The 132,805-nt window shown below is 43.0% G+C and overlaps 3 protein-coding genes across 8 annotated transcripts in view; 1 reads left to right on the top strand and 2 right to left on the bottom strand.

The window, feature by feature from the left end:
- Positions 1–25,281: 25,281 nt before the first annotated feature.
- On the bottom strand, positions 25,282–91,698 carry SYP61 (syntaxin of plants 61). Of its 6 annotated transcripts, none has more exons than XM_086503772.1 (9): positions 91,476–91,698; positions 61,744–61,804; positions 60,198–60,322; positions 58,524–58,637; positions 58,291–58,404; positions 57,847–58,013; positions 25,800–25,890; positions 25,654–25,719; positions 25,282–25,567 (listed from the first exon to the last, which is right to left on the bottom strand). In XM_086503772.1, exons 3-9 carry the CDS (start codon positions 60,294–60,296, stop codon positions 25,460–25,462), a joined length of 759 nt encoding a protein of 252 aa, XP_086359898.1. In that variant the 5' UTR covers positions 60,297–60,322; positions 61,744–61,804; positions 91,476–91,698; the 3' UTR covers positions 25,282–25,459. The 6 variants fall into 6 exon arrangements, with proteins under 6 accessions (XP_086359898.1, XP_086359900.1, XP_086359896.1 ...); XM_086503774.1 differs by having other exon boundaries at positions 60,198–60,296; XM_086503770.1 differs by having other exon boundaries at positions 60,198–60,328; positions 91,476–91,697.
- A 33,020-nt stretch (positions 91,699–124,718) lies between these two features.
- On the bottom strand, positions 124,719–127,705 carry LOC147421471 (uncharacterized). Its single transcript, XM_086502705.1, has 5 exons — positions 127,508–127,705; positions 125,912–125,989; positions 125,336–125,364; positions 125,114–125,251; positions 124,719–125,014 (listed from the first exon to the last, which is right to left on the bottom strand). Exons 1-5 carry the CDS (start codon positions 127,703–127,705, stop codon positions 124,927–124,929), a joined length of 531 nt encoding a protein of 176 aa, XP_086358831.1. The 3' UTR covers positions 124,719–124,926.
- Positions 127,706–132,218: 4,513 nt separating this feature from the next.
- LOC147421470 (uncharacterized) overlaps positions 132,219–132,805 on the top strand; it is a 1,128-nt gene continuing 541 nt past the window's right edge. The window contains exon 1 of the mRNA XM_086502938.1: positions 132,219–132,805. This exon is cut by the window's right edge and continues 541 nt beyond it. Coding sequence (XP_086359064.1) covers positions 132,219–132,805 — 587 coding nt within the window.

The raw sequence follows: 132,805 nt of genomic DNA, 5'->3' as shown, positions 1-132,805 counted from the left end.
ATTCTCAAATGTGGAGATACCTTCGGTGATACAGGTAGCTGGAGTTACCCTTCGTGACCTCACCATAGGACATGTATAGAGTGGGATTGGTGCTCTTGACGCCAAGTTGGCGCTCTATGGTCAGTTAGATAGTTTATGCGCCTATTTTGATCTCTATATTGTATGCCTTGTGAGTGGCATTGCCCTCTTTATGCATTTTGATTGACACTTTGGTGTATTGGTCTCTTATATTTTGGTTGATATAGTCCCAAATACAAAGGAGACTCTGCCAAAATTTTCCCAGATTCTTTTGGACTTGTCATAATGTCTACTACCAAAGAGCATGACATCTATGACATAAAGAAGTTTGATGGTACTAATTTTCAGCTTTGGAAGAACCAAATGCAAGATGTGCTTGTCCAAAAGAAGCAGAAACTACCTATTATCTATGTGGCACGTACTGAAGAGATGAATTTGACTCAGTTTCAGTAGGAAGAGCTTGATGAGCTATGCAGGTCTACCATTAGACTGCACCTTGCTGAGTCAGTGTACTTTTCAGTGTTAGAATGTGACACAGCCTATGCGTTATGGCAAAAGTTATGCAACACTTATGAAAAGGATACGGCCAGTAATAAGGTTTTCATGATGCGAAAACTTTTTAACCTTCGCATGAAGGAGTCAGCCAGTGTTGCTAGTCACATCAATGACTTTGACTCTTTATTTGCCCAGATTCGTGCTCAGAGAATCAATATTGATGATGAGATGAAAGCAATATTTTTGCTTTGCTCGTTGCCACCCTCATCGAATATCTTTTGCACAGCTGTTAGTAATTCTGCTCCTAATGGTACACTAGTGTACAATGATGTCACTAGTTCTCTTTTGTCAGAGCAGATGCGTCGGAAGACTATGGGTAGCTCGCATCATGGAGAAGCTCATTATGTGCAAAAGGATGATACGCAGCGTAAGGGTCGTTTGGCACCGTGAGTCCAAGAAAGAGGGCAATAGAGATGTGTCAAAGAGTAGATCAAAGTCTCGTGGTCGCCGCAACATTCAATGCCATTATTGTGATAAGTATGGTCACATAAAGAAAGATTGTCATGCTTGGAAGCGTGATAAGGGCAAAGGCAAAAGCAGGGATCATGATGTGAAAGAGGACAAGCCAAAGAGTTCTGTCAAGATTGAAGAACTGAACATAGTTCAGGATGATAGTGATGCGCAAGATATTAATGTGTTGACTAAAAATTCAGATGTCTTTTATGATGCACAGGAAACTTTATCTTTACAAAGTTCTATGCCAGCTGAAGTACTTGTTAGTGGTGAAGTGTCCCACACATGGGTTCTTGATTCGGGTGCTTTGTTGCATGTCACACCTCATAAGGATTGGTTTACCACATATGAAGAAACCAATGGCATTGTTACACTTGGTGACAGCTATTCTTGTGACATTGTGGGCATAGGTGATATTGCTATGGTAATGGAAAATGGGGTGAAATTTGTCATACATAATGTGCGTCATGTTCCAGCCTTGACACACACAATTTGATTTCGGTTGGACGTCTTGATGACTTGGGTTACAAAGTCACCTTTCACTAGCAGTCTTGGCGCATTGTTAAAGGTCATCTTGTTATAGCCCATGGTTCTAAAGTTGGTTCCCTTTATCCTCTTTATGTTTTTGACAAAAACAATGTTCTTTCTGTAACCGAGCTGCCAAACATTGCTTTGTGGCATAGCTGGTTAGGTCATATGTCAAAGAAGGGAATGGAAACACTGTCTCGTTTGGGCTACTTACCGTCTCTATCATTTTCAGATTTTCCTTTTTGTGAACACTGTCAATATGGAAAACAAACACGGGTACATAGTACACATTCTTTTAATAAGGAAAGAAAGCCCTTAGAGCTTGTGCACAATGATTTATGTGGGCCTATGCCTTCTAAATCCATGGTGGAGCGTCCTATTTTGTTACATTCATTGATGATGCAACACGACATGTTTGGGTTTATGCCATGAAGTCCAAGGATGAGACATTTTCTTGCTTCAAGAAATTCTTATCTAGTGTGCAAACTCAGTCTGAACATAAGTTGAAAGCTTTGCGATCAGACAATGGTGGAGAATACGTCTCCAAAGAGTTTACAGACTTTTGTTCAAGTAGGGGAATTAAGCGTGAGTTTACAGCTCCTTATACCCCTGCACAAAATGGTGTTGCCGAACGAATGAACAGGACTATCCAAGAGAGGATAATGTCTATTTTATCAGAAGCAAATTTACCACGAGCATTTTGGGCAGAAGCATTGTATACTGCCGTGTACTTGATCAATAGATCACCACATGCTTCATTCCAGTTTCGTGTATCGTTGGAGTTATGGTCAGGACACAAATTGTCTTATGACAAACTCAGGACATTTGGCTGTGAAGCTTATGCACATGTACCAAAGGAGTTGCGTGCTAAGCTAGATCCTAAGTCTAGGAAATGCATCTTTATAGGCTATGGACTGGATGGTCAGTTTGGCTATCATTTATGGGATCCAGAGAGTCGATCAGTGATCCGTAGCAGTGATGTTGTCTTCAATGAGACCAAGATGCATAGACAGCCAGTGAAAGAGGTTGAATTCCGGAAAGTGACTTTTTCTGACGTATCACCTCCTATACAGACAACTCTAAAGCCAATTGCTACACAAGCTAGTACGAAATCTGATCAGCCGAGGAGATCTCAAAGAGTCTCACATCCGCCAGAACGGTTTGTTCCAGGCGTGGATTTTGTTTTGCTAACAGATAGTGGTGAGCCTTCTTGTTACAAAGAAGCTATGCTAGCCAACGATAAGGTTCAATGGGAACATGCTATGAAAAGAGAGTTGTCTAGTATCGAAAAGAACAAAACTTGGGAATTTCTTCCATTGCCAAAAGGTAGGAAAGCACTACCTTGTAAATGGGTTTACAAGAAGAAGGTTGCATCCAATGTTGAGAACTATAAAGCTCGTTTAGTGGCCAAAGGTTTCAAGCAAGAATATGGTATAGATTTCCAAGAAATCTTTTCTCCAGTGGTCAAAATGACGACACTGAGACTATTGATTGGTTTGGTTGCCACTGAGGATTTGGAGCTTGAGCAAATGGATGTCATTACAACTTTCTTACATGGTGATCTTGATGAAGAGATTTATATGCAGCAACCTGAAGGGTTTGTGCTAAAGGGCAAGGAACATTTGATCTGTAAGCTTTTGAAAAGCCTCTATGGCTTGAAGCAATCATCCAAAAAATGGTATCAAAAGTTTGATGCATTTATGCGTTCCCAAGGATATAAGCGTAGTACTGAGGATCCATGTCTTTATGTGAAAAGACAACTGATTATGCTTATACTTTATGTGGATGACATGCTCATTGCTGGTCATTCAAAGAAAGACATTGCTGACCTCAAAATGAAGCTAAAGAGTCAGTTTGACATGAAAGATTTGGGTGAGGCCAATCACATTTTGGGTATGCGCATTACTCGAGACCGTAAGAAGAGATTGTTATACTTATCTAAGAAGGAGTATGTGCATAAGGTTCTTGATCGTTTCAACATGCAGAAGGGGAAGGCATTCAGTACTCCATTGCCTACATATTTGAAACTTAGCAAGAATGATTGTCCCAAATCTGTTGAGGAAAAATCCGCAGTGGCTAAGGTTCCTTATGCTTCAGCTTGTGGTAGTCTCATGTATGCAATGGTGGCTACGAGACCTGACATTGCACATGCAGTGGGAGTTGTCAACAGATTCATATCTAATCCTGGTAAAAAGCATTGGGATGCTGTCAAGTCGATTCTCAGATACTTGAGTGGCACAGAAGACAAACATTTATGCTATGGTCGTGGAGAGTTATCCATTAAGGGATTTGTAGACAATGATTATGTAGGCTGTGTTGATAGTCGTAAATCAACAACAGGTTGGATTTACACATTTGCTGGTTCTGCTATTTCTTGGAGATCAGTTCTTCAAGATTGTACATCCATTTCCACTACAGAGGCAGAGTATGTTGCATTAAGTGAAGCATGCAAAGAAGCTATTTGGCTTGCTCGCCTAGTCAAGGATCTTGGATTTGAGCAGTGTTTACCGGTTCTTCATTGTGACAGTCAGAGTGCTATTGCCTTGGCTAATAATCCGGTGTTTCATTCAAGAACAAAACACATTGATGTGCGTTATCACTTCAGTCGTGAATTCTTGGCAAACAAGAGCCTTGACTTAGTGAAGATTCCTACGTTAGAGAACACAGCGGATGCACTCACTAAGAGTCTCTCCAGCCATCAGTTTCAACACTGTCGTGAGTTGATGGTCATTGGGTGAAGAGTGTTTCTCTTCCATTCTTATGGTCTCCCACATCGGCCATCAAGAGGGAGAATGTCTGCACCTAACCCTAAGTGTACAGATATACACTAGTGAGCCACTAACACTAAGTCATAAGTGTATTGTGCCTTAGTGCATATTGCGAGAGAAGAAGAAAGGGGGCACTTGGCTCTCCCCCTCAAAGCTTGTGTGTGTGTGGCTATGGTGTGTGCGTGCGTGCGTGCGTGCTCTCTCTCTCTCTCTCTCTCTCTCTCTCTCTCTCTCTCTCTCTCTCTCTCTCTCTCTCTCTCTCTCTCTCTCTCTCTCTCTCTCTCGTGCTTCCCGCTATCGCACTCTTTCACCACCCTACATGGGACCGTATGAGGAAGGATCAGATATTATGGTACTGCCTTCCCAAAAGAGAGCTAACAAGCCAGTCTTGGATTCGCAAGGATTACAGGAATTCCTATCTACCCCCGCGAAATGCACATTGACAATAGCTGAAGGTTAGACCTTAGATGTGGAGAGAATTGGGAAAGTGTTTAGAGAAAATGGGTATACAAAGTCCTATACAGACCATAGAACGGGAAATAGAGGACTGGGAAATGCCTCGAAAGAATGCTAAATCAGTTTCTATTAACAAAGTAGGAGATTATTGTGAAGGAGAAGATGGGAATACCACAAAGCCAATAGAATATAAGGGTGTAAAAACCACGGCCATTCTGGACAGTGGTGCAGGTGTTGCCATTGCCACCAAAGCAATATAGGAAAAGTGGGAAAAACCTGCTCTTTGCCAGACCAAACTAAAGCTTCAGTTAGCTGATGGTCATATTGAACGACCAATTGGAATTCTGGAACAAGTCGTAGTGACGTCATGTGGAATTGAATATGAACACACCTTTGCTGTCGTAGATTTTGGTACCAAGAATAATTATGATATTATTCTAGGGAGACCCTTTATGCGCTAATTGAAGATGGTTCAATATTGGGGTTTTGATTATATCTACTTAAGGCATATGGGGAATGTCACTAGAATAAACTTAAGAGATCACAGCTGTAGAGATGTGAATCAAACACCAGTAGAGGATTTTGATTCCGCTACAAGTGAAGAGTCTGAAGTGCTTGCTTGGCTCAGTTCCAAAGCTCACTTATGGATGTGTGGAGCTTCGGATTGTGAAAGCCTTGCAAGGGAAGAATGTAAAAGGGAAAGATCTTTCGAAGATCCACACTATATTCCTGATCCCTTTTCGAAAGAGCAGATGGAACCACTTGAATGGACATAGAATCTGGCCACCTTAGATGTGTGTGTCAATGAAGTGACTCCTATAAAGTTCTGTGATGAGAATGGACTAGATATAAGCTCATTATACATGTTGAGTACCATTCTTGAAGAGGATGAAACCGAGCTTAACAATGAAACCCTAGAAGAGTTAAAAAGGTCAGTGTAATGTTTAAGAATTCAAGATGAAGTTTCTATTAGAGACTTGGATGCAAGCACTGATTCAGAAGTAAGTCTAAATGAAAGTCAAGCTGAGGTTGACATCTTGGAGCCAGAATGTGATGACGAGTTCCATGACGCAAGTGATTACTTTGATATGAATGCTGATGATGAGAAATCTGATGCACAAGGAAGTGACGAAGAGCCTGCTCCAGAGGTATTTTATAATTTTACTAATCAAAAACCTCGCAGACGAAAGAGATATCAGGAAAAAAGAGATAAGAAAGGGTTATGAGTTAATCCAATGCCTGTGTTGAAAGGAAAGACCACATATCTAACATATGTTGGAGCTTATGACTGCATTAAGGACAAGGTATCTGGATTATACTCTATGCACTCTACAGAAGGGAAAAGAAAAACAAAACCAAACAAAGAAAACAAAAAAAAAGAATAAAACTAAGGGAAAACCAGAGAGGGTTGGAGAAGAACCAAATTGGACAAAAGTCGAGCGAAAAAAGAAATTCAGAGAACTCAAAAAGACCATACAAGAGGTATGGACGACGGAAATGGAGAGTAGTGATAAGAGTGATAAAGATAAGGATGCTATAAGCGTACCCTCTCACTACAAGAAATATACGATCCAAGATAGACGATTGGTTGTTGAACAACCAATTAGAGAGCGTGAACCCGAGAAATCTTATGATGGACCTGAGGATGCTAAGAAGATAGATTTGGCAGAGCTAGGAGAAGAACCTAAACCTGCTTATATTGCTATCGATCTATCTCCGGAAGAAGAAGAATTGCTCATAAAGACATTAAAGGAATATAAAGATATATTTGCATGGTCTTACAAAGATTTAAAAGGGGCTGATCCAGACATATGTCACATTCGATTTCCCTAAAATCAGATGCAAAGCCAAGCAGAAAACGTCCTTATACCTATCCTGAAACTTCTGCGAAAAAGATAAAAGAAGAGATTGATAAACTAAGGGAAGTTGAATTTATATATGAGATAGAATACACGAAGTGGGTATCACCCATTGTGGTAGTACCAAAGAAAAATGGTAAATTGAGAGTGTGCGTTAATCTGAAACAGGTAAATGCTGCTACCATTAGGGATCAATATCCTCTTCCTATCATTGATCATGTGTTGGAAAGGGTAGCTGATAAACACGCATATAGTTTTTTGGATCGTTTTTCAGGCTACAACCAACTTGCAATCAAGCCAGAGGACCAACATAAAACAGCCTTTGCAACGGAATGGGGGATATTTGCATTTCGGGTAATGCCTTTTGGGTTGACGAATGCACCAACTACGTTTCAATGACTAATGTCTCACGCGTTTAAAGATTCTGTACGAATATTCTTGGAAATCTACATGGATGATTTGTGTGTTCATTCGCTCTTAAGAGATTGTCATATCGATCATCTCAAGAAAGTGATTAACAAATGTCGCACATATCGTATATGTTTGAATCCAAAGAAGTGCGTATTTATGGTTAGACAAGGAAAAACCTTGGGACATATAGTTTCTGCAAATGGTATTTCAATTGATATGGATAAGATCAAGGTTATTGTTGAATTGCCAAGATCTACTAATGTAAAGCAGGTTCAATCTTTCATGAGACATTGTGGATATTACAGAAAGTTTATCTACATGTATGCGATAGTTGCAAAACCTCTTTACGCATTAATAGTGGTCTTTATATGGACGGATGAATGCGAGAAATCGTTCCAAAAACTTAAGCAAGCGCTTATCTCTGCACCTATACTAAAAGCTTCAGATTGGAGTAAGGTCTTTCATGTGCATGTAGATACCTCTGCTTTTGCTGTGGGATGCATATTGGCACAACCAGGGGAAGGCAATATGGATTTTTCTATTTGCTATGCTAGTCGCTAATTAAATGCTGCTGAAAAGAATTATAGAACCACAGAAAGGGAAGGATTGGGAATGATATATGCTGTGAAGAAATTCAAGCATTATCTTCTAGCTAATCAATTTGTCTTCTGTGTGGATCACCAAGCATTGTTGTACCTTGTTAATAAGCCATGTAATACAGGACGTATTGTAAGGTGGTTTATTATATTGCTTGAGTTTGATTTCACTGTGGTGGTAAAGAAAGGAACTACTCATCAACGAGCAGATCACCTTTTTAGATTGACCAATGGTGAGGCACCCAACGGAGTTGAATATGATTTGCTAGACGCTTATCTCTTTAACATTGAAATGATTCCAAAATGGAGTGAAGATATTGTAACTCTTCTATCTATAGGAACATTGGCAATAAACGCAAATAAATCAGTTGACAAAGAGATTATTGAGCAGAGTGGCCCTTTTCAGCTAATAAGTGGTCGACTGTATCATCAAGGGATTGATGGAGTTTTACGCTTATGCATAGAACCATCTAAAATCACCCTATATCTTTGAGACGCACATCAAAATGTAGGTTGTACTCATCATGGCAAACAAAGTACATATCAAAATTTGATCAGATTAGGCGTGTATTGGCCAAACATGAAATTGGACACACACAAGTATGTGCAAAGCTGTCATGTGTATTTGGTTAAAACACCTCTAGAGTATGCAACCTTATTTTATGTTGCTATAGCACCTCAGTGGAGTAGATATATCTTGGATTATTTACAAGGAAAACCGTTTCCATTAGAGATGGCACAAATAAGGATAAGCTCTATAGACAGAGAGGCACAATCTTACATGATGATTGGAAATCAATTATATAAACGTTGTAACGACAATCAGTTAAGACTTTGTGCCACTGAGCGAGAATATTTGCCTATTCTTCAAGAGGCACATGCTGGACAAGCAGGTGGCCATTTTTTAGTTGAACGTACATCCAAGATAATCATGTTTGCTGGAATATGGTGGCCTACATTGTTCATGGACATAGACACTTACGTTAGAAGATGTGATGAATGTCAACGAACGAAGTTACCAATTCGCAAAGATGAAATGCCCATGAGACCAATGATTAGGGCACACACGTTTGCTAAATGGGGAATTGACTTTGTTGGACCCATAGCACCACCGGCATACATAACTCATGTGGGATATATCATCGTTGCGACGGATTATCTGACAAAGTGGATAGAAGTTAAGGCTACTCAAAGAAATGATGCACGAATGACGTCACAGTTCTTGTAGGAATATGTGTTTACACGCTACGGGACGCCTATTGAGATTGTTAGTAATAGAGGTATACATTTTGTTAATGAAATCTTGTGGAAATGTCTACAAGCTGATGTTTACCTCGAGGACACAAGGAAAACTAGAGAGAAAAAAAGGATGACTCCATATCTACAGGCTCTATTTGCAACATTGCCTTTTGATGTTGTCAAGGGGTAGATTTCAAGGAGTATTTCCACCAAGAATGACAAGAAGAAAGTGTAGGTGGATTTGTTGATGGGTATTCACCAATGGATGTGGTAGAGTGTCAAAGATATAAAAAATCTCAATAGAAGAGGAGTGGAAATGGTTTTCTATGATAACTTACAATTTGGTAAGCTTGGAGTCCTTGTGAATCTAAAGGAGAAGTAATTGTTCATTGATGCCCTGAAATTGGGTAGCAAGGCAGCTGTAGTGGAACAAAAGTATTTGGGGGGTGGTTTTCAGTATGTTGCTTTGGAACAAGAGGATAGTTCGATGGACATAGCAGATTCTATTTTGTGTAAACTGGAGGAATTGAAAATGTTGGTGAAAAGTCATCCTGGCAAGATGACACATGCATTGATTAAACTGAGATGAGACTGAAGATAGATCAGTATAAAGACTTATGAGGACTAAAGAGTCAGAATGGGTAAAGTTAAAGGTGGAACATCATACTAAGACGGAAGAGTATGAGAAACAGGTGGATCAACTCACAAAGAAATTGAAACAAGTTCAAAGGAAACTATTGAAGACCAAAACCTCTTTGAATGTGTTTAAAAAGTGGACAAGGGATTCATCAAAATTGGATGATGCACAATTGGGAGTGCTTAGTGATTAGAATGTGGCAGTGTAGATTGATAGACAAGGATTTAATGCATAGAATTCAAGCTTTAGATTATATCAAACATCAGGTTAACGTTATAGCAGGGAGGGGTGGGGGGGGGGGGGGGGGGGGGGGGGGGGATTTTTCAAGCATAGAAAGCATGGACAAGTGTGTGAGCATGCATGAGTTGCATTATGGAGTGTTTTCTTCTCATTGGTCAAATTGTATGCATTCCATTTGAAGACTAGTTGTCAGGTTTGCATGAGTATTAAAGCAAAGGATCTTTGGATTTTTTGGCTCCCTTCTTTCTCATTCACACACTCTCAAGAGCCAAGCAAACTCTGTGTGTGTGTGTGTGTGTGTGTGTGTGTGTGTGTGTGTGTGTGTGTGTGTGTGTGTGTGTGTGTGTGTGTGTGTGTGTGTGTGTGTGTGTGTGTGTGTGTGTGTGTGTGTGTCTCTATGCTCAAGAACTTGGATATGGATGCAAATCCAAGCAAGTGAAAGCTTTATCTTATTCTTCATCATCAACTTCTACTACTCTATTATGCTAAGCTATGTTAAGTGCTTACCCATGGAGTAAGCATATACGAAGTAATGTTCTGCTTGAAAAATACTTTTTTCACCCTCATCTCCTCTGACCCAACAGTTCTTTCTCCCTGCTAGAGTGTTTAGGGTTTGGGAAGGAGGGTTACACCAAATCTTGAAGAACATCGTCGTCTTGGTTTAAGGAAAGCTCCTCAAGATCACAAGTTGTGTTGTAATCAAAGCTCTCTTCGAGAGAGAATTATAATACAAAGACCATTTGGATGGGTAACTGACTCCAAGCAAATTCGGTCCTCGTCAAGTTGTCAATCTTCACTGCGATATTCTCTTTGAATTGTGTATTGTGGGAGTCCAAAGTACGTATTATATTATCTAACAATTGAGTTTTGTTTTTGGGATAGCTAGGATATTCTTCTTTGGAACAATAAACCACCTATTAGAATATGGAGCGCATGACAATTCCAAAATACCCTTACATATCTTCTCATTGGCAAGTCAATAAGCTTTGGCAGATAATCTTTAGGAATAGGAATTGGATATAAACTCCAAGGAATATGAGGAACAATAAGTAAAACCATAGGTGCAACAACATTTGGATATACACACCTAATCTCACTTGGCTCATTCCACATAAGAAACCTTTTCAAAGATTCCTAAAATAACATGCTCATATTTAAGTACATCACATGCTTGCAATCCACTTTGAACATTTGAAACAAATTGCTTCTCCCACTCAAGCACCTCATTACATTTCCTATAAGACATCGAACCTTCAGATGTTAGCTCCATTTGACACAAGGCAATACCACCATCACACTACTTAAATTGTATGCCCAAGTAATGATGCAATAGCCCCAAATCTTTCATCTTGAAAGTAGCAATCAAATCAGCCTTAAATTTAGCAATATGTGTCTCATTTGGACCAATGATCATCAAATCATCCACATATAGAACAACAATGAGAAGTACATCGGCCTCACGCTTTACATACAAAGTGCTTTCTATTGGACTTTTATGAAAGCCTCATTTAACCAAATAAGTGTCAACTTTCTCATACCAAGCACGAGGAGATTACTTTTAGCCATACAAAGATTTCTTACATTTGCACACTTTATCTTCCTGCCCTTTAATGACAAAACCGCGAGGCTGTGTTGAACAAACTTTCTCAAATATGTCACCATGAAAATGCACGCCATTCATACGACAAGTGGGATCAAAATTCTTGTCATAATCTATGCCTTTCTATTGTGCATAACCTTTTGCAACAAGTCAAGCCTTATACCAATCAATCTCACCATCCGGCTTACGTTTCAACTTGTAAACCCACTTCGTACCAATGGCCTTTTTTCTCGGATGCAAATCACATAAAGTCCATGTGTCATTTTCTATAAGTGCATCATATTCTGATTGCATGGCAGCCATCCAATTTTTTGAATTTTGTGCTTCATCAAAAGATAGGTTCCTCTATATCACATAAGCTAGAAACAAGCAAAGAATAACAATCTGATGCATAAGATGCATGGCGAGAACTGAATGGGTATGACTAGACATAGGTAAATCCAATTTACTATCACACAAAGTATGCACCAACCATTTTGACATACCTCTTGCCTACTCATCCTCAGCCCTTTCCACATCAAGTACATCATGTACATCTGCATCAAAAATTGGCTGATCTGTAACATTTTTTGAAAGCCCCATAGGCTATACAATTGCCTCATTGGAATTTACATTTAAGTTTCCACCATTGAAAAGAGAACTGTCATAAATGTCATGTGAGCTTAAAATTGATGTCCCTAGCACATGATAGCGAAGGCTGAACATAATCTTCCACAAACATAACGTCCCGTGAAACCAAAATAGACTTTGTTTATAGATGGTACAACCTATAACCTTTACTTTAAGTACTATAACCAACTAATATGCATTTGATAGCCTTATCATCCAGTTTTCTATGCTGCATTTGTGGTACCAAAACATATGACAAATAGTCAAAAACGTGCATGTGATCAATAGATGGCTTTCTATCATGCCATGAATCATATGGAGTTATAGCCTACAAAGCTTTTGTAGGACACCTGTTAAGTACATAAGTGGCACTCATGATAGCCTCGAGCCAAAACGAACGTGGCAAAGCTTAAATCTTGACCATACATCGTGCCATTTCCATAAGCGACCTATTTTTTGTTTTAGCAACACCATTTTGCTGAGGTGTATATGGAACTGTACATTGGTGTTGTATCCCATGACTATCAAGAAATGCATTAAATTCATGAGACATATACTCCCCCCCTTGATATGAACAGAGGGCGCTCATAGTACATTTAGAGACATTTTCGGCCATAGCCAAAAATTTCTTGAAGCACATAAACACTTTGGACTTAGCTTTAAGTGGATACACCCATGCATGCATGTAATCATCAATGAAAGTCATGAAGAACAAGTAGTTTCCTAAAGATTAAGTTTCCATAGCCCACAAACATCACTATGCACAAGCTGAAAGCAACATGTAGCCCTAACTGAACCATCCTTTGCAAAATTCGAATGTTACATCCTACCCAAAATAGAGCCTTCACAAACATGAGGCGGGAACGAAGCAACCATATCAAATTTCTACAAACATAGCAAATTGGTAAAATTCAGATGCCCAAAACATGCATGCCAAAGTTGAGCATTTGAAATAGTCTTTGAATCCACAATTGCATTTGTAAAATTCTACCCACACTTATTATACAAAGTGATCTTATACAGCCCATGACACAAAATACCATATGCAACAATTTCATCACCAAAATCGAGATCATGAACTGTACATCTGTAATGACAACAAGACCAAGTCTAGGTACATAAAGTGCATCAACAAATGTGAAAGAACTGCCATTTCAGTAGTCAGCACAATCTTTCCAACTCCCTTGATCAGATAAGAAGCTTGTTGTTAGAAGTGACTTAATTCCCATGAGGGACATCCTTGAGAGAGGTAAACAAGTTGTGACAATGAGAGGTAATGTGCGTTGTAGCAACATTGTCAAAGTACCACACATGAGCATGTGCAGTAGACATACATGCATCATGGACAGAAGGATCATAAGTGCACTCTTCACTAAATGCCCATTTTGCATCTACATCAACATCACAATCTCCTTTCATAGAAGACTCTACAATAGATGCACTTGTAGTGGTACAAGCCTCTTTCTTCTTAGCCTCTTTTGCCTTCAACTTGGGACACTACTTAATCAAGTAAATTCATCATCAAAGGGAAGGTTGATAGGCTTCATATGATGTGTCTACTCCCAAGTCAAGCAATGCGATGATGGGTTGTGCATTGACTTGTAATGTGAAAAGAAGAGGAGGGCCCCCTTATTTCACCTATTGTTGGTGGAGCTTAGATTTGCCTCCTATTGTTGATTAGTTTCCCCCTCACTTTATCTATTCTCAGCCACCTCTTCTCGCTTGTCGCTTCAATGATTCTTATTTTTACTTGCATGCAATTGTTGAAGCATTTCATTAGTTAAAGGCTCTACATATCTTATGATCTTTGCACGATTAACAAAAGCTTTCATGGGTGTGCCATCAAGCATTGTTAAGCAAACCACACCCCCATGGGTGATTTTGATTAACAAAAAGTGGCCTAGCCTCTGGGCGTTGAGTTTGCTTTTTTTTTTTGCAAAGTGTGTAAAGGAGGACAAAGTCAGATTTCTAGAATTCTTGGAATGGAGATTTCTATCAAACCAAGGCTTTAGTCTATTTTTCTACATACATAGCATGACCAACCTTGAGCTGACTCTTGTCTAGTTTCTCAAGCTCTAATAGCTTGTTAGAAAAAGCATGGGTGATCCATTCCAATGGAGCCCTTGCTCTCAATATAAGGAGAATAAATACCATCAAAAGAACATTGTTAAGCGTGTAGACTATCTCAAAAGGTGTAGTCCCTATTGAGATTTTGTAGGTGGTCCTATAAGCCCATAAAATGCATGGAAATTTGGTGACCCGGGTCTTTTGGGATTTGTCTACAATCTTTGGGAGTGGTTCATAGAGTCCCTTGTTTGTGCTCTCTGCCTATCCATTCATAAAACAATCTCTATGGGTAGTCCAAAGTGCACAAAGATGTTTTGGTATAAAATTTTGCTACGACATGTGTATCTGATTTCATGCTTGACATTACTTTCTCCAACTTCATGAGATAGTCACCATTGCCACAATCATGTATTATTCTATAGTGTCTTTGGCTGGGGGGAAGCGGTTTGACAAAATCTATAACCCCTTTGGTGAATGCATGAGTGCCCATAATAGGGGTTAAAGGCTATTGATTGAAAATGGTCGGGATGTGCACCCTTCGGCAATGGTCACAGTGGGCTACATAGGAATAAAAATCCATGTGGAGAGTTGGCCACCACAAGCCCAATTGCAAAATCAGCTCGGTAGTAACCTCGATAAATAAATGTCTTGCTCCAAAACCCCCGTGGGCAGTTTCCAAGACCTATAGATAGCATTTTGCAAGGACACACAACCTAAGGTTTGAATCAGGTCAATGTAGAAGATTTTTTCTCCTAGGATGTGGCATTTCTTTATGACAATAATGGTGTGGTGTTGTTTGGATTTGGATTGATTTACATTGATGCATTATCCTTGAGGTATCAATAAATATGCATCTTGTTTTTAGATAATCCCATAGGGTGATACAAGGTTGAGTGTTTGCAGAACTTCATGATTTGGTAGTGGATGCAGACTAAGACAAAGTCTACCATGTCTTGTTTCATTGTACGCCACCACAGGCCTTGGAATTTGAGCAATCTAGTCATTTGATTAGGAGCCATGTGTTGACGACAACACATGGCCACTATGCACAAGGTGGATATACTCATCGGGGCATGGCACTCTTTTCAAGATCAAATCATCATTCTTCTAGTATAAATGGCATGCTATTAGCTTCTACGAATAACTGGACCTTAAAAAATCTGGTGAATGCTCAGTGAAAGGTGAGAAACATTTATTTGCAAGCAAATAATGTCCAAACTACATGATCAAGTAGATCTTGAGAGCCCCTCCCATTCTACAGTAGTGTAGTTTTTATTGGCTAGGTTCGATTGTTGGCTAGCATATGCAATAGATTATAGGAAATTCCATGTTCCTCTCACTCGACTAGGCCAAGATATAGCCAATGGCATAAGCATTATCACGAAAGTGTATAGGAAAGATCTTACCCCATTTAGGTGCTTTCAGGATATGAGCACTAACCAACGCCGACTTGAGCTTTTCAAATGCCACATTGCATGTGAATTCCACTCACACAAGATTCCTTATTTAACAAAAGCGGAGGCCTCACTTCTCAAAGAAGAATAGGCTCTCAAAGAAATAAGATCTCTTCGAGTATCAAGGAGTCTTGCTGATTAAAAATAGAGATCCATCAACAAAGTCTTTGCAACAACAACGAGTTGTAAACCAAAAAAAAAATCAAATACCAAAGATAATGATAGAATCACAAGATCTACTTTTGGTGGTTGTAACATTCTTATTGAGGAGAATTTCCATTTGAAGCAAAAAGCCAAATCTTCTTCCATTGGAGATGCTAAAGAACCTGAAGAGACAAAAGATTTATTATCAGGGGCCTCTAGTCAAGAGGCAAACCTTGTTCAAACAAAGGAAGAATGGCTTCTTATGTTTGGCATATTGAGTTGTACCTCCCATGAGAAACACAATCATGTCAAATCATCATGTTGTATCCGTTTGAGAACCATGCATGATGTATCCATAAATGAGACCCTTGCTAGATGTATCAAGTGTACATGGAACTCTTTGTAGGAGGGATTGTTGGGAATCAAGCATATGTATGTGTCCTTAGGATGAAAGAATTCCTTTAGGTGTGCACAAACCCTTAGCATGAAAAACCCAAGGTATTTTTCCTCTAGTAGCCTTTTTATCTTTGAATTTTTTATGTACAAAGTGTGAACCTTTATCCACTACATGAGTGAATTTGCATTCTTTTCTTGAGCCACCTCCCTTGCAGCGTACCCTCAAAAAATGTGTCGCATTGTACCCTCTCTCTCTCTATATATACACACACACACACACACACATATATATGTATGTGTGTGTGTTTGTGTGTAATGCCTTTTAATACACTCCTACATTCATCCACCCCATCCTACGATTGTATATCCCATTATGTACTTTAATCATTATTAATTAATTCTCTTCCTCCTCTATTGTCTATATAGTTTTACAATGGGTTTAGTGAATAATTTTGTTTCTAGCTCACAAACCCTATTGATAATATGGAGAATGAATTGCTTGGTAGCATCACAAATCTAGCAAACAGGGCCACTTTGTGATCAAGGAGGGAGAGCCAATCACCAATGCCCTTGACCTAAAACTAACAAACTTGTATGAATCCAAACATGGTAGCTGGCTAGTTGGTGAGACATATAAGCACAAGATTGGTCTATACAGTGCATTTGTGGCTAATATTGTCAATGTCTACTTTGAACGTGAATGATAACTTTCATTTCTTAAGGGAGAGTACACAAAGTGTGGGCTTGGCTTGGATATCTTGGTGGAGAGGGCTTTATCAAGGTAGTCAAAAACATTGTCCCCTATGGCACCATCTAAGGCAATTTACATTGCCATATTAGAAAATTCCACCACCATCTAGAGTACCACTATGTGACAAGGATAAAAGACAAATCTTTCAACCATAATATATCTCCCACTGGCTTGAAAATAAATAAATTTATATACATAGATCCTCCAAGGAAACTCTCAAGAGAAGAAAAGGCTTAAGGGAAAGGTGAAGAAGGCGATAAGATTAAGGGAAAGGCGACATTTTACACACATTACATGCGCTTGACACAACCCAATATATAGAGAGAGTACAAAGGCTCGTGACTTTCTAATCCCATGAGACTATTCCTTTTCTACACTATTTCCCTTAACTTATACATTTGAGATGTTTTTATGTTTCCAAAATCGTGGAGAGTTACTTTCTCACATAATGGTTTTTTTATTTAAAAAATCACTACCTCCTACTTACAGAGTGCAAGGAACTTAACGCTAAAGAAAAGGTAAGAAAGAAGAAATGGATACCCAATCAATTCTTTATATGGAGATGAAAAGTCTTTTGATTTTCCATTTCCGTTGGGCTTTTCATATCCTAAACTCACCCTTCACTTATGCATTTGAGATTTTTTGAAAGGATTTTTATTTTGCTGAGATTGGAGAGGCCTACTAGGTCAACAATTGCTAAAACCACCTTGACCACCTTGTACTTGCATTTGGAGAGCTTCAAGATAGAGTTGCATCCCACCCATTGAGCCTCGATAAGAGTTCCACATGGAAGGAGGTTGAAGTGCAACCATGGGGCAAGGGGAGTAACTCCATGCTTTTGGAGCAACTATCCCCTAAGTCAATGGAAGAAGGAGAACACTATAAACTTGCAACATTGATCTAAGGCTTTACTCGAACATCACCAAGCTTATTATACACCCTCTAAGCAATGTTCCTATTGTCTAGACAAGTAGTAGCAATACACATAGATATAGTTAGTAGAAGCAAGAGTGTTGGTGCTATTAGGTTTTAGAATTGGGGTTACTTTTGGAGACATTTAAGTGACCTTCAAGATATGTTGTCTAGTACAAACACAATCCTATAGACCATCACAAAAGAGAGATTTACCTATAGGAAAGCTATGTCCAAGGTTGCAATATGTGTAGAATATCAAATCATTATGTCTTTGAGCCAAACTACACAATGGCACTATCTTTCAAGTGGGCAAACAAAAGGTCTTCAAGCTTGGGCTATTGTTGGGGCTCCACTCATTAGGGTGGGACTATTGCTTGTATTCCTTGGGTTTCTTGTAATGCATGGACCATCCAAATGTTGGGAAAAGAACTGTTTGTCCCTTCCATCTGTACATTCTGTAGCTCTTGTTATGTGTCCACGTATGAGTCCCATGAAGTGTCCCCAACCCTTTTCCATCTTAGAGAGTTATTTACCCTTTTTCAGCGACTGATCCAACTCATGGAGAATACCCAATTCAGTCCCTACTTGGAAGAAGATATCCATATAGTTGTGGCACCTCCAAAGACCTACCTTTTGCCTAAAAAAGGCCCTCACATCTACTCATTGTGTATGATGCCATTATATCCATCATTTGAGTTAATCAAATTAGCTTTAATAGAATTCATTTTATCACTTTATTAGTGTCATGATTAAGTAGTTAAGTCTTAATGAAATCATGCCTAGTTTGGGAAAAATAGAAATCACAAATACCATAGCTTCTACAACGGGTACTAGACTTGTAGGTTGTTAATCCACCTTAGTTGCTAGGCTAATTTATGCTAGATCATTATGGATCTCTATTATGCCATGTTGTTTGTGATCTGTCTCTATCAAGTTATTATTAAGAAAAATAATAAGTTGATTAACTCCTAAAGCACCCAATAACAATGCCTAAAATGTAGGAAAAGTGGAAAGCCATGAGTTGTGGAGATCACACCATTCTTGGAGCTCCTATCAAGTCTTTTTATTTAAAAGAAAATTGTACCATAATGCACCTTCTTGACCCTGGAATTGATTCAATTAAGTTGACATTCTCTCAATTTTTATAAATTAGAAGAAAGCACCCCCATTCTGGGTCTGGCAGAAAATACAAAGACTTGTTCTTCTTGCTCACTTGCAATTTCCTCAAGTCCTTTGAAATGAAGGGTAGTCTATAGTTTCCCTACACTCTCCTCTCCCTCCCTCCCTCCCTCCCTCTCTCTCTCTCTCTCTCTCTCTCTCTCTCTCTCTCTCTCTCTCTCTCTCTCTCTCTCTCTCAATTAACGCCAAAATTTTGCAATCAAGCACAACAATCCTTGCAATGCATGTCATATTCTAAAGACTTATCATTTAGAATCCTACAATGTAAAATGATTCATTTTATAAAAAGAGTGAACACTACCTTACACATTTGGGTAAGACCTACCCTCCACTCATAGTGGGTATCACAAATGGGTAAAGAGGGAATTCAAAAGTTTAAAGGTTCAGAAGTTTAAAGCTTTGGGTTTCACACTTGGCAAGTGTAACCCCATCAATATTTTATCTGGGAAAATTTATGGGGGTTGTTAAGCCTATGGGAGCTAATGAGATCATTCAAACTACAGCAACAGCCCACATTCAATACAAACAGTGGATGAGCAAGTTGTTGGGATTATACTTACTACATTGGGTAACAATTTTGTTCAACATTTGGATGTTGCTAATTGTGCCTGTGAGCTTGGCAGAAGTTGCAAAGCCTCTTTAGTCCTAATGCTAAAATTTTTGAAATTTCCTTGAAGATGTTTTTGTTTATTCTCATGTTGCAAGAAGGTGAAGTTGTGGCTAGCCTTGTAAATAGTCTCCATACACTCTACTTACATACTTGGGGTGCATTGTAGGGAGGAGGACAAGGTAGTAGTGGTTCTCAAAGCACCAGAAGATAAGAAGGAACTTGATCGGCTTGTCATTTTCCAAGAGGAGAAGGATCAAATTCTAGAGCTTGCTGAATGCATCAATAGTTTACAATAACAAGAGAAGAAGATCCTAAAAAAAAAACCAAGAAATTTAGCATATCAACCTCTAGGGACCACTACTTCCAATGATGAAGATGAGGATTCCACTAGTGGAGCCTATCTTGTCTATTCCAATGAGGAGGTGTCATGAATATGGAAAGCTAAGACACTTTGCAAATGATTGCTTTACCAAGCACCCTTGCCACATTGTGGCAAGATCAACCATCCATCATCCAAATGTTTCTACAAGGAGAAAGCTAATAATGAAAGGGTAAAACAAAGCTTCATGTGGTAGAAGAAGGAGCCACCAATTTCTTTAATGATCAAACATGATGGAATTTAGGCGTTGCTATGTTTTATGGCATCTTGTTGTTGTTGCTTGCCCTTCACTTTTTTCTCAAGGTACCTATGTTACTTTGAATAGCCATGTCGTTGTTGTTGGCTGGTCCATGTGTTTCCTTGCCTTTTGTTTGAGGGGAGGCATGTTGTTCTCTCAAGGGCGATCATCATATTGTCATCTTCTTGTCATGTCTTGTTGTCAGTCACACAACAAGTTCTAGGGAAGGTTTGTTAGGACGAGAACACTTTGTTCCTTCCATGTGCACACTACCAAACCTTTTTTTAAATGAGTCAAACCCAAGGAACTATCACATTCAATGCTTTAATACGTATGTATTTCAAAAAACTAACATTATTGGGGAAGTTTGAGTCTCATATTCAATTCTTCCATTTCTCCTAACTTCCCCTTCCAAGCTAGCTAGATAGCTCCAAATTATTTCCATGCTCAAAAGGGAATAGTCATCATCTTCAATTCTAACCCATAAAGTTGATTTAAAAAATGTTTCAAGCCCTTCATATTTTTCCACAAGAGCCTAACCCATGGCCATGCACTCCTCTCGTAAAGATTTGGAGCCTACATGTGGCAAACAAGTAGATATCTCATGAAGAGGTGAGGTAGAGGCCATAGAAACCCTAGCTTGATCTATATGCACGTGACGATGCCCAAGACTAAACACATTGTGTTTTAGTCAAAATGTGTCCCCAAAAGTTTCTTCAATTTTACATGGAAAACTATCCAAACAAGATTTTTAAAAATATTGTTTCTCATGACTATGAAAACCTCAACATTATTGCAATGATAAAGAGATGCAAAGAGCATAAAATAATCACCAATTGCATGCCGTGGATCCAAACAAGAGGTAGCATCTAATTTATATCTGAAAAGATTTGATCTCTTTTCAAAATAATTAGTAACTTGAAAATGAAAATTGATTAATGTCTAGGGTATAACCACTTGTAAGGAGAACAAGAATCACATAGCAATCAGTAAATTTAAGAATGGACATGATTTTGGAAGGAATCTAAGAGAATTAATTTTTTGCTACCAATATTTTGATAGACACAAATTCAAGGTACAACCACCTCATCTAGCTACTAACATTCCATCACCATATCTTTGCAAAGCATGTTCTACAAATCTTCACGTGCATTGAGTGGCACTTGAAGTGCTGCTACAAGCCATATCCTTCATCCAATAGAGTGGGCCAAGATTACACACGCTTAGCACCATTTAATGTTTATAACCTTCAAGTACATGATTTCCACTGCATTAATGTAGCCTTAGAATTATTTTCCAAAATAGGACATCACGTGCATCTCTTGAAGGAAGCCTTCAAGTTTTTTCATTGCACTTCATACTTAAGTGGATGTCTTGATAGGGAGACTCATTGATACTTTATTTATAAAGGTTTGCAAAGACCAACGTTTTGCTATATTATCCTTCTTGCGAGTTACATGCTTGAAACATTCTTTGTTCCTCCTCTCTTTGTAGCCTCTTCCTTTGTTGTTTTGAATGATTATTCGATGCATTTTTAGTTGACTATTCTATAGACTACTACAATTTTTGGCTGATAGGGATACTAAGATTCATCTTGATGTCAATGAAAATAAAGTTTGGAGGGATTTTTGGCTTGTAGATTTATGCTCATGTCCACCTCTCTTAATAGTTATAATTTTTTCTTTCTTTGAAGTTTGTTTCATTCACTTCAAATGCTTTTATTTGATTGATGATACTGTCGTACAAAAGTTATTTCCCTTGAAAAGTTAATGTTAGCTTTCAAAAGGAATATGGTCTTGCTTCTAGCTATTCAAAAGTTTATGTTGCTAACATTCAAGAAGAGCAAGCAGTGTTCAATAGAGTTGCGAGTGGTGTTAGAGAGCAAGGAGATGGAGGGAGGGTGGTGGATCACAAGGTGACAAGGGAGAGAGTGGTGATGCTAATGGAGGTGAGAATGACAAAAGGGACAAACCCATAATGTTGAGAATCTAAATGCAAATGTTACAACAATGGTCACTAAAACAAAAATTGCATCCAAGGACAAACAATAGTTGGGTAGAGAGGGAAGAAACTATAAATCCATGGAAGACCTTGGTGACCTAACCCCTAAAAGAGGTTATAATATAGAAACCTAGTTCATGTGCTCTCAAAGGTAGTTCTTTGGAAATTTCTTGAATGATACTCCTCTATAATCTAACAAAATTTTGAATTCTACACATGATAGGTGACATCCTCAAGTGTCAACTGCCCTGGCTTTCTTGAATTCAGTTAGTCTTATTTGAAAGCACTCCTTACATCCCATTGTGCAAGATGCTTTGCATCAAGTCCAAGGCTTCGTGTGATATGCTTTACAAGTCTGGATGATCAAATTGTTAGCAACACTCCTCTACTGCAGAGTTAGAATTTATACGTGTGTGAAGTCCATTACATAATGCATTTTTGAGCATAGTCATATGATATTTGGGCTAGGTTTATGCTGTGTACAAAATCTCACATGATTTGTTGCAAAAAACCGTTGTGCCTGGCAACGCCTTTGTTGGATGTATGCCAAATGTGGTGCTCTTGTGCGATATGACCAAGGCATTCCCAAGCACGACAAGGTTTATAAACAACCCTTGTTGAAGTGTCCCACATTTGTCATACATATTGACCAAGGCAGTGCCAAGCACGCCATCTCTTTTCGAGAGCAATTTGCATAGAGTGACATGCCTGCAAGATGCACACGTAGGTGACAACGTCTCGACAAAGGCATTCGCTTTGCACATGCTGAAAACAGTCCAAAGCTTGCTGGCCCGGCCGTTGTTGGGCATATCCTGCAGTTCGTGCGTTCCAAAAGACGACATCCCGCACAGGAGCACCACATCTGGCATACATATCGACCAAGGCATTGCCAAGCATGGCAGTTTTTTGCAACGGCCTCTTACTAACAATATCAGAGTGAATTTTTAAGCCCAAACCACCGTATTGTGTGCTTTCAAGATGCACCCTTATATGGTTGGATCTCGAGGGAGGCCTTCTCTTTGCACCTGCTGAAAACAGTCCAGAGCTTGCTGGCTCGGCCGTTGTTGGGCATATCCCTCAATCAATGCATTCCAAGAGACGACATTCCGGACAAGAAGCTTCTCAAGTACTTTTCGTGCTTTCTCAAGCCGTATCTGAAGTGCCCCATAGTTGGCATATATTCCCCCAATCAATGCACTGCAGGAGATGGCATTCGGGAGTAGAAGCTCTGCAAGCACGTTTTGTGCTTTCTGAAGTGCACTACATTCAGCATACGTATCAGCCAACACATTACCAAGCACTACAACTTTTTGAAAAAGTCCTAGCTAAAGTGTCCCATATTTTGCGTACGTATCAACGAAGGCGGTGCCCAGCACGCCATCTCTTTTACAGAGCATCTTGCATCCAGCCACATGCCTGCAAGATGCATACGTAGGTGATAGCATATGGAGAAAGGCCCTCGCTCCGCACCTGTTCAAAACAATGCATAGCTTCCTGGCCCGGCCGTTGTCGGCGGCAGGCATATCCTGCGATTAGTGCATTCCAAAAGACGACATCCCACACACGAGCACCACATTTGGCGTACATATCAACCAAGGCATTGGCAGTCCCAGCAAGTTTCTACCACTAACAATATCAAAACGAAATTTTAAGCCCATATCGGCATCTTGTGTACACAAACATGGCTTCAAGATGCACGCATATGTGATTGCTTCTGGAAAGAGGCCCATATCCGCATCTTGCGTACACACACATGGATTCAAGATGCACGCATATGTGATTGGTTCTGCAGAGAGGCCCTTGCTTCGGATCTATTGAAACCAGCCAAGAGATTTCTGCCCAGCTCCTGATGCGCTTATCCCGATCAAAAATCGGTATGCCAAGAATAGAGTGAACGTACAATTCGCTTAATCCCTCCAATTTCACAAGGGCCAGTGGGGTTTCTATTTTCATGGAAAGTGTTGGAAACTTTACTTTTTGTAGAGTATCACTCCCATAACACTTTCCAAAGAGAGATCTTTATCTTGTCAGAGGCCACTATTTCATCCAAATGTTATTTGTTACCACTATCCAGCTTGCCTCTGGCCATTGCTTTCCCCAAAGCTGGTTAAGGGGATAGAACCAATCTAAAGAGACCAACAGACAGTGGTAATTGTCTTTGGTCTTAGATTTGCAAAAGTGTCTATCCTTGGAGACCCTTTCTACAATGGGGACATATACTAAAAGCAAGGGAGCCTTTACTTTTAGCATAAGGAATCTTGAGGGGGAGGAGATTCCATTTAGAGAGGAGCATATAGACACATGAGATGATACTTGGAAAATCATCAATGAGAGAATCAATACTAGCTTGAGCTTTTCAGGCAAGATTATCTATACATTGCAAGGAAACAATTGGCAAACGGCTTGGATGAGAGAGAGTAGGGTTCAAACGCACTTGTAGACAAAGAAGAACATCTGCTAATCTCCACCTTATAAAGGGCGACAATCTTCTACTCATCGCAAAACAGGCACCTTGCAAATATGAGAGAGAGAGAGAGAGAGGGCAGCTGCCACGGGGGGGGGGTGTTTACGCACACCAACATTTGAGAATGCCACCCACCCAAAACATAGCAATGAATTTTCAAATGGAGAACAGAGTCATCAGGAACCCTCAAGGATGGAGAAATAAAAGTCCTTTTTGAGTACCATGAGGCATATCACTTTCCTTATCAAGCATTGCCTGTTGAAGAATCCTAATGCAATGCAGCTACTGGAGATGCCCATGCCATCATGCCATGAATGAAAGAACCTTCTGCATTAGCTGAAGCTGAGAGTTGCTTGCCAATAAAAAACATGTAGCTACAAACAAGCTGCACGGTGAAGAACTCCAGTAGCGCTAGCAAATGCAAGAACTGTTACAAATGCTTTGTGCTTTGAGACCAGTATTTACATGGCATCAGAGCATTGCTTGATGAAATGACCCATAGTGAACTCTTAAAATGAATGCTATCACATCCTTGCAACATTTCAGTCCGATTATGCAATAAGCCCCTTTCTTTACCTTATAACATGGTATACCCATAAACCTCAAAATCAAGGGCACATGTGATCTATTCAACCAATCCCTACTTGCAAAATACAAAGTTATCCACTACAGTGACTCCAGATTAGGTAGAGACAAAGAAGAGCACACCCTATCAACAACGAACATGTGGCCAGCACTCAATATAAGGGGGAAATACAACGCTTGGTAAAACCAGCATTTGAAAGCTTCCCACCTCCAAATGCTCAAACTCTCCAGCTATAAAAATGTACCAACAATCAAGCTTTCGAAAATCGGCTGGGGATAAACAGCCTACACTCTCCATACCAGCTATTCAAGAAAAAACAAGTAGAATCAAGACAAGTAGTAAGATTACAAGAAAGATTATCATCATTATTTGTCCTTTTGCTCCAGCCCTTTTGATAACATGAGCTACTTTTTTCTGCAACAAATTGCCAAGAATTTCAGCAAACCAAAAAAAAAACATGAACATTATGGAAGCTGGGCTTCAGGGAATATGAATTCAACCTGAACAAAATCCAGCCTGTTGGTTGTATTGTCCATCTCTCGACCAATACCATCGATAATCCTATCCTGACCCCACACACAATTTGGGCACTCAGAAACCTACTGAAAAATTTGTGAGAGTTTGCGTCTGAAACTTCCAGAGCTACCTGAGAAATCAACTCGTCATGGATCGTGAGCCCAACATCCCCTAGCCGTTCCACACTCGCACTGAGCTCATCTAGATCCTGATCTTGCTCTCTGTAAGGTATAGAAAGCAAGGACAAAACCTCTCGCTCACTAAAACAGCTGATAATTTTGGCCTAACTAAGACCTGCTGAGAAAGGTTCTCAAACCTTAAGCACAACGACACAGCCTGATTTGCAACTAATCAGAACACAGAACACTTCATCTACATGGAATCAATAACAATGTAATCATAATCAAAACAAAACACCAGCTAAGTCTGCCACTTGTTGCTCTTCTAAGAGAAAACATGAAACCCACTTTCTTTTTCTTGTCCATGCATGTATACCCTTGCTCAATATGAGAGGAACCTTCTTGTTTAAAAAAATAAGCACAGAGAACGGAAACAATGAAGACTGATGTCTTGAACCCTACCAAGGATTCTATCTCAAGGGGAAATAGTTCCTCTCGCTTAGCGGTAGAATAAACAACAGATCACTAGCTAACACAAGCACCTGCACTTGGCCTTACATGGACCAATCTCCTGGGACATCAAGCACCAACTTCCAGCAGGGCTTGCTTCCAAGCGCTTGCACATGTGATATTTTTTATGGATTCGATTCAATCGGAGTTTTAAGAGATTGAATAAAATCTTCATCGTACATTTTGAGCAAACAATAACCCCTTATTACCAAGAATGCATAACTTGAAGAAACTTCTATCTCATGCAAGGGAGCCTTAAAACATTGGCCAGTGGGCAGTCGCATGTATGTATACACACGAGTCACAAATTGCTGACTAAGCAACCTTAGCTTGAGGAGCTTGAGCAACTTCGTGATGTGGCAAGGAGCTTCGAGCAAGGGACGAGGTGGAGAGGTGCTTGCTGGCACAGTAAATGCTTGCTGCCATGGAGAGGAGCCTGTTGACATGGCAAGGTGCTTGTGTGCAAGACTAGCCATTATGAGACGTGTTAGGTGTAAAGTGAGCCTCGAGGTATGTATGAATATACGTCAGATAGGTATGTATTGACACTCGAGCGCATCACAGAGCATCTGCCGTCAGGACTCAGGAGCCCTTCATGCAAGGCAGGTGGACACACAGGCACTCTTTGCATGGCAGGACACTCAAGACAGTTCATGCAAGGTAAGAGGAGACATAACAGTACGCCCCAAAACAGTTGGTATGAAGAGGAACGCAAAGAGATGACAACTCAGTTACAGAGAGAGGTTGCTACTGGGGTGACCACTCACAGACAGTCACGAATCCTCTTCTGACGCCTTATGCAAAGAGTGAGCTCTGCCAAAGGATCCTCCGTACTGAGAGAGAGAGAGAGAGAGGGGGGGGGGGGGGGGGGGGGGGGGGGCGTAAAAGAAGCCATTGACAAGATGAGTACGAGGAGATCATAGGACCATGATAGACTAGAAGCAAAGCACTTGATACATGCAAGAGACACGGCAATAGATCTAATAGCCCTGATATTCAACAGAGCTGTGTGTGAGGGATTTCCTGACACTTGGGAGTATGTCCATGATCGTGCCGATATATGGTGATCCCAATTTTCCGAATAACTATTGCACTATTATGGTTAGTCACTCACTGACCAAACTCTAAGCATCTATCTTGGAGCATGAGTTGAGTAAATGGGCAGAGAGAGAGGGGATACGTGCCCCAGGACAAGCAGGGTTTTGAAGGAAATTTTCCACTTTGGATCATAAATTCACTCTCATAGATATCATTGAGGAGGGCATAGCATATGGGAGAAGGATATATTGCAGCTTTGTGGGCTATGATAAACCTTCTGGTCCGTGCTCATTCAACCACTGTTTCATAGAGTGCCATAATACCATATATCAGCTCACATGATACTCCTGTCGAAGGCTTTGCAGAAATCAGTTCACTCCAATATAGGGGTGAAACAAGGATGCCCACTCTCACCGACCCTCTTTGGATTATATATCGATGAGATCTCAGACTACATTGGGAGCTCAAGAGGCAAAGGACCCTAGTTGGCTGGCATTGGGATATTGTGCTTATAGCAGACTCACCAAAGGGTATGTAGCACCTCGAGGCCTTACACCCATTTGCGCAGGACAGTGGTTTATCAGTGAACCTTGGTAAAACCAAGGCCATGGTGTTCAACGCCACAGCATAGTGGGTCACGAGATCAACGCCTACCTTCTTATATGAACAGGAGACTGTGGAGTATGTGGATTCTTATACCTTCCTTGGAGTGGTCTTTAGTGGGCCCATCCTCTCCTTGAGAAGAGCAGCAAAGACAAGGCTAACTAGAGGATATGCATCATTGAGCGGACTAGAGAGAATGTGTGCACAAGTGCAGTTTTAGGAGCCACAGACAAAGAACTGGCTTTTTGACACTCTCGTCACATCAGCCATGGTTTCAGCCCGTAGGGATATCCTATTTATTGGTATTCAAGGTACATGCCTAACAAGCCAAAGGATTCCAAAGATGAAAGCACAACAGTAAAAAATTTCACCTTTTTTGGAGTGAAAGATCGGAAGAATTCCTCCAACAATTCGACGACATCTATGCTTCGAGGAACTTTACAAAAGAGTCAAAGATTTCTAGAGCAGCGAGATTTCTTAAAGATAATGCTATGCAATGGTAAAGTTCAATCGTGGCACAACCGCATGCTCCAAGGACATGGCAAGCTTTCAAGACAATTTTGCACCCAGCTATATGACATTTCTGTTTGACGTCCACATTTTGTCAAAACAGGGCAACTTGAAAATGCTTGCCACGAAGACCATGGAAGACTATATAACCAAAGGTTTCTCGGCATCTACCTTCCGGTGTCTTTCTTCAAGTTGATTCCCTTGGAGACTTGTGCACATGATACACCATTGGACTCCGTTTCAAACTAGTATCAACCATGCGAGAACTTATGGACCATGCCATTGCAAACTTATGAAAGGGAAGCTAGATTTTACCACAAAAGCAACTCCAGCAAACAAGTAGAATTCCCGGCAACAATGAACAAATCCTTGAGAATCTCGTGAAAGTCAACCTCAAAGGCCTCATTTGACCATGGAAGACTATATAACCAAAGGTTTCTCGGCATCTACCTTCCGGTGTCTTTCTTCAAGTTGATTCCCTTGGAGACTTGTGCACATGATACACAATTGGACTCCGTTTCAAACTAGTATCATTCATGCAAGAACTTATGGACCATGCCATTGCAAACTTATGAAAGGGAAGCTAGATTTTACCACAAAAGCAACTCCAGCAAACAAGTAGAATTCCCGGCAACAAAGAACAAATCCTTGAGAATCTCGTGAAAGTCAACCTCAAAGGCCTCATTTGACACAGCGTTGACGAGAAACCTTGTTACAAGAAGGCCAATGCTTTGAATGTTTTTAAACGGGGCATCGATACATGTCCTCAACGAGCCTCGACGTCTTCAAAGCAGCCTTCTGCTCCGACAACACATAGATCTGCAGGGCCACCTCCAGCTAAGAAAGCTAGACCTACTATTGGACTTGTACCTGATATTTACGACATAAACCTCAAAAGTTCGAATGAATTGTGCAGAGCATATGGCAAAGTCAATGGCTTGAAGGCAAAACATTTAAAGTTAGCAACGCTCACTGCTGCTGCGCATCCCCCTCGCCTGCTCTCACCACCCCCCAGCTCCCTCGCCCTCCCCCCGTTGCTTGCGTGCGCTGCCCCTTCCTCACCCCACATCAGCTCGCTGCCATGTAGCCTCGCGCAGCACTGCCCCCCGCGTGCTGCTCATCTTCCACCCCCCTCGCGCTGCCCTGCCCGTACCCCCCGCCTCCCTATTCCTTCGCGCTGCCCGCCCTTGCTCTTTCTTGCCAGCATTCCCGCCTCCACGCTGCTTTTGCTACAGCCCGCCATCTCCGAGCCCCTTTAAAAACCCCAAAATTTCACATGTCCCCCTCCCCCTCCCGCACAAACACACACGCACATTCTCATTTTGCCTCGCTCTGTTCGTTTCAGTCACCCCCCAACAACCCCCCCCCCCCCTTCCCTCCAAGGTTCCTGCAGGCTGAGGGTCTCTCTTCGTCTTCGGGTACCTGCCACGACATCACCCCCCCTTCTTCATCCGCAACACCAAACACAGATGGAGGCTCGAGCTCTGCCACAGAGGGACTCCGATGAAGTCCCCTCGCCCGACCCCGATAAGCCCACCATTCGACTTGCTCTCACACCGATAGAGCAAGCCAGCCTAGCCGCAGAGGTGAAACGCCTTCAGGCGACTTCCGTCATCTGCAAGATTCTCGGCACCAGACCCAAAAGAGCTGCGTGATCTTCTCCAAGCCCACCTGCTCGCAAAGTTCGGCAAGATCTTGGATGTTTAGTTCCTCCGACGTGGCTACTATCTGATAGAGTTCGAGACTTCCGAGATAGCCTCCAAGGTCATCACAATGAACCCCTTGGCCATCCAAGCAATTCGAGCCCACTTTCGAAAGTGGAGGCATGGTTTTGATCCAGCTACAGATGTTCTAGTAGAGGAGGTAGACCTTCCCATCTCTGTCTGCTTTCCTAGTTTGAGGAGGGAGTACCTGCCACTCTTGTCCAGGAGACACCTCGCACGGCAGTCTCTCTAGCTGCAAAGGCGGCCGGCATCCCTTTAGTACGTGTTCTGGTTCAGGACACCCACACTCTCCCGAAGGTCATCCTACTACCTCGGGTGAGTGGGGGTTGGTTCCGTCAGAGCGTGGAGTATTCGGGCCTCCCGAATCAGTGCTTCATTTGCAGACAGATGGGCCATTTGGCAAAGGCCTGTCCTCGCAAGAGACCTCGACCCACAACACATGTGCAGCCTCCCAAGGTTGAGCAAGCCCAGCAACCAGACACACAAGATGCACAGGCTAGTACCTCGACTGAGACCAACGATCAGACAACTGACGATTGGCAGCAGGTGCCTGCCTGCTGCCGACATGGGCGGCCCCGCCCCACCGCTCCCCCTGGTGGCCGACCTGCTACAGCTCAGCATCACTGGGTTTCGACTGGGAACCGTTTTGACCCCCTTCAGCAAAACCTGCCTGAGGAGATCGTCCACTTCAATTCCTCCTCCTCCACCCCTCCTCCCTCAAACGTTGTCGCTCAGCCTCCCTCGCCTCCACCCCCTCCTCCACCTCCACCTTCGCCTCCCGTCCCTCCTCTCTCCCCGGTGGGGCGCATAGCCTTATCTCTCGACCCTCCACCGCTCCTCCTCAGTCCCAGGGGACTGGACACAAGTCTGCTGCGAGGCGATCTCTTGGTAGGGCTTTCGCTACGAGCCGTGTGGCTCGAGAGGGACAGCCTCACTTGAGGCCACCTTTTTTGGTGCAGACTTCTCCTTTTGCAACAGTCCCTAGAATTTTGACTAGCTTTGACATTCACAGACGCTGGGACTTCTTCGACTACAGTTTCACTCGGTTTCTGGGTGACTCTTCTCCTGACCTGGAGGAGGCTTGCTTTCAATTCCATGTCCTCTTTCTTGCAACTAGAGGCATTGAGGCTTTGGACACAGCGGTGGGTTTCTCCTTCCCATTGTGCGGTAGGGATCTCACAGAGTAGACCCAGCACACAGTTCTTGACTGACTCAAAACTCAGGCTACTGAGTGCTCACACCACACAGGGGCCTTAGGGGTGACGGATCTTGTGCAAACACTTTGGCCTCTGGCCAAGTTTAGCATGACACCTCCGTGCAATGGGTTGCAGGCACATTGTGGTGCATTTGTTTGCTGACACTCAGAGCCCTCCTTGTTATGTATTTGTACATGAGGATTCTTGGACAGAGGATGTAGCCCTTCGAGCTGCACACTTGGCTTGGGCCTGGGCGAGACAATCATTCTTTCGCGCTTGTCTAGAAGTCGTTCGGATGTAGATTACTCTCCAAACTGGCCTAACAAATAGCGAGGTTGGCTATTGTGGGGTAGCAACTGTTTTCTCCCACTGACTCCATGAGGATCATCTCATGCAACATGCAAGGATTAGGAGGCCCCTTGTTTCAGCGTCAACGAGGTCGGTTGCGTCAGGAGCTTCAGAGATGCCTTGTGGGAGGTGAGATTGACATTCTTATGCTACAGGAGCATCATCATTGTGAGAGTCGCATTAGACGATGTGGTCAGATTTTGTGTGGTCGCTATGAGACGTTTTGGTCAGCTGCATTTGGACCTCGAGGCATCTAGGGTGGGGTATGTATGACTATTGCGGATTCTTTGCAACAGGCCATTGTGGACAGAGGGATTATTGTGCCAGGCAGGGCCCAATGGATTACTATGCAGGTTCAGGGTTGCCTCATGGGCTTCCTGAACATCTACGCGCCCAATGTGGCGAGTGCACGAGCAAAAGTTTTGGTCCCATATTGTAGAGTCTCTGCCACACGCAGAGCATAGTGCATTGGGCGTGACTTCAATATGTTGGAGGACCCCTCTGAGGTTATGTATGACTTTGCGGGTTTCACATGTGAGGCAACATTCTAGCTTTGTGAGGCCTCCAGACAGCCTGGCCTTTTCTCATTCGAACCGCAGAGTGGGAGGAGTGAATCTATCTCGGATAGATCGCTTCTACACTAGTGACATTTCTGTGACTTGGGTGGGTCAGTTGGCATTATGGCTGGGACTTCGTTTTAGGACCATGCACCAATGATCCTCACAGTGACAAATAGACAGAGGAAAGGAAGCACGTTGCTTCGCATCCCTGAGAGGGTCTTGCTGGACTCTGCGCTTAGAGAGCGAGTGGTAACTCTTTGGACACAAGGCTTAGACTTGCAGGACTCTCCTTCTCATAGAGTGGCCTTTGGACTTGCTCAGCTTAGTCAGCTTTTTCTTCAGGAGTCTACTGCCCGCCTGGCTGCAACGAGAGAAGAGGAGCAACGTCTCCGATGGGGCGTTGCTTCCTTGCAGAGGATGCAAGAGCAGCATCCAAACAGTCCTTGGTTGGAGGAGCAGTTGCAACAAGCTCGCCAGAAGCTTGCCAACACAGAGGAGCGGCGCCAGGAGTTTGCTTTTGATCGACACGCATCTCAGTGGATCCAGCTGAGTGACAGAGTGACAGGGGCTTTCTTTGAGACAATGGGGCCTTGACATGCGCATGCAAGGGTCAGCCACTTGAGGAGGCCTGATGGGTCAATTGCTTTAGAGCTAGAGGACATGCGTGCAATTGCCACCGACTTTTACCGTGACCTGCTGCGTGCAGAGCCTCGGCCAGAGCGTCAAGATGCATGCAGAGAGCAGGTGTGGGTAAACATGCCTTGTCTTGTGACTGAGGAGATGCGCCAGAGGCTCGAGCTGCCTCTCCACTTAGAAGAGCTCCACGCGGCCCTCAGAGCACTTCCCCGTGGTAGTTGTCTAGGTGAGGATGGTTTGACTCCTAGCTTTTTCTTAGAGTACTGGAACTTGCTTGGCTCAGATCTCTGCAACGCTTTTCAGTACATCCTACACACAGGACAGATGCCTGACAGCATGAGTGAGGGCTTGATTTACCTCATTTCCAACGAGAGTGGCTCCTTGAATGAGATTCGACAGTGGCGGACGATCACTATCCTCAACTCAGCCTACACAATTCTTGCCAAGGTTCTGAGTTTGAGGATTCAGCCACTTCTAGAGAGCATCATACATGGGACACAGATAGATTTTGTCAAGGAGATAGTATCCTTGACAATATCTTCCCTTTCAGGGAGGCATCTACCCTCGCACGCCTCCGTGGTGAGAATCTCGTGATAATTCTTCTTAATTTTGAGAAGGCTTATGGTAGAGTTGACTGGGACTTTTTGGAGGGAACTCTAGGCAAGATCGGCTTCTCAAATGCATGGATCAGAGGTGTGTCAACTCTCCATTGACGGGCACGCAGTTAGGTACTTTTGTCAGACGGTAGCAGAGATCGCTTCATGCTCACACATTCAGTCAGACAGGGCTGCCCTCTAGTCCCCCTTCCTCTTTCCGTTCTATGATGAGGCGATGAGCAGGTTTTTGGTTTCATAACAGGTTGGTCTACGTGGCTTAGTGCTCCCTATTCGGGGAGATGAGCTACTGGATGCTGAGTTTGCAAACGACTCAGCCTTGTACTTGGAGGGCCAGGAGGCCAACCTTCACAGGTGTGAGCAGGCTCTTGAGACCTTTTGTTGTGCATCAGGCGCACTGATCAACTTGAGAAAGACAGTGGCTTTTTCGAGTGGTAGTGCTCCTACGCCTGATTGGCTGCCAGTTCGGTACTTGGGCTGTAACCGGCCTGTTCAATCCAAAAAGGGCGGTAGACTTTACTTTAAACCTTGATTTAGCTTTAACCCATTATTAGTCGTCTATTTTACCTGTACTTTCAAGACACAACAAAGGGGAGAGGGATACAGGCTGCTAGATTGCACCTGTATGAGTAGACGGACACCAGATTGGCCCCTAACTTAGGCGCCCCTTTCGGTATTTCTTTATTGTTCAAAAGAGGAAATAAACGCTGTGGTTCCCTACAAGCTGCCCCGCACAAACTCGGCTGAATTTCCACTGTTCCAGCCCGATTTCGGCAGCATAGCTGTACTAGAACCCTTCACAGTCAGTATTCCCACGCATTGACTGATTTTCCCGACGCATACGAGCACTTTGCAAAACCTGGCGAGAATCTGCAGCACGCTGAATTCTCTGTTTTCAGCCCTGAAAATGCGCCAGATCACCTGTACAGCGGTCCCCTTGCGTCCCCGAACCTCCTGGGGGTATTAGGGTCCGTTTAGGGCCAAAACCCTAAACCTGCAAAAATACACAGCAGGCTGTAATTCACTGTTTCGGGCTCCGTTTCGCGTGCCGGTCGCATCCGTAGCAAGTCCTCGAGCTCCCGCACCTGTAGGGCTACTTGCCCTTTGAATCGGACGAGATTTCTGGCGTGAAACCTCTCCGAATTCACCTGTACCTGCGGGGGGGATTAGCCGCTAGCTAATCCAGTACCTGTACAAGAGGCTCTTGCCTCGGCAATCGCGCATGAACCCACACAACTGTACATTGGTCAAATGAAGAGCCCACTAGAGGGGCATAACATACTGCCAAAGGGGAGAGAGAGGGCAGTGCGTAGCGTGCAGGGCATCACTCCTGGCACCGCACTGTGCATAAGAGGGAAAGCAAGCACTCCATAGCTCTTAACCTGTGACAGAGACTTGCAAAATGGGCCTCCCAGCTATAAATCACGTTTTTGCCTTCTCTATAAGTAGTAAACTGGCCTCAGAGTGCCAAGTGTCACTCATTTGTGCATTTTCTCGCTTTAGACCCTCGGGTCTAAAAATATCTCACCTGCAGCCTCTGTTGACTTGGCCACAGAGTAACAAAATGATCCCCATGTCAAACTGCACGTAATGACGCGAAGACATTTTCAGGTCCCAAAATAGCAGTTCCCTAAATTTTAGGAGATGCTGCCATTGTATCTTTCTAGGTCATCCGACCCTCTTTGTACACTGCGGCCACATCCAGAACTGAAATGTAGCCTCTGTAGCAAAGGATTCCACTTTGGCTAGTCAATGACCCCACTTTGGCTAGCCATAGTCTTTGTCCAACCTTAGTGCTCTCTTGCCCTCAGGCCTGGACTCCCTCTGGACAGTTCCACACTAGCTATGCAATGCAGGGCAGTTAGATTTCCCGAGGGGTGTTTCCAAAAAGTGAAAGTAAATAGATAATAAGAAAGAAATCAACAAAAAGGATAGATAGTAGTCACACGCTGGTGACATGGGCTATCAGATTGGCTTGGACTTGTCTCGTGAGCAGCAGATTGCTCCCCTCCTTCTGTCCATCAGGAGGAAGTTGTTACATTGGAGTTCCGCACGACTTTCTCTGGCGGGTAGAGTGGTAGTGGCCAACCAAGTGTTGTTGGCCACTTCTTGTTGGATCTTTTCGAGTTCCTGCATCAACCAGATAGAGAGGCTGATCAGGAACTTCCTTTGGTCAGGGCGTGAAACTTAGGTAGCCCGGGCCAAAGTGGCCTGGCAGGTCATCACTCTTCCTTGTTCTCACGCTGTGTTGGGGATCATAGACCCAGCACAGCAGAGTAGAGCCCTTCTTGGGAAGTTCATCATCAGAGGACTTCTTCCAGAGGACGATCCCTGGAAGGAGTTTTTCCTTCAATGGCTTAGTGCTAGAGTACCTTAGGCTTGAGGCCCCTGGCGACCTTTGACTAGATTGATATTTGAAGAGATGCGCAGAGTTGGCCTGAGCGGAAAACCGTTTCAATGCGAGTCTGCTCCGTTCCTGGGAGAACTTCGGAGAGGCCTAGAGCAGCATTAGCCTACTTGCACGGAGGTGCGCTTGAGACAGCCCCTTGTTTGGAACCCCATGGTTAGCACTCAGAGAGTGCCACTTGGTTGGAAGTAGGCCTCATGTTTCTTGGGGTCCCATGGCAAAGGGTCTAGCACGCACTTTAATAGGTGATTGGCTACAGTTTTCAGGCTAATCAGAGGAGCTTCAAAGCATCCAGCTTCAGGGCATGAGAGGGGTGCAGAGCATGTGTCAGGACATCACAGAGCTAGTACCAACTGAGTGGCTGACACCTCTCGAGTCAACAGCGCCCAGATGGATGGGGGCCTTCACGCGACTGGAGGTTCCCATCGCAGTTCGGGCTTGCTCAGAGAATGTATCCTCCCTGTTTTTCAAGCTACAGGGTGAGGGTCGCTTACACAGAGTTTCCGTAGAGGCCCCACATGTGATAGTGTTGTTTTCAGAGGATCCGAGTTGTGGGCATCTGTGGGAGGACTTGCGTCATAGATCCTCACCCTGCACCTCTTGAGACTGGCCACTAGAGGTTGTGGGCCTGGGAGTGCTATCCACTCGCACGAGTGCAGTGGGATCCTTGAGAGTGGTTTTGGAGGGACCCTTTCTCCTTAGTCGACCATACAGGTGTCCCTTTCTTTCAGTACACTGTTCGACTGGGACGTCACATACTGGTAGCATGGAGAGAGGCTAGTCCTGCTGCAGCACCTCATTAGCAGGTGGAGGGTCTCACAGCTGAGTTCTTGGCAGCTTTTTGGGAGAGGTTGTGTTATGTCCCGCTCACAGGAGAGGGGATCTAGCCCAGATGCCATCGGGATGGGCGTCCAGTGTCCGGGCGGACGTAGTGTGATCACGGCCAGTGTGGCTGGCCATTATTATGAAAGGGAGGCCAAGGCCTCATTTTCAGTTATCGACCTCACCGGCAGAGTGTCAGTGGTTAGCCCGCGAGGCTAGGAGTGCGCGAGGTCACCTCGAGGAGGTGAGGCCAGGTGGTATGGGACGCTCGGTCTTACAGATGCACGCCTACGTTGAAACTAATTTGACTATTTTGTTTCTAATTTCTATTTTTTAGAATTAGGACTTTAATAAGAAATGTGCACAAGTTAACTAATAAGTTAAGGAATCACAGATCTGTACGAAAAGACATCAGGAAACAGACAACTCTGGTGTGTCATATGATGGGTGACAAGAAGCACCGTGAAGGAGTTGGCCTGTTAGTTCGGTGGAAGAAGACCATGTAATGGTGGTCCCTGATGAGTCACAAGATGGGTGACAGGTTCATCAGTAAGGGGACACACTAAGGGTCTAAGGAGGAAATCCGAACTGAGTAAGAAAGTACGCGTAAGAACGCAAGCACAAGAATAAAGATGGGTTCAATGAAGCTTTTTACGAAAAGCAGGAACAGTCGCGGGAGGGCAGATGCTTTCCTGCGAGGAGTCTGTGTCTGCATTGCATCTGTGTCGTGTCCTGCACTCGAGGACGCCTGGAATGTGTCCATGTAGCATTGTTTTCACTAACGGAGTGAGTTTTTAAAGTTTGAACAGATTCACACTTTATTTTATAAAGTGACCGGCCTCTTTATTAATAAAATAAGGCAGCCACTTAGAAGATAAAGCAACAAAACCAGCCAGCGAATTCTCTCTCCTTATTTCTGGTAGAACAGCGCCACAAAAAAAAGAAAAAAAACGGCCGCGATCTCTACGCGAGCAGTTATTCGTGCCGTGGCCAGGGAGCTATAAAAGCACCACATGCCCTCACTCACGGGAGGTACCAACATCAGCAAGAGAAGACTCTGCCGCAAGAGATCGCGAGACTACGAAGCACAGAAGTCGCTTTTCCCGTGCAAGAGCGACAGGTATCTATTGTGGATTCGCCATACGAATTGTTGTCGCGTGTTTGTGTGGTTTGTTTTGCAGGAATCTCCCGTCTTACGGGAAGGCCCTTTACAGGAAGTACGGCTTCATGCCTAAGTCCCTTACGGGAAAGTATGGCTTCGCGCCTAAGTCCCTTATGGGAAGGAACGGCCTTGTGCCTAAGTCCCTTACGGGAAAGTACGGCTTCGCGCCTAAGTCCCTTACGAGAAGGAACGGCCTTGTGCCTAAGTCCCTTACGGGAAAGTACGGCTTCGCGCCTAAGTCCCTTACGGGAAGGAACGGCCTGGTGCCCAAGCCCTTTGTGGGAAAGTATGACCTTCAGGTCTAAGATTACAGAACGGAGGGGTTTCCTCGGGTTCTCGTGCTTGTATAAGAATTCTTCCTGAATAAAAGAATACTCTTTACGGGGGGGGGGGGGGGGGGGGACCAGCCCATCTTCTCGTCCCCAATACTGTGTCGATCTTCTCCCTTCTCTCATGTTTTCAAAGAATTATAATTTTCAGATTTTCTAAGTTACGCTCCCGTTTTGTGACATACGTCCTAAGATGCTAGCCCCATCACGGGGGAGCTGCCGGATGGTGGCTATGGTCAGGTGGTTCGTCCGACGCGTATCTGTAGGCGGTCTGTGTAGCCGAGAGATCCATCTCCGCGTTCATTTCATGGTATCAGAGCCAGCTTGGCTACACAAAGGACTGTGTGCACACCTACAGACTGATTTAAGTCGGATAATATCTGTTTCATGCAATTTTTGATGAATTGGTTATTTAATTAATCGTTTTTCTTCTCATGAGTGTACGTGCAGGTGAAAATTAATGTTTCTCTGCTGTTTTTTGATAAAATTCGGCAATTTGACAGGTGGGAATGCTGAAAATCAGGGAGTTCGTTTTTAATTTACTGATTTATGATTAAAATTCAGCATATGTTATGCTTTTAAATCTCTCTGTAAATCCCCCTCTTTGTAAGTCTCTTTGTGCGAAGCATAGAGAGAGAGAGAGAGAGAGAGAGAGAGAGAGAGAGAGAGAGAGAGAGAGAGAGAGAGAGCTACCTCTCTCTATGCGGGCCTTGAGTCTGCAGGGGAGGTTGCGTAGCTTTTTTTTCCAACATGGTGCCCAATTGGCAGCATAGCATGTGCCAAACCCATGCGAGCGCACGCTGCCCACATTCACGCGCGTGTGTTTCCTTCCACGCTCCACGCGGCATACGCTGGTTGAGGCAGCGATCGTTTTTTTAAGTTCAACGCGGGAGTTCTCTTTTGAGGTCACTTAAGCTTGGTTTATTTAAATCAAGTGGCCTTTTTTTTTATAAAAATGGCCGGGACTTTTTAAAGTATAGTTTGAAACCTGTGTTTTAATAAAAAAAAAACTCACTTACAGAGACCTGTAAGTTGCAAAGAAATGAGTTTTTAGACTCTCCTGCTTCTCTCCCCAGCCTGCTCTCTCTCACCTGCTTGCGCTCTCGCGCTCCCGCCATCACCTGCTCGCCTTCAGACGCGTGGAGCTCCTCGAACTTCACTTTTTCGCAACCGAAAAGTACAAAAAAAGGCCCGGTTTCGCGTGCAAATTCCAATTTTTTCACGCACTTCGCCATGGATTCCTCCAGCTCAGATGTGCAGCGTGACAACGCGCCAGGTAACATCCAAATTCCATTCACACATGCTCTCTACACATGGATTACAAGCACTTTCCAAAGTTTCGACCAACGTGTTACTGCTCTGGAAAACGCGAATGTTCAGACGAACCTTCGCTTGGCCTCTCTCGAAGGGGTCGTACAGGGGCTCAGTTCCCGACTTTCTACTCTCGAAAATATGGCTCAGTCGACGACTGCGCGTATTTCCGAGGGCGAAACTCATCTCCAACAATTGCAGATGCAGATTGCTGCTTTTGGGCGTTCGCAGGTTGGTCCGACTGCCACAATTCCGTACAAAACTACAAATTTCTCAGGTGAAGAGAAGGAGTGTACGGAATTGGCTGTAAATAACTGGCTGCACCAGTGGACCATATACTTTGATCTCCATGAGGAGCATGATGAACAGAGGATTCAGACGATTCCTCTCTATCTGCGCAGCAAGGCGCTTACCTGGTGGCGCGACATGACAGAGAAGCCTACGACGTGGACTGACTTTTGTGTGAAATTCAAGAGGGATTTCGCCAAAATGGACCCTTTGGAAGCTTATGCCAAACTAAAGAGTCTTTCGATGAAAACTCTATCTTTTGATAAGTATACGACAGCTTTCAAAGAGGCGCTCACCTTCCACAAGGTGGATTCTACGCACGCTGTGCACATGTATCTGCTGGGATTGCATGAGGATTACCGTTGGGCCTTAATACAGGATAAAGCCCCGACTGACGTCGAGGACGCAATGGCAAAGGCCAGGACGTTCCATTTGATAAATGGAGCGAATTACGAGAAGAAAAGAATTGCAGACCATCAATCCGATGAGGGTGCTGCGAGGAGAAGAAGAAAGCCAGAAATGCTTCAGTCGCTGATGCAGTGAAGAAGGGGGCTTGCTTCGGCTGTGGCCAGACAGGTCACCAAATCAAGGATTGCCCCAAGAAGAAAAAGATGCAGAAACCGCAAGGCGGTCCTTCGGTTCAAATCCACGAGATCTCAGGTAACTCTGATGTTGTTCAAGTTGAAATCCATCATTTAGCGCACAGTTCATGCACTAATTGTACTTTTAGCACCGAAGTGTTTGATAAGCACGATCTTCTCCGTTTCCCCGGGAAGATCAATGGTCACGACGTGACCGTACTCCTTGATAATGGAAGCTCACACAATTTTGTGGATGCAAAATTTGTGCAGAAACTGAGCCTGCGGACGCGGGACAGTGACCATGAGTATCGCGTGAAGATGGCTCGTGGCGTGGACACGGATGTATGGAATCGGATGGTTCCAGACTTGTCGCTCGAGCTAGATGATTACAAAGAGAACCTGGATTTCCATATCACGAGCCTGGACAGAGCAGTTGTTATTTTAGGAATTCCATGGTTTTATGATAAACAAGACTCATTGTATGTAGACTATGTACATCACTCTCTTGTTTTTGTTAAGCATAACATGCCTCATGTATCTGTGTCGCTTTGTAATCAAAAGTCTGTAAATAATGGTTTTGCAATACCAGTTGTTACTGCTTAAAGAAATAAAGTCTTTTGATGTTGACTTTTATCAATGTGTACCATCTGTTTGGTTTGATTCATTAGTGCTTGGTACTTCTGTCACTGAATTTCGTAAAAATGTTTCATGTTCTTCTGTTTAACTTAGGGATTCCGACGAATCCAACCTTATCCAAGAAATCATGACTGATTTCAAGGATGTTTTTCTTGATGATCTACCTCCTGGCTTGCCGCCTTCGAGAGGAGTAGATCATGGCATTGAGTTGCTGGCTGGTAGTCAGCCCTTCTCAAAGCAACCCTGTCGGTTTAGTAAAACGGAAGAGGACGAGATTCAGCGGCAGCTGAAAGATTATCTCAACAGGGGTTTTGTTCGGCCAAGAAAGTCCCCGTGGGGAGCGCCAGTGTTACTTTCTCGAAAGAAGGATAACACTATGCGCTTCTCCGTGGATTACAAGGGGTTGAATAAGCTCACTGTCAAGAACAAGTATCCGCTCCCGTGCATGGGCGATCTGATAGATCGGCTCCATGGCGCGTTGTATTTTACGAAGATAGACCTGCGATCAGGCTATCATCCGATACGGATCAAACTGGAAGATATTCCTAAGACAGGCTTCCATACGGATCAAACTGGAAGATATTCCTAAGACAGGCTTCCATACGCGTTATGGTCACTACGAGTTTTTGGTCTTGCCTTTTGGTTTGACCAATGTTCCAGCTACGTTCCAGCAAATGATGAATGATCCGCTGAGAGCATTTTTAGGCAACTTTGTTGTTGTGTTTCTCGATGATATCTTGATCTACAGCCGAAGTTTGTATGAGCACCTAGTACATATACGCACTGTTTTCGAAGTACTGAGAACTGAGAAGCTTTATGCTAAGGCTTCTAAGTGTGAATTCTTTAAGAAAGAGCTTCTGTACTTGGGTCACATCATTACTCGCAATGGAATTCGCGTTGACCCTGAAAAATTGGATAAAGTGCGAAATTGGCCCATTCTGAAGAACGTGCGCCAAGTAAAGTCCTTTTTAGGCTTTACTGGATTCTTTCGCAAGTTTATCAAGGATTACTCTAAAGTTGCTGCTCCGCTTACGCAACTTTTAAAAGGAGGGGTGAAAGGGCCGAAGACTTTGGGTCCCCGTTGTAAAGGTAATCCCCCTGTTGTTTGGAATGAGCGTCTCAACGAGAGCTTTCGAACACTAAAGCACTTGGTGACTACTGCGCCAATATTACACATTGTGGATCCTAGCAAACCGTTTGTGGTTGAAATGGATGCTAGTGATTATGCTATTGGTGCGGCATTATATCAGGATGGACGTCCTGTTGCGTTTGAAAGTAAGAAGCTTTTCTGACGCTGAGATGCGTTATCCAACGTATGAAAAGGAGTTTTGCGCCATAGTCCACGCCCTAAGGAAATGGCGGCACTACTGGTATGGCTCTATGTTTGTTGCATGGACAGATCATCATTCCTTGCGGTATATCTGTGATCAGGGTGATCTCAGAGGCCAGAAGGCTAGATGGGTTGAGCTTATGCAAGAGTTTGACTTTGAGATCCGTTATCGAAAAGGATCCAGCAATCGAGTTGCCGATGCGCTCAGCAGGATTCCTGAGGTCAATACCTTGTCTATGGCTGAAATCTCGACGGATTTCTATCTCTCTCCGACGGCTATGTCGTTCTCATGGCCATTTTGGCAAGATATGGAACGAGGTCGAAGCGGGCCATGACTCGCATACAGGCTTGGGTGATCCGGCGACCCAAGTGAGTCGTGCTAGAGAGACGAGACAGCGACAATATTCCATTAGAGATGGACTATTGTTCAGAAATGGTAAAGTCTGCGTGCCGGAAATTGATGAGATTCGACAAAGGATTTTGTGCGAATGCCACGATGTTCTTAGCGCTGGGCACCCAGGCATCCAGAGAACTTTGGCTTTGGTCAAGCGATATTTCTATTGGCCAAGGATGCGCTCTTACATAGAGAGCTATGTGAAGAGATGCCCTCAGTGTCAGGTCAATAATGCAGAGCACCTTAGAAAAGCTGGCTTGCTACATCCATTGGAAATCCCGGATGCCAAATGGCAGAGTATTTCCATGGACTTCATCGTTGGTTTGCCAAATACTAGTCAGGGCAATGACGCTATTTGGGTTGTGGGCGATAAACTCACAAAAATGGCGAAGTATATACCAACGAAGTCGACAGTAAAAAGCCATGAGTTGGCGGTTTTATTTGTCGATCAGCTTTATAAGTTGTATGGTCTCCCAAAGGATATCGTCAGTGATCGAGATACTAAGTTCACTGGCCGATTTTGGCGAGATGTGTTTGCTCATCTTCAGACGAAGTTGAGTATGTCGTCTTCTGAAAGGATGAATTAGACGTTAGAGGACATGTTGAGAGCCTATGTCTCTCATAGGCAGTCTGACTGGGAAAGGTATCTTCCACAGTTAGAGGTTGTCTATAATAGTAGCAAGCATTCTGCTACTGGATTTAGCCCGTTCATGCTGATGTATGGATTTGAGCCTAAATCCCGAATTGCTATTGGCTTAGAGAAAGTCAAGGAACGCCAAGCTCGTGATTTCCTGTATGACATGCAAGAAATGCTCAAATTGGCTAAGGATAGTATAAGAACGGCTCGTGATCGAGTCACTACTCACTACTTATGCTAATCAAAAGAGGTCTCCAAGGACTCTAGATATGGGACAATGGGTCTATCTGAAGATACCCAAGGATTCCAAGACTATGCGAACAGGAAAGCATTATAAGCTTTCAGCTAGATATTGTGGTCCGTTCTTGATCACAAAGAAAATTGGCCAAGTTGCCTACACACTAGCTCTTCCTTCGGATGTTAGTGTACATCCAGTCTTTCATGTCAGCCGCCTTAAGGTGAAATTAGGCGAAGCCGACATTGTTGTGCCTATCGAGGAAAATGTATGGCAAGATATTGAAACTGAGTATACTCCTCGAGAACCAGAAGCAGTTCTAGATCATCGTACCCATCATTCGCGTCAAAAGGCTAATGACAAGTACTTAATTAAATGGAAGGGTCAACCATCTCCGCATTCGTTTCAGGTTGTGGGACTCCATACAGCCTCGGCGAGTTACTTTGTTCCATTGGCTAGTTGCACATCGAGCTACAGCAGTTGGGAGTTGGCTTGTGCATACTGGTCCCTCGACAACATGCCGACTTGTGACCACTGTGTGGGGAGTCAACGCCATTGTCTCTGGGATTGTCCTTTGGCACAACCGGTTTGGCTTCGTGTCCTTCGGCTGATGCCAGCTCTTTCGACAGCACGACAGTACACTTGGGGGGCAACTGCTTGGTCCACTCTCACCGGCCCGGCACTTCAGTGTGAGCTATCCTCCACCAACAGGATGATAGTGATGCAGGGGGGTCAACCTACACCCAGCCTGCTACAGAGCTTACTCCACAGGAGTGATACAGTGAGAGAGAGGAGTGTTGGGAGCTCATCTGCAGCCTGACACTCTAGTTCCTCTGGCGAGCCTGCTGCTTCCGCATCTTTGAGACTAGTTCTGTACCACCAGCAGAGACTGTTCGAGATTTTTGACTAGAGCTGACCCACACTCTCAGAGGACAGTTCGAGAGACTCGAGGGCAACTCCGACCGCATGCGGGAGCGTAGAGAGGCCTTCCTTCGACTCTGGCGCCCTGGGCTTTTCTTCATCATGGTCCAAGGTGTGCTGATGGCACTACCGCCCACCTGTGTGGCTTTTCCCTCCTCCCATCTCTTGATTTAGCCTCCTTGTACATATGTTGTTTTTCATTGGGGGAGTCTCCCCCCTTATGTTTGTTGTAGCTCTCTCTTGCAAAGGTGGTTGTCGCCCCATGGGCAGTTTCAATAACTAATAGAAGGATCTTTTTCTCCGAAAAAAAAAGATATAAGAATTGTTTCTCTGGTTTTAATACTCATTTCAATGATTTGTGATTTACTTCCCAATGGCCTGTTGTTTGATAAATGTATGAAACCTCGCAACAACGCACACCGGGTGTCTGGGGAGCGTTTCGTTGTACGTTGGAAAACATCTAAACAACACAGACCAAGTGTATGGGGAGCATTTAGTTGTATGCTTTAAACCTCCAAGCGACGCAGGCCACGGTCTGGGGAGCGTTTGGTTGTATCAGTCCCCTAAGCACATGGTCCGAACCTTTTTAGATTATTTGCAGGGGGAGTGACAAGGTAGTCGTTTAGTGGCTCCATGCCGCAAACCGTTTGTCTCGGAGGAGTGCTTAGGGGCAATGTTCATTGTGTCTTGTAACATGCATATGTGAGTATTTGTGTTGTATTGTGATATGCCAACCACTAAATATTCCTAATTGGGTGAGTATATATATAGTTTTAGTGCATTGAGACACCCGTAACAAATCAACGAGGTCTGGGTGTGATGGATAATTTTGCTACGCCGGAATATCAATAGTTCCAATATAGAATAAGAAAACCGATTGTCCCTCGACATGACCCTCAGATTTTTGAGGTAACGTGAGTTGTTTTGCAGATAGATTAGTAATCGCGGACAATTACTCTTCTTTCAAAAAGGGGGGATGTCACAAACTACTAACATGTCAAGCCATTGAAGACCCGGCAGGTTAGGGTTTCCTCGACCTAACCCTAACCGACTTGCAGATCCCGACCGAGGGGCCTTGAACCCTAGAAGCAGTAGAAGCAGAAGCTCTCACCAACTTTTAAATCCTCGCCGAGTGGGGCAAATTAATAGAAGAGTTCTTACCAACTTATGGGACCCCATTCGATGGGGCCCAAGTCACTAGAACTAAAGACGGACCTCCACACACACAAAAACTTGAGCGAACCAACTGATGACATGGCATGATTGTACGGAGAGTTCCCAAATCGCGCTGACGAGATGATGTGGCAATTGTACGACAATTCCACCTTTTGCGCTACGATTTGCTGATGTGGCGATTGTACGGATTTTGCGCATGAGCTTTTTGACCAGATGCTTTTAGACCATGTGCTTATAGAGTGTATGCTTTTCATCTACTGCTTTTGGATGGGCTTAGGGTGTTTATGTATGGTTTGTGGGCTCCCTCTCTCTCTCTGGCATTCTACCACAGGCACATGCAGAGCAGAGCCACAACATTGTACAAAGTTAAAGCAATATAAAGAAATAACGAAAGGGATGCCAGGGTTTAGGGCCAATGCTCTCTTGAGGTGAAACTCCGCCACTCCGCGTCTCGTGTGTTGTCTCTCTCTCTTTCACTTCAGTTGTGATTCAAGTACTTAAATGTTTGTTCCATCTATTTATTTAAGTTGACACACGGTGCCCTCCTATTACACTCTCGCCAGCTCAAGTGAATCTCATCAATCGCGTAATTCTTCAAGTAATTCACACATTTTGGATCTTGGGAGTACTTGATCTCTCTTTTCACACATGCGTCAACCTCCAGTTGACATTTGTACTCTCCTCTATTGAGATTCCCCGCCAAAAATTCTCCATTGGATTCTTCTCTTCCCACACTGGGACTCAGCTTTTCTTGATCTCCCCGTAGACCAAAGGTCATATGGGTGTCATCTGTGTCAGATTCTTTGCGAGAACCCATGTCTGTTGCAGAAAGCATAAGATCCTCCCTGGAAGAAGAGTTATTCTGAGCTCTAATAGCACTTTTACAGGTACAGACACTCCAAGCAAAAAATCAATAGCAACAAATGAGCACAAGCTGCAAATAACGGAACTGAACTTGAATAGAGAGAGAGAGAGACGACACGGCACGACGGAGTTCCAAGCCAAGACGCACTGGACCCAAAGACTTGCGCCCCTTTCGGTATTTCTTTATTAATACTTTACTAAGGTACAACTCTCGAGGGTCCAACTTTGCATCCAGATGCTCTATGGAAGAGTGGCCCTTCTGGCACTTATAAACTTACAAGGGATGCCCAAAAGCAGAGCCCCAAAAGCTTCACTTCTAAAAGCACTAAGATCCAAAAGCATCTGCACCCAAAAGCTGGCGCCAAAAGCTACCAAAAGGAGCCATCGCAAATCCGTACAACCTGCCACATCAGCATGTCAACGCAATTTAAGAAAAATCAACCCAGACGTCAAGCTTTTGTATTTCAAGGTTTAGTGTCACAAGGTGATGACGTGGCATGACCACCAGACAGACGGGGAGCCAACTCTTGAACAAAAGGGCAGATAAAGATTTACCATTTTAAAAAAGCCAATCCGAGAGGCCTATTTTGAAAGATTTTAGAGCTTGCAAGTTGTACCAACTTATGGTGCCCTTGCCAAGGGGGCCCAAGAGGACACAAAGATGATTAACGGATTGATGATGTGGCATTGTACGACGGTCGTGAATCACGTTGACAATTGCACCGACTGACGTGGCACTAAATCGCGCTGATAATTGCACCGACTGACGTGGCACTGAATCGCGCTGACATTTGCACGGATTACCGTAAAACGCGGTGACCTACTGACGTGGCAAGCCATACGGATTTCTACAATTTGTGCTAGCTGCTTTTGGTAGTTTCTAGCGCTAGCTTTGTGAGGCAAGTGCTTTTGGGGCTCTGTTTTTGGCATCCTTTGTAATTCTATAAGGAGCCCAAGGGCCTCACTAATCAGGGCATCTAGACGCAGAGTCTGAGAGTTGAGGAACAGCGGGAGTTGTACTTTGCTCAAAGGCTAATATAAAAAGAAATACCAAAAGGGGCGCTAATCTTTGGGGCCAATCTCTCTTGGCACGGAACTACGTCGAGCCGTGTCGACTCATTTATTGTGAAGTGTTTTAAGTGAATCCCTATTGTGTCGCGACAAAACCTAGACTTGGGGTGCCCAAGTTTGTTACAATGGCATTAGAGCACGGCCGATTCCTTTGCTACCGGGGAATCCAATCCTTCTTCTCGAGGCACCTATGGATTCCGAAGAGAATCAGACGAACCCCTCTGCTACCCCTAAAGTGTGAGGTAGTACGGGAAATTCAAGCGATTGAGCGGAGAATGAGTACAAGCCACCTCGGCCCTCACAATATAAAGTCATGAAGATGCAACATCAACAACACATTGACGAGTATGCGAAAAAGATGCTTCTGTTTGCCAAAGATCCTCAATATGCAAAATTTCTAACCCAGCACTCCATGGATGAAGTGCATACCCAATGGCAGAAAGCCATTGAGACACCAATCAAACCTCCTACCTCGAGGATGTTCACTGAAGAAGAACCCCATGATGTGGTTGAGACCCACATCCATCAGCTTCTAGATACAAAGAAGCCATCGAAGAAGCAATTGAAGAAGCGCAACAAGGGGACTGACTACCCCGGTTACTTGGGCAATCAATCTTCTTTTGCAACTGCACGAAAACAAAAGAAGCGTGTGCATTTTGAAGGACTACCCAGTTCTTCTTCCTCTTCTTCTAACAATTCTTCTAGCTCTTCCTCTTCCAGCTCCAACGAGGAGGACAGAAAAGGTAAGAAGCGAAGCAAGAAACAAAGTTTGGAAAGAACAAGAAAAAGGCAAAGAAGATCAGATTCCACACAATTTCTGACAGTTCTACGGAATAGGCATCACATGTTTTATGCAAAGAAGAAACACTTTTACAGAGCCAATCATTATGATTTACTCAAAGACAAGAACAAAAAGACAAAGGAATACACGACGACCACTAGATAAGCTCACCCAGATTCTAACACGAACGCTACATGATGCAGCATCAGAGGCATATCCCCGCAGCCAACCTACACGCAGACGATCTGGGAAGCTACATGCAGACGATCTGGGAGCATGCCTCAAAACAGTTGGTATGATGAGGAGTGTAGAGAGACGAGGATCAGATTACAGAGAGAGGTGCTCATGGATACTACTACACATAGACAGTCACGCATTATCTTCCGCAGCCTAGTGCGACGAAAGAAGAGGGCTTACCTATCTCAATTAGAGCGTGATCTGTATCAGATGTTTATGAGTCACGACTCTAGTGAGGCATGGAGGCTTTTCAATGATCACTCTTCACCGCCAGCCATAGACATGGGGGGAATATGCTACATCTCTATACACAGCATCGCGGAAGCCACCTTTGCCTGACCCTCCAGAGGCATGCCCAGAAACATGTACTTTCTTTATTGCTAGAGGGTAAGGACATGGAGGTGCCCACAGAGCTGATCTGGGGGATCTTAGCTTTATATAGGACAGTGGTAGGACAAGTACACACTACTCAGGGCATGTCCGACATGGTTCACTCCACCATTGGGGTGAAGCAAGGTTGTTCCCTATCTTCGACTCTCTTTGGGATATATGTAGATGAGTTTTCAAATTATGTACATACAGAGGGTGATAGAGGTGCTCAGCTTGCAGGGACATGGATACCATGGCTATTATATGCTGATGATTGTGTTGATCTCTCATTCTCCAGAGGGGATGCATTGCATGTATTCGCACGGGACAGTGGATTGTCTATGAACCTTGGTAAGACCAAGGTAATGGTGTTTAACACCACAGCGGAAAGGGTAAGGAGGTCCGCCCCCACTTTTACATATGGCGAGAGACTATGAAGTATGCAGATACATACACTTATCTTGGGGCAGTTTTCAGTGGTCCAGTATTTTCCCTGAGGCATCAGCAAATACACGATTGACTAAAGCCTATGCGGCATTGGGGAGACTTGAGAGGAGATGTTCGCAAGTTCAGTTCCGGGAACCTTCCAACAAAGCTTTCGCTCTTTCACACTTTGGTCACTTCGGCCATGTTGTACGGAGTGGAGATATGGGCCCCTCAATTGATCATCATAGCAGAGCTGGCAATACTGATGGATGGAGATGTAGGGAGAAGCCCTTGGTGTCTGATTTCTCGAATGATTAGGGCCTAGGCCTCAGTACCACATGACATTGTTAGGACGGAGCTCGTTGCACCTCCATTGGTAGTGGAGGCACTCACTCGATCAGTTTCATTTATGCATAGCACTTGGGCTCTCCCTAGAGACACATATGCTCGATTAGCATTAGAGTCTTCACGACAGCTGGCATTAAAGGGAGATAGATCATGTTGGTATGCAGAGATGGCATCTTGGTTTCAGTTACATGCCTTTAGTATGGACCAACTTCCCCCATTCAGTACTCTTTGGATGCACCCTCCATCTCCCTCACTAGGGCATAGATTACCAGGCTCATCAGACAGGACTTGATTCAGTTGGATACGAAGAGGAACTGGATACAATCTACCCATGAGCTAGGTACGAAGATAACTTTCTATAGAAAGCATCTTCTCCAACTCAAGGAGGATGGTTTTTTTATCAGACCAGGATACATGGATACTCATCTATCCCACGGGATACGATGTGCTATTGGTCGGATACGCACATCCTCATATCAGCTAGAGATCGAGACAGGTAGATTTAGAGGAGTACCCGTTGAGTCCAGGATTTGTCAGGTGTGCCAAATAGAGCCAGAGACAGAGCTACATTACATATGTCGCTGCCCAATATACTATGAGATACAAGGCCGCTTTCACTGTCTATTCAGAGAGGGTTTTGGGCCACTTTCTAGAGTCATGAGATACCAGGCTTAGAGATGCCTCGGATTATACTTATTGGAGATTCGCAAACACAGAGAGGACCTCTTGAAGAGGGGCACAATGAGAGAGATCCAGAGACAACGAAAGATTACGATTTTTTTCAGTCACAGATAGAGGAGTTCGAGCAACCCCCGCAGCATAACAACACCAGAGGCATACTGCTTGATCGGGCAATAGAGTTGGGGCGATCCCGTCGCCCACGGATGCGGGTGCCCTCTTGACATTGATGCAGATTGCGACAGAGGATCCATACCATACTGGCGCGACATAGGAGCCGTAAAGGATAGTGATGTATATGTATATATGATGCCTCGATTGTCAAAGAGCTCCATTGTATCAGCTCACTCTTTGTATTTCCCTTTGTATTAGCTTTCACCCCACCCCTACCCACTATTTTCTTTTCAGTTCTTTGTACTTTTTTGTACCCAAACCTGGGTATTAGATTCACCACATGTAACCTTTTGGTCTCTGTCACAAAACGGGAGCGTACACGAGCACTTAGAAAATCTGAAAATTATAATACTTTGCAAACATGAGAGAAGGGAGAGGATCGACACACTATTGGGGACTAGAAGATGGGCTGGTCACCCCCCGTTAAGAGTATTCTTTTATTCAGGGAGAATTCTTATACAAGCACGAGAACCCGAGAAACCCCTCCGTTCTGTGATCTTTCCCGTAAAGGGCTTGGGCACAAGGCCGTTCCTTCCCGTAAGGGACTTGGGCACGAGGCCGTACTTTCCCGTAAGGGACTTAGGCGTAAAGCCGTACTTTCCCGTAAAGGGCCTTCCCGCAACACGGGAGATACCTGCAAAACAAACCACACAAAGCAACAATTCTCAATGCGTATCAACACCTTATACCTGTCGCTCCTTGCTCGAAGAATCGACCTCCGCACTCAGTCGTCACGCGAACACTTGCAATTTCCGTCGCCAGTCTCTACTCCAAAATCCCAGCGCTAGCACTCTCTACTGCTTCCGGCGTGCTGAGAACTGAACGCTGGCTGTCCTTTTATAAGCCCTGGCACCCGGTGGGAATAGAGGCCTAAAAAGCAGAGCTTGGCGCTTTCTAGAGAGAGGAGAGAGAAATCGCAGATTTCAGCCCCCTGCGTAAGTTTTAGCACTGGCTTTTTTTTTATAAGAGCCTTGCTTGCTTTATTTTATTAATAAGGGCCTGGTCACTTAAAAAGTGACCGGCCACTTAATAAAATAAAGTGTGAACCTGTTCAAACTTTAAAAACTCACTTAGTTAATGCAATCAATGCTACACGGACACATTCCAGGCGTCCCCGGGTGCAGAACACGGCACAGATGCAATGTAGACACAGACTCCTCACAGGAAAGCATCTGCCTTCCCGCGAATGTTCCTGCTTTTCGTAAAAAGCTTCATTGAACCCATCTTTATTCTTGTGCTTGCGTTCTTACGCGTATTTTCTTACTCAGTTCGGATTTCCTCCTTAGCCTACGGGATGCCCCCTTATTGATGCACCCGTCACCCATCATGTGACGCATCAGGGGCACTCGTAACCCGGCCCTTTCCACCGAACTTACGGAAACTCCTTCGCGATGTTTACCATCACCCATCAAATGACACATCAGAGTTTGTCCGTTCTTGATGGCAGTTCCTGTAGCTACAATCTTTTAACAGTTCTTAGTGCACATAATAAAATATCCTAAAAAGAGATTAATCATTAAAAATAAGAAAATAGTCCAATTAGCAACATCCCTCTGGCTTCTAAACAGTTGACCTCAACTGTAGTGCTTGGACATATACCTCCAGTATCTCGGGATAAGCTGCTAATTCCTCCTACGTCATCCACTGAGCATCTAGATTCGAATAGTTCTTAAACTTAACCAAATACTTCCGTGTTATCTTTTCGGATTTGAGAGACCGCTCCTGATGACTTACTATCTGCTCCAGTTGGAGTATTTCTTCTGTTTCCTAAACCTCAGGAGGTTTCTCAGCACTAGGCTGGCTTGGAGGCGGTCCCACATACGGCCGAAGTAAACTGACATGGAAAGCATTATGGATCTTCCAATTAGGCGGTAGCTCTAATCGGAAAGTGACATCATTCACTCGCTCAGTGATCTTAAACGACCCATAGTAGCGGGTAGAAAGTTTTACCACCTTCCCCTTATGAGACGCTTGTTTCTTAAGTCTTGCCTTCTCAAACTTGAGTAAGACTAATTGTCCGACTGTTAAGTCTAGATTCCTTCTATGCTCGTCTGCAGCCTTCTTATGCTTTCCCTAGCGTAGAATAGCTCTCCTAACTTGCCCCGTAGGCTGTGTCCAAATCTCGAACAAATTCATCTGCTGCAAAGATCTTATCCCTAGTTAAAAGGATGGGTGGAAGCAAAGGCTTACCATAGAGAATCTCAAAAGGTGCTTTCCCCGTCAATGAGTGTATGGTATTGTTATACGCCAGAGGCAAATATTTCTCCCAGTCAGATTGCCGGTCTGACACATAAGCTTTTAACATATCCAATACTGTGGAATTGGCTATCTCACTTTGCCCATCCGTTTGAGGATGGTAGGCAAATGAAAAATTCAGCTTCGTACCAAGATTATCCATCAAGGCACGCCAAAAATTTCCTGTCATGCGAGGATCTCGATCGCTCACATACTTAGGCATTCCGTGATGCTTAAAGATCTGTGCTAGAAAGACCCTAGCCATATGATCTGCTTTGATCGTTTTCTTGACTGGTATAAAGTGTGCTTGCTTGCTAAACATGTCCACAATGGTCCAGATCGCGTCGTTTCCAATCTGAGTTATAGGGAGGTCCATGATGAAGTCCATGGCAATACTTTCCCAAGGTTCATTAGGCACAGGCAAAGGTTGTAGCAACTCAGGCGTCTTATGCCGATCATACTTCACTTTTTGGCAAACCAAACATTCCCTGACATATTTATCAATGTCTGCTTTAAGGCTAGGCCAAAAGAAATATCTATCCATTGCTAAGGTCGTAGGGAGAATACCCCGATGACCCGCATAAGGCGAAGCGTGTGCTTCATCCATGATCTTCTTTCTTAATGGTTCCGCCACACATATAGCCTGATGGTGGTAGAGATAACCGTCCCAGATGGAATAGGGAAACTTTTTCTCTCCACGATGTAGCTTTCCCCAAATGGTGGAGAAGTCTGGATCATTCGGATACAAATCCGGTAGTGCTTCTAATTCTTGGTGATACACCGAAGTGATAGCGTTCACCCTTGGCCGCCTACACAATGCATCTACGACTACATTCTTACTCTCAGCCGTGTGAAGGATCTGGAAGTGAAACATAGACAAAAAGTTTGCCCATCTCATCTACTTTTCAGATAATTTCCTTTGCGTAAGAAAATACCGCAAACTCTGGTGATCAGTCTTGATCACAAAATCCGCTCCTAGAAGATAGTGCTTCCAGTTGGATAAGGCGTGAATCACAGCCGTGAGTTCCTTTTCATAGATTGATGCATGCAACTCTGCATCCTTAAGCCGTCTGCTTTCGTAAGCCACTGCATGGCCTTCTTGGTTTAACACTGCTCCGATGCAATCGCCTGAAGCATCGCAGTGAACCTCAAATGGTTTCCTTAAGTCAAGCACTATCAAAATAGGTCCATGGCTTAGCAAGTACTTGAGCCGATCAAAAGCTCCTTGTTGTCTCGATCCCCATCTGAAAGGAATCTTCTTCTTTGTCAAATCATGAAGTGGTCCTGCTACATGAGCAAATCTTCAGACAAACCTTCGATAATATGAACATAATCCCAGAAAGCTACGTACATCATGTACCGTAGTGGGAATAGGCCAATCTTCTACCACTCGGATCTTGGCAGGATCCATACTCACTTGATTGTGAGAGACTATATGGCCGAGATAGTGTATCTCTGAGAGAAAGAACTCGCTCTTCTTTGCATTCACATGCAACTCATGCTTTCGCAATTCTTGAAACACTAAGTCCAAGTGCTTCCGATGTTCCTCTTCCGACTTAGAGAAGATGAGTATGTCGTCAAAGAATACTCCTGTAAAAGCTCGATACGGGCTGAAAATGTGGTCCATCATGCGATTGAACGTCGCAAGAGCATTGGTCAAGCCGAAAGGCATTACCAAAAATTCATATAGTCCAAAGGTTGTGCGGAAAGCAGTCTTATGGACATCCTCAGGGGCGATCCGTATCTGATGATACCCACTCTTTAAGTCTATGCGACTAAAGACACTTGCACCCTGCAACTTATCAAGTATATCATCAATCCGAGGGATCGGAAAGCGATTCTTGATCGTTATCTTGTTTAAAGATCTATAGTCTATGCACATTCGAAACGTGCCATCTTTCTTCTGCACCAGTAGAACTGGAGAGCAGTAGGGTGAAGCACTTGGCCGTACTAACCCTTTCTCTAGAAGCTCGTTGACTTGCTTCAAAATTTCCTCTTGCTGAGCAAGACTTACCCGATAAGGGGGTTGATTGGGAGGCGAGCTACCCGGTATGAGATCTATGCGGTGATCTTCCCCGGGCGTACGGGAGGGAGTTCATCAGGAAGTGTTTCCGTGAAACAATCTTTGTACTTTTCAATAAATTGAAGACGCTTAATTTCCAGACTAGAGAGAGAGTCCCTACTAGTTTTATCCTTTCCACGTGCAAAAATCAAGTAAGCGGAAACACGCTTCTTCATTTCTTTCTTAATGGAGATATGGCTTACAATTGGGAACTGCCAATCTCCAGCATCAGCTTGAATCTTTATTTTCTTACCCCCATGATCAAAAGTGAGGGTCTTTTCCACATAATCGGGAATAGGTGTCATGTGGAAGAGCCATGGCATACCCAAGATGATATCACATCCCTTGATGGGTGCCATCAAAAATGATTCGCAGTCCTTGTACTCGCCAATCCGAAGATTGAGCTGTCCTTGCACGGGAGTTGCATTGGTTGTCAACCCCTCGAATGCCGATCCGGATGTAACCAGTGTGCATAGCTGAGCCGGTGTGAGGCACAAACGTTCCGCAATATCCAGGGAAATGAAGTTATCCGTGGATCCTGGATCATAAAGAATCAGTACTCGCTGGTTGTTCAAAGACCCCAAGCCCTTCAGAAGTTGACGCTTCCCTTTCTCCGTTTCTGTGTTTCCTTGAACATCTGGAATTGAGTTCGAGCTTGGGGGTGCGGGTTCCTTCCTTGCTTTCTCTTGCCTCGTAGAGGCTTACTCTTGCCTTTGCTGCTTTAGCAGGCAGTCCGGTTTCATATGTCCTTTCTCGCCACAGTAGAAGCATCTTCCTTCCTCTCTGAAAGTTTGAAGTTGAGTAGGAGAAAGAATACTTAGTTCGCTTGCCAGTGCCCTCTGGCTTCTTAGAATGATCATCGTCCCTAGATGGAGGACGTTTTCTTCCTTGGCCCCCATGGTCATCGTAGACCCCTCTTTGTCTTGCACGGTAAGTGCTATGCTCCATTTTTCTGGGCGTCCCAGTTGAGTGCAAATCCTCAGCAATGATTGCTGACTCCATCATCCTTTGAAGAGTATCATGCGGATACACCTTCATACTCTTTTCGAAGCTGCGGCTGGAGACCCGCTTCGAACTTTCTTTTCTTTTCCTCGTCGGCAATCTCCTCTCAGCATCTCCTCTGAAGTATCATAAAATACTGTCTGATGATGGGCAATCCTAGCATTGAAATCCCCTAGAATGATGATGTCACCATCTCTAGAGAACTCCCATATGTCATCATCCAAAATAGAAAAGGGGGACTGTCCTCTAGGTGGTGCATAAACTAACGTACTCGGGGGAAAGTAGCAAATAGCAATGTAAAGATATCTGCCTGTCTCTGCTCTCAATCTCACCCACATGTAGCTAGCCTGCTCATCCCTGCGGGCTATATGTATCAATGGCTGCAAGTCCTCCCTGAGGATAACACTGCCACTCCTCCTGAGCCCCGCCTTCTGTGCTTTGATCGTGTCTCCTGTCTACAAGCTGTCTCCCATCTATATCCACTAATGTGAGAGAGAGAGAGAGAGAGAGAGAGAGAGAGAGAGAGAGAGAGAATGATATGAAATGTTATATTAACGTCTTCAAAAGGCCAAAGTGATCTATGAGACCAGAAAGTTACAATGTGGTGGATCTAATACAAAGTCAGAGTACCAAGATGACAAAATGACAGAATGATAAAATAAAATACTATGGAATCCTAAACTGCTAGGTGTGAACAGAGAGAGAGAGAGAGAGAGAGAGAGGATTTATTAATAATTGTAGTGGCCAAAAGAACTGGCTTATGAGACAAAACCTGCACAAAATGTAGGTGACATCCACGTGTCATAAGATACAAATCCATCATAGAGTTGAATGAGCATGGGGAGAGCACAAAAGTATAGGGTGGCAAGTGAGTGTAGTAAATTAGGCATGTGAATGTAGCCCTAGCCTCTAAAATGCTTAATACATATCTATATGGTTGCAAGATTACAACAGCATGAACACGCAACCCTAGTCAGCTCCATCCTGTGACAATGAATGGGTGTAATATGTCATAGTAGGATAGCCTTCTGTGAGGACTCAGATGATGTCTGCAAGGTCAGCCGTCCTCAACAACCTCTCCTGAAAATGTCTCTAGCACCTAGCTCTGATGTTCTTGGATACTCCTCCTATGTCAGTATAATGGTTCGTAGCCAGGAGCTCTCGGTCATTGATGTGCTCTAATGCTCTACCGAGGGCCACATCCACTGGCCATCCCTGCTAAAAAGAGCATACAGGCTCAAAAAGGCGTTCAAAACCAACCAGCCACTCAGCAGAAAGAAATACAGTAGCAAAGTGGGCATATTGGGCAGCCCAACTACACATAGCCAAAACACTGGGTGGGCAGGCAATCCATGACATAATCATGGCCATAATGGGAAATTTACTTCTTATATGGCCAGGCAGGGCCACAAAACACCCCTTGCTCCCAATCACCTGGCACTGGGAACTAGAGGAGCATCTGCAACTCCCTCCACAAGGTGATTAACTCTAACAAAACCATGCTTATTACCGATTTCATGAAGCCAAGGTCTGGAGTTCAACAATAATGGAGACTGAGTGTTGGTGTAAGAGTTACGCTGATGTAAAAGTATGCTGTCTTGCTACTAAGAACATCTCATAAGGCTGTTCAATATAGATGCTTTTGGTGTAAATCGACAAGCAAAAATTCACACCTGTGATCCAACTTTCTCTTTCCTTGTCCAGGTGACACAAGCAGGTCACTAAACATTTTGCATAAGCTAAAACCTATACTAGAGGACTCTTTAAACAATATGATGCCTTTACAATTCTCTAAGAAAAATTCATAAAAATACTTAAAACCCTCGTAACGGGAGATACTCACTTCATCAGAAGTGCTTGTCTATCAGACTCCGACGCATAAAAGTCTTCATCATGCGAGGAAGCTAAGTTCACTTTTTGACTTGAAGCATTCAAAGGCATCCGCATCATCTCTACTCGTGCTGGCCCATTGCTTTGGGAATCTTGAACAGCTTTCTTTATCGCACTAATCTGTCAAGTTGCAATACAGGAACAAAGTCACTTCTGCTTGCCATGTAAATGCTACAATCTGCGTAATTAGGCATTATGACCCTTTTTTATTGGAAAGACATCTAAGGTTTCATCTACTCAGGAATGGAAAGACCTCATAGGACAGGAAAGAAGAAAACAAACAGACACGTTTAGAAATATCATAGTACCAAATTGCCAAGAAGCATGCAATAACATGAAACCTTGATATGTACCATTGAAAGCATTGATGCTGTCCCTCACTCCAGCTGCAAAGTACCTGATTTCGCGTTAAGGCTGTCCATCGCTTTCGATGTGCTATCTCTGTATTGTCGAGGCCATACCTTCCAGGGTCCCTCTCTGCCACAACTATGGCTTTGTCAAGTTCATCCACCTTCTCACGAAAAGGCCACCTTTTAACATAGGCAGGATTGAAGATTACAAGCCAAGTGTTTATCACTTGCATTGAGCTTCTAAGAGTAACCCAGTAAAGAGAAAATATACAACTTGCACCTGCCAGTCGATGCTTGCACAATCTGTGACAATGTCTTTGCCTAGTTGAGAGCCTTCTACTGACCCTGGAAGAATCTGCTCCCATTTTTTGAAGCTCTTTTGAACACTATTAACCTGTCAAGCAACTGGACTTAATCACAACCTGAAAGGTCAAAACCATAGTTACCAGGAAAGAGCATTTTAGAGCTTTCAAACAGGAAACGGGCCTTTCTCACATCTTTGAAAAGTTGAAACGCTTTGGAACGGAAGCCTTAGCCATGTGGCAAATTTTATTCACTCACCTTAATATACATTTTATTTTTTAAGATTCTGAGAGAGAGAGAGAGAGAGAGAGAGAGAGAGAGAGAGAGAGAGAGAGAGAGAGAGAGAGAGAGAGAGAGATTATCATCCTGCCTTGGAGGTTCGAAAAGTGCTTGCCACTTTAATACACTCTCCTTAGTAGATATACCTAGATGAATCCAGGATAAGCCTAGATTCACCCTTAAAGGAAAGTGCAAGGTGTAGACCCATGGTAGTCGCCCATTGGACAACATAACCATCAGCTCCATCCTGCATAGTATTGACTAAATACCACCACATCCCCAGTAATGCCGTCACTGCCCAATAGTGGGTGTAGAAGTAGGTACAGCAAACACATATGAGCATGCATTTGCACAAAGATCAACATACTGAGTTTCTATCAAGACTCCGGAGATCAAGGGCAGACTCAGCCAAATGAAGCCTAGCACTAAAAGAAGTATTAAATCGGAAGAATTAGCACAAAAATGAGGTTGTTGATAGGGTACACGCACCACAAAAGATAGAAAGAATTAGCACAATATCAATTGGTCGTAACTCGGACGAAAACTTCACAATGAGAAGTCTGCATGTCCACTATACAACTAAAAAATACACCTAGATGAATCCAAGATAAGCCTAGATTCACCCTTAGAAGAAAGTGCAACGTATAGACCCATGGAGTCACCCACAAGACAATATAACCATCAGCTCCATCATGCATAGTATTGACTAAATACCATGGCATCCCCACTAACGTCGTCAGTGCCCAATAGTGGGTGTAGAATTAGGCACTAACATAAGCTATCTACTCGTAGATAGCTTATTTTGTACGATTTTCAGAGATAGAGAGAGAGAGAGAGAGAGAGAGAGAGAGAGAGAGAGAGAGAGTCGGGCTGCGCATATCAGAGAGAGAGAGAGAGAGAGAGAGAGAGAGAGAGAGATTATCACGCTACCTGGAGGTTCCAAAATCTAGTTTTTTAACGCTATTATTTATTTATTTCCCAACTCATAGGTCGGTGGTGCAAAAACAACATTAAATATACATCCTGCACATATTTTTCCTGGCCCTCTACTCAAAAGACGAGACTCTAAAGCATCATTGAATCACCTAGCCAGCAGTGAATCAATCAATGATTTTCAAGCCTTCTGCAGCCTAAGGAAAGCAACCACTAGAGAAGATTAACCATTCATCCAGCCACAGCTGTAACAGATGTCCACAGCTATCCATACTTAAAGTCTATTTCAAGTTCTAATCACATTAAGATTCTGCATTACAAATTACATTTATTCTAAAAAGCTCAAAATTATCAAGCCACAACAAAAATGGTACAGACGTTGTGCCCTTGATCGTGCATGGAGAATTGAGTGTTAGCAAAAATTTTCAAGAAAACTTACCAAGCCTTGAACTTCTTCTTTGACAAGGTAAAATGGATCCTGGGCAGCTGTAATTGAGTCATGTCCGACATTGTTCCCAATGTCTCGAGCCGAGGTCATCTGTTAAAACACAACAAACCCCACACCTGCCCCTGAGCAGAATGTCATGTCAGCAAAACTGCAACATTGCAGCGAAACAAACGGATCTTAAGCAAGCTTCAGTCATGAATACAATGTATTAATTCTAAGCACTCCCATCGTGTGAAGCTAATGAAATCTTTGCACAGAACATGTGCAATCATAGGCATATGAATGACAAAAGTGTTATATTGGACCCTGGGGGGGGGGGGGGGGGGGGGAGAGAGAGATTTCACTAACACGGATGCCCTAGAGATATTAAAGAATTATACATGGACATAGAAACACACAGAATCTTTTTATTTTGAAGCCGATTCAATGAGATGTACCAGCTAAATGCAGAAACATTTTGAATTCTTAGTGACGTCCTTTAACCAGTAAAAATGCTTCTTAAATTGTTTAGTCATCAAAGAGATGCCACGTGGCAAGGTTCACCATTTCCAAACGTTTCCCATTTCACACAAATTGAGCCATGCCATTTCCCGTTTCAAGGCCTTGAAACGGCAATTCCTGGCAACTAAATTCCAATTATTAGTTAGGTCTAGGATATGAGTCATGGACTCTTTCTTGTCAACAGTTACAACGAGACAACTTTTTTTAATTTTTAATGAGAAAGTCAAGTCTGTATTACTAAGAACTGTGGGTCCTAGAGGATGCTCGGTCCGCTTGTCCTACATATCAAAACATATTTACAAGGCCTCCAAGGTCAAGGTGGTCTATAGGAGTTATGAAGTATGAACCAGGGCAGTGGAGAATACTGCTAAGTAATCTACCCAGTGACACTATAAGGAATGTAGTATGGCCGGCTCCTCCACGGTCCTAGAGGAGCCCGCTAAAGTCTGTCCTTGACTATATCCAATTGTCGAACCGGATGTAAAACTGCTTAGAGTGGATCTTATAGATTCAAATTTTCCCATCAAGTTGAAACAATTCAAACACATCTATACAGATACCACCAGATCCAAACAAGTTCTATCAATATCAAAGAGTTCAAACAATACCCAAACAAGGTTCAAATAACTCCAACCAAGATCAGACAAGTTCAACCAGTTGAAAACACCATTCTTAAGCAGGATCAAACGATGTTTCCCACAATATTCTCAAACATAGTATCCGTCAATTAGCTTATAGCCGACTGCTGCATAGTCCATCAGTTCCTGTGTAGTTGTACCATTGTTTGAAATACATTACTCCCATAGTGGTGAAAGTAACCCATTAGTGTCCCTATTTGAAAAACAATACTTCTGTAGTGGTGAAGGTAATCCAATCGTGTAGCTCTTCTAGAGTTAAAGTTTTGAAGAAGAAACTACAAAACACACATTCCTGTCGAAGTAGGAAATTGAGAGTGAAGGAGTCTTGAAAAAAGAGGGATTAATCCCACATGGAATGTAAGTGTCCTATGCCTCATATAATCACATGCATTACTTACAATGGACGTGCTCAAGGAAACAGTGCATGGGAAGATGAGTACTCCAGCTTTCTGTTGTCCTCTGCAAATACAAAAATAACCTTGTAATTTTGAATCTGTGAAGCAATTCTCAGAGTATAGGAATAAACAATTACTCAAAAAAACTCGAGTGATGGTCTAGGAAATGCTTCTAGAGACACCGGAGATGAATTTGAAAACGGCTTGTTGCCTCACTAAATTCACTCTGTAAACTTGCAGCGTGCCGAGAAAAGGCTTATGCGTGCACAGCCTACAAAATTGCAGGCAAACAAGTACGAAGGCCAAAGAAGTGCAAAGCGGTCACACCAATAGGTCAACACCTTTTTGAGGGGTGGTGGACACACATGCTGCAGTTGTGCTTCTAAAGGTGAGCACACACACAGACACTACAGATCCTTTTGGGCAGGACACTTGCAGGTCTATTGGCACTTCTTTCACGACAAGGAGTTGTATTCACACTCAGTTCAGGACCTTCACGCAGTACATTCACACTGCATTAGCGGAGTACAGCAGTTTGCTACACTGTTCGTGACGGCACTGTACCATGGAGATCTCTCGGCGGTTGGAACACCCCAGACTGCTGCTACACTCGCAGAGTCTTGTCCTGCCGTGGACATTGCAGCAGACATCTTCATCGTTTGCCTCACATCTTCGGCTTCCTGCGCTTTGTTCAGCATCAAGTGCTCAGAGGGGGTGTTAGACTTAGACCACTCTGCTGCTTCACAGGTCTAGGGCATACTTGTACGGCTAGTATGTCTCCGGGCTGGCCACCCATAGTCTAGGTTGTACCTCGTCCGGCCGCCCGAGTTTGGGGTCGGCTCCCCACCTTTGTCCGGGCGCCCTCATATATTTCCATATATCATTTTTCTATTGGGTCGTGGGGATTTTTATCATGCCTTGCCCCACCTCCCCTTGGGCACCTATTTATGGGGCCAAGGGGGTACCCACTTATACATCTATCTGGCTATTCCTCCGGTCCTCGGAACCTATAAAAACAACACTTGCCCCCTCTCCGGGACTGATTATGTCAGCGCTAGTTGGGAAGGGACTCTGCCGAGAAGGAGACGCAAGTGATCGCGGGATAACGAAGCACGGAGGTCGCTTTTCCGTGCAAACAGCGACAGGTATCAATTGTGGATTCGCCATACGAATTGTTGTTCCGTGTTTGTGTGTGTTTGCAGGTACTTCGTCTCGAAGGAGAAGCGGGAAGGCCTCCCACCTACGATTGGAAGTTCCGGGAACAAGATTTGAGAATTGTCTACGGAGCCTCGACTCCGAGTATAGACGAAAAAAGGATTAAGAGCTCGTCTCTCGGATTTCCCTCACAGGAAGGAACGACCATCGTGTCTGAGAATAGATGGAGGGGTTTTCTCCAATTCTTGTGCTTGTAAAAAGATTCTCCCTAATAAAGATTCTCTTTAAGGAGGGAGGGACCAGCCCACCTTCTCGTCCCAAATACTTTGTCGATCTTGTCTCGCATCTCTTTTGAGTTGAAAGAATATTTATTTTTCAACTTGTTGCTTATTTGTGCGCGCTCCCGTTTGTGACAGTGGTATCAGAGCTCGGATTCCTCTCTTTCTACAAAGGAGGACGATTCCCGAAAGGAACGAGAAGAACCATGACGAGCCATGGAAGAACCGTTGAAGACGAACTTCAGCAAGTGAATTATTTCATTGCCGGCTGTTCAAAAGGTTTTGGACGGCATCAAGAAGCCGCAAGGAACGGATGCCAATGCGCGTTAGGAAAATCCTGCCAGGAGAAGCAACCCGCAAGAGGATGGTGCCGAAAGAGGTGCCGAAACGCACACAGAATCTCCTAATCAGGACAAACGACCTTCCAAAAGCAAGGGCCAAGAAAAAGAACTTTCTCTGCTTAACAAAAGCAAGGATGTCTCTATCTCTTCTCCATCATACTCTCCTGACTATACTACTACATCTACTTCTCATACAATATCTAAATCTTCTCCCAAGAAGTAAACTCCTACTACTTCCCTACATAATGCTAAAGAGAAGCCCCAGTTCAAGAGGGATAACCCCAAAGCTCACGACAAGATGCGGATTTTCAAATCCAGTGACAAGGATGTGAAGCTTGACAACTACACAAGACGGAGAGATATCTCCAAGGCACTGTCTTTCATCAGGTAGTTTAAAGTTGCATTTGCCAACGGGAGCTTCATCGGAAAATCCAAGTTGCGTCATGTTGGGATGCATCTCAAGGAGACAGCAAGCAACTGGTGGTTAGCCAAAATTCTGAAAGGTACACCAGAACGTGGGCTCTATTCAAAGCTGATTTTCATGAACAATTTCTCCCGCCCAACTTCAAGAAGGACATTCGGAAGGAATGGAACTCGCTCGCCCAAAAGGAACAAGAGAAAGTCACGGCTTATGTCGACAAATTTTGGTCGATTCTTCTGAAAATTACGCCTTTCATGAAGATCTCCGACGAGGAAAAGATGCAAAAGTTTGAAGCAAGCCTTCAACCACCACTTCAGAAGAGCATGAAGGTGTACCCCCACAACACCCTTCAGCAGATGATGGAGTCGGCAATTATTGCCGAGGATCTACATTCCATTGGTACCTCCTAGACGGATAGAACATAGCACGTACCGTGCAAGGCAAAGAGCGGTTTATGATGACCATGGCAACCAAGGTAAAAAGCGTCCCCCAGAGGACGCGGATCAGCCTAACAAGCTAGAGGGTACTGAAAAATGGCTCAAGTATCTCACGTTGAACCAAGTACAGACCTTCAAAGAACAAGGAAGGTACTTCTACTTCTACTGTGGTGAGAAAGGACACATGAAGCCCCACTGCCCTGTTCGGTAACAACAACAGGAACAAGCATCTTCGAAGAAGGAACAATCGAAGAAGGAACCCACTCCACCAAGCTTGAATTCCATTCCTGATGTGCAAGGGAATACCTAAACCGAGAAAGGGAAGTGTCAGCTCCTTTACGGCTGGGGATCCGTGAATAACCAGCAGGTGTTGATCCTCTACGACCCTGGATCGACGGACAAGTTCATTTCACTGGAACACTTGGGCCTTACTCTCGCTCAGCTTGGAACTCCAAGCACTTCCGGATCGGCATTTGAGGGGTTGACCACCAATGCAACTCCCGTGCAAGGACAACTCAATCTTCGGATTGGCGAGGACAAGGGCAGCGATGCTTCTTGATGGCATGTCACAAATGGGTGACGTGGCAGCAGACCCCGGGACACAAACACCGACACGTGGCAGTACGGACCGCAAAAAACGTTGACACGCTGCCGCACGGAATTTCCGAAAAAAGCGGCGCTTTTCACGCTGACAGCTACTGACGTGGCATTTGCGTACGGAATTCTTGAATTTATGCTCGCTGAAATTAGCTGGCTGATTTAGCACTGCTTTTGGGATAACTGCTTTATTTTAAAAAGCTTTCACTTACTGCTTTTGGGGCTCTGCTTTTTGTAACAAGAAATAAGTAGGCAGGGCCTCACTTCTCAAAGCATATGGACGCAGAGTCTGAGAGTGAGCACCTACCCACTCTCTTGTACTTTGAACACAGATTAATACAAAAAGAAATACCGAAAGGGGCGCCAATCTTTGGGGCAAATATCTCTAGGCACGGAACTACGCCAGGCCATGTCGACTCAATTGTGAAATTGTGATTGTTTTGAAGTGAATCTCGAGAACCAAACAGATTTCTAATAATGAAAGTAGAAAGAGAAGAGTTCGCAAGAAAAGAAAGACAAGGATTCACGACCCCGGCTCACTCTTCGAGAGAAGGCAACTACATCAAAGAGGGAAAGTCTTTCGGATGCGGGGAACATAAGCACGTCACCGCGAAGTGCCCTAAAAAGGCACATCAAGAACAGAATGAAGACAGGCCGAAGAGTTCGAGAGCAGCTGAGGAACGTGGACAAAAAGGCAAGATGAAAGCAGGACTGGTTCCAGATTGCATGGGTACTGACCCAAGCACGATTGATGAAAGTATAGAACTCTGCCGAGCTTGGGGCAAAGTGAAAGATCAAGAAGTCCTGATTTTCTTTGATGGAGGAGCCAAGGCCAACTTCATTTCACCTGAATTGGCACGCGGCTCGAGATTACACCCGATCGGATGGGACCACAAGCCAAGGCAATTCTAGCGGCACCCGGACGGGATGTGGCCATTACACCTGTCATTGGCAAACTTCGGCTGCACGTCAAGGATATTTGGGACACGAGGACTTCTACATAATGCCCTTGGAAGGTTGTGATGTCCTCTTGGGAGTCCCTTGGTACCATAAGAACAACGCCGTGGTCGATTATCGGGAGAAGAAAGCGACATTGACTAATGAAAAGGGCCGAAAAATTGTACTTGATGTGAAATTGAAGGGCGAGTCTGTCCCTATTGTATTGGCTTCGGCCGTTTCAAAATTAATGAAATTCAGTTCTGTTTGTTTACTCGATCTTTTTGAAATGGTTAAAATTATACTTGATGTGAAATTGAAGGGCGAGTCTGTCCCTATTGTATTGGCTTCGGCCGTTTCGAAATTAATGAAATTCAGTTCTGTTTGTTTACTCGATCTTTTTGAAAGAGTTAAATGATAAACACAAGACAAATATGTCTGAACTTGATAAAGAACGCCAAGATTTTCTCCACACTCACACCGATTGCTTTTCTGAGGGCCTGCTAGGCGAGTTGAGACCAGCTCGTCCTGAGGATCATACTATTGATCTGATACCTAGAAGCACACCAGCGAACAACTTCGTCTGACAGGATCTTTTGTTGGCACTTTCTTTGATGACATTATAGTCTTCTCCAAGGATGTGGCAGAACATAGACAACATCTGCTACAGGTCTTTCAGGCATTGCGAGATCACAAGTTGGTGATCAATGCCAAGAAGAGTAAATTTTTCTTATCGGAGATACACTTTTTGGGACACGTCATCTCAGCGGCAAGAGTGTAGATGAATCCGGTCAAGATTGAAACTATATGTGATTAGCCCGATTTGAAGAATATCCATGAAGTTAGAAGCTTCTTGGGCTTATGCTCTTACTACCGACGGTTCATTAGAAAATTTGTAGAGGTTGCTTCACCTATGCATATCTTGACACAGAAAGGAGTCCCTTTCTCGTAGGGACCCACAGAGGTGACTGCCTTTCAGACTTTGAAACAGAAATGGACTACAAGGCCAGTTTTGACTTTGCCGGATTTGCAAAAGTCATTCGAAGTATATTGTGATGCTTGTGGTCGTAGTCTGGGTGCAAGAAGGCCATGTCATTGCCTATGAGAGCCGATTGTTTTCAAGACCGGAATTGACAGCACAGATTTATGAGAAAGAGCTTTTGACAGTTATCCATGCTCTTACTCAGTGGCAACAAAACCTGCTTTGAGCCGATTTTACGGTCTTCACTGATCATCAGAGTTTACGCTACTTCTTGTCACAGAAGCAACTATTGAAAAAGCAAATGCGGTGGGCTAACATCTTGTTATAGTTTCACTTCCAGATTGTCCCTGTGCAGGGACAGAAGAATTTGGTGGCAGATGCTTTGTCTCGGAAGCCATTGGTTCTGGCTATTTTCCGGGATTCATTATAGAAACTTCGAGGACATGGTCGATCAGTACGCCACAGATCCAGATTTTTCAGATGTATTCACACGAATACAAAATGGGGACGTAATAGCGGGATATTCCATTCGGGATGGCTACTTAATGAAGGAAACGATGTTGTGCGTTACACAGCCGTTGAGAGAAAAGGTTCTAGCCAAATGCCATTGTCCACCATTTACGGGTCACCGCGGCATTGATACCACCTTGAGAGGTGTGAAGCAATACTTCTTTTGGCCGAGACTCGAGAAGGATGTGGACGATTTTGTACGCAGTTGATTGGTATGCCAGAAGGTCAAGTTTGACAGGCATAAAGCACAGGGATTGTTATGGGCTTTACCCATTCCCACCCGCCCCTGGTAAAGTACTGCTATGGATTTCATTTTTCATCTCTCGAAGACACAGAGTGGGCAAGATTGTATCTGGACTTTTATTGACAGATTTAGCAAGAAGACTTATTTCATTCCAGTGAAGAAAGCAGTCAAGCCGGATCATTTAGAGAGACTGTTCATTGCCCAGATATCTAGATTACATGGCATGCCTGAGACCATAGTCTCTGACAGAGATCCCCGATTCACGAGTTTGTTTTGAAAAAGCTATTTGGGAGAACATTGGCACACGCTTGGAGTTCTCGTCATCTGCAGACAGATGGGCAATCTGAGATTTCAAATTCAGTCGTACTGGATTTATTGAAGTCTTACATTTTGGATTAAAAGACTCAATGGGAAAAGTTTTTGCCTTTGGTGGAATTTGCCTACAATAACACAATCCACTCTTCGACGGGGAAGGCGCCATTTGACATTATTGCAGGTGCTCCGAAGGTGCCACCCTTCCTAAGAACGAAAGGTAAGATTTTTGAAGCCGACCAGTACACGAGGGACTTGGACACTGCTTTTGCCAAGGTCCGGGAGACTTTAGCGAAATCTCAGGAAAGACACAAGAAGGCAGCAGATCGACACCGTCGCGATTTGAAATTAAAGGAAGACGATTGGGTGCTCTTACGTTTTGAGAAGGCACGCCTCAGAAAGAAAAAGGGAAAGGAGCGGCTTTTTCCAAAGCTTAGCATGAGATACTATGGACCTTTCCAGATAAAAGAAAAGATAAATGATGTCTCCTTTGGACTAAAGTTGCCCGATACTTGGAGAATTCACAATGCTTTTCATATGCGTCTCTTGAAGCCTTTTAAAGGCGATGTGCCTGATGATGGGGAGCTAGATGAGCAACCCAAAGTGGAGAAAAGCGAGGAGATACTCGTTCCAGAACAGATACTCGCACATTAAGATAGAAAGATTAAAGGTAAAGTGATTAGACGGTTCTTAGTTAAATTCAAGAACTATCCTGCATTGGATGCGAAGTGGATGGAGGAGGAGGACCTAGGAGATACTCCTCAGATTGTGGAACTTTACCTTGAAGCATTCGGTTTAGCATAGTCTACTTCGATAGAACCCCGATTTCACCATGGGCGAATCTAGTGCAGCGGGTTTGCACAAGAGGGGAGTCACTCCGCTCCTTTGTCAACAGATTGCCTCGATTTTTTATATAGAGTCACTGATGTCCCTTTGGGTTTCAAGGATATTGCTGGGCTGACAGTATTCTGTTGTATGACTTTATGAACTGGAATTCCCGAAAATGAATATGAATTGATTGATTTGTACTTGACTTGTTTGAGTGCAGGAACTGATACATGAAATGATTGCAACATTTCGCTCTTATAAATCTCTATAGACATGATTGCAATGTGGATTAGTTAATCGAAACATATGTGAGGTCCCGACTGGATCTAGATGCGATTGCTAAATACGTTGCCGATTAATCATGGTCTGAGATTTGGAATGATTTTGAATGTGATTTGTCATGTGTTGTCATGTGATGTCAAGTGATGTATTGTGATGTGACTGTCGATTGGTACACGTGCTAGATGTGTTGTTCCTAGTGCGTTGGTACTAACAGTCATTGTCTGCTAAGAGAATTTATTGCCTCTGTCTGTTTTGCAGGCGTAATCGAGGGCGATTACAATGCTTTCAAGAGGGAGGTATGTCACAAATGGGTGACGTGGCAACACACCCCGGGACACAAACGCTGACACGTGGCAGTACGGATCCGCAAAAAAGCGCTGACAGATTGTCGTACAATTTCCAAAAAAAGCGGCGCTTTTCACGGTGACAGCTACTGACGTGGCATTTGCGTACGTAATTCGTAGATTTACGCTAGCTGAAATTAGCTGGCTGATTTAGCACTGCTTTTGGGATAATTACTTTATTTTAAGAAGCTTTTCACATACTGCTTTTGGGGCTCTGCTTTTGGGCATCCCTTGTAACAATAAATAGGTGGGCAAGGCCTCACTTCTCAGAGCATCTGGACGCAGAGTCTGAGAGTGAGCACCTACCCACTCTCTTGTACTTTGAGCACAAATTAATACAAAAAGAAATACCGAAAGGGGCGCCAATCTTTGGAGCCAATATCTCTAGGCACGGAACTATGCCGGGCCGTGTCGACTCAATTGTGAAATTGTGACTGTTTTGAAGTGAATCTCTGCTATGTCGTGGTAGAATCTTGACTTGGGGTGTCCAAGTTTGTTACATGGCACCCATCAAAGAATATGATATCATCTTGGGTATGCCATGGCACTACCATATGCAATCGGTCCCAGATTATGTAGAAAAGACCCTCGCTTTTGAGCATGAGGGCAAGAACATTAAAATTTTTGCTGATGCAGGGAATTGGCTATTCCTTATTGTAAGTCATATCTCCATTAAGAAGGAAATAAAGAAGTGTATTTTTGCTTACTTGATTTTCACACATGAAAGAGATAAAACTAATGAGGGTTCGATCTCTAGTTTGGAAATTAAACGTTTCCAATTTCTTGGACAGTATAAAGATTATTTCACGGATACTCTACCGGACAAGCTACCTTCGGAACGTCCTGAAGATCATCGCATTGATTCATACCGGGTAGCTCTCCCCCCTTATCGGGTAAGTCTTGCTTAGCAAGAGGAAATTTTAAAGCAAGTCAATGAGCTTCTAGAAAAAGGTATAGTACCACCAAGTACTTCGCTACTGCTCTCCAATTCTACTATAGGAAAAGAAAGACGACATGTTTCGAATGTGCATAGATTATCGATCTCTAAACAAGATCACTATCAAGAATCGCTTTTTGATTCCCCGGATTGACGATATTCTCGATAAGTTGCAAGGTGCAAGCATCTTTAGTCGCATTGACTTAAAGAGCGAGTATCATCAAACACACATAGCCTCAAAGGATGTCCATAAGACTGCATTTCGCACAACCTTTGGACTTCATGAATTTTTGGTAATGCCTTTCGGCTTGACCAATGCTCTTGCCACATTCAATCGAATGATGGATCCAATTTTCAGCCCACACCGAGCTTTCACAAGAGTGTTCTTTGATGACATACTTGTCTTTTCAAAGACTGAGAGGGAACATTGGAAGCACTTGGACATAGTGTTTCAAGAATAGCAAAAGCATGAGTTGTATGTGAATGCAAAGAAGAGTGAGTTCTTCCTCACTCAGATACACTATCTCGGTCATATAGTCTCACACAACCAAGTGAGAATGGATCCCGCAAAGATCAAGGTCGTGCAAGATTAGCCAACTCCCACTACTGTACATGATGTACGTAGCTTCTTGGGATTGTGTTCCTACTATCCGAGGCTTTGCTCAGGTAGCAGGACCACTCCATGACCTAACAAGGAAGAAGATCCCTTTCAAGTGGGGATCGAGACAACAAGGTGTCATTGATAGGCTAAAGTATCTAATAAGCCATGGACCTATTTTGATAGTATCAAACCTAAGGAAACCATTCGAGGTTCACTGCGATGTTTCAGGCGATTGCATCGGTGTAGAGCTCAACCAAGAAGCCCATGCAATGGCTTATGAAAGTAGACGGCTTAAGAATGCAGAACTGTGTGCCTCGATCTACGAGAAAGAACTTATGGCTATGATTCACGCCTTGTCTACCTGGAAGCATTACCTTCTAGGAGCGGATTTTGTGATAAAAATCGATCACCAGAGTTGGCGTTATTTCCTTACACAACAAAAATTATTTGAGAAGCAAATGAGATGGGCCAACTTTTTGTCCATGTTTCACTACCAGATCCTTTATACAGCTGGGAGTAAGAATGTGGCTGCAGACCATTGTCTAGACGGCCTACAGTGAATGCAATTAGTTCTGCCTATCACCAAGAACTCGAATCACTTTAGGATTTATAACCAAATGACCCCAACTTCTCTTCCATTTGGAGTAAGCTACAGAACGGAGAAAATGAATATCCCTATTCTATTCGGGATGGTTACCTCTATCACCACCAAGCAATTTGAGTGGCGGAACCATTGAGAAAGAAAATCATGGAAGAAGCACATGCTTCACCTTATGCAGGTCATCGGGGAATTCTCCGCACGACTTTAGCATTGGAAAGGTATTTCTTTTGGCCAAGCCTTAAAGCAGACATTGATCAATATGTCAAGGAATGTTTGGTTTGCCAAAAAATAAAGTACGATCGGCGTAAGACGCTTGGGTTACTCCAACCTCTGCATGTGCCTGATCAACCCTAGGAGAGTATTGCCATGGATTTTATTATGGATCTCCCAAAGACTCAGACTGGAAATTTTGCAATTTGGAACATTGTGGACAGATTTAGCAAGCAAGCTCACTTTATTCCCAATCAACAAAACGATCAAAGCAAATCATATGGCTAGGATTTTTATAGCACAGATCTTTAAGCATCATGGGATGCCCAAGTCTATTGTGAGTGATCGAGATCCTCGCATGACAGGAAACTTTTGGCGTGCCTTGTTTGATAACCTTGACACGAAGTTGAATTTTTCTTTTGCATGTCATCCTCAAACGGTTGGGCAGAGTGAGGTCGCTAATTCCACAGTAATGGATATGCTGAAATCTTATGTGTTAAAAAGACAATCTGACTGGGAGAAGTATTTGTCCCTTGTTGAGCACGTGTAAAACAATACGTACATTCGTCTCCGGGGAAAACACATTTTGAGATTCTTATGGTAAGCCTTTGCTTCCACCAATCCTTGTCACTAAGGATAAGATTTTTGAAGCACATGAGTTTGTCCGAGATTTGGACACAACCTACGGGCAAGTTAAGAGAGCAATTTTGCACTCTCAAGAAAAACATAAGAAAGCTGCAGGCAAGCACTTAACAATCGATCAATTAGTCTTACTCAAGTTTGAGAAGGCAAGACTAAAGAAACAAGCGACTCATAAAGGGAAAGTGGTAAAACTTTCCAATCGTTATTATGGGCCGTTTGAGATACTTGACCAAGTAAATGATGTGACGTTCTCATTAGATTTACCATCTTATTGGAAGATTTACAATGCTTTCCATGTTAGGTTACTCCTGCCATATGTGAGACCGCCTCCAAATCAGCCTATCGTTGAGGAACCTCTTGAGGTTGAGAAAACGAAAGAAAGACTCCAACCGGAGCAAATCATTGATCATCAAGAGCGGCCACTCAAGTCCGAGAAGATTACACGTAAGTTTTTTATAAAGTTTATTCTACTCTAAACGCTCAATGGATAACCGGGTAGGAATTAGCATCCTATCCGAGATTCTAGAAGGATATGTACAAGCACTACAGTTGAGGACAACTATTTATAAGCCACAGGAATGTTGCTAAATGGACTATTTCTTTTTTTTTTTTTGAGTAATTGCTTTTTATTGAAATTAGAACATTTAAATGTGTACACTTGAACCATAAGGTTAGGAATTATAGATCTACAAGAATTATTAAAAGCCATCAAGAACGGACAACTTTGATATGTCATATGATGGGTGACATTAAATATCGGAAAGGAGTTGTACCGTTAGTTCGATAGGAGAGACCGCGAAACGAATATTCCTGATGCGTCACGTGATGGGGTGACGAGAGCATTGAAAAGGGAATACTTTGTTGGTCTGGCAGAAAACCCGAATTGGAAAGAGGATTTGCAGAGCCTCGACTCCGAGTATAGACGGAAAAAGGAATGAGAGCTTGTCTCACAGATTTCCCTCACGGAAGGAACGACCATCGAGTCTGAGGATAAAGCAGAGGGGGTTTTCTCTGGTTCTTGTGCTAGTAAAAAGATTCTCCCTGATAAAAATTCTCTTTTACCACATACTGTGTCCATCTTGTCCCGCATCTCTTTTGAGTTGAAAGAATATTTATTTTTCAATTTGTTGATTATTCGTGTGCGCTCCCGTTTGTGACACGAGGGATGCCAAAAGCAAAGCCCCACGAGCAGTTAAACTCAAAAGCAAACTATCCCAAAAGCAATTGGTCTTCAAAAACTGCCAAAAAGCATAAGCATAAATTGCAAAAATCCGTACAGCCCTGCCATATCAGTAGCCAACATGAAAAGTGGAAATCCGTACAATCTGTACTCCTCATGTGTGGCACTCTTTGGCATTTGCACTGTGTAGGATTCATTATGCCGCGTAAAACCAACCCCACTTGGTCGCTCCACACCAATGTGTCGAGCATCATCACGACCACTTCTCAACAAGGTTCCGACACACGCTTATGGCAATGCAAGTATTGTGGGGACCAATACACCAGCACTATTACGCGAGTCAAAAAGCACTTGACAAGCATCGGGTGCACTGATCAAATTGGTGCATGTGAGAAAATACCACCACCTTTGAGGGAGCAGCTTATTGAAGAGTATTTTCTTGTTGGTGCTCCTGGTTTGAGAGGTGCTCCAGCACACAGGATGCTTTACATGATGCTTTTGTTGGAGAGCTGGAGACTTTAGGTGCGGAGACAGAGGTGGGAGGAGGTTCGGCCTCCATGCAACCCCCTACTTCCAGGAGAGGGCACGTGTTGGCGGTGAAGATGAGGACTCCTTGCCACGTGAAAAAGGTACGTCCGAAACACCAACGCAAACCACTTTTCCTAGTCGCATCTCTTCTCAGGCTTGGGTCAAAGAGCGTCAGGGGTGGCAAAGATGGAGATATGTCGCACTCTTATTGAGTGCAACATATCTTTCAATGTTTTGCGCACAGATCAGTGGAAAAGAATGGTAAAGGCGATTGCACAAGTTGGACCTACTGAGACATGGACATGTCTTGATTACACCAAGATGCGCACCACTATGTTAGATAAACAGAAAGCCTTAATTGATAAGACACTTACGCTTGTGAAAGCTGGATGGAAGGAGTTTGGATGCACCATTATCTCAGATGGTTGGGTACACATATGCAGACGACACATAATCCATATCCTAGTGTCTTCTGCTTTGGGCACCTATTTCTTGCATGTTGTGGATGCAGGGAAAGCAGGAGAAAAGATCACAGTTTATATTTGGTCACATCAAAACAGCCATAGAGGAGGTTGGCAAGGAGAATGTTGTGCAGGTGGCAAGGTTGGATCAAAACGTACGACAGGGTTGGATCAAAACGTGCGTACGGATCGGTTCCGTACCGTACGGACGTTCTGTACGGATCCGTGCCATACAGAACGATCCGTACGCCTTTTTTTTTTTTTGGGTTGTTTTTTTGTGTGGGAAGCCCGTACGGTGCTGATTTTAAAATAAAAATCTAAGTCTCTTGCAGTAGTTACACAGTAGGTGATTGTCTTGTAAAACGTGTCTTTGAATGTCTCTATAAGTTGTTGGCTTCTCTCTTGTTTTTTATTGGAACCTAGAAAATTTAGTACTTTGCAGTTTTTTTACAAGAGTACGTATTTTTAGTATTTACGTACATAAAAAAATTTCTTATACAGAACAACGTATAGTACGTACATATACGCCACGTACAGTACGTTTGGTACCACCTTGGCACGTGGTGACAAATAATGCAGCTAATTGTAAGGCAATGGGATTTATGGTCGAGCAACAGTTTCTTGGCATAGTGTGGACTCCATGTGTTGCACATTGTTTGGATCTGCTCATAGAGGATATTGGGAAACTTTCATGGGTGCAGCCCATAGTTGAAGATGTAGTCAAGGTCACCACATTCTTTTGCAAGAAACATCAGGCTCTTGTTATCTTCCACAGCCATAGCACTTTTGGATATGGTGCGACCTTCAAAAACCAGGTTTGCCTACGTTTACTTGGTTTTACAAAGGCTCTACAAACTTAGAGCTCCACTACTCTAGACAGTGGTGGATCCAAAATGGCGAGACATGTCAAGATCCCAGGATGAATCTACAAAATACTTGCAGAGGCAGATCCTTGATGAGAGCTTTTGGCAGGAAGTGCACACTCTTTCAGTGGCACTCAAGCCAGTCTACGTCCTCCTTCGATTGACGGATATGGAGGGATCGACCTTCGGACTAGTCTATCATCTGTTTATGTAGATGAAAGACCATGTTTCCAAATGCTCTCTGTTGACTCTTGATCCGTAAGGGGTTCCTCATGTTCTAATGGTTATCTGTTTTAATCATCATGTTTAACTTGTATTCACTCATGTTTTGATATTTCAGCTCAATTTTATTGGGATGTGTTGAGAGTCGCTTGACTTTCATGATCTGCCTTATACATACGATGGCTGCCATGCTTCGTCCTCTCTATAGGTCGCCAGAGCTATGGAGTGATACCTTGCTCAGCACAAAACAATCGAAGTATGTTGGGCTCATGTTTTCAGAGGATGATCAGTTTGGGATAGACAAGGAATTCACCAACTACATGAATGGCATTGGCGCTTCTTTCACGAGAGCAGTTTCTTTGAGGAAGGAAGCCACAAAGTCTCCTTTGACGTGGTGGCACTCGTATGGGAGAGTTGGTCTTCCCAATCTCTCACGCCTTGCTCTTCGTATCCTTTCTCAGGTTAGCATCCTGCCATCCATGATTCCATTTGTATATACTACTTTTAACTTCTTCATCTTTATATTATTTTTCACTCTCCTAATTTTGTGTGCATTGATGATTGCGCTCTTGCTTGAGCACTGAGCAGGACTGCTCGGCTGGAGCATGTGAGCGCAATTGGAATGCTTACTCTCTCATACACACAAAGATTCGAACTCGCCTTAGCACTCCTCAGTTGGAGAAGTTGGTGTATTGCAAAGCTAACATGAGGCTCGTGCGGAGTTACCATTCTTTGGGGCAACCCAAAAAGGTAAATTATCTCAATGTTGGCCACTTTGGACTCAACATGCAAGCATCTGCCATAAATAATCCATTTAAACTTTATTTTACTCCTCAACAGGTGGATGCGACAGAGCTGAAAATGGTAGATGACCCTAGACCAGAGGAGGTAGACCGACAGATCAGAGACAAGCAGGAGCAATTTCTCAAAGAGCTGCATAGAGAGCTTGAGAGTGTGGATCGTCGTGTGACTAGATCACGTACACGAGCTCTTAGCCATCCTCTACGCACGGTGACTCCAAATCCAGACACTCTGAGACAAGAGAATATTCGCAAGGGGAAGCTTCCTATTCGCTCCTATTGCAGGCGAGCGAATGAAGCTATCCGGCTCATCCATGCAGAAATTGCTGGTATGCCTGAGGAGGCTTACGGTGCAGAGGTGCTTGTACCAGAGTTGACATATGTTGAGCCTGACCCTCAGTTTGATGGGGAGGGCAATGTCCTTGATGATGGGGGCTTGCTCTCTACCGACGATTCATCTTCCGCATCTGACGCAGACTATTGAGGCTGCACGTCTTAGTGCATGCTTTGGAGGGCAAGCTGCAGCAGACTTTTATTGTTATTTATGGCATTGTAGTATTTCATAGTACATTGTTTTGGATCTTGATTCAGTTTGTACGGTCTATGCCGACTTCTGGCTGATGCTATGGACATGATGTACCCCATCACGAAGAAGTTGACATTTAGTAAGTATGACGGAAGATGAATGCTAATGTTATTCATTCTTGGTTGCATCAATTCAATGCTTATTTTGCGACAACTAAGAAGACAGGAAATAGGAAAGTTTTGACGGCAGACATGTATCTTGCCGGTGATGCCATTAATTGATATCAAGCGTGGCAAGAGGAGCAATTGGCCGCGCACCTAGAGGAAGCCGAGGATGGCGTGCCCCTTTCTTTCAATTGGGCCGACTTCCAAGACAAGCTCAAGGCGCGGTTCTTGCCACCTCAGTACCTAGCGCGGTTAAAGGAAGATTGGCGAAATCTCAAGCAAAGTGGTACTCCAGTCATGTCTTTTTCTAAACGTGTTTTGCAGCTTGGCACCCAATTACGCAAATCGGATGCGAAGCACAAAGAGGCTTTTATTTTCGGATTGGAGGACTATATCAGGTTTGATGTCGAAGTGTTCGATCCCGTAGATCTCAACAAGGCGGTAGCGATTGCTCTCGCACAAGAGATGAAGCACAACAAGGGAAAGCCTAAGGAGAACAAGTCTTCTCACAGTACCTCTCAGACTCCTCAAAACCCACAGAACAATAAGAACGATAACTCTTCTAGCCAATCTTCCTCTAATCCTTCGGAAAAGAACTCTCAAAATGAATCTAAAGATAAAGCTAAAGCACCTACAAAACCTAAGCTAACCCCGGATGAAAAAGCTGCACAAAGAATTATAGGAGGATACATAACGGCTGAAGAACAGGTGATTTATGCTAAGGAAGGTAGATGTTATCAATGTCACGTCAAGGGTCACATTAAGAAGGCTTGTCCTAAGACAGCCCCACCTAAAGAACCCAAAGCACCAATCCTACCACAAGCACCTTAATGAATCAATTTGAGTCTTCACATGTTTCTGACACGTACATTGATGAGTCTCTCTTTAAATGTTATGGTCATGTGAAGGGTCAGTGTTTTGTCATATTGTTTGATTCAGGTAGTATGCATGATGTGATTAGTGCCTCTCTTGTAGAGAGAGCCCGCCTAGAGGTTAGCCAAACATCTCCTCTCGAGGTGTCAGGCTTTGCTCCCAATATAGACTCTCTCATTATGCAAGAGTGCCTTGATGTGTTGTTTACAATTCAAAAGGCTTCCTTCCGTAAAAAATTTGTCGTGTCTCCTCTCTCAAGATGTGATATGCTTTTGGGCATTAGATGGTTTCGAGAGCATAACCCTCTCATTGATTGGGCGGACAATACTCTCACTTTAAATGCCAAAAGTGACTCTCCCATGATCATTCGTGGTGAGGAGGGTCTACATTCTTTACCTCTCATTCCTCATGTGCAGGCGAAGCAAGCTAGATCTCGCGAAGGTGGAATAGGTACGTAATTGGGATTTGCCTAAAATTGTATATGATGTGCGTTCTTTTCTTGGTCTATGTCAAGTATTTAATTTGCACATAGAGTGTTTTGCACGCATTGCCGCACCCATGACAGATGTTTTGAAAGAGGTAAAGACTCGCCGACAACGCGTGGATATGCCCGAGGCAGCCATTGAGGCTTTCACAGCTCTCAAGGTGCGGTGACAGAAGCGTCGTGTCTTATCCTTGCCTCTTGGGATGGCCCCTTTGAGGTATGGACGGATGCGAGCAATGTCGCCATAGGCGCAGTGCTTCAGCAGCATGGCGCATTCCTTAGTCGGAAGCTCAATAGTGCAAAAAACACTATTCAGTTTATGATAAAGAACTTTTGTCTATCATTTACTCTCTTACGCATTGGTAGAGTTTTCAAAGTTCGCACAAATCACCAAGCCCCCAAGTGGCTCCAATCTATGCCTAGTGCACATTGGTGTCACGACTCTGTGACGTGGCATAACCCTAACACACACACACTCTTGTAGGGGGAAATTGAAGCCGAATGCTGACATGGCAAGTTCAGTACAATCAGGCTTGAAATGGCGGCGCTCTTCACGAAATTTTGTACTGCATGATGACGTGGCAACCCGCAAATCATGGCGGAATTTTCCGCGCTGTTTTTACAGCTTTTTGGCTACGCAATTGAGAGTTAGAGAGAGAGAGAGAGAGAGAGAGAGAGAAGCTTTTGCTTTTGCTTTATTTTGGGGCTCAGTCTTTTGTACAGCAGTTTGACATCGCTTTCGCAGGAGGGCGTTACTCAGAGCACTCTAAGATTCGGAGAGCTGCCTCTTACTCTGAGGGGAATGCTCGAACTTGGTGGTCCACGCTTCTATTAAACAAGACAGCGCCAGTTAAATGGCTGAAATTCAAGAGGCTTTGTGTTTCTTCTTGGCTCACTCAAGAGTATGAACATCGCGCGATATACGAACTACTTGGAACCATCTTCGGATGACCAAGAAGGATACAATGGACGCTTATTGCGAGAGAGTCTGGAACTCTTTTCTACCCGCCTCTTCATTTAAGAAGATCTCGTTCAAGGAGCAGATTGAGCGGTTTACAATGGGTCTCCCTACAGAGATCCAAGATCACTGCTTGGAACAAAAGTCAGCTTCCATTCAGGAGTTGATGAGTCATGCGAAGCGGGGTTTTGCCATTCACTCTGGCAATTTGACCTACCCCACAGATGAGATCATGACGCAAAGAGCTGAACAGACTTGGAAGAGCAACCCAGAAAAGAAAGATGCACGACCCAAACTCACTCCTCAAGAGAGATCTCGCTACATCAAGGAAGGAAAGTGCTTTGGATGCGGGGAAACTGGGCATATCTCCACGAAGTTCCCTAAAAAGGCACAGAAAGAACAAAACAACAAGGACGACGAGAGGCCTGAGAGTTCGAGAGCAATTGAGGATCGTGGAAGAAAAGGCAAGATGAAAACAGGACGGGTTCCAAATTGCGTGGATACCGATCCCAGCACGATGGACGAGAGTACAGAACTTTGCCGAGCTTGGGGCAAAGTGAAAGACAAAGAAGCCTTGATCTTCTTTGATGGAGGAGCCAAGGCCAACTTCATTTCACCGAAATTGGCAACGTGACTCGAGATCACTCCCAATCGGAATGGGACCACTTGCAGAGGCAGTTCTAGCGGCACCCGGCATTGACGTAGCCATTACACCTGTCATTGGCAAACTTTGGTTGCATTGTCAGGGGTATTTGGGGCATGAGGACTTTTACATAATGCCTTTGGAAAATTGTGATGTCCTCTTGGGAATTCCCTGGTACCACAAGAACAACGCCGTGGTACAAGGGCAAAACCATTCTACTCGATATAAAACTTAAGGGCAAGTCTGTCCCTATAGTATCGGCTTCGGCCATTTCTAAATTAATGAAATCCAGTCTGTTTGTTTACTCGATCTTTTTGAAAGAGTTGAGTGATGAGGATAGAACAAATATGTCCAAACTTGATAAAGAACGCCAAGATTTTCTCCACGCTCATGCCGATTGCTTCTCAGAGGGCATGCTAGGCGAGTTACCACCCACTCGTCCTGAAGATCATACCATTGATCTGATACCTGGAAACACGCCACCAAACCGGCCACCTAACCGTGTGAGCCGAGCCCAAAACGAAGAGATTATGAACCAAGTTAAAGACCTCTTGGAAAAGGGTCTTGTCCAGCCTAGTACTTCACCGTATTGCTCTCCGATGTTGTTGGTTTTGAAGAAAGACGGATCTTGGAGAATGTGCATCGATTATAGAGCTCTCAACAAAATCACTATCAAGAACAGATTTCTGATTCCTAGGATCGATGATATACTCAACAGATTACAAGGATCCTCGTGTTTTAGCAGGATTGATTTGAAGAGTGATCAGATTCCTAATCGCGCCGGGAGACGTCTACAAGACAGCCTTTCGGACGACTTTTGGGTTATTTGAGTTTTTCGTGATGCCTTTTGGCTTAACCAATGCTCCTACAACATTTAACCGGATGATGGACAGGATTTTTCGAGAGTATAGACTATTTGTTGGCACTTTCTTTGACGACGTCATTGTTTTCTCCAAGGATAAGGCAGAACATAGAGTACATCTCATTCAAGTCTTTCAGGCATTACGAGATCACAAGTTAGTGATTAATGCGAAGAAAAGTGAATTTTTCCTACCAAAGATACACTTTTTGGGACACATTGTGTCGGCAGTAGGAGTGCAGATGAATCCGTCCAAGATAGAGACTATCCGTGACTGGCCCAACTTGAGGAATGTCCATGAAGTTAGAATCTTCTTGGGATTGTGTTCGTACTACAGGCGGTTCATTAGAAACTTTGTAGAGGTTGCTTCCCCTTTGCATATCTTAACACAGAAAGGAGTCCCTTTCTCGTGGGGACCCACAGAGGTGACTGCCTTTCAGACTTTGAAAGAGAAACTGACTACGGGACCAGATTTGATTTTGCTGGACTTGCAGAACTCATTTGAAGTATATTGTGATGCTTGTGGTCGTAGTCTGGGTGCGGTCTTAATGCAAGAAGGCCATGTCATTGCTTACAAGAGCTGATTGTTCTCAAGGCCAGAATTGACAGCACAGATTTATGAGAAAGAGCTTTGGCGGTTACCCATGCTCTTACTCAGTGGCAGCACTACCTACTCGGAGCAGATTTTACTGTCTTTACAAACCATCAAAGTTTACGCTGCTACTTGTCACAGAAGTAGCAATCGGAAAAGCAGATGCGGTGGACGAACATCTTGTAACAGTTTCACTTCCAGATTGTTCATATGCAGGGACAGATGAATTTGGTGGCACATGCTTTGTCTCGGAAGCCGTTGGTTCTAGCTATTCCAACAATACATCATAGGAGCTTCGAGGATATGGTCGACCAGTATGCCACAGATATGGGTTTTGCAGACGTTTTCACACGGATACGGGATGGGGAGACGATAGCGGGATATTCCATTCGGGATGGCTACTTGATGAGGAAAACCATGTTGTGTGTTACACAGCCGTTGAGAGAAAAGCTTACGATTGAATGCCACTGTCCACCGTTTAAGGGTCATCGCTGCATTGCTACCACCTTGAAAGGGGTAGAGAGATACTTCTTTTGGCCGAGACTCAGGAAGGATGTGGACGAGTTTGTGTGCAGTTAGTTGCTTGGTATGCCAGAAGGTCAAGTTTGACAAGCATAAACCCCAGGGATTGTTACAGCCTTTGCCCATACCCACCCGCCCCTGGGAAAGTATTGCAATGGATTTCATTTTTGATCTCCCGAGAAGTGGTCACGATGGTATCTGGACTGTTATTGACAGATTTAGCAAGCAGGCACACTTCATTTCAGTGAAGAAAAAAATCAAGCCAGATCACTTAGAGAGACTGTTTGTGGCCCAGATCTTTAGATTACATGGCATGCCCAAGACGATTGTCTCCGACAAGGACCCCAGATTCACGAGTTTATTTTGGAAGGCAATTTGGGAGAACATTGACACGCGGTTACAGTTCTCGTCATCTTTCCACCCGTAGACTGACGGGCAATCTGAGATTGCTAATTCAACGGTTTTAGATTTATTGAAGTCTTATATCTCGGATCAGAAGACTCAATGGGAAAAGTATCTACCGTTGGTGGAGTTTGCCTACAACAACACGGTACACTCTTCGACGGGGAAGGGGCCATTTGAGATTATTGAAGGTGCTGCGAAGGTTCCACCCTTCCTAAGCACGAAAGATAAGATTTTTGAAGCTGATGAGTATACGCACGACTTAGACACGGCTTTTGCCAAGGTCCGCAAGGCTTTGCAAAAATCTCAAGAAAGACAGAAAAAGGCAGCGAATCGCCATCGTCGCAATTTGAAATTGAAGGACGATGATTGGGTGCTCTTACGTTTGAGAAGGCACGCCTGAGAAAGAAAAAGGGAAAGGAGAGGCTTTTTCCAAAGCTTAGTATGAGATACTACAGACCTTTCCAGATCTCCGAAAAGATCAACGATGTAACCCTCCGATTGAAACTGCCTGATACTTGGAGGATTCAGAATGCATTTCATGTGAGTCTCTTGAAACCTTTTAACGGTGATGTGCCCGAAGATGGGGAGCCCGATGAGCAACCTGAAGTGGAAGAAAACGAGGATATCCTTGTTCCTGAACAGATTTTGGCACATAAGGACAGAAAGAATAAGCGTAAAGTCAGAAGGCGGTTCTTGGTTCAATTCAAGAACTATCTTGCATTGGATGCGAAGAGGATGGAGGAGAAGGACCTAGCAGATACTCCCCAGATTGTGAACCTTTACCTTGAAGCTTTTGGTTTAGCATAGTCTACTCCAAATGGAACCCCGAATTCAGCTTGGCCGGAGATCTGGTGCAGTGGGTTGCACAAGAGGGGAGTTACTCCGCTCCTTTGTCAACAGATGCCTTGATTTTTGAATACTAGAGTCACTGATGTCTCTTTCAGCTTCAAGGATATTGAGAGCTGACAGTATTCTACTGTTTGACTTTATGGATTGGAATTCCCAAATATGAAACTGATTTGTTCTTGACTTGTTTTTAAGTGCAGGAACTGATAGACAAAATGACTGCAGCGTTTTGGTCTGAATGATCTCGAACATACATGTTGCAATAGGGGTTAGTCAATCGGGCATCTACGAGGTCCTGAGTGGATCTAGATGCGATTGCTAACTGCATTGCCAATGAATCATGGTCTAAGATCCGAAAGAATGTTGATTGTGATTTGTCATGTGATGTCCTGTGATGTCCTGTGATGTGACTGTCGATTGATACATGTGCTAAATGTGTGTTCCTAGTGCGTCGGAACTAACAATCAGTGTCTATTAAGACAGTTTATGGCCTCTGTCTGATTTGCAGGAGTAATCGAGGGCGATCACAATGATTTCAAGAGGGGGTATGTCACAACTCTGTGACGTGGCATAACCCTAACACACACACACACTCTCTTGCAAGGGGAAATTGCAGCCGAATGCTGATGTTGAAGGTTCAGTACGGACAGGCCGAAAATGGTGGCGCTCTTCACAGAATTCCATATTGCATGCTTACATGGCAGCCCGCAAATCGTGGCGGAATTTTCGGTGTTGTTTTTACAGCTTTTGGCTACGCAATTGAGAGTTAGAGAGAGAGAGAGAGAGAGAGAGAGAGAGAGAGAGAGAAGCTTTTGCTTTTGCTTTATTTTGGGGCTCAAGAGAGCTTGAGAGAGAGAAACTCCTTTCGCTTTATTTTTAAAAGCTTTTGAATTTTCCAGCTTTTGGGGCTCTGCTTTTGGCATCCCTTGTAATCTCTTTAACTATGTGGGTAGGCCAATCACAACTCAAAGCATCTGGACGCAAAGTCTGAGCGTGAGCGTCTGCCTGCACTCTTGTACTTTGAACACAGATTAATACAAAAAGAAATATCGTAAGGGGGGCAAGTCTTTGGGGCCAATATCTCTAGGCACAAAACTCCGCCGGGCAAGTGTCGAATCAATTGTGAACTGTGAATTGTTTGAAGTGATTATTTATGGTGTCGTGGTAGATTCTCAACTTGGAGTGCCTAAGTCTGTTACATTGAAGTGATCGCCAAGCACGGTGGTCACAATTTTTTGAGCAATTTGGAGGTTTGATTGAGTATGTGCTTGGAAAAGCTAACCCTGTTGCAGATGCATTAAGTCGCAAATACCAGATCCTGGCTCTTGGGTCAAGATCCACAGTTCTCTTCCACGTGTGTCTTTCGACAGCATGAAGAACCAGTACGCAGATTCCAAGTTTGGTAAGCAATGGTTGCAGGCTCTTGCTTCCCAAGGGCCAGGCAACTATCTCATTCATGAAGGTTTGTTGTACTTTAGTCACCGTTTATGTCTGTTGCCCCCTCTCAGGACAGCCATATTGCACGATGCACATGACTCTCACAGGTGGCCACAAGGGAAAGAACACCACTCTGGAAAAAATAGAAAGATTCTTTTATTGGCCTAAAATGCGAAAGGATGTGTTTCGTTATGTTACACAGTGCACTATTTGTCAAAAGGTAAAAGCTCCTCGTGGTAAGCAGCAAGGCCTCTTGCTTCCGCTGCCTATTCCCAATGGATATTTCCATGGATTTTCTCACTAACCTAGTTTGCATTCAAGGAACACTCAATGTTGACAATTGTTGACCGTTTCAACAAGTTTTGCATGTTGATTTCTTGTAAGGCCACAATCACCACACAAGATGTAGCACGGTTGTTCATAAAGCATTGTACCCCTCTGTGGTTTGCCAAAGTTGATTGTTTCAGATAGGGATGTTAAGTTCACGTCCAATTTTTGGTGTGCACTCTTTGAAAATTTTGGCACTAAGTTGAATTTTTCATCAGCTTTTCATCCACAGTCAGATGGTCAAACAGAGATTTACAATCAGTTTGCTTTTGATGTTTTAAAGTCATATGTGCATGATCAGCAGTCTCATTGGGAGCTTCATCTCCCATTGGTTCAGGCTATTTTGTATGACTCTTATTCCTCTACCATTGGTAGAACTCCGTATGAGGCAGCTTTGGCCGTCCGTATGACCAATGTGAACGGTAGTTTCACCCGCAGATGGGTAATGGTCGGCACTGGAATTCATATGGTAAGAGGATGTCTAGGCTCAGAGCAAGATCATATAGGTCCCCCCGTCGCACTTAGCAAGTTGGTGAATACTAGGAAGTGAACTCAATAAAGGCCTAAAGTCAAGGTGTGACTACCGACAGAAAAGTATCCGACAGTTGGGCCACATTGCATTTTTGGATGCGGTCCCAATGAGGATAGATGGTCAGATGACCAGTGTAAGCCCGACGGAAGCATCTCCTAAAAATTAGGGAATTGCTATTTTGGGCCGTGAAATGTGTTCGCGTCATTACCTTCGGTATGACCAGGGAAACATTTTATTACTCTGCTGCAAAGTCAACTGATGCACCGGTTGAGAGATTTTTAAGCAGGAAGCCCAATGCGGGAAAATTGCATGTATGAGTGCCAAGTGGCACTTTTTGGCCAATTTACCAGTTTGGGAGAAGAGAACTCGTAACTGACTCTTTGGAGCAGTTTTGGAGGCTGTTAACGCTGATTTTCAGCCATTTCTCTCCATTTTTGAGCTTCCCATGACTTTGACCAAGTCCAAGGATCTCATTTTCAGCATTGGGAGGCATCAGATGCGTGTTTACAGGGCTGTTTTGTTGCGTTTTCAGTGATACGCAGGTTTTGGCAGCCATGGAAATCTTCCCCTTTTTGCATCTATTTGTTCACAGATGCATTACAGGTCAAGGGCAACAGAGGGGGCGCTCGATTTATGCTGGGGGGATGCTTCATTGAGAACCTGTCACAAGTTAAGAGCTATGGAGTGCTTTCTTTCCCTCCCATGTATAGTGTGGTGCTAGGAGTGATGCCCTGCACGCTACACACTGCTCTCTCTCTTCCCTACGTGCAGTTATGTGATGCCCCACAAGAGGGCTCTTCATTTGATTGATGTACAGCTGTGTGGGTTCATGTTTGTGCTGAGGCAAGAGCCTCCTTGAGCAGGAACAGGGGTAGCTGACTGCTACTCCAAAGCAGGCATCGGTGAGGGTCATAACCTCATCGTACAGGTGCGTTTCAACGCTGTGTATGCGCTATAAATTGATTGTTTTTTAGCCATACGGACGCCAGAACCATTGGGAATAGTGTCCCACTGGCAGAGGATAGTTAGGGGACTGTTTGCGGCTGAAAGCAGGACAAAAAACCAGTAAATACAGCATGCTATGTTTTTGGGCAGGAATCAGAGGGTTTATGCCACTGGAAGTGAGTTCCAGCAGGGGAATTGGTTTCGCGCAAGTTTTGGGGCTGTTATGCTGCCGAAATTTGGCCAAATCAAGTGGTATCTAGTTGGATATAGACAAAGGATTCCCAAGACTCTACTTTGTAATTTACCCTCTTAAAGAATGAAGAAATATCGTAAGGGGCGCCAATTTTGGGGCCTACAGGTTGTTAGCGTTCGCTCGGAGCATTCTAGCTTCCGAGCCGTGTGTGTGCTTAAGTGTTAATTCCCGTCGCAGGTTCTTTTTGCAAAGTGCTCTGTGTGTGTGTCTAAAGTAAAGAATTTCGGGTGAAAGCCAACACCTACCGCCCCACGGGCCGGTTTCAAAGGGAGAGGCTTCCGTTTCTTTAGTGAGAGAGTGCAAATGATCACAAACAAAGTGAATAACCCTGTGAATGAAAGTGTTGAGACTGAGAGAGAGAGAGAGAGAGAGAGAGAGAGAGAGAGAGAGAGAAAAATATGACACCAGACTGTTGTCAACCCTCCTCCAAGGGCCCCTCTCTCGATGGCAAGAGAAGTCTATGTTATTGATTGCACAAATCTGGTACAAAGGTGTTGATGCAAGTTCTTGAGGCTATGATGCAATGATGCTCTAAGTCGGTGACAATGGCAACGACGAGGGCGACGACGACGCTAGCGACTGTTGGCTGAAAACATTGTTGTAGCAGGCTGCGTAAAACGCTAATATAGGCTGTGTAAAAACGTTGATGCATGCTATGTAAAAACGCTGATGTTGTTATTGTGAAAACGCTGATGCTGTTGATCTGCAAACGCTGGTACTGCTGATCTGCAAACGCTGTTAGGCTGAAGTGCCTGGCGCTAGGGCTGAAGATGGTTGTAGAAAACGTTGGTCTTGCTGAGGTTCTTGCTGAGGAAAAACACTAGAGAGCCTGCTGCAGACTCTGTCTGTGCTCTCTTGGTTTCTTCTGCTCTATTGAGTGACTGTCAGGTTTCTTTTATATTAACTTAGCAAACTTGCACTACCCAATTTCGCAACAAAGTCACTTAATAATAATAAGTGAAAAATGGCTAAAATAGGAAAAATGGGTTTTGTGCACTGTAAAACGCTCATGATGGCTACTGATTGTAATGTTGATGATCATGTTGTGTGCAACCAGAGGATATGCAACTACTCTAAGTGCCTAGACATGCACGGCCTGCGCATAGGCTCACAAAGGTGCCAGAACACTTCCTAAGCTGATTTGAACCCTGGTACCAATGCCAGGTGCAACCGAAAGTGTTTATGGATTTAGCTCGGATCTAGTATTACACACAAACACAAGGGACACTGTACTTCACTTGAAAGAATTGAACTGATCTAAAAGACAGAGAGAGACAGGAGAGAGAGAGAGAGAGAGAGAAAGAAGAGACACGATATGTCGGGTCCCAAACCCTCAAGGGCCCCCTTGCTCTATTGTCAGAGCAAGTACTTTCTTTATTCTTGTAGAATGCTGATACAATGATGCTAAATGTTGAGATGCTGATACTAATGGGTATTGATGCTACTGATGCTCGGTATTGGCTACTAATGGGTCTATGTCGACGAAGATGATATCGATCAACGACGAAGTACTGCTGGGGTCTATGTCGACGATGACGATGACAATGTCTACAACGAAGACTATGTCAAGACTAAAATCTGAAAACACTAAATGTTCTGCTGTGGATCTGCTATTGTGGTGGTTCTACGGCGAGGATCTGCAACTACCAATGCATGCAAAGGTGCAATGCAAAAACGCTAGCTGATCTAGGCTGAATGTGCGAAGTGCTGGCTGCCTTGGGCTGAAACCAAAAACGCTAGGCTGATCCGGGTGTTGATGGGTCGATGCGACGAGGTTCTACAACCGGGAAAGGTGCGGTACGGCGAGGTTCAGGGCTGATCTAAAAACGCTGGTTTTATGGGCTGAAAACGCTAGTCTGCTGATGTTGAAAACGCCGGGCTGATCTTGGAGAAAACACTAGAGCTACTAAGGTGCTGCCGACCGGGTGCCTGCCTCCTTGTGTCTTCTGCTCTCTTCTAGCGCCCCATGCTTCCTTTTATAATTCCTTTAGCCATTTGCCCTACTTAACATTCCAACGAGGGTAAATGAAAAGTCACTTATTTATAAATGACCTATAAGAGGTAGTTCACGCAGTAAAATGCCTGCATGATGAAATGTTGTACTTTGCAAGAGAGCAATCTAGTGACCCGCCTGGACATGCACGTCCTACTAGAGGCTCACAAAGGTGCCAGGCTCAGTCTTAAGCTAATGACTCATGATAGACTGTAGTAGAAGCATGTCCACGTAGCGCAAGTGCAATGCGCACGTATATGTATGTATGTATACGTGTGTGTGTGTGTGTGTGTGAAAAAGAGGCTGATTCTATTACTTGAAGGTCCCTCACAACAACCAAATGGTGCCTATTCTAAGGGCAAACGTCTGCAATAGAAGACCAACCTCGTGAGACGACACCAATTGCGTGTAGCAAAATCTCGTTGCTCTCCACACCACAAATGGATGCGTAAGGCTGAAAGCACTGCTTTGCTGCAAAGCAAGCACACACCTGGGTCATCCGCACAAACCGTGTGCTGATGGTGAGAGAGTAATGGAAGAAGCAAAGAGTGACCTACTTACTCTCATTGCTTGCTTGCTTTAGGACCAGCAGAAAGATGGAAAAGATCGCCCTCTGTGATGTTTGCTTGCACATTCACCACTGATCCGAAGAGAAATGAAACTACATTTGTTCAAGAAGCAATTCAAGGGATGATGCATTCTTCCGGAGACTCAAGTCTAAGGGTGCGTTCAATCCGCACAAGGAGCACCTCGAAAGCTAAATGAAGAAAATTCATTTCTCCTCCAATTCACACAGCGCAAGGCATGATGTGCGGCTGCAACGAAGTGGCACGTCAAAGATCCAACGGGAGTCCATATCGGCCGCTAGAAAAGTGGGTGAAACTACATCATTTTTAGCGTAGGGGTGCCACCCATTCTCTTGGTGGGTCCGGAAATCCATGCGTTGAGTGCCAAGAAGGCAGCAGGCCCTGTATATCTTCCTTTTTTTTTCAGTTTGAACATTGCCTAAGTAAAGGCCTTTATATCCCAAATCTTACTTTCGAAATTCACACATATTCATTGGAAAAAAGACAAAATACATGCATTGCACTTGGACCCTTGCTAAGTTGATGCTCAAACGTAGATAGTACGTCAAAACCCTTTTCTATAATGTCAACCCAAACCCATGATGATGCATTATAAGGTTGGGTTTGTACTCCATGCTACTTGGAGAGCATTCAGCATGCGCTTAAAATGCTTAGAGGCGAGAACATTTCATCAAAATAAAAGTACTCTCTTCCCCACCCACCAAAAGTTGGGCGAGCTCAACCCCAAGACGAAGCATGGCAAGGCAATTTTGCCAGGTAAAATGCAAAGAGGCCTCGATCTCTCGACCGCACAATTCATATGCAAATGATCTAACCACGTCAAACAGACTCATATTACTTTGTTATGCTTTTTGAACTCAGTATGAATGGCACTAAGACAGAAAAGTCATGAGTGCAAGTGCATCCTCTACGCAATCTGGACTAGACCTTACACCCTTCTTTATGTTTTTTCTAGCTTTGCTTTATGAACGCATCCACTTGGTAGCTTCCTACGGGTACATTGAAAAAACAATCTATCCCATGCACACGATATGTTTTCTCAATGGTCAATCAATTTTTTACAGAGTTACCCGAAACGCGGAACGGGAACGGCGACAGGACCCACGCGGAATGGCGGAATGGCGGAACGGCCAGGGGTCCGGAACGGGAACGGCGCAGAACAGGAGGCATGAAAAACACCCAAATAATGCTTGAGAAGGGAATGGGTGTGAGGGGCTGCATTTTATTTTTTGAGTCCTTGCACACTTTAAAAAACACCTAATGTTCACTACAAATTTGCAAAAAATTTGCCTATTTCTCCCCATTTTTTAGAGTTGGCCGTTGCAGCCGGCCGTTCCGGTATTAGGTGGTCACCTAGAACGGCAAAACGTTCCGGGACGTTCCGGCTTGGCAAAACGGCGTTCCGACGTTCCAAGGCCTACGGAACGCGTTCCCCGGTAACTATGATTTTTAAAGCTATAAACTACCAACCATGACTCATCCGAATGCAAAAGCAAAGCACAATGGTCATATCCATGTCAAGATTAGCAAACCCTCTCTCTCTCTCTCTCTCTCTCTCTCTCTCTCTCTCTCTCTCTATGTGGGTGTGTGTGAATAGTTTCCTACAACGTTGAAATTCTCTTCTTCTTCTTCTTTTCTCTCCCTCTCTCAAAAAGTGGGACATGAACCCCCAGTATTACTTGCAAAATTACAATGACCCCGAAGGCAATACAAAAGACTGCAAACATCACCGATAACCAGGCTTGTAATGAAAAAAACCTGGATGTACTTAACGCTAGTGACCAAATAGCAAAAGATTGTACCCACATGACCTACTCATCATGATGATCCAATCCCTACCCTCATAACTCAGTTTAGCCAAAAATGATGGATCGAGATCCATGTACCCTAGTCCCAGATTTGCTTGCCAAATGAGGGAGATACATCAAAAGCTGGGAACACTCCAGAAGAGGGCCATTCAGGAGTCACGAGTGACGCGATCGAGAAACAGCAAAAAGAACAGGAAGCATACAGATGTGCAGATCTAGTAGACGGGACAAGAGAGACGTCGAAGAAATGAGAGAGCAGGGAGGTTCACCTGGTGCTCGCAGACAGGGGGCGCTGCTCTTCACGGAGGAGATGAACCAACAAGAGAAGCGGGTGGGAGGCGCCGCTCTTCTTAGGTAACAGGTTACATCAGTCACTCCGCTCCGCCCTCAAAACAACTCCAAGCAGTGTTCGGGAAAAATGGTCTCAGCTTAGCTTAGCCTGCTTAGCCTTGAGCAGACGGTTGAAACGGGAGCGAAAAGGAAAAATCGAGCTTAGATTTGCAAGAAAAAGAAAATAGTGTAAATATAACCAGCCAAAAATAGAGTTTAATTTTCAAAATCTCCTTGTAAGCATTGACTTGAAGGGGCTTGTGTCCTTCTCCGAGGGTTGAACCCATACCGTGTAACCGTGTCAGCTTTTGATATGCGAATTTGTCATGGGTAAACTAATCTCTAGTCTCTGAGATTACTGCAGCTCAAAACAATCTCAAGTACTTTTCCCAACAAAATATATCTTGCTTGATTAATGTTGGCACCCAAGATTAGTACGGACTCACTTGATTCAAGAGGACCCTTTGAAAACTAGGAATTTCTTGCAATCTACTAACATAATATGGCGGAAGGGGGAGCCCTTTACACGTGTCACAATCTGCGACCTGAAGTCTAACGTCCAAAATTTTAAAAAGCCCTTTTGCATGCGATAAAGAGGGAGAGAGGGGGGAGAGAGATAGACTAATGAGGAAACAATGTCCAGTGTTGGAGCCCCATTTGTCCAACTGTTGTAATGAACCCATCTTGTAAAGCATATCAAATTCCCATTTTATGTCAAAGATTTTGATATGCTTTACAAGACGTCTTATCATTTTGATCCATTGGTCTGGGTTATGTAAAGATTAATCAGTTAGTCAGGACTCAGATTTGCTCCCACTTTGTAATAATGAGTAAGAGAACCCCATGTACATTTTTTAGCTAAGGTGACTAAAGTATAAAAGTCACCTTAGAACCATTTTTGAAAAACATTATTTTGAACATTAATCCTGTGTCGTACGAGTCTGAGAGAGAGAGAGAGAGAGTCTTATTTTCTTCGCTACGCGCTTCTCCCTCACCGGATTCACGACGTGACTACACCATCGCGGTAGTCTCTCCGAGAGCTACGCGCCCACGCCACACATTCACATTTTCGAGCTGTTCGCGATCGATCCTTCTTCGAGCTTGTTTTGCTTGTAAGTAGCACAAACAGTGTCTGTTTTCAACAATCAAGTGCTTTATGGAATGAGAAAGAGATTAGCTACACACAGATACTCATAAACTTAAGTTTCGCCCACTTTTGGATTATGACATGTTAGTCTATCGAGACTGTATTTGAGATAATTAGGGTTCAAATCTGGTGAGATTAGACTTATAGGTAAATATATCCTAGTGAGAGGATGGTGCCTAGTAAGTTTGATGCGATTCCGAGTTCATTGGAAGTGTAAACGGTGTTGTGAGCGTTTAGAGATAGAGTGGGTTGCATTCTACCAGGGTTAGTGATTGATGCATCATAAAAGTACATATGTGTAGATTGGTCTCAGCCTGACACTAACGAGATTGCCTACATGCACCTACGGGTTAGTCGTGTCATCGAATGATAAGTATGTTGTCTGCGTCATGCTTGTGAGCATGAACATGGGAGTAGTTTTGCCCTAAAACATTGGCGCTGTTGTCGGGGACACAAGACCTTAAGTAGGGAGATCTACGTCACTCGTGTGATGGTTAGCTTACTTTAGTCTTGGCTAGAGAGAGCTTAAACTTTTAGAACAAGATCCAGGATAGAGTATCCTGAGGTCTAGTGGATAGCCGGAAAGCCTGTGTCTTGCCGAGGGTCTGCGACTAGTTAGATTTAGTTAAGTAGGATAATGTGGAGTTATGGTTTTTGGTTTTGAGTGCTTGTTATACTTGTGTAGAAATAAAGTAGAAAAACGCAAAAACAAACAAAAAGAAGAAACAATAAGGCTGTTTGCTTGCCTTGAAAGCAAAACCCACACCATATACCCTTGAAGGGGGTGAAAAGAGTAGACATTGAAATTTATGATCCAACACTTGAGAAAAACATTAAAATTGCTACCAAAACCAACATAAAGAAACAGATGATTCTCATAAGAAAACACTAAGTGACCCTAACAAGGCCAAGAAGAGATATAACCATTAGCCTAGGGTAAACTGACTGTGTCATGAGGTACGACTGATGTTCACAAGTTTAAGATGAAGTGTCATCAAATTTGCATCACTTCAAGTGCAATTGAGTTGTGAATTGCCAGAGAAAAGTGAAATTTGTGAAGTGCTTGAGTCCAAGGTCAAAATAAGTCTAATATGAGGGTAACTTTCAAATATGGTTACCTAAGGTAGTAGCTTATCAAGGAATCACCCAGAAAAAGCAAGAAACATCAAAAAATGAAGAGCAGCCACCCACTAACCCAAGAGTACTACAACCTATAGATGGATCCCTCGTCAATTACTACAAGAGCAAGGCTTTTACAAAAGTAACAGCCATATTTGGAAATTAAAGACAAGGTACCATCAAGTCAAAGAAAAAACAAGGCAAGTGGCAAAGGACATCACACCATGCCCAAGAACAATGTGGGTTCCAAAATCCGTGATTGAGGCTCAACAACAAGAAAGATACACAACTCCTTTACAGTCTCTTAACAACAAAAAGAAAGCAACGGTAAATGCGGAGGTCACAGTTTTGAACAACACTATCTGGAAGAAGAAGACTTCATCAACCATTGCTTCAACATCAATACCTGTCTCATCAAGCGACCACAATTTGCTACCAAGGAATGAAGAGCAGATATATGCCAATGTGTTGGACAACATGGCATCTCAAACAAAAACTAACGAGAAAGGCCTTAACATCAAAAGCATATGGAATTGGATTTCAGGCCGCGATCAGGTAAGTCCAAGTCGCCATTAAACTTACATGGCATAAAAGTCTAGAGTTGGGCAGCTGAGCCACTAAATGAGCAAAGTGTCAGACCCAAGCTTCAAGTTAATATTTTTCTGTGGTCTATGAGTCTAGCTAATAGGTATAAGCTCAAGCTGGAGAGTTGAGCATACATAAAGTCATGTCGCTCATGCTGGAAGAGGTGAGCATAAGAGTCAAAGTCCATATAATATATAAGGTGGAGAAGGTGGAGTAGTCCAAAAAAAAAAACACTCACGCACTTGACACAGTGAGGAAGAGTGGAGAAACCTCGACAGCAAAAACCCTTCTTGTGAGTAGTGAAAGCTTTTCAAGCACTCATGCTATATGTTTTTCTCGCTACACTAACTCCATGAAGAACCCATCAATACTCTTCTCTCACACCTCATGTTTAACATGCATAACTCTGTGCAAGCATATAGATGTCCCATCATTGGACGTATGCATTAGGCACTCTCTTTTTTATTCCACCCATGCACTTACACAAACAAATGACGATGACAAGCAGAAACAGGTTTTATGATCCTTTGCTCAACAACAATGACTCTGACTTCAAGCTACTAACACTTATCCATGTATATCAAGCCCATACTAGTAGCCATATGGCCATATGTACTTTAACTCAGCATAACTCTATAACATCAGAACCTAAGTACATATAGCAGAAACAGGTTTTATGATCCTTTGCTCAACAACAATGACTCTGACTTCAAGCTACTAACACTTATCCATGTATATCAAGCCCATACTAGTAGCCATATGGCCATATATACTTTAACTCAGCATAACTCTATAACATCAGAACCTAAGTACATATAGCCTCGCATTTAATTATGACTAAAGACATTTTTTCCCACTGGGTTTTTCCCTTTAGTCTTATCCAGGTATCCAAGACCTTCATTTTGTATATACGCTACATTTTACTTTTACTCTTTTATTTTTTATAACAACAAAAACAAGAAGAACCATGATATCCCCACACTACTAATTGCAAATCTACTGACAAGTCAAAAGGGAGAGACCAAAAAACAGCTTGACAAAGCTTCAAGTCAACTTACAGGTACGACTGCCAGATAACAACCACAAGAAAAGCATACTAGAGCTACAATGACAACAACCTGCTGCACCAACAAGTCGATACAACCTCATGCAATTCAAGATACAACAACCAATAGGAGGGGGAGAGTTCCAGGCTTCAAATAGACTACAGGTACAACTTCAAGGCAGCTTTAACATCACGCAAAGCAACCAACTGCAGAAGAAGCTGCCACAACAACTTCAACCAACACCAAGACATCAAGAACTCGTCAAGGCCAGCAAAGACATAGGGTCTTGTCGGGGACGACAAGAATTTGGAGGGGGAGAGTGTTGAAAGGACGCCCTTTCAACAACGTTTCCATAAAGATTCCTCAAAGATTCTGTAAAGATTCCACATGAAGATGGTGATGAAGTAATGAAGATGAAGATGGATGTTGCAACATGAAGATACGAGTTCATGGACGTCATTGAATATCCCGTTATTATTATTTTGAGCCATTACGGCCACTTTTGTAATGTTTACGGGAACCTCATTAGTCCTCATTAGTCTTTGAGATAGACCACTTTTTCCTCATTAGTCTTTGAGATAGACCACTTTTTCCTTGCTTGCTCATACAAATGGATGCTTTCATTAGCAAACTGCATATCATGTTAACAACGCAATTGATGAAATCACAAGGCCTATCATCTTGGCCTTAAATATCTCCGTGGTAAGAACCTCTCTCTGTCTCTCATGCGGTCAACCAATACACCACTTTCCATGCAAGTTATCTTCAGCTTGTAGCAATCAACTAGTGGACCTTCAACGGAATAAGCACGACCAGCTTGCCTCCTTTTGAGAATGCCTCAATTTTCCTCCTCATCAACTACTTTTATTTTTTAAAGGCAGAGTCTTACTTCTCTCAATTCACTTTGCACGTATAGATTTTAGGCATTAGAGAATTTTCTTTTTCATGATAACTTTGAGTTTTGTGCAAGCTAACTAAATATGATGAGCTTAGTAATCATATGAGCGACAACAAGATTTCTCTACCGATAGTAAAAATATATATACATGTATAGTATTGGAAGTTTTAGTACTATTTTTGTTAGCAAAGAGAGTATACATCACTACAACCCTTGTCCCCTAGAGCAGGGCAAAAATTCCTTCCCCATGCATACCTTCAAAGTAGTTGTAAAAATGATGGGGATTGTAAGGTGTCACGATTGAAAAAGAGCTTCACGTTTGTAGCCTCAAAATTTCCAACCCGATGTGTGATTAGTGACTACGGATGTTATATGTTTAGGTCTGACAAGTTCTTGTGCATATGAAGAAAATTTTGAACAAAAATTTGCAAGTTCAAGAAGCACCTAAACATGGAAGCTAATTAAAAAAAGTATCTTGTGAACAAATTACTTACCTTTGTTAGGTAACCAACTAGGGGAATATGGTTAACACGATCTGAACACTTTAATTCAAGTTTCAAACCTACTGCCCTCCATGCTAGGAAAACTTAATGAGGATTTCCCACCATATCTAAAGGACTATGCAATCTCAATATGCAGGATTGAGATTGCATGAATGCAAGAATGTCACTACTTCCTTTTCATTGATCAAATTGATTGACTTTTCTTTTTTCAAGAGTATTTGCAAGTCAAAGCGTTCTAAAAAAGGATGATGTGTGAAAGGACAATCTTATATACCTAGATGTTGATTGAATTACTTAACATGAGATGCATGCTTCCTCTATAAATGCACAAATAATTTGTTGAAGTGTGATTTTTGACTCAAGTCTCAACAATCGTCTTTTTAGGAGTCAAAGAAGTATATGCACGATTTCAAGAAGTATAATCACTACAAGCCACTGCATGTTAGTATAAGTAGCCATTACAGTCTTCAAGGTTCCCAATTGTTGGCAAAGTTTATCATCAACGATAGCATTTTTTTACATTCTATCTTTGACATAGAAGCATGCGGGCAATCACCTTCTTGTTGTAGTATAGAAACTTTGCACCGCATCACACCAATCCATTTGATGCATTCATAATAGAGAGGGCATACACACCATTAAAGGTGTGAATCAAGGAAAATCCCACTCACCTTTTATGAACAAGTGCCAAGGAGGTACACATACTTTTGTGTGTGTGTGTGTGTGTGTGTGTGTGTGTACACATAGCTTGACCAAAAACATGTACAATCAAGCCAGCTGTGTGTGTATACACACACACATAGCTTAATCGAAAACATGTACAATCAAGCCAGCTATACCTAAAACAATCTATCCTTATCATCCACAATCAATTACTTGAATTACCAAGAGAATCCAAAAGAAATCTGGTGTAAAGCACTCATGGGGAGCTTTGCACATGGTTTTTGTTTGTTGGCTAACATGAGACGAGACTAGTTTCAATTAAAATCTTTAGATTTAGAGATTATGCAAGGTAGTCACGATGGTGCATCTTTGACCAACACAAAGGTATGTAGACCTTCATGCTATGACACTTGGTGATGAGAGTGTTGAGAAGCCTGAGAACATCTTATCTCCTCTCTCTCTCTCTCTCTCTCTCTCTCTCTCTCTCTCTCTCTCTCTCTCACACACACACACACACACACACACACACACACACACACACACACACACATATTATTTGATTCAACATATTATGATTAAAAAGCTTTCTTGTTATCGGTGGACTTAAGAACATTTTGTTCAAATTCATCCAATGTGTCATGATGCACGAACCTTGTAATCACAAAAAGGACAATTGGGTTTATCTATCAATAGCAAGGTTTTATAATTTTAGCCAAGGCCAAAAAGGCCATGCAACATTAAGGATGTGCCCTTTGAGCATGCCAACTATTCTTCTAAACCCAAATCTCCAAGTGCTTACGGCATATGAATGGATCAATGCTTCCTAAAAAATTACTCTTGATTCTTTTTATTATTTTTCATGGTTTTTAACCCTCTTCAAGGCAAAGATGAGATTCTTCTCAAGAAAGCTCTCCACATCACTTTATTGCCTCCCACAAGACAATGAAGATGAACCTTGTAGAGAATGCAGATAGTCCAAATATCCTTGTATTTATATGTGAAAAATTGTTCTTGAGTATATCAACAAAGCAATATGCTTAGTTAACAAATCATATTTATGTACACATGGTTCTAACATTTTAAACACATATATGCATTTATTTCTCCTTAATGTGAGTTTGACCTTACAAAAGTGACAAGCTATTCCATAGTTTTGCGGATTCTCAATTTGAGGTTATCTATATTTCATTTTTGTTTTTTTTAAAACCATACTCACATTGTAGCAATTGTGTTTTTTGTATGAAAAATAATTCAAGAATGACTTTCTAGCATTCCTATTTTTTATATCGTTGAACCCCGCATTGTTTTGTTTGTGCAATCAGTCAATTGTACTTGCAACAATCCATTGATATCATCCATAAATTGATATGCCACAATCAATCACTTGAGGCAATACAAAGTATTATGAGTGCATCTTGAGCTACAAGAGAGCGAGAGGAGACGCTCACAATATACAAGAGCTTGAAGCTTGATTGCAACACTAAATCTTGATTACAAGACTCAATACTTGATTAAGAGAATTTGATTACAAAACTTGGATTACAAGGCTTGACTTACAAGAACAAGACTTGATAACAAGATAAGAACTAGAAGAGGACTTACCTTACAGGAGCCTCACAACCGGTGTTGGCAAGACTGAGGGGCTTGTAGCCCAAGACCTCTCTTTATATTGATGACTAAGGAGGCTAAGTTCCTTGTAGGTTCTTCATTTTTAGGAGGTTAGAAACTTCTAGGTTCTTCCTTCTAAAACCTTCTATTGACGATGCAAGCGATGACATAAGCAATGATGCAGGTGATAATTAGGCAACGACATAAGCGATGATGCAAGCCATCTTTTAGAACCTTCTAGAACTTTCCTCAAATCTTCTAGAATCTTCCAGGACCTTCTAAAATCTTCTAATGCTTTATTGTAGGAAACACAGGAGGCTGACTCTCAAGCATTTGTGACATTACACCCCCCCCCCCAATCCCTCTCTCTAGCTACGAATTCCACAAGGAGCGGTGGTGTTTGTATCAATTGGCTTTGGATTCCATGGATGTTGTTGGTGGAACTCTTGAACTTTGAGGGGTCCTCCTCTAGAGATAGATGTTGGTTCCCGTGTTCTCTCTCTAGCATCATATCCTTTCAAATTGTACAAGATATTGTATCCTACCCCGTGAAATTTGAGAATCAAGTACTTTCTCAACTTCATATCTTCTTGCCCATTGATCTCAATTGGAGGGGGGGGGGGGGGGGGGGTTGCTGGGTTCTTCTAGGAATGTTGGATGTGCAACAAGGCTCTAGAACTGAGACATGAAAGACGAATCTTCATAGATTGGGGTAGTTGGAGGTGATAGGTGACTGGATTGACTTGGCCTAGAATCTTGAATGGTCCAATCCACTTGTAATCTAGCTTTTGGCAAGGATGAGAGGAGCATAGATCATGATGTAGAAGCCATACTTTATCTCCGTATGTTGGATGTTGCATCCGATGCTGGTTTCCATTACTCTTTTATTTCTCTTGAGCTTCTTTTATGTGCATCCTCAAATCCTCATGAATTTTGGATAACTGTAGAGTAAGGTTTATAGTAGGTGGGTTCTTCGCTTCATGATTCACATGGATATGCATTTTGGGATACTGACCATGGTTGGCAAAGAATGGGGTATGATGAGTAGAAGCATGAACAATATTATTATAAGAAAAATCTACCAATGGTAGTAGATTCACCCAATTATCTTGATGATAATTGATTGCACAACGTAGATATTGCTCAAGGACTTGATTTACTTTCTCTGTTTGTCCATCACTTTGCGATTGATGGGCGATTGGACGATGAGAGGTTTATGTGTACTCCTGGTAACTTGAAAAGGCTTTTCCAAAAGCTTGAGACAAATTGTGGTCCTTGATTGCAAACAATGTCATCAGGTAAGCCATGGGGACGATAGATACGTTGTAGGAAGATTTTGGTCGTACCTTCTCCGGTGATAATTTGGGTGGTTGGAATTAAGCGTGTCATCTTTGTAAACCAGTCCACGACCACTAGAATGGAGTCAAATCCTAGTGACAAGGGTAGCTCCACAATGAAATCCTTAGATATGGATGATCATGGGTTGCTTCGAATCGGCAAGGGAGGAAGTAATCCATGAGGATGATGATGAGGGGCCTTGGATCTATTGCAAGTGTCACAAGTGCCCACATACTTCTTGCCAATTTTCACATTTGAGGCCACCAATAGTCATGTGATACAAGCTCAATTGTCTTACTGACTCCAAAATGTCATGTTGTTGGAAGGTCATGCCTCTTTTGTAGTATTTCCAAGCACATTGATCCTGGAAGAATATAGAGGAAACCTTTATAGTAAATCAACCCATCAATTTCTTGAAAGTCCTCATTAACACTTCCTTGCCCTTGCAGTTGTCTTTTGATATTCTAGGCAAGTGGGTCCTTGGCAGTTTGCTTCTTCACTTGGATGAGAAAAGTAGAATCTAATGGAGCCTTGCTTATGGTTGTGTTCAACTTAAGCTTCTCATACTTCAAGGTTATAGATTCTTGTTGATCGAGTGTTGCATCTCCTTCGTTAGGTGGACAGTAAAACCTTCTAGATAAGGCATCCAACTTACCTTGCTGATGGTCAGGGATTTAAGAAATAATGAAGTCACATCTTGATAAGATACCACTCCACCTGGCTTGAAGATGATTCAAGACATGAGATGACATGAAGTAATCCAAATTCTTGTGATCTATATAGACTGTGATCTTATAAGGAGCTCCTTCAAGTAGGCGACGCCAGGTTTCAGAAGAGTCAATAATCACCAAGAGATCTTTGTCATGGATTTCATAAACAGGTAAAGAAATTTCGGGGATGGAAAGCCCACTAGATGTACTCGACCATCATCACCTACTTGGAATAGAATGGCTCCAAGGCAAACACTAAAGTGTCTATCTCTAAGATGAAAGGCTTTGTAGGATCTGCATGAATTAGAATGGGTGCAGTTGTGAAAGCTACCTTTATATTAGAAAAGCTTTCTCAGTCTTTGAATCCCAAGCAAACTTGCCCTTCCTTGTTAATCTTGTCAATGGAGTGACAATCTTGGAGTAGTCCTTGATAAAGATACAATAGAAATTTGCAAATCCTAAGAAGCACTGGACATCTCTTGGAGTAGTCCTTGATAAAGATACCATATAAATTTGAAAATCCTAAGAAGCATTGGGAGACCACTCATTGACATGGGCGCTCTCCCAATCAAGAATGGTTTGCACCTTTTTTGAGTCCATGGAGATCCCCTTCTTAGAAATAACATACCTCAAAAACTTCAATTCTGACTAATGAGACAAGCACTCCTCTAGCTTTGTATACAAGCTTGTCTCCCGAAGTTTATTCAAGATTATTTGTACATGTTGCTCATGCTCCTCTTGATTCTTAGAAAATAACAAGATATAATCCAAAGATCACCACAAAACCATCCAGATGCTCACGAAAGATATCATTCATTAGGATCGACCGAACCTATTGTCCAATCCCTAGATGGTGCTTCTAGGAGAGCTATTACACATGGAGGAGCATGAGGCCCTCTATTCTGAATTACCAGGTACTTTTTAAGCCGATCAACAATTACAAGCCGACAAAATCGTACATGGTCCATACCATGAAAGTTGCCATTTCTCAAATGAGGGTGTACCTGATCTCACATGCAAGGTGCCGACAAAGATAGAAAACATGATTATCACATGTATATAGGCCTTTGAAGACATCGATGCAACATAACGACCTTGGCAAATTTTCCTTGAAGGCATACAGGGAATTGCCTTGAACTCGGAAACTGAAGCCCCCAACATGAATATTCTCATGGGGATGTATGTAAGGATCATGCTCCTCCACACGCACTGCACTATATACAAACCTTTGAGGAGGCTTTCATGGCAGGGTTCTTTGAGATGGAATCCACCATCTTCAATCCCCTGACCAAAGATCTATCGGCAAGGCATGTAGCCTATTAGAGTGCACTATTGAACAATCCCTTTGTAGATCTATCAGTACAAGCCAACATAGTCGCTCGAGCTGCCAAGTTCACTCGGATCATAAAGATATCAAAAAAGTGACAATTTGACTACTAAAGAGCTAAAGCAAATGCTTGCACAAGGATGTGCAACGGCTAGGAAGGGGGGAGTGTTTGACATATGCAGTTGACGGGAACCCTCCCAACCGACCACCCTAGCTGAGCCTGAAATTTTGATGTAATCTATATCAATTTTCTCAAAAAGCCTTATAAAAGCAACATTATGATTTTTGAGCCACATTCTGTATAATCAAAGAAGTATTCTCTTATCATGAGCGTAAAAGCCTTGTAAGCTGGCCATTGGCTATACAAAAAATGTCATTAAATCTAATATCTAACCAACCCAAATGATTTTCTCATATTAAACTGCTCATTAATTATGGGAGAATAAACGAGAACAAGCGTTAAATATAGACACGTGCTTATGGATCGGTCTCAACACAGGGCCAAGGTAAAAGGGGTCCAAATGAGAGATGGTATGTTAAAGAGAAATGCTACCCAATGGAGCTTAAAGACCTTAGGGTTAGCTTCATTAAAGACCTCCAAAAGTTAGTGTTAAAATGTCCTTTGACCTTAGGCAAGATAGGGCTAACCTTGAGGTGGGAATCCTACCCAAGCATGAGGTGCTTGTCGGCTTGCTAACTAAGGTGCTTAAGGTGTTTGTGGGAACCTTGCCCAACCTTGAGGTGCTTCTCATGCTTAAATGACTAAGGTTCTTGAAGTGTTCAATTCAAACATAATCTCTCAAGAGGCATAAACTGTTTTCATGCTTAAATGCCTAGGTGCTTGAAGTGTTCAATTCAAACATGATATCTTAAGAAGCATAAAAGACACATGTCAAGATCCTCCACATGTGACCCTCATGATGTGCTTGAATTCTATTGGATAGGCTTTAAAGGGGTCCAATGAGAATGTAGATGCATAAAAATAAATAATTAAGTTCTTTCTCTCAAAGAGGAAAAAGATGACACATGTCCAAATGATATAATTAAATAATATGAGAGAGAGAGAGAGAGAGAGGTAAACCAAGCATGAGGGGGTATACTCTCCCACACTGGAATTGGAGCTGATCTCTTGAGATAGCTAATTCCAGTGTTAGAAGATTTCAGCTACTGGTGATGTATTAGTTCAGATAGTAGACTGGACAGAGGATCAAAAACTAAACTGGAATTTATCTACTGGAATAAGAACCAGACTATGTACCGATAATAATATTCAGATTCAGATTCAGAGTACTGAATATAGAGTAAGTGTAACTGGAATATTTGTCGTGATTGGAATTACAGATGAAAGATTACAATGAGTATGATGTGGCTTACAAAACAACTGCCAATGATTGACAACTCAAGTACAAATGCCGCCAAAATGCTAACCCGACTATGCTCACGATTACGCTAACCCGACTACAATGTAATGGGCTCTATTTATATGCCTTGGGTTTACCATGGTAATTACCGTAGTAATTACTGACTAATTCATTGCCTGTCTCATAAGAGAGCGTTCCTACTTATTGAAACTATCTCAGCCATCTACATCCTTCCCTCCTTTTTTGAATTTTGGCAAGATTCCAAAATTTTTGAAAAATTTCCCTGTCTGATTCTGATTTGAAGCTGAAAAATCCATTGTCTGCTTCTGATGTTGGGGATTGGATTTGACCAATGATAGAGAACCAGTTGGACAGGTCAGTGGAGAGCTCTCATCATCAACACAGACGAATATCAACCTTCCAGCTGAGAAGGAAAAGGTCAGTGTAGAGCTCTCATCATCTACACAAACTGATATCAACCTTCCAGCTGAGGAAGAAAAGCCGCCACTAAATTCTGAGATGGAACTACTCAGTATCCTTCCATTGAACCAGCTTTCGTTTACCCTTTGGCCTGGATGGCGTCTGAGAAGTCCGAGTGCCAACATTCTCCTTCTGAATGAGTCGGTAAATGGCCTCCTGCTCAAGCTGATCCCGCCTTTCTGTGGTCATCTCTACTTCATAAGGTGTAAGGGAATGATAGGTTTTGGTGTCAGGATCATAGAGCGTGCGTCTGCCTTTGGTGATCCTAGTTCTGGCTAGCTTGTGACAATGCGAAGCAGTATGGATCCATCCTTCTGGAAGAGGCTGATTGGTTTTGACCCGAGCTTCAAAAGAATCTCAATCATCTCTCTATACTGTGGTGCTAGGCCCGCCTTAGCTGCAATATCCTTTTCATGCAATTTAGAGGACTCAACAGTAAGTTGCAGCAACTGATTAGTGATCTTTGTCAGGCCCTTGATCTGAATCTTCCACTGACCCATACATATCCGGATCCTCTGCATCTCTTCTTTCAGCTTGTGAATGTCATTGAGTTTGAGAGCATCCTTGAACAGTGTTTGCCAAGTTTTCCATTCCACAGTCGATCGCTCATACCAATCCTGGAGCTCATCAATAATCTTGAAGTATGTAAGGCGATCGACTGGTTCTGGATCTTGAGGATAAAGTGCTGGAAAAAATCTTGGCAGTTCTGTCTCTCTTGTTGGGAAGGCATACAAGAGAACTCGAGAATCAGGCACGAATTCTAAAAAATTGAGAACAACCTGGTTCTCTTGCTACATCATTTTTCTAGTGACTCTCACTAGCTGAAACAGTTTGCGGAGAGCAGTTGCCTGTTCTCCGATTGACATTCTAGTATGAGGTCTTTTACTAGTGGCTGTCCGATCTTCAAGAATGGCCCGCACTCTTTGATCCAAGACTCCTCTGGCAATTTGCATCTGCACCAAAACCTCCTTCGACTGTCCCCTAACATCCTTCATACATTTGTAGGTTGGCTTGTTTCCCAGCAGAAGTTCTAATTCAAGAGCGAGAGAGCAACAATCTGCAGTAGACTGTCTTTGCAAATGTGGGTTGGTCACTCTCTCTTCAGCAGTGATTATCCATTCATGAATCCTTTCCAATAGTCGGACTGTGCTGGGATGCGCAAGTAAACGGCAAGTTTCTTGATCATGAAAAGCCACTGATTTCCAATGCTCCACCATTTCCTTGGCCCCGACATACAGTCTCTGAAAATGTTCCAGATCAGACAGGAGATCATCATCCTCTAGATATTGTCTGGTTATGGGAGCTGTAAGGAATGTTGGTGATCAGCTGTTGGTCCCTCATCTTTAACTTTGCTTTTCCCTTTAGCCTCCCTATTGAGCTGGGATTGATTTGCTGGCTGATTCCCAGTGTGACTGGGTTGTTGTTCTTCAGACTACTGACTGCCCGACTTCTGCCCTTCATTCTGGCCTGGCTGGTCTGGCTATGACTTACCTTCTTCAGTTGGCCCTATGCCACCAGTACTAGGTCCTGGAGGTGGAGATGGAGGTGAGGCATCATCATCGTCATTAGTATGCCCTTCTTCTTGGTCATCCTCCTCCTTATCAACTCCTTCTTCCTTATCCTCTTCTTCTTCCTTATCTTCTTCCACTTCATCCAGGGAATTCTGCTGCTCGATATAATCAAGGATTGCTTAATTCATCAGAGCATTTTTATATTCAGCCATTTTGTCCTGTAAATCACTCTGCATAGTCTCCATAAGAGACTTCAAGTTTTCCAGATCAAAGACAGCGTTGCCTGCTGGATTTAAAATTTCAGCCAGGCTATTATAAATATATATGTCAGTGAGGGAAGCCTTTAGAGCTGTATGGTGAAGTAGCAAGGAGTTGAAGTCAACTCTCTTCATTTTCAACATCGTTTCAGCCCTAGCTGCAGCTCTCTGTGCTTCATTCCTTTCTTCCTTCACAATCTACATATCAGATTCTGCCTTAACTAACTTGCTTATTAATAGCTCAATAGCCCTTTCTGAATGAGCTTCAAGTAGCCTATGGCGCAGATTCTGCTCGTCTCATGCTGTCTTCAATTTCCTTTAAGTCAGCTTTAGCCTTAGTCAGTTCATCTTCCGACCCTGCAACATCCAACATTTGTCCCATACAGTGGACAATAGTATTCCATGAAGACTGGATGAGGACTGAACATCCATCCTTAGCTGTAGCTGGGTCAGAATCAGTAGGCTCATACACTGTAACTGGAGCCATATAGGGTAAGGCTGCATAATCAGCTTTCTGTAGAAAGAGACTCCCTTTCAGTGGATGGGTCTGCATCTGTTGCAACCTGTCCTTCTTTACCAGGTGCAAAGCTTCTTCATTATTTGAGATAGAGACACCACCCAATAAAGTTGGAGATGCTGGACCTTTGCCTTTGTCCAATTAACCTTTACCCTTGTCTAGTTGTTCTTTGTCCATAGCCGATTGTTCTGCTGCCTTCTTAGAAGTCGTTGCTTTTGCCTGATCTTTGCTAGTACCAGTAGCGACTGTACTATGTCCTACTGACTGGTTGACCTCAGTATTCTGAGTAGGTTGTTTATCAGCTTGGCTAACTATAGCCTTTTCAGTAGTCACAGTTTTGACCTGACTCTCTATCTGCTTCAGAAAAGCACTACTCTTCGTCAGTGTCGTCTTCGGTTTCTTCGAACTGCCAGCTGATCTTGGGTGGCCTTCCTTTTCAAACCAGTTGGAGTGGTCTGACTGTCCGTGGCTTCTTCATCTGAAGACAAATCAATATTCTTGGATTCTGGAACTGGCTTCTCACTCCAAGCCATTTTTACCTGGCCATGAGCATTTGGAGCAGTGGCCCAATATAAAAATTGCCAAACATACCAAGCTTTAAAAACATTATGGGATTTCAACTTGGCAGTATGTTGAAGCACGTTGTGTGACACGATCTGACAAAGGTTGATAGAGACCTTTGAATCCAATGTCTTGGCCAGCAGCATAGCAAAAACTTTCTCGGACACATATGTTGGATTATTTTTAAGACTTATTGCTTCTGCCACAAACCTATAAGCAGTAGAAGCTTCCAGTCCTGCCACTGGAATCCCTTGACCACTGGCTTTTCTCTTGCGCTTAGCAGCTTCATCCTCCTTTAGGACTATACTGATCTGCTATGGGGTTGCCACAGATGGCTTGGGCTCATTAGGCATCCGGAATGCAAAAGCTATGTCTTATGGTGTAGCAGACACCTTTTTACCATACACGATGGCACTGCCATCTTTAGCAACAAAAGAGTCAAGAACCTGCTTTATGATGGCTGCGTCGAAAGCGATTCTTGTGGCTTGCAGAATGACTCGTAGATCCCATAGTTGCAGCAAATCCATAGCTTGGTCGGTGAATACATAGCGCTGAATCTTGTTGTAAGGAATGATGGGACGGCTTGCCTTTGCAGCAGTGATGATGGCTTGGGTTTCCTCAAGAGATTCCTGCATCTTGTCTGAACGCTTCTTCCTACCCATACACTGTGAAGACGACGAAACATGCGAGGAAGAGGAAGACTTACTTGATACTTCAAAGCCGTACCCAGGTGTTGCTGGCAAAGTTAGTCGACAGTCGACTGTCTCCTCAGAAGACGAAGTCTGCGGCTGTAGCGAAGATACCTCAGAGCTTGGCGATGGCGACTGAACAACGGGAGGAAATCGTCGCGCAGGAGATTTGTGAGGAAAAATGCAGACTCTCCTGACTGTTATACGCGTTCGCGCCATAAAAGCTCCACCACTCGCCGCTCCTAGACTTGTGTGCGTCGCTGCTGTCATGGCAGACATGCATTGAACAAGACTTCTACCCATCCTTGACATGATTACTACTGGCATGCCATTTGACCCTTGGGCGCTTAAAAATTGAAAAGTGTGTTCCCACTGATACTGGACTGGTTCCCAGTCTGGTTTGATCACACTGGTACTGATTCTAAGATCAGTCTGGTTTGGTTCTACTGGCACTGGTTCTGAAACTGGAACTGGTTGCACATGAAAAAGCCCAAAAACATCTGATTCTGGTATCTCTTGATCTTCAGTTCCTAATTCCCTAGTACCTTGTTCCTGCCCTAGTACCTTGTTCCTGGCCAGACTCTTGAGCTTCTGAATAGTAGAGCTTGATCTTCGCACCATTATATACTCTTGGCAACAATAATTCAGATAGATCTTTCAGTCTTACTGTACCATTGGAGAAGACCCAGTCTACCTCAAATGGTCTTGCCCATGCAATCTTCAGGTTTGGCTTCTTCGGGCCCAATCTAGACTGATAGAGAAGCACCAAATCTCCTTTCTGAAATTCTCGAACCTTAATTCAATGATCATGCCAGTGCTTTCTTCGTTGTTGAACAATTTCTTGTTCCAGCATAGCCCGTTGCTTGAGTTATCTAACTGCATAAGTTCATTGAGGCACTTTTTCAGATTGTGGTTGAAGTCTAAGCCATATTTCACAGCCATTCTCAAACTTGGGATAACAAACTCCATAGGAACCACAGCTTCAGTGCCATACACCATTCTGAATGGTGTCAACCCAGTAGTGACCTTGTAAGCTATCCTATACGCCCATAAAGCAGTTTGGAGTTTCAAATCCCACTGGTCTGGCTTCTTCTGCACAACCTTAGTGAGAATAGTCTTGATAGTCTTGTTACTACTTTCAACCTGTCCATTGCATCTGGGATAATAAGGAGTAGATTTCCGATGCTTGACTGAAAGCATATCCAATAGAATTTCCATGGTGTCATTGATAAAATGTGTTCCTTGGTCGACACAATCTCTACCGGACATCCATATCAACAGACAATATTCTCAAATAGAAACCGTGCAGTTGACTTGGATGTGTTGTCAGGAAGAGTCTTAGCTTCAACCCACTTAGTGACATAACAAGTAGCCATTACTATGTACTTGTTCTTCCTGGGGGTAACCTTCTTAAAAGGTCCCATAAAATCTAAACCCCATTTCATGAACACACCCAGTGGTTGTACTGGCTTTAAAGGAGTCATATCTGCAGTTGTAGGTCTACCCATTCTTTGGCATATGTCACAAGTTTTACAAAAACTTCTAACATCAGCAATTAGTGTTTGCCACCACAGACCAGCTTGCAGAATCTTCTTGTAGGTAACTTCATTGGAAAAACGTCCATCAGATTCGCCATTATGTGCTTCTGAAATAACTTGCATTCTCCCTTCCATAGGCACACATCGCCGAAGTATACCATCAACACCTAATCGATAGAGTGACCCTCCGATGATAGTAAACTTCAAGCTTTTAATGACCAAAGCTTTCTTCTGGTTTTGCTTCCAGTCCTCTGGAAAAGCACCTTGAGAAAGAAACTAATAAACATCATACCATTCAGGATTAACTGATTCTCCTGTTTCCAGCTGAAATAAGTAAGCGTCCACTGGTTCGTCCCTCAAGGGTACTTCTGAATAACCTTCTGTACTCCTGGACAAAAAATCAGCTCCACAGTGATTCTTGGCAGGCTTATAGAAAATTCAGAATTCAAACTCCATTAGGAACATCATCCACCGTATCAGCATGCCTTGAATAATGACTTTATTAATCAAGAACACAAGAGCCTGATGGTCCACATAAAAATGGAACAACTTCCCTAGCAGGTAATGCCTGAACTTTGTAGCGCTGAAAACCATTCCAAGGGCTTCTCGCTCAGTGATTGTATAACCTTGTTCAGCCTGACTGAATCTGCGAGACTGGCAAAATAAACAGGATAATCAGCCCTTCCATATGGCTGAGCCAATATCGCCCCCATTGCCAGTCCCGAAGCGTCCACATGTACATGTAAAATAACATCCCAATTTGGTTGCCTAAGGACTGGATTACTGGTAATGGCATTTTTCAGATTCTGAAAGCTCTCCTCACATTCGGCAGTCCAATTGAACTTACTGGTCTTCTTTGTAAGCTCGTATAATGGTACTGCTTGAGAAGCAAACTTATGCACAAACCTTCTATAGAAGTTAACATAACCCAGGAAAGAGCTTAGCTCAGATGCATTTCTGGGTGCTTTAGCTTGCTGAACACAGTGGATTTTATTGTTGGCCATTTCTATTCCATTACGGGATACCACATGTCCCAGTAGCTGTCCCTTCCAGACTAGGAAAACGGATTTAAATGGATTCAAACAAATCTGCTTCTCCTGACAGCGTTTGAAAACCATTTCTAGGAATAGTAGGTGTTGTTCCTCATCTGAATATACAATAAAGTCATCCATAAAGATGACGAGGAACCAATAAAGGAACTCATTAAACATTTCCATCATACACCACTAAAAGGTAGCTGGTGCATTGCACAGGCCGAAAGGCATCACCAGATACATGAAAGCTCCCCACTCGGTGATGAAAGTTGTCTTCGCTCTATCTTCAGGAGCAATTTGTAACTGGTTATAGCCACTACATCCATAAAGCTATACATTTCATATCCTGCGATCTCATCAAGCAACACGTCAGTAAAAGGCAATGGAAATGGATCTTTGATAGTTTGGGCATTGAGTTTTCTATAGTCAACACAAACTCTCAATTTCCTATTTTTCTTGGGAACTACGACTATGGGAAATAGCCAATCACTATTGGCCACCTCTGTGATAAACCCAGCCTTGAGAAGATTGTCAATCTCCTCTTTGACCTTAGCATAGTTGGGGTTCATTCAGTATCTTTACAGTCGTACTGGCCTAGCATTTAGTTTCAACGGTATCTTGTGCTGACATACTTCAAGATCCAGCCCCTTTCAGGTCTGTGTGTTCCTGGCAAATACGTCTTTGTAGTTCTGGAACATCCTGCATGCCTTTTCCTTCATTATAGGATTGAGATGCTTATTGACCTTGATCATCCTAGGACTATCCTCCGAACCTAGGTTCCATTCTTCCACTTCTTGGTCGTCTGGAAGCAACCAATTAGGCCCGCCTCCTTTTCGTTTGGTCGATTTCTCAGCATAATCCCAGGATGGCCCATTCAGTTCTGAACCAGCATTCTAATCCACTGTGTGTTCTTCAGAATGTACTGGCTCCTCTATCATGCCAGTGTCAGCTGATTCCTCCAGCCTCCCAATTAACTAAACTGATCTTTCCCCTGTGCTTTTTTCAATAAATTGATATGGGAATGGCTTTTTCTGCTTGTCGGCCTGCTCTTTATTCAATAAAACTGCATTCAAGTCAATCTTTGCTAAAGGAAATATGTTCAGCGCTGCTAACATCCGTTCGATCTTCTTTGCCTTATACTTCTGGCATAATTCCTTCGACCTCAGCTCTTTTCTCTAGCTCCTAGTATTGTTCGTCTGGATCTGAATTCTGCCACTGGCCCCTTCTATGGTTAAGGTTTGATTTGTATAGTCATGAACAACACATCATGAACAGCATGTGCTGTTCTCAACCATGGGCGCCTTAGCAGCATCCCATATGCCCCTTGCACATCCAGAACTAAGAAGCTGACTTTAAATTTTTCCTTGCCTACTGTTATCTACATATTTTCAATCATGCCCATAGCTTGTACTACTCTGTGATCTGCCATTCGCACTTTAAATGGTGCCGGCTTTAGATTCGTGATGTCGATTCTCTGTTGGAGATGGACTCCCATTATATTGACTCCTGCTCCTCCATCCAAGATAACACTTGAAAGAGGTCCCCATTGTTTTTGAACCTTGTAGTCCACCTGAATGAGCGGGACTTCATCATCTCGGATGGCCATCAGGTCCACTTTTCTGGCCTCCGCTTCAGCTTTCCTGCACTGTCTGATGAAGTTTGCCACTTCAGGCAAGGTTTTTCTAATATCTTCCAGCTCCACAGTCAGCTTATGAATTCTATCACAGATTTTAACATGAATTTCTTCTTTCTCGTGATCAGACTGGTTGTCAAAGTTCAAAGAACTGATTGTATCTTCACACTGCCATTCCTCCCTTGTAGCGCTTCCAATCCTTCCATCATCTCTCAGTTCACCAGCCATTCCTTGTACCGCAGCCAACATGGTCTTAGGTATGCCCGACATTGACTGATCTTTCTCAGTTGATTGGGCTGGTATCTTCTGAATGACTCGGGCTTTAGAACTTTCTGGCTGCTCTGGCAGCTTCTTGGCTAAATCCTCCGTGATTTTAGCCGCTAGTTCTCTGCTCTTGCCATTCATCTACCACCTTCTCTTTACCCTTGGCCTTCCAAATTTCTCTTTGTTGAGTCCATTTGCTGCTGTCAACAGTGACTGGTTTTTCTGAAGTATCTGGAATTTCTTCAATTACCACGCCTTTGCTTCTTGTGACTACCCGTACTAGGACTGGCTCTGGTGCCTTAGACTCAGTAGCAGTAGGTGCAGGTGCGTCTGGGCATTAAGCCGCAAAATACCCGTACTTCCCACAAGTGTAGCAATTCAAACTCCGGCTCTGGAAGTTGCCACGCCCTCTACCTCGGCCCATACCCGTTTGGAATCGGCCACGTCCTTAACCAGTACCATTGGTACCTGGTCGCTCCTCCTGAGAAGCTTTGGCGGGCTCTACTTTCATTGGTTCAGTATAGGCTACCACTGACAGGTCTTTGCCCTTCTTAAAGTGATGAATCCTGATACCACAATTGTTCCATAAATGACCAAAGGCCTTACAGTAAGTAAATTGTGGACACTCGTTGGAGATATGGTCCTTGGATTTGCATTTCGAACACCAAGTCTCCATCTTCCGAACTGGTTGTCTGGTGTGGCTAATCTCAGCAATCTCCCTAGCTATTTCTTCAATCTTCTTATTCCAGGATCCCTTTTTTGACTTATCCTTGGACCGTTCATTAGAGCTGCTTTCAGAGCTGTTGGACACTTCACTGGAATCAGAACTCCCAGTAGCAGAGCTACTGCTACTTGATCTTCTCTTTTTATGGCTCTTTTCCTTTTTGACTTATCCTTGGACCGTTCATTAGAGCTGCTTTCAGAGCTGTTGGACACTTCACTGGAATCAGAACTCCCAGTAGCAGAGCTACTGCTACTCGATCTTCTCTTTTTATGGCTCTTTTCCTTCTTGGCCTGCTGTTCCAGCTTCAGTGCCCGTTGTACCAGATCATTGAATTTCTTGGTTGGAGTTGGTACCTCTTGCTCCCTAAGCTTTTTGCTTCGAAAACCATTTAGAAACCATGCACGCAACCTCTTCTCGGATTGTAACTGCCTGGTTAGCTCCTTGATTTTTTCCACATAACTTCGGACTGACAGATTCCGCTGCTTGATCTTATCCAATTCACAGAGGATATCTTCATCACCTCTGTTGTCGGAATACTCCAGTCTGAAGGCTTTAAGCAGTTTGTTGTAGGATCTGAGCTGACAGGCGGGGTAATGGTAGTATCACTTTCTCGCTGCCTCCTTTAAGGTTTGCGGAAAGTATTTCCCCGAATCATCTTCATCAATATTTTTCAGTTCAGCATACTGCTCAAAAGCCTGTATGTGAACGTCTGGATCATCCTTCTTACCTCCCTTGAATATTGGAAAAGAAATTTTCAGGGAAGATGTGTAATCATTCCGATTACCACTGGTTCTGCCGCTTCTCTTCTTAGATTCAGAATGGTGCTTGGGAGTCTTCTTATAGTTGTCAGTATCGGCATCCCAATCAGTATCTATTTCTGTCTCTATGTTAGTGTCCTCCCTGTCTGCTAGAAGTGCGGTGACTGCCTTTACTTCCCTTGGTACCCTCATCCCCCTGTCTGGACCGAGAACTCTTGGCTTTCTGTGCTTCCCTTTCTGCCCGTCTGCATCGAGAATGACTGGAATGCTGTGAGTCCTGCATCTCATCAACCTGACTATGCTCCTCCTGAGCCTCAGTGTCAGTCACCTTCTCTTGCTTAGGATCTGACTCTCTTCCCGACTCCTCATGAATAGGATCAACGCGGATGGTGGATTTCTGGCCACGACTTGGTTTGGGTGCCATTGCTGAAAACTTCCAACTAGGAGAAGAGTATTTCAGTCAACGAGCTTCAGCTCTAGCCACCGTGATCGCCAAAATGGAATTGGAGCTGATCTCTTGAGATAGCTAATTCCAGTGTTAGAAGATTTCAGCTATTGGTGATGTATTAGTTCAGACAGTAGACTGGACAGAGGATCAGAAACCGAACTGGAATTTATCTACTGGAATAAGAACTAAACTATGTACTGAGAATAATATTCAGATTCAGATTCAGAGTACTGAATACAAAGTAAGTGTAACTCGAATATCTGTCGTGATTGGAAATACAGATGAAAGATTATAATGAGTATGATGTGGCTTACAAACAAAAAGATAGAGTACAGCCGACAACAATTGCCAATGATTGACAACTCAAGTACAAATGCCGCCAAAATGCTAACCCAACTATGCTCACGATTACGCTAACCCAAATGCTAACCCGACTACAATGTAATGGGCCCTATTTATATGCCTTGGGTTTACCATGGTAATTACCGTAGTAATTACTGACTAATTCCCTGCCCGTCTCGTAAGAGAGCGTTCCCACTTAGTGAAACTGTCTCGGCCGTCTACACACACACACACACACACACACACACACACACACACACACACACACACACACACAACTCTCTCTCTCTCTCTCTCTCTCTCTCTCATTGTGTGAAGTGCAAAGTGCAAGAGCTCCATCTCCTTCTCCAAGCTTGTTGAGAAGTTGAGAGCTTACACCAACACTCTTGGCTATGGAATGCAAATCCAACCAACAGCCATGCTTCAATGCTTAAGCTTGCCATCTTCTTCATCTTCATTACGATGCTATTATGCTATGCTAAGCAAGAAGAGTGATGATACGTAAGGAATTATTTCTTTGTCCTATGGATGATTCTTCTTCCTCTTTCCTACCCTCATTCCCCGCTAGCTCTCTCGACCTTTGAAGGTGTTTGAGGCCTTGGGACTGAGGCTTGGGATAGTTAATACTTTTTGCAAAGTGTATGTTATGCTCGTGATGCATGAAGCCTTTCATCTTCATTGCATCAAACATGTCACAAGGAACACAAAGATTGTATTGTACCAAGTCTCTCTTGATGGGAGAATCTATAATACAAACGCCTTTTGGAGGGGGGGCTCCAAGTAAATCTGGTCCTCAACTATTGTCATGTTCTCTAATACTCTCTCTCTTGCAAAAGTATTGTTCATGCCAAGTTAATTAAGTACTATGTTTATGTTGCTATCATCAATTAAGTTCACCCTCTATGTTCTCAAAGTAACCTCACAAAAATGCTCACTCTAATTCTCTTAATTCCGCTATCCTCAAAGTTCAAAAGCCATTTCCATTACATTGGTATCAGAGCATTTGGTTTCTCTTTTCTTGCTTAAGAAGATAGGTCCTTAATTAGCCTATTAATGGTTGTTAATTATACTAGGGTAAGTGGGACTGGGATCTATTATCAGTTTTGTTGAGCCCACTATGTGGGATATGGTGCACACCTCGGGAGATTTGGTCTTAATAATGGGGTGTTTTTAGACTTGCCTACGGCTTTACCATTATTGAGCCATAAGGAGTCCGAAAGGAGCTATCCCTCGGCAATTCTACTATGTTAGACCTACTCCACTACTCTCTATAATTAACCAATTTGAACCGTGGGTGTAGATACTTAAGTTCTAATTTTCAAAGGCTAAGAGGAGTAGCAACTAAGGTTTTGAATTGCCAAAGAATACACTAAGAAAACACACAAGTATAAATTAGCATGGTTGACAATAACCAAGAGAGTAGAACGAACATTGATAACTTTGATTTTGCACATGAAGCTGCTAATGATGATGCCCCCATGTTTATCAATTATCTTGTTACTAGGTTGCAGCAAGCTATGGGCAACCCTGCTTTGCAAGCCGAAGTTACTCAACAACTTAGTGCTTATGGGATTTCCCTTCCTCTCCAAGAGGAGAGAGAGCTTAGGAGGCCTCTTGATGAGACCCCCAAAAGAAGACTCTCTCCCATACGAGAGGAGGAATCCAAAGAACAAGAAAGTAATGAATCCCTAAGTTCCTCTGAAGATGTGGCTCCATGAAGACGACGGTCTAGATGATCGCCAACTCCTCCCAAGAGGGAATGGTCAACACACAGTCCTTCTCCTTGTCACTCCAAAAGGGAAGAGAGGAAACAAAGGAAGAAAAGGTCAAGAAAGAGGTCACCCTCTTCTCCTTCTTCTTCACCTTCCTCCTCTTCCGACGAAAGCTATGGCTATTCTCCTAGAGAATACAAGAGGGGAGGACATCGTAAATCATACCCTGCATGGCAAAGGTCACAAAAGCTCAAGAAGTTCAAAGAGGGAGGAAAGAGTATCTCTTTCTCAACTATGATGGCACCTTCGGTGCCACCAACAAAGTATTGGCCTTCATGCAACAATTTGATGCGGCCTTTGGAGACGAAGGCTTCACAGAGTCCTCTAAGCTACATCATGTAGCTATGCACTTCCAGAAATCATCTTGTAAATGGTGGGCTAGCCTTCGTGGCAATGGCAAAGCCCCAAAGAAATGGAAACCTCTATGAGTTTCCATCATGAAGCAATTCCTTGCAAGCGATGCAAAGGACAAAGTATTTACCGAATGATGGTGCAGTTTGAAGATTCTCTTCCATGAGTCTAATCACAAATATGTGGACAAGTTTTGGAAATTACATCTCAAGGCTACTGTCTTCCAAAGATAGACTTCGCCGAGCAAAAGCAACAATTTTGTGCAGGATTACCTGAAGAACTCCCAATGGCATGGTTCTATCAATGAAGTAATCCGCCAACCATGGTTGCTTCCCGCATCAATTTCTAACAAGGGGCTAGACGGAATGTCAAGCCCATGGAAAACCAAGACAAAAGGGAAAAACCAATGCCCAAGATTCTTCCCAAGGCAATTCCAATAACAACAACAACAACAATCGGTCAAGGAGAAGGGAGTTTACAAAGGTAAAAACAAACTCTCTCCTGAAGAGCTTGAATCTTTTTGCAAGGACCATAAGTGTTTTAAGTGTGCGGATCAAGGACATGGCTATCGTTCTTGCCCCAAGAGAAATGCCCGGAGTGAGACTCCTAGAGCTTCCACCATCGAAGCTCCAAAAAAGGATGCTCATTGCAAAGGATCACCTCTCTCCTATGCTTGGGGAAAGGTAAGGGAACATGATGCCTTCATCTTGTTTGACCCTGGCTCTACTCACAACTTCATATTAATGGAGTTGGCCACCAATTTGAGCATTCAAGCTTTTGAGATGGGAGATATTGTAATTGCTGACACATCTTTCAAGGGACAACAATCTTCCATTACTCCCTTGATTGGGAAGTTGAGGGTTCATGTCCAAAGCTATGTCGACAAAGAAGACTTTTTTATCTCTCCTCTCCACCATGAGGATGCTATCCTAAGGGCACCATGGTTTAACCGCATGGCTACCAACATGAAGTTCCCTGAAAGAAAAATCTACTTCACCTACAGGGAAAAGATCATGTATATAGATGCTAATGAGTCTGGCCGTACTATACCACTTGTAAATTCATCGGCTTTTGATAAGTCAATGAAAAGCTCGATTTTTGCGTACATGATTTTTGTCAAAGAATCCGTTAGTGATGCTAATGATTTATCAAATGAAAATGGTAGGAATCAAGAAGAGTTAGACTTGTCTACTTTTTTAAATGGATTCCAAGATGTTTTTATCGATGATATCCCTACGGACTTACCTCCAAAACAAGGGGATGATGACCATCAAATTGAGCTCCTACCAGGAAGCTCACCACCTAATAAGCCTCCTTATCGAGTTTCCCAAGCTCAACAAGAGGAGATCATGAGGCAAGTACAAGAATTGGTAGACAAAGGGATGGCGAGGCCTAGCTCCTCTCTCTTTTGTTCTCAAGTTCTTTTAGTGCAAAAGAGAGATGGTATGTGTGTGGACTATCGAGCACTAAATCATATCACTATCAAAAACCGATTTCCCGTGCCTCGGGTAGAAGGTCTGTTTGATAAGCTACAAGGCTCTACCTACTTCAGTAGGATTGACCTTAAAAGTGGCTATCATCAAATAAGGATAGTGGATGAAGATATTCTAAAGACCGCATTTCGTACAACGTTTGATCTTTATGAATATCTTGTCACGTCTTTTGGCTTGACCAATGCACCAACCACATTCAATCGTTTGATGGAGAAAATATTTAGACCCTATTGCAAATTCACTTGATGATATCATCCAAGTCCTTGGAGGAACACAAGCAACATCTCCAAGTGATTTTTCAAGCATTGAGGGAGAACAAGCTTTTTTTCAACCAAAAGGAAAGTGAATTTTTCCTTCAAGAGATTCAATACTTAGGTCATATTATCTCTGAAGATGGTATCCATATGGATCCATTGAAGTTAGAGGTAATAAAGCATGGCTAATCCAAGGAATCTACATGACCTAAGAAGCTTTATTGGTATGTGTACATACTATAGACGCTTCATAGTAAAATTTTCTTAAATAGCAGAACCATTACATGACTTAACAAAGAAGAATGTTAAGTATTTATGGATTGCTAAGGAGCAAAATGCTTTTGACAAGCTCAAAGAGAAGCTTACCTCTCAACTAGTCCTCATGCTTTCGGATCTCTCAAAGCCATTTGAGGTCCAATGTGATGCTTTTGGTGATTGCCTTGGAGCAGTCTTGCTTCAAGAAGGGCATGCCATAGCATATGAGAGTTGAAGGCTCAATAGGATGAACGGGTCTTTGGCATTTATAAGAACAAGCTTTTAGCTGTTCTACATGCCTTAGACACATGGACACACTATTTATTGGGGACTCCATTCATTTTACAAACAGACCACCAAAGTCTTAAGTACTTCATGACGCAAACCAAGCTTTTCAACAAACAAATGACGTGGGCCAATTTTCTTTTGCAATTTTATTTTCATATTGCTCATATTGCTGGTAAGCACAATCAAGTGGCCAATGCACTTTCACGACGACCAAAAGTTAATGCAGTGTTTATAGCAACTCACAATGATCTATCTTCTAAGACATATGAGTGTGCTTTTGACCCCGACTTTAAAGTCATAGTGTCAGCCCTTGCTTTGGGAAAGAAAGAGGAACCATTCACCTTGCAGGATGGTTATCTTCTCCATGGCAACAGGCTATGTGTTACCCCACTCCCATCGTGAGAAAGTCATGTATGAGTCCCATGCTCCTCCATATGCGGGGCATAGAGGCATTCAACCTACTCTTTAAGGAATAGAGACGTATTTCTATTGGCCTACCATGAAAGTGGACATACAAGAGTATGCTTCAAAATGTGGTATGCCAAAAGACTAAGTATGCTAGAGGGAAGAAACCTGAATTACACCAGCCATTGCCAATCCCTAATTCACCATGGGAGAGTATATCCATGGATTTTATCTTTGGATTATCCAAGTCTATTCATCGGAATACGGGAATATGGACAATAGTTGACAGGTTTAGCAAGCAAGCACACTTTATTCATGGAAAAAAGACTATAAAGGCACACCAAATAGCAACCCTCTTCATATCTCATATTTTCAAACACCATGGATTATCAACATCCATCGTGTCAGATAGAGATTCTAAAATGACCAGTAGTTTTTGGAAAGGTCTCTTTGAAAATCTAGAATCATTTGGGTTGGTTAGATATTAGATTTTATGACATTACCTCTCTCTTGAAATCATAGTCGTACTCGACTATGAGGTAGAAGAGATAAAGTCTTAGTGATTAGTCTACGTTGTAGAGGATCCCTTTTCACCCTACGACATCGTTTCGGAATGGATGATTAGTCCATTTGGTGCTTGGGAGACGTCATTGCCGCAAGCATGTCTGCTCTTTAGTCCACATCATACTTCCAAAGTAGAGTGACAAATTCTACTTGGTGTTTGAGTGACGTCGTTGTCACAAACATGATTCTATGAATGCATACTATTTAAATTTGTGCACACAAGAGGATTAGTCTTATAAGACAAAAGCATTGTTCATTTAGAAACATTTGCTTACTCTAGTGTAGCATTGGGATCCTTAAACTGTATTCCTTGCATCCATCTAGCATCTTCAAAAGGATAAATTTTGAACTTAATAAGATACCGTCATATAATCTTACCATGTCATAGTACTTGTCTTCATGCCGAAGGATAGCTTTGGGTTGCAGCACCTCTTCTTGGTCTTCGATTTATGGAGGGTCTTCAATAATTGGTTCTGTTGGTGACTCTCCTTTGTAGGGCTTAAGTAGGCTCACACGAAAAGCATTGTGTATGAGCCAATGGTTGGGCAACTTGAGTTGATAAGCCATGTCATTGATTGGCTTCAAGATTTGAAAAGGACCATAGTATCTTTTTGCTAGTTTAGCATAATACTTTCGATGGCCCGTAGGATTTTTGTCCGTCGTTTGTCTCAATCGAGCCTTGGGAAACTTAAGTAAGACCCAATAATTTTCTTTGAACGTTAAGGCCCTATAGGCTTAGAATAGTTTGTTAATGCAAGTGTATGAGTTTCATCCCCAGATCCCAAAGTGATGGACTGTAATCCGTGTTCCTCCTTAAAATCTTACTTTGACCACAAAAACCTGCATTAGAGCATAGGTACATTCAAAGCCATGTTGTTTTCAAATTTGGAACTCAAAAACCCCAACAAAATCCAAGTCTCTACTTAAGTCTCTGAAAATTACAAAATCTAGCTTAAAATCCAAACTAATGATCCAAATAGCAAAAAATTGTAGCCTTATGGCTTACTCATCATGTTGATCCAATCCCTATCTTCAAAAGTGTTTTTTGCCAAAAATATTTGGCCACGATCCATGTACCCTAATTCCAAAATTGCTTGCTAGGTCTAATGGTGAATTTTGGATGAAAATTGAACTAGTTATGTCCATTTTTGTATTATGGTCAAGTTATGGCCATCAAAGCCAAAAACGAATTTCAATCATCTACTTTGCAACAAGTTTTGACAACCTTTTGATCATGTTTTTCTTAAATAAATCCTTGAATTGTGTTGGGAAACCCCATTTTATCGGTGATGATATTCTAATACTCTCCTTTATGGTAGCACCTTGATCAGATGGGTTGTTGATGAATAAGATGCGCTTAGCTATAAAGGTACATGCTAGTAGAGTTTCCCTTCAATTTTTATACATATATAAAACTATTTGTATATTTGCATTCTAAATTGGGGCAATACTAAGAAACTAGCTTGATACCTTGGCCTCTGCTTAGAGTTTTCTTGTCTTGAAATGGTGTGGATGTCTCTCACCGCTAACAAGCTTTGGGCTCCCTCACCTTGTTATGTTGCTATGACTAGCTCACATTCTCTTGCTACAATATGAATAGGTGCTTGATAATTATTATCTTGGAATGACTCATAGAACTAGGATTACTTTTGGAACTCTTTTGCTGTACCATATTGTTGAGATATGTCTATGTTGGATGGAGTTCACTTACTATGATGTTACATGATCTTGGCTTGTCAAGTCTTATCACCTTTACTTGGGAAGCTTGTAAATAGAAGGAGTGCACTTAACTTGAATGGTTGTGGTTGGCAAACTCTTTGATGAGCATGCATGTACTATTTTAGAAGTGGTTATCTTGCTTGCTTTGATTTTGGCAAGACCTTTAAAATGCCAGGGTGCTTTGGCCTCTAATTCAATCATTGCTTTTGCTTGACTGGGAAGGTTATGGATGGGATGCTACCACGTTAAAATCCTCTTCTTCTTCTTCTTCCTCTTATTCGCTTGGGAATCATTTACATTTCTTATACTAAATTGGAATCCCTCTTCCAAATATGTTCTTAGCTTCAATACATTCGAATATGGATGCGTAATGACTAGAAGCTCATTGGTGGGCTATCACTTAGCTGATGCCTTCGGTAATTGTGGTTTGACAATTGAGAAAGTTTTCTTAGCAATGCTTATCCTCTTTATTTCTTCCAAGGTTAAAACGCTTTTAGTGATGGCTTGGAAAGTTAACTCTTAGTTTATTGGAAAGGAAACACTTGGGACTTATTTGAATTTGTTAAAGTGACTCATAGAAATCTATGTTTTTATATAGATCTTTCATTCATCCTTGGATGCATAGAAGCAACCGACACTCCAAACAAACAATCCACTAGAGAGATACAAGCATTAGAAGAAAGAGGGAGAGTACATAGTGCTCAAAGACAACATGTTCTTTTATCCAAAACTTTAGAATTTTTACAAAGATTGGCCTTTATATCTCAGTCAAAGATTTGTGATAAAAAATAAATGATCTCAGGTGGTTAGAGTCATGTTGATGCAACTTGGAAGCACTTAGCCCCTATCCGCTCATCTCATAACTACACACATGGACTTGGAAATTAGCAAACTACATAAATTTGAACCTATATATGTTCAAGGTGATCAAAATAATAGCAAACTTTACAATAATGGCTCATAAATGTGGCTTTGGGCTCATAAGTTAGCTGTGCAACTAAACTGCTATTTTGCACGAGTATTATAGTTTCATATGAGTTTATGCTCAAAAGTGAAAGATTATGTATATTTTAGATACTTTGATAACATATTGTAAGCTTGTAAACAAATTTTATGAAATATTTTCTAAACATCATCTAGCATTTTATTTAAAGATTGAGAAAATAGAACATCTAAGTGTCCTTTTTTGAAAAAGGTCTCAATGAAAATTTCCACTAGCTAACTTAAAGTTGAGGCCGAAATCAGCTCAATTGTTTTGCACCACAAAAACCCAAAGGCAGTTGTAAGTTGATCTATGTGTCCCCAAGGTTCTTTAGACTCTCTGACCCACTATAGATCCCAAAAGTGCACCTTGTGCATAAAAAAATCCGAAGGGCTCATAAATTAATTAAGCAAGAGAATGAAAGTTTTAGTCCTAATGTCATGATATTTTGTCCCCTTTAGGACAAGCCCTAGTGCTTATATAGACAATAACGACTTGTATTAATATTTGAAAGCGCAAAAAACAAGAAAATTACACTTCTTCTACACTAAGTAGAAAAGTTGAAAAGAAATTTTCTATACAATTACCTATATTCCCATCTCAACCTAATCCTTGTTCTATCCTTAACCTATTGCTCCTCTCAATTAACTTTGAACATAATTGACAAAAAAAAAATCTCAACTGCAAGACACTTGAGAATTTTGGAGCCTCCTCCAATTCAATGGAAAAAATTTTAACTACCTATTCTAATCTACTCTAACAAATGAATTGTTAGTCCAAAGAACATGCAATGCATGCCACTTCTAAGCTTTAATCTTCACTCATTGCCGACAACAATACCAAAAGAAAGTTGTGTGACAATGGTAGCATAGCATTCACACTAATAATCTGTAAATCCGACAAACAAAAAAGCTAACCCTAACCTAGAATGCGAAGGTTATATACACACACCACTAAATCAGTGGTCTAAAGAGATGCAAAGTATGCATCCCAAACTGTACCAAACCTACTTACTTGGAAGCTAAAAGTTCCTCTTTTCATACTCATGCAATGCTCAATGGCTTAAATGCTTGATGAACTCACTCAATGCAACCTAGGGTGATATAGCTACTCCATGCGTGCGCCAAGAAGTCAATGTGTGCAAGAATAAACAGCCCATGCGTGCTACCTACTTTAATGCTTAAGATGAAAAATAGTTGGTGATTCAAGGAATCAACACAAGGACTAAGCACTTATATTAGCAAGCAAGCTTGATCCGCAACTTCAAATGCAAATGCGCAAAGCAAAATAGACTAAACCATTGATTCTATTTGAAACCTCAATCATTATGCATGAATGAACATCTACGAGGAGAAGAATACACGTAGATAGATTCTTTGAGAGGATATGACAACTATGGATCTCCTTACAAGCTCGATTTGACTTGCTCTCTAGCTTTGGAACCCTCAAAATGAAGCCAAAAGAGCCATTTGTCATAATGAGCTTAAAAAACGAGGATTTGCATTTGACTGGTCAAGCCTATTATTTATAAACCCTACACTTAGTTTTGAGCTTTGTGAGCGACACAAAAATACAAGAAATATCACCAAGCTGTAGAATCATCTACACTCAAAAAATGGAGGCTACATATTTGAAATTACATGGGTTGTCAATAAATAGAGATAATGTAGGTGCAACCACATAACTGTTTGCAAACAAAATGATAGAAAATTGGTGACTCCTAGTATTCTCTGTACCCCAAATCCTTCCTACTCTTTGCTTATTTTAAATCCTTGCAGTTGTTCCTCAACTTTGGCATTCACTTCTAGCATATGTGCATATGCCCACACACTTGGAAAAATATCATAATATCTAGCAACGTCCATGACATGTACCGAGAGGACTAGGATCTAACTGAGGAGAGGAACATGAACTGTAGTGACGAGCAAGACGCATTGCGCTGCGGCGCAAGAAAAGAGAACCCCCATACAGTTTAAATGATAAGAAAATGTGCTTCAATGAATAAAAAATGTGCTTGGACATCTGCCAACAAATAGAGTCACGTTTAACTGTGTATGTTTTATCTTCCATGAATCATGCTCTCACACTAAAATACAGAATCTTGTAGCTAAGTAGAGTCGAGGCACTCTATGCCACTTGTGATACATGTTTTTAAGGCATGCAGGAATTTGAGTTACACAAGCCATCAGCACTCAATAAGTTGTCTTTTTACATAGGTACCAAAGAGAAACCAAGCAACGAGCAAGTCAAAGACAGCCCAACCAGCAAAGAAAGGCCAGCCAGCCACTAGTAAACCAAGGCACATCACAGCCGCAAAGGGAGCCAAGGACCGAGCTACAGACCAAAAAAACAATGTCTATCATGTTCCAATCGACACCTCTGATAGGCAACTCTGTTCAAGAAACTGGCTACAAAGGAGTGACAATTACATACAAACAAATTGAAACATTTGTGCTGGAAGGTCTGCATACAACTCCGAAGTCCATCATCCCAAGAGGTTGCTGTGCCAAGTTCTGCATGCTTGAATCTGGCTTCACATGTGTGCGCATAAAGATGAGGAGGAAGGCAGCACTAACAGTCAAAACAGCAATAATTGAGTGGACAACTTTACACAGTTGCATAACTAGAATCTGATGTTTCACGAAGATAAGTTACCTGTTGCCCATCAAGCCGAGCATATCTTGCTGTTGGACCAAATGCAAGATTATCAACAGTCACAAGATACGAGCCCGCAAAATCAAGAATTATAACATCTTCACGGCAAACACCCACATGACCAACAAATGGAGCTAGCTATGACACTATGGGCAGTGGGGTCCACACTATACAACGAGGAAATCTGGAGCGAGCAGGATCTTTTGATACACCTTGGGTACAGGATTCACCTCTCTGCAGCAAAGCCTCCTCATCGTGGAGCAGAGCCATGTTTTCGACCTCACCTTTACCTCACACTGTTAACTACAGCTCACCAACGTGTTTTTGAAACAACATAGAAACTACAGTCAAAAACAAGAAACGACAATCCATACAAAAGTAACTCAAATCTTGTTCACAGCACTATGAAGCAACTAAGCAGCAAAGCTGTGGAAATGCTAGAAGTTTGAACTTTAACCATCCGTGCAAGCATCTTTCTCATTCTCACAGGCTAGAACTTTGAAACCAGAACTCGAAGGGTCCAAAAATTGAATCTAGCAGCAGAACAATCTTTTGAGGAAGGTAGCACAAAAATACCTGCTCGACATTGTCAGCATTGTTTTGGCAAATACTTCCACTAAAGAGACTCGATGGACTGTCTGAGCTGAAAGCCTTCTGCGTAAAAATGATGACCGCAGGGCAACCCCATGCCAGAAAACATCCAGCTTACCAGCGAATCCGCTCACTGGTGCGTCCAACAGGAAAAACCTGAACCAAGGAGGGTAGTTGATTTTCAGCGTGAAGTTGGACGACATTTTGGGTTGCGTTTTGAGAATCATAAGTTGATTGGAGTGTGACGGCCAGCCCGTTGGAGATCTTGTGGGACGAGGGGGGAGCCGAGCCTCGTTTCTAAGTGACGGGATCTACGGCGGGGGCGTATTTTTGGCTGGGCGGAGAGCTTTGGGTCGTCGGATCAACGCAGCAGGGGGGGGGGGGGGGGGGGGGCAAGAATTATATAGCGTAGGACTCGCATTACCCTCAACGTAACACGCTGGGCGAGATGGATTGAGTGTGGGAGTGTGAAGGGGTAGGTTGCGGGGTCAAGCCTCGATGGCAGGCGGGAACCATTCCTTTTTGCGCTTGCTGGAAATGAATCGACGGTGGATCCTCTGCTCGCCGTTGATCCCTTGAATGAAGCCCGTGTCACCTATTAACGAGGGGGGCCGGGGCTGATTTTGGATCGATTTCAGCCAGTGTACCTGCCCTGCCCTTGGAGAGGAGTTTGGAGATCCCTTTCACCCAGAGGTTGCTTGCAGCCTTGACAGATCGGTTTGTACCCGTCTACAATGACATTCTTTCGTGCCTTGGTATCGACTTGATATTCAGAGATGGACAATGCAGACTATATTGGGGTACATTGATGGAGACATGGTGGTTCTAACTTGCATTGAGTTGATGGTCTATACCCTTGTACTTGCTCTCCTAAGAAGGTGATGAGTTTGATATTATCCAATCATACATGGCCTCTAATAGAGTTTTGGAGGTCATCTCCAAAATTTTCCGGTCTAGATCTTGCAGGTGAGAGCTTCTTTGTGGCTGTGCCTGGCCTTGTGAGGCTTTTCCACATTCTAGGCATGTAAGGGGATTTTACAGTTTTTGTTTGGCCAACCATTTGTAGGCTTTTTTGATGGGCAAGTTGGATTTAGCATGTTTGATGAACCCACTATATAGGGAGGAAGGGATCGCCCCCGTTCTGACATGAGTTCCAGCCTTATACTCTCTTAGTTTGCAAAATCATATCACCAAGGGTTGTGCCACTCTCTCTCTCTCTCTCTCTCTCTCCCACAAAATAAATTCATCAAAACATGAAACTAGATGGATGAAACAAAGGCCCATATTTCTTGGCAAGAGGGCAAGCAATGAAGTGCGTCTATTGTCTTCTTTGAAAGTGGTGCAAAAGAAACACATTGGAAATCTAACAATGGTGCAAACTTGCTCCCAATTCAAGCCCTCTTACCATAGCCCTCCAAAGAAACACCTTTCCCTTATAAGGAAGTTGAATATGCCAGCTCAAAACAATAAATCTCTCCACCAACCAACAGATTTCTTGATCCGCCAAGCCTTGTTGGCCTTGTCATCCAACCAATGCTTTCGTCCAATAAGAGAGTAATAGAAATAATTTGTAGAACTCACGGTAATGGGCTTTTTGCCTATGACTTTCCAATCTTGCCAAGGTTGACGAACGAGTAAGGCAGGGAGCAGATGAAAAGAGGAAAGGCAACCAACAAATAGCTCCCAAATACCTTCATATCCATGAGGGTTGTTGCACTCTACGGAAAGAGAGAAGTTGGCAGCATTGCAACAAGAGATAAAAATACCAAGCCTTGCCATACGGTTGCTTAGCAAAGGTGCCCTTTGCCAAGCCAAGTAATAGTTCTAGAGGTGGGAAGCACCTCAGATTGTAGAGAATTTGTTGCCTCTCTACGAGAGAGTGGCTTCCGATGAGCAAACTTCAATACTTCTTGCCATGAAAGCACCAAGCACGCGAGCAAAGACGATTTGTCATGAATATCAATTTCTAACCTTCTAAAAGTATTTCCAACTGAAATTGGCCACTTAAGTCTAGGGAAAATAAAGAGAGAACAAGTGAAATTGATTAAGTGCTAATGGATCAATCAGTCAAGGCTTGGGACCAAAAGAAGAAAAGTCCATAAAAGAGCAAATGTAAATTAGTAGCTTAACTTTAGGGAAAATAAAAAGAGAACAAGTGAAATTGATTGTAAATTAGTAGCTTAACTCTAGGCAAAATAAAAAGAGAACAAGTGAAATTGGTTAAGTGCTAATGGACGTTGCAACCGGTCAAGGTTTGGGACCAAAAGGGAAAAAGTCCATAAAAGAGCAAGGATAATTGCTAACTAATTATCTCAGTCAAAGGTATAGGTCAAGGAAGGAAAAATGTATCCCGGGCAACCTTGATCAAAGGTACAAGACAAAGGAGATGATCGAGTGTCACAAATTGATGATGTGGCAGTTCTGCTCGGACAGACTGCTGACGTTGCGATAGGTTGTACGTACAGTGACGTGGCAGGTAGGCTGTACGGATCTCGGAAATCGTACTGACAGGCTAATGTGGTAGAACGTACGGAATTCTGCTTTTTGCACTGACAGCCGTACGAAAATTGTGCTGGCTGCTTTTCCTGCACTTTTTGAACCAAGATGCTTTTGGAAGACTTTGCTTTTGAGTTTATGGCTCTTGGGACTCTGCTTTTAGCATCCCTTGTAAGTTTATACGGAGCCCAAGGGCCTCACTTCTCAGAGCATTTGGACGCAGAGTCTAAGAGTTGAGGACAAAGAAATACCGAAAGTCTTTAGGGCCAATCTCTCTTGGCACAGAACTACGCCGGGCCATGTCGACTCTTGAATTGTGAAGTGTTTTAAACGAATCTCTCATGTCGCGATAGAACCTAGACAATGGTATCAAAGCATGACTGATTTCTCTTCTACTCGAAAATTCGATCCTTCTTCTCGCGGCACTTATGGATTCCGAAGAAAACTAGACGACTCCATCTGCCACCCCTGATGCGGGAGACGGTACCGAAAATTCAAGCGATTTAGTGGAGAATGAGTACGGGTCACCCTGGCCCTCGCAATATGACCTCATGGAGATGCAACATCGACAGCGGGTTGACAAGTGCACAAAGTAGATGCTTCAGTTTGCGAAGGATCCCCAATATGCATAATTTTTGACCCAGCAAACATACCCAGTGGCAGAAAGCCATTGAGACACAAATCAAACCGGCAATCAAGAAACCTCCTACTCCGAGGATGTTCATTGAAGAAGAACTTCATGATGTTGTCGAGACCCGAATCAATCAGCTTCTGAACACGAAGAACCCATCGAAGAAACCACAAAGAAGCAATTGAAGAAGCACAACAAGAGGGCCGACTACCCCGGTTACTTGGGTCATCAATCTTCTTATGCGATTGCACAAAAGCAGAAGAAGCATGTGCATTTCAAAAGACTACCTAGTTCTTCTTCCTCTTCTTTGGAAAATTCATCTAGCTCTTCCTCTTCCAACTCGAGCGAGGAGGACAGAGAGGACAAGAAGCGAAGCAAGAAACAAAGTTTTGGAAAGAACAAGAAAAAGGCAAAGAAGATCTATTCTGAGCAGTTTCTGATAGTTCTACAGAGGAGCCATCCTCTGACAATTCGGACTCCGACGACCACATGTTTTATGCAAAGAAGAAACGACTTTTACAAAGCCAACCGATATGATTTTCTCAAAGACAAGAACAAAAAGACAAAGGATGTAATATTTTTAGCTATGACTACAGTTAAATGAAAATGATTTTTGCACACACAGGATTAATATATGAATTTATAAATTTATTGGTACCAATTAATTATGTAGAGTAAATTTCCCGGTGCAATGTGCCATTTGGGAATTTATCCCGGTCCAGATAGTATGATAAGTAGAGCAGCCGGACATAGTGCAGAACCAATCTGAATAAGCGCATGAATAAGATGGTGTCCCTAAAGGGCTTTAAAAAGTCATAATTAAATATTTTCACCGTGGCCGCCCACGAAAGTGGCCGGTCAGACACAGAGTAAACACGTCCTGGCGAGAGTAGACAAGTTGAGTCGGGGGAGGCATGAAAATGACTGAGCTAATTACGCTCAAGTTTAGTCAAAACGTTGGGTTTTTACGTGTGTTTTTAAGTCAAAAGGTTAAAGACCTTGTAAACTCAGTGGCCAGACATTATGAACGCGGCCAAATATAATAAACTTTATTAAAAAAACTCAGCCAACGTGAGAAAACTCGAGCAGCCAGTGTTTTCCTATTTGCGAACTCTCTCTCTCTCTCTCTCTCACACACACACACACACACACACACACACACACACACACACACACACACACACACACACACACACACACACACACACACACACACACACACACACACACACACACGAAGCGCCAGATTGCCCGAGAACTCACACGAGGGGCATAAAAGCAAGTAGCACTAGCAATTGGGGGCTCTCTGCAACAGTTTCCACCCGCGCAAAGTCCTCTCTCTCTCTCTCTCTCTCTCTCTCTCTCTCTCTCTCTCTCTCTCTCTCTCTCTCTCTCTCTCTCTCTCTCTCTCTCTCTCTCTCTCCCCCCCCCCCCCCCCCAACGATTAGCTGCTTCGAGTCCATGAAGAGCTCGTAGGAGGCCACGAAGCGCACGAGAACAATGAAGGGCAGCCTACGGAGCTTAAGTGCGTCCCTACGGGGAATAGTCGCACTCAAACAAGCATAGTACTGGCTGTCCGCACAAATTTCAGCATTCCAACTGCGTCCAGAAGCAGAATTCAGCCAAGAAGAACTCGTGTGGGTACTCCCTACGCGAGTAGAATTAGTCACGGCTACAAGTATGAAAATTTCAACCGATAGGCTTATGAATTTATATGCTCTTATGCATCAGAGTAGTGTCTGGGACATGAGCAGCGTATGCTATTTTGGATTTATGCGCTTGTAATTGTTCAGAAATAATAAGAAATCTCCTTCAAGGGGGAGGACCAACCCATCTTCTGGTCCCCAGTCCTTTGTCAATTTTCTTGCATTGTTTTCTCAACTTTGTATCGTGCATAGTTTTTATAAAAAATCATAAATAAGATCCAAAATTGTACGATCACGCTTTTGATTCTATGACAGTGTTATCAGAGCAAGGTCCTCTCATTTCCTTTCTTAAGGAGACACGTCATGGCAGGACAAGCAGAAGAGCTTGAGCGGCTCAGGTAGCAGATGGCAGAATTGCAAGCTGCTCTTGCTCAGCCAGAAGTGCCAAAAGTGCTTAAGACCCTTGAAAAAGGGAAAGCAAAGATGGTGGAAGAGCCATCTCAAAATCCCCCAGTACCAACTCAGGGAATACCTCAGACTAGGGCCCCAACATGGCCTCAGAGGGACCTTGTACTAGGAACCTCTCGGCAACATGAAGAAGAAGAAGAAATCCCTTCGTCGACTTACTTGCCAAATTACTCTTTCATGAAGAACTTGGATAATATCATTCCTACACGATAAGGAACTCGAGTTACCCCTAGACGAGGTTGTAGATCAACCACAAAAATCAGAAAAGCAAGACAAGGATTATAAAAAGAGAGGACACAGAATCCCAGTGGACAAAGATTCCAAAGCCATCGCCAAGAAGCGGTCCCGACACCACAAGAAAAAGAAGAAGACGTTCAAAGCTAGAGGTAAAGATGTTAAATTTGAATGCTATAATGGAAAGAAGATCGATACGAAGGCTCTCGCTTCTATCGACAATTCTAGGTGGCCTTTGCAGAAGGTAATTTCTCAGAACGCTCTAAACTCCGCCATGTTAGTGTGTATCTATAAGATACGGCTAGCAACTGGTGGGTTACCACAATTCTAGAGAAACGCAAACCCAAAGATTGGGAGGAGTTCAAAAAGGAGTTTTATGCTCAATTCCTTCCTCCCGACTTTGTTGATGATGTGAAGAAAGAATGGGATTGGCTCTCCCAAAGAAAGCATGAACTACGTCGACAATTTTTGGACAGTCCTCCTTAAAGTCACTCCCTTTATGAAAATTTCTTATGAAGAGAAGATGCACAAGTTTGAAGCTGGACTCCAGCCAATACTTAAAAAAAGTATGAAGCTCTATCCCCAAAACACTCTTCACATTATGATGCATTCCGCCCTTATAGCCGGAAACTTGCATTCGAAAGGAACTCCTCAAAAGCAAAGGTTTAGTACTTTTCATGCAAAGCAGAATGCTCTCACTACTGAGACAGAAACCGCCACACGAAAGCGGCCTTCAGATCAGTCCAAAGGCCCAGAAAAGAAGCCAGAGGGAGCAAAGAAAAGCAAACTCCTCACTTCCTCTTAGTTGAAGGCGTACATGGAAGAGGGCAAATGTTTCTATTGTGGCAAGAAAGACCACAGGAAACCAGATTGTCCACAGCTTAAGAAAGATTTTCCTCCTCCTGCATCGAATTCAGTACCTGATGTACAAGCCAACACCAGGAAGGAGAAAGAAAAAAGACAGTTACTCAAAGGGTTGGGTAGCTTGAATGGGCAAAGAGTATTAATCTTGTTTGATCCACACTTCATTGACAACTTCATCTCATTGGATACCTCAGAATCTCTTAGACTTACTCCCAAGAGATTGGGAACTCCAATCACTTCAGGATTAGCCTTTGAAGGGTTGACTACGAATTCCACTCCAATGCAAGGGCATTTGAATCTAAAGATTGGGAGGTACTCTGATCGAGAGTCTTTTCTAGCTACACCAATACAAGGCTGCGATGTTATTCTAGGCATGCCTTGGCATTACAAGATCCATCCTATTCCAGAATATGTAAGCAAGAAACTGTCCTTTTCCTATAAAGGGCATCAATATGATGTAGATGTAAGTGCTAGTGATTGGCCTATTCCTATGGTCAGTCACATCACTGTTAAAAGAGAAATAAAGAAGTGTCTTTCTGC

The sequence above is a fragment of the Adiantum capillus-veneris genome, chromosome 27 (assembly GCF_014529385.1).
Source record: "Adiantum capillus-veneris isolate H3 chromosome 27, ASM1452938v2, whole genome shotgun sequence".
Classification (NCBI taxonomy): Eukaryota; Viridiplantae; Streptophyta; class Polypodiopsida; order Polypodiales; family Pteridaceae; genus Adiantum; species Adiantum capillus-veneris.
The sequence above is the reverse complement of the archived record's forward strand: the minus strand, read 5'-3'. Positions and strand labels throughout refer to the sequence as shown.

Bases quoted from the DNA above. Each gene is read 5' to 3' on its own strand.
- SYP61 (XM_086503772.1), bottom strand. From the start codon at position 60,296: ATGACCTCGGCTCGAGACATTGGGAACAATGTCGGACATGACTCAATT. The intron at 58,405-58,523 runs GTGCAAGTTGTA...TTTCGTGAGAAG, and splicing joins GTGCAAGCATCGACTGGCAG to GTGGATGAACTTGACAAAGC. The intron at 25,720-25,799 runs GTAGCTCTGGAA...GTGTGGGGTCAG, and splicing joins ATGACGAGTTGATTTCTCAG to GATAGGATTATCGATGGTAT.
- LOC147421471 (XM_086502705.1), bottom strand. From the start codon at position 127,705: ATGGCAAGGCTTGGTATTTTTATCTCTTGTTGCAATGCTGCCAACTTC. The intron at 125,990-127,507 runs GTGAGTTCTACA...ATTTTTACGCAG, and splicing joins TAGGCAAAAAGCCCATTACC to AAGGCTTTCAGCTCAGACAG. The intron at 125,252-125,335 runs GTAACTTATCTT...TTTGACTGTTAG, and splicing joins CTCGGCTTGATGGGCAACAG to TGCTGCCTTCCTCCTCATCT.